At 52.6% G+C, this 140,633-nt stretch overlaps 2 protein-coding genes across 5 annotated transcripts; one reads left to right on the top strand and one right to left on the bottom strand.

Annotated features, from left to right (window-relative positions):
• Nucleotides 1-12,844: 12,844 nt before the first annotated feature.
• On the bottom strand, nt 12,845-19,766 carry RPS14 (ribosomal protein S14). Its single transcript, XM_080804407.1, has 5 exons — nt 19,482-19,766; nt 16,716-16,866; nt 15,960-16,121; nt 13,921-13,997; nt 12,845-12,966 (listed from the first exon to the last, which is right to left on the bottom strand). Exons 2-5 carry the CDS (start codon nt 16,862-16,864, stop codon nt 12,899-12,901), a joined length of 456 nt encoding a protein of 151 aa, XP_080660533.1. The 5' UTR covers nt 16,865-16,866; nt 19,482-19,766; the 3' UTR covers nt 12,845-12,898.
• A 23,612-nt stretch (nt 19,767-43,378) lies between these two features.
• NDST1 (N-deacetylase and N-sulfotransferase 1) lies at nt 43,379-102,087 on the top strand. Of its 4 annotated transcripts, XM_080803987.1 has the most exons (16): nt 43,379-43,554; nt 71,709-72,608; nt 78,799-79,293; nt 82,122-82,209; nt 83,222-83,376; nt 84,054-84,239; nt 85,873-86,001; nt 86,801-86,983; nt 87,955-88,051; nt 89,279-89,402; nt 91,453-91,627; nt 93,488-93,658; nt 94,301-94,410; nt 96,149-96,251; nt 96,462-96,494; nt 97,036-97,171. In XM_080803987.1, the coding sequence occupies exons 2-15, from the start codon at nt 72,096-72,098 to the stop codon at nt 96,465-96,467; spliced, it is 2,535 nt and encodes an 844-aa protein (XP_080660113.1). In that variant the 5' UTR covers nt 43,379-43,554; nt 71,709-72,095; the 3' UTR covers nt 96,468-96,494; nt 97,036-97,171. The 4 variants fall into 4 exon arrangements, with proteins under 4 accessions (XP_080660113.1, XP_080660110.1, XP_080660111.1 ...); XM_080803984.1 differs by lacking the exon at nt 96,462-96,494 and having other exon boundaries at nt 97,036-102,087; XM_080803985.1 differs by lacking the exons at nt 43,379-43,554; nt 96,462-96,494 and adding an exon at nt 43,920-44,000 and having other exon boundaries at nt 97,036-102,087.
• The last annotated feature ends 38,546 nt before the right edge of the window (nt 102,088-140,633 follow it).

The following is a 140,633-nucleotide window of genomic DNA, read 5'->3' as shown; positions in this document are numbered from 1 at the left end:
GTTCCAAAGGTCCCTGCTGGTCGCAAAGAGGGAAAGGCACTTTACTGCTGTCACTACCAAGTGATCAAACTTAGTATTGCCAACAGTGGGGCAACCTGACGTTATGTTTCCTAATGGGGTATAAAACTCAGCATCAGCCGGGAAATATCTTTTCTAAAATTCATTAACCTGAATCTACCTTTAAAACTAAGTTCCAGGGGCGCCTGGGTGGCTCAGTGGGTTCAAGCCTCTGCCTTCGGCTCAGGTCATGATCCCAGGGTCCTGGGATCGAGCCCCGCATCGGGCTCTCTGTTCTGCAGAGAGCCTGCTTCCTCCTCTCTCCGCCTGCCTCTCTGACTACTTGTGATCTCTCCTTCTCTCTGTCAAATAAATAAAATCTTTAAAAAAAAAAACAAAACACTAAGTTCCAGTTTATAGTAATTAAAGGGGTAGAAGAACAAGTTAAATGACACCATGAGGAAATGGAAATAAATCCAGGGACAGTCTGCAAGTCAGTGACTGTTACCATCAAATGGTCAATGCCATGAAAAAGATACGTGTGTAGACAGGGTTTTATATTTTAAAAGATTAAAGAAATGTAGGGGTGGAGCACCTAGGTGGTTCAGTCGGCCAAGTGTCTCCTTTCACTCAGGTCATGATCCCAGGGTCCTGGAACTGTGCCCTGCATCAGGCTTCCTGCTCAGTGGGGAGCCTGTAACTCCCTCTCCCTCCCTCCCCCTGCTCATGTTCTTACTCACTCTGTTCTCTCTCAAATAAATAAATAATCTTTAAAAAAGAAAGAAAGAAATGTAGGGGAGCCTGGCTGGCTCAGTCAATGGAGCACAGGACTCTTGATCTCAGAGCTTTGAGTTTAAGCCCCATGTTGGGTGTAGAGATTATATAAAAATAAAATCTTTTTTAAAAAGATTAAAGAAAGGTAATAACAAGATGCAATTTGCGAATCTTTTTTTTTTTTAAAGATTTTATTTATTTATCAGAGAGAAAGGGAGCACAAGCAGGGGGAGCAACAGGCAGAGGAAGAAGCAGGCCCCCCGCTGAACAAGGAGTCCATGCAGCACTTGATCCCAGGACCCCGGGGTCATGACCTGAGCCGAAAGCAGCCACTTAACCAACCGACTGAGCCACCAAGGCATCCTTGCAATTTGCGGATCTTGACAAGATTCTGGTTTGAAAAGAAAAGCTACAAAAGATATTTTTGAGAAACTAAGGAAATGTGAATCTGGATAGAATATTAGAGGCTATTTGGGAATTATAGTTTTTCTTAGGTGGGATAATAGAATTTTTGGCCATTAAGGGAATATTTCCTTTTAGGGGCTGAAGGCTAAATGAAATACTTGGAGGTGACATGACATGACATTTGCAACATATTTTCAAATGGTTCAGAAGAAAGATGCAGAGAAATATTAGATAAAATTAACAATAGGTGACTATTGATGTGGGTATAGGAATGATCACTTTTAGGGGTTCCTGAGCGGCTCGGTCATTAAGCACCTACCTTCAGCTCAGGTCATGATCCCAGGGTCCTGGGAAAAAAGGCAATTGTACACAAATCCTATACAGGCACTGTGCTGGCTGCTAAGAAGACACTACATTCCCATCACTGTTAACACTAATACTTGCGGGGACAGTGGGCTCTTTCATAGCATGGACACATAATGTGTGCTGCAACCTTTTTGGACTTTCTCAGTAACTATCAAAAGTTGTTTGTTTGTTTGTTGGTCTGTTTTGATAGGAAAAAAATTCCAGCTCTACCACTTACTAGATGTGAGATTTTAGGTAGATTACTTAATTCCCTTTTGCCTCCGTTTCCTCATCTGTAAAATAGGCACACAATAGAATCTAACAGACATACAATAGAACCCATCTTACCAGGTTGCTGGGAGAATTGAATGAGCTAGCATACACATGCCTGACATAGAGACTAACTGTGCAATAAAATTTTGGTAGCTCAATATGATTTTTCCTGCAAACTTGCTAAATCTGAATCAGGGACCCTGACCTGTCCAGAGATTTAGAGCTGCTCAACAAAAGGGAGCAGCAAGCCTGTCTGTTTGAGCATGTGTATCCTCCCACCCAGGGCCTTCCTGGGAGTCTCATTCTGTACCCTTCAAGCTGGTCCGTTGAAATGCCTGCCCTCCCTTGGTCTGGATACTCCAGGCTCCAGAGGTATGAGTTCCTGCCAGTTCACTTGGGTGGGCCGGGAGGTGGAGTCGCCCAGGGCCTCAGGCCCGTCCTGATCTTCTCCTTAGTCGCTTAAGTCCTGGAGAGGGAAGAGCTACCCCAGGTGGCAAGAGGGCTGTTCGTGTCCGGCCCTGTCCACACCCCACGTGGCCTGGCGTGGGGCCTCTGTGGATCCTAGTATACTTGGGCCATGAACATCGAGCCAGAAAAGGGGCTCTTCGTGGGGAAGGAGCAGGTCTGGGCTCCAGTCCCATATCTGCTACACCTGCCCTAGGCAAGTTACTTGCTTTACTTCTTCCACTCATTCAACAGTTACTGATTGCACATCTGCTTTGTGCCAGGTACAGTCCTGGGTACTTGGGCTACCTCAATGAACAAAGCAGAGAACCATCTCTGCCCTTATGGAACACATGGTAGAGGGAGACAAGTAAACTATTCTGTGGGAGAGAGATGAGCGAGCTGGGAAAAAGGGAAGGCGTTGCTGGGGCAGGCGGATGGGGGCAGGCCTCAGCACTTTGTAGGGTGTTGGGATGGGCCTCACCGGCAAGGCCAGATTTGAGGGTAGGCGTGAAGAAGGTGAGGCGGTTTACCAAGCCCATGTCTGAGGAAGTGTCCTCGGCAGAAAGAACAGGAAGAACAAAGGCCCCACGGTGGGGATGTGCTTGGCTTGGTTGAGGAATAGGAAGGAGGCTAGTGCGGCTGGAGTGGAGTCACTGAGCTGGAGAGTAAATGGACATGAGCTCAGTGATGTATGCAGCCAGACCCTGCGGCTATGCTCATGATTTTGGCGTTTCCTCTGAGTGAAATCAGGAGCCCTGGGAAGAAGCCTTTGAGCAGAGGAGTGCTGTTATCTGATTGCGCTTGAACACAGTGGCTCCAGCTGCTTCCTTGACAATCTGTACAATAGAGACAGACAATCCCCATTGCCTCATGGGACTGCAGGGAAGGTCTAAGGAGAGCCTGTACGAAAAGCACTTAGTAACAAAAGGCCCTGAATATAGTACAATGCCTCTGGGAAAAAGAGACTAGCTATTCTGTTTCTTCCCATCTTATCGAAGGGACAATTGAGCAAGGAGAGAATCTGATTTGCCCAAGGTCAGATGTTCTGCAACCAATTTAGGATCTGGAACTCCCAGACTCTTCTCCCAGGTGCCATCTGGCAGGCAGGTAAATAGCCTTTCGACTTGTGATCTCAGCTAGTGCCTCTGAGCAGGACAGACTGAGTAGTCCTCCCCATGACTCATTCATCCAACATATATGTACCAAGCACCAGTTCTACACCAGGCACTAGGATACAGGGGCATGTGAAGACACCCGGCGAGGACTGAGCCCCAGCCTCTAGAGGGTGGAGCAGGAGTCAGATGTCAATCAGATACCAGGCTACCAGGGGCTGGGGTTAAGCTTCAGGGTCAGGGATCGATCTGGAGGCAGAGAGACCAGTTAGAAGGCTGTTGTGACAAGTCAAGCTGGAGAGGCAAGGCCTGATGGAGCCTGTGGCTGGGACATTGAGGAATGGGGACGAAGAGTAAAAAGGTCAGGAGGAAAGTCCACAGGACTTGGGCCAGACTGGTCTTGGGCCTTTCTGGAGAAAGGCATGGGACCGAGATGCTGCGGAGCATTCCTACTTGGGTGACAGAGAAGATGATGTCATTCACAGAAATAGGAAGTCGTTGGCACATCTGAGGAACAGAAAGAAATGCCATACGTCTGAGCATTTTGAGCAAGGGAGAGAGTGGTTTCAAATGTTGTTGATGGGCTAGGCAGGGGCCAGATCATGCAGGCCTGGGTGCTAGTGGGTATTATTTCAAAACAATGGGAAGCTAGCAGAGGGTGTGAGACAGGAAGGGGCTGGGTTTGGTTATTGTTTTAAAATGATGTGTGGCATGCAGATTTAAGGGGAGCAGGAGTGGGAGCCTGGAGACCAGCTAGACATGAAGTGGCTTAGATGAGAGATGGTGGTGATTTCCGGTAGTGGTGGAGACTGGGAGAGTGGATGGATTCCACAGCTGTTTTGAAGGGAGAGATGTCAGCATCTGCTTTGGGAATGAGATCAAAGATGGTGCCGGGGTTTGGGGCACAATAGATGGTGGCACTCAAGATGGGAAAGATGGAAGAGCACATTCTGGAACAGGCAGACTTCAGAGTTTGGTTTTGGCTGTATTCTGTGTGACACCCACACACAGACATCAAGTAGATGGCTGATGGTACCAGACTGAAACTTAAAAAAAGAGTGAACACAGACATTTGTAAATGATCAGCTTGCAGATGGAATTTACAACCCTGGGACTAGGGCTGTGCTCTAGGGACCCTCAACATTTAGAGACTGGATGGAGGAGCAACCCTGACCAGCGTAGAGGAGCCGTCAGAGAGAAGGAAAGCCAGGAGAGGGTGCGCTCACAGATCCCAATAAAGGAGTGGAGGAGGAGTGTTAACTGTGGCAGATTGTGCTGAGAGGACAAGGTGGAGGAGAAGGTCCCTGGGCATGCACACGTGGAAGCCATGGGAGATGGAGACACGAGATCAGTGAATTGGGTCGGGAGGTGACTGGGAGAAATGGTGCCAGTGCGCAAGGGGCAGCACGGGGCAGTTGGGGGGGCGGGGCCAGCAGCCGGAAGAGGACTCAGGTCATGGCTTTGGGGCAGGTTTGTGGTTGGGAATGACTCAGGAGGGAATGGGGACGGACGGGGCTGAGAAGTGTCCTGCCCAGCTCCTGCACAATGAGGGTCTTCTGCAGAAGCTGCCCCCCAAGCAAGGCCACTCTGTCACCTAGTCTCCTCCCCAGTGCCTCCCCTCCACGGCAGCCAAACGAGTGCCCTGACACCTCTGTTCTGTTCCTCAGGACTCAGCCCTCCTGCCCCAGCATGGCAGCTCGTTGCCCAAATGCTGCCACCGACAGCACCGTCCACTGGATTTGAGGAAAAAGCGAAACTTCCCGAAGTACACCAAGGCCTTCAGTCCTGGCTTTCGTTCCCCACTGGTGTTTCACCTCTGTGAGTGAGTATAACGGATTCCCATAACACAGTTTCTCGTTTCATTGTCAAAACAGCCCTAGGAGCCTCAGGGAGATTAATGAGATAAGTACAAGCTAAGGACACTAGTAAGTGGCAGAGCTGGGACTTGAACACAGGTCTGAGCTGTCTGCAGATTCTACTCTCTTAACTACCATGCCATGCTGCCTCCAAAGACCCCTTATTCACTTTGACCAGGCCTCCTGTACCCCTAATTCCCATGGGAGAGATTTGAAAGGCAGATGTGATTCTTTCCCTATCTTTGTCTCAGGTGGGCAATTTCCACACTCATTCTCCAGACAAGCTTAGTATCGGTTCACCAGGCTCCTGTCTTACCCAGGAACAACCCTTTTTGAGCATTTCCTCACATCCCTGATAATCTATTTGCATGCCTCCAGAGACAGAAGCAGACTGTTCTAGGCAGTAGGAAAGCATAGCAATCCAAAACACAGACTCCAGACCAAGTTACTGTGGCTGAATCTCAACTCTGCTAACTACGAGAGTCCTGTGCCTCAGTTTCCTCATCTGTAACATGGTAATGAGAGTTGTACCTATTTCCTAGTGTGATTATGAGGATTAGTAAGATGCTACATTTAAGTTGCTTGGTAAGTACATAATAAATTTTGGTTATTAACATCATCACTATTTTTCCTGAGGGAAACCTACCACTTACTTACTACAACATCTACCCATTGGGCCCTTGGAATTCTACCCTCTTCTGCGCTCACCTGTAGTTTAATCCTATTGTTCTGCAGTTCTCAATTTTCATTTGCTCCTGATGCAAGGGTTTTTTTGTTGTTTTTTTTGGGGGGGGTAAGCTCAGTTACTCATCATGCAAACATGATTTTCCTAAGATCATGATTTCTCCTTGACGGAGTCACTGGTGGTTTGCCAGCCAAGCTCAACGTTGCCAAATACACAACTAGGGTAGGAGAATGACAGCTTAAGGCCTCGCCTCCTACCCTCACAGGCCCTCTTGTTGGCTCCAGGCTTTTGCACTCCCTGGATTTGGAACCTGTCAGTGGGACCCCATAACTGCATATCTACCAGCAGGGCTAGATTATGTCATGACGAAGAGCCCATTTCCTGGAGACAGACAGAGCCAAGCTCAAATCTAGACTCTTCTGCTTACTTGCAATATGTGATCTTGCCTAAGACACTCAGTGTCACGGAGGCTCAGTTTCTTCATCTGCAAAAATGAGAGGATAATAACCTTGCTTACTTCATTGGGTGCTATGAGGACTAAGATAATGCATATAAAACACTCAGCACAGTTCCTACCTCAACAAACATTTGCCATGAATATTCTAGGACTGTGCTGCCTAATAGGGCAGTCACTAGCCACATGTGGCAGTTGAAGTCTTAAACATGGCTAGTCTAAATGAGATGTGCTGGATTTCAAACCCTTACAATAAGAAAAGGATGTAAAATACCTTGATAATTTTCATATTACTATGTTGAAATGAAAATATTGGGATATATTGCATTAAATAAAATGTATTACAATTTATATTATTTTCTACTCTATTAATGGGTCTAGGAAATTTGAAATTACATGTGGCTCAGTTTTGTGGCTTATATTTCTTTTGGACATTACTGTTATAGTGGGACTTTTGTAGTTTTTTGGGGGTGATAGTGGTTGTGCTTTTTTTTCCAGTGGGGGAGAAAACAATAGTACAACTAGTTTTGGGGTGTTTGAATTTTAGTGCCTGTACTTGTCTCTTCGAGGTGGTATTTGAGCTGCAAGGGTGCCTTGGAGATGAAGGAGATCTGATCTCTTCTCTGTAACGATGGGGAATCTGAGACCTACCCATAGGCCCATGGGATATGCCTAGGGTGGGAGAACTAATGGTGGCAAGAACTCAGATCAGAACCCAGACAGCATCACCATCCCAAGCAGGCAGCTTCCTATCAGAATGATGCTGCCACCTAGTGGTCACCCATAAGTGAGTTCCACAAGTAAGGGAACTAGGCTCCCTTAGGAGCAGGACTCTGGGGGCACCTGGGTGGCTCAGTCGTTAGGTGTGCCTGCTTTGGCTCAGGTCATGATCCTCTTGGAGCTCCCTGCTCGGCAGGAAGCCTGCTTCTCCCTTTCCTGCTCCCTCTGCTTGTGTTCCCTCTTTCACTGGGTCTCTATCAAATAAATAAATAAAATCTTAAAAAAAAAAAAAAAAGGAGCAGGACTCTGCTGCCATCTTCTTCCCTGTCTTTTGCAGAAGCGAGGACAGGCAGATCCCCCTCCTGTACCTCCTTGCCAGTCAGACTGTGCCCCCACCTGCCCAGGAGCCCCAGGAGCCCCCACCTGCCCGTGTGACAGTGTAGTGATTAAAGGGCACTATCTGTGGTTACAGACAAGTGCAGCATTAAATCCCAGCTCTGCCCCTTTCCAGCTGTGCCCCTGCCCAAGTCACTTATCTCTGACCCTTGGTTTCCCTATATGTAAAATGTGGATAATAATAGTACTTACCTCAAAGCAATTAAATGAGGTAATGCCAGGAATTTGAGTCAACAAATATCTACAAAGGACCACCACTTATGCACCGTTCCTGCTACCGGGATAGGGCAGTGAACCTAAAAAGCCACGTCCAGTGGTTCTCAAATTGTGGTCTTTAGACCACTGAGAGCAGCAGCACCTACCATCTTGTTAGAAATGCAAATCTTTAGGCCTCCATCCCAGACCTCCTGAATCTGATGCACGCTCAGAGTGTGCATATATATATACATACACACACACATAGATGTATATATCAGGTGGAGTTAAGTGCTATGAATATGGCAAGTAAATGGCTAAATATCTTGAAAATAATGGCTAGGTGGGGGGGATAGGTGGGGAACACTAATTCATCTGTGATGGTCAGAGAGAGCCTGTCTGATAAGGTGAAAGGTTCCAGCAGGGATGTGAAAGCAATTATATAAAGGAAAGGTTAAAAGGGTATGCCTCTTCCCTTACAAGATACTTCCTATATCTATAGTAAGTCTTGGGGATATAATGTAGGTGACTATAGTTAATAATTCCAAGATACTTCCTGCAAATTGCATACACAAATTATCCTTACATGTCATTGGCCACAACTTAAATCATGTGGACCACAATGAGCTGCCCGAAGAATCTTTTTTTTTTTTTAAATTTTTTTCAAGTAGGTTCTATGCCCAGCATGGAGCCCAGTACATGGTTTGAACTCACAACCCCAAGATCAAGAGTCAGATGTCTAACCAACTGAGCCATCCAGGCGCCATTGAGTCTATTCTTTTTTTTTTTTTTTAAAGAATTTATTTATTTGACAGAGAGAGATCACAAGTAGGCAGAGAGGCAGGCAGAGAGAGAGAGAGAGAAGGAAGCAGGCTCCCCACTGAGCAGAGAGCCCAATGCGGGACTCGATCCCAGGACCCTGAGATCATGACCTGAGCCAAAAGCAGAGGCTTAACCCACTAAGCCACCCAGGTGCCCCCTGAGTCTTTATTCTGATCAACCATACAACCAGCTAAAAATTGAGACTCCTTTTTATAATAGAAAATGAAGAAAAGGCATATTGGGAAACAGTGATCTCTGCCACACTAAGAGATTCTGATGTAACTAGCTTTGGGGATCTGGTTCATACTTGTATGCCTCCAACGATGGGGAGATCTCTATCTTATTAAGCAGCTGTATTCCCTCTTCGAGGAGCTCTTTTAGAAAACTCTTTGATAACTCAAGTTATCAAAGCCCAACTCCATCCGATGGCCAAATCCTACCACCTCAGGACTACACGCAACAAGACTGCTTGCCCCCTTCCTCTCCAAGACAGAATTGACCAATTTTAAGTTCCTAACCCATCTTCTCTTTGCACTACTAAGATCAATGGCTTCCCTGAAGCCATGCCTTGGGAAGTTTTCCTGATTCTGCATTTAGAGACTGAAAATGACCTTCAAAGTAAACTCCTAGATGACAGGGAGCCACATCATCACCCAGGTCAATGAAGGTTAACTGGAAGGCTAGTGCCCTCACTCAGGCAGAATGGGAAGGGAGCAATCCAGGACTAAATTCAGTTCCAATCGCACTGGACTTTTCCGTTTTGTAATTTCTTCAGATTTACTTTGGAGTTCAGTAATTCTTTCTTCTCTTTTCTCATCTGCCACTGAACCCATCCACTGAATATTTAATTTCAATAACTATTGTACCATTTTCTTTGCTTCCTTTTCAAAGGCATCTGATTATTCATATTTTGCTGAATTTTTTGTTCCATTGTTTCTTTAAACATTTCCTATGAGGTTATATTTTGTTAATTCTAATATGGAGTTGGGGTCCCTGGGTGGCTCAGCCGTTAAGTGCCTACCTTCGGCTCAGGTCATGATCCCAGAGTCCTGGGATGGAGTCCCACATCGGGCTCCCTGCTCTGCTCTGCAGGGAGCCCGCTTCTCCCTCTCCCACTCCCTCTGCTATGTTCCCTCTCTGTAAAATAAACAAATAAAATCTTTTAAAAATTCCAATATGGAGTCCTTGGGATATATAAAAAACTTTGTTGACTCTCGTTTGGTGCCTATTTTCACGTCTTGGTATTTTGGGGCGGAGGGTCCTACTCGATTGAACCTTATCTGTAGGAAACCAGAGGGCCTCAGTTGTGGTTCTTTCCAGAGGATTTGCTTTTGCCAAGGACCCAGAACAGCCCTACTAGGAACATACTAGCCCAGAAATCTGAGCACTTCTGGCTTATTGTGAAAGTCAAGCTCAGCTTCCTCATCTTGGGGCTGAGGTGAGAGGTAAGGGCATAGCCTAGACTTAACTTCCTGGCACTGATTTGGTATTTGCCAGAAGGGCTACCCCAACTTTCTCTGCCTACAGCTGTGTTCCCTCATCCATTTCATCATGATGAACTTTTCCCCCTCATTTCTGAGTGCCCTTGGGGAGTTCCTTTATCTCTTTGAAGCACAGGAACGCGTTTGTTTTAATTTATCGAGGATCTACAAGGCTCTTTAAACGATCTAGTTTAGGGGGATCTGGGTGACAGTCAGTTAAGCGTCTGACTCTTGGTTTCAGCTGAGGTCATTTAAGGGTCATGGGATCAAGCCCTGGCTGTGGCTCCATGCTCAGTGTACAGTCTGCTTGAGAATCTCTCCACTCCTCCCCCAACTTGCCCATGCACACTCTCAAAAAAAAAAAAAATCTTCAAAAAAATTTTATGAAAAAAAAAATCTAGTTTATAGAACCTATTTAGTTTCCAGAGGGAGGAAGCCCATTCACCTATTCTTTCAGTGATTCATTAATTACTGAGCCCAGACTTGGGAGACTGGGGGCTGGGGTGGAAGACACTGAACTCCAAGACCCACTTTGCCCTCTCAGAGCTCACAGATTAGTAGGGAAAGTTAGAATGTTACAGGGGACAGTGGTGGTGCATGGGAAGTAGGGGTGCTGTGGGAATTCAGTGAAGCACGTTTGAGGGGCACCCAGGAGGGTGACTTTGAGAGGGATGAAGAACTGATTCTAACAGATGAGAAGATAGTGAGGCGAAGTGAGGGAGATGCTGAAGGAGCCAAGCCGGGAGGGAACATGAGCAGAAGACGGAAGCCTCGGAGAACTGAAAAGTGAAAGGAAGCAGGTTCGGCTTGGGCAGGAGAGGGTGAAGTGTGTGGCAGGACCAGTAACAAAACCTGTGGTCTAGGGCTAGGCAGGGGCGAGGGGAGACAGGGAGGCGTGTTTAGGAGGCTTCCAGGGGCTCAGGTCAGATAAAGGAGGCAGGAGAGCAGAAGGGACCGTTTCTAGGGGCTTGGTCGGGGTTGCAGCTGTAGCCCATGTCATCAGGCTCACCTGCCAAGGCTGGGCTCCCACGGTCCCAGTCGCAGGTGGGCAACGGCTCACCCAGTCCTCCTGCCCTGCGTGCCTATGCCCGACAGACTGCTCTGTTCCAACCCAAGCTGTGCAAATTGGCTCTCCTTGCAAACCACTGAAAGGAACTGCTTTCAAAGACCTGCCTGATTGCATCCCTGGTTACCAGGAAAACAGCAGGACAAGTTGCAAAGTCCCATCACAGGAAATAAAAAGAATGCTCTAGCAACTGCCAGCATTTTTCCACCAGGATTCCAGCCAGCTGTCATTCATGCTCCTTGGCATAAGAACTCAACAGGCATAAGAATAGCAGTAGCTTCTTCAGAGCCAGGCACTGTGCTGAACACTTGAATCTATTTCTTAGGATACCCTATGAAGCAGCCATTATCACAGAAATTTTCACTCAATGGCTGAGTGGTCATTTGCTGAAACTACAGTCTGAAGCTGGGGGACGGGGTATTTTTGCCCAGGACTGCTTACCACTTGAGGGTCTATACACACCCTGCCTCAGAAACCAGGCTGACCATAAGAAGTACCCTCGTTTTTTCCCTTCACATTTTTACTTTGGATTAATTTTAGATTTGCCAAAAAGTTGCAAAGATTATATATGGCTTTTCTGTATACCACTCATCTAGCTTTCCCTAATGTTAACATCTTACACGACCACAAAACATTTGTCAAAATTAAGAAACGAATGTTGGTACATTACTAATTGAACTTCAGGTCTTTCTTGGATTTTATGTTTTCACACTAACGCCCTCTTTCTGGTTCAGGATCCAGCGCCGTATTTAGTTCTGTCTCCATAATCTCTTCTGGTCTTCTGTCCTTGTTTTTCATCACTTTTGACAACTTAAGCACTGGTATTTTGTAGAATGTCCTCCAACTAGGTTATGGGATTTTAAACAGTATTACAGAGTTGAAATGCTCCCATCTCCTTGAATGACTATAGCTGAAACCTTGAACAACATATCTGAACTATGTGGGCAATTCAACCCATGTGGATTTTTTCAATAAATACAGGAAAGTATATGTTTTTTCTCCTCCTTACGTTAATAACATTTTCTTCCCCCCAGCTTACTTTATTAACCACCCAACATCGTAGCAGCCACCATCACCGGGCCCTATGCTAATCTCTCGCAGAACACTCCGTACCATCTGGTGCCACTGGGTCCTTGGAGGTGGATGCAAGCTTCCGGAGAGCAAAAACTTTTTTTAATCACTGATGAAAATAGGGCTTGGTGTGTATTTGTAGGGTGACCAAATCTCTATGTACTTTATGTACTGATGTGGAACAATCTCCAAGATCTGCCAAGTGAGAACAAGCAAGACGCAGCAGAGTGAGCTCCCAATTCTGCACAGAAGGTGTGGGGGGCGAGTACACACCCACATGTGTTTATATATGGCTCAAGTCTGGAAGGCTCCTCTTCTGCTCAGACTACACTTGGCTCAACAGTTTCCACTCTGCTCCAGCTCTTTAAGAATTAGTCCATTTTTGGAACCAACATCTCCACTTTCAAAACAAGGTCTCTAAGGCCTTGGCCTGCTTTAGATGGCGGCCACAACAAGCCGTGTGGAAAAGACCCACCTGCAGCACAGGCATCTCACCTCTCCTTAGGTGACTCCTCCCAGGATGTCACTTCACAGAACACAGGCTCACCCTGTCACAGGTCAGGGGCCTAACCAATCCCACCTGTGTTCCTGTTTGGCAAGTTATCTACATCCTCTGAAGCTGCATATCTACTAAATGCCTCCTCTGTCCTGCACCTGTGACCACCAGTGAGTCTCCCGCCCTGGTCAAATGTAGCTAGGAGGAAAGAATCTAGTATTCCTGAAAGAGAGAAGACTAGAGTCAAAATAGCTTACACAAAGGCAATTTATTAACAGAAAACAGTAATTTGAGGAATCCTGTTCACAGACGGCGACCACGGCGACCCCCCTTCCTGCGGGTGCTATCGGAGGGGATGGGGGTGACATCCTCTGTAGGGAGAAGAAAAAACATCATTGCCTAGAGATGGATGTGTAAGAGTCCAGGGCTCCCTAAACCAGTGGTCTAACAGACCAACAGTGAATCCCGCTGCTCCCCACGTGAATCCTCAGTATGAAACACGTGGACATGGACTGCCCCATCTGCTGCTTCCTCAAAATTTCTGAGGTGGTCTGAACTCACTTTTCTGAAGGGAAAACCAGGGTTCAGAAAAGACACTCAGCTTACAAGATCAAAGAGGTGAGATATCCAATTTCTGACATCCAGCCCATGGACTCTCTAGCGGAAAGATTATTCTAAACAGGGGCAACTGAACACTACCTTCTTTTCAAAAGGTAAAAAGCTAAACCATTAACTAGACCAGGGGGTTAGTATATGATGCTACTACATGCAGAGAAACAGGGAAGGACTAATCCCTTCTTAGGAGTAAGGGGCCAGGAGATCACGGATGTGAGGGGGGCAGACACTACGCAGATGTAGGGGACTCGCCATGATTCTCAGCCACGGGACTTGCTGCTCCCTGCATTCATTTTTCACTGTTACAATGACTGGCATGCTCTAAAACTCAGTAGGAAAAAACCAAGTATGCGGACAGTCTTACAATTCAGGGGACAGACCACACAAAATGCCAACTCCCTTAAGAAACACTGAAAAGGACAGACAATTCATCTCCCATCAGTTCTACCAGCCAGTCTCGGGCCCTGCACACCAGGCAGTGTGGGGCAAAGGTTCAGAAATCAAATAGCGCTGTCAACATTCACATCAAGGTGACAGGGGTGCTCTGGAAGAAATTGTCGTATGATGCCTCTTGCACCCCCCATTAACTCTGGCACCCTAACTGCAAATAGGCCCCGGACCAGGCTCTGTATCCCACTGGGTACAACACAAGTTTTCTGGGGTCAATGATTCAAAGAAAATCCAAGTGGTAGCTAGAGGGAGGCACTTACCAATCCGCCCGATCTTCATTCCTGAGCGGGCAAGGGCTCTGAGGGCTGACTGGGCCCCAGGTCCAGGGGTCTTGGTTCTAGGGAAACGAGGACCTACATTAAGAAAAGCTTTGTCCAACTCATTTGGGGTTCTTTCTAGATTCCATAACCCTCTATAGTTCAGGAATCCGCAACTTTTCAGAAAGGACCAAAAAATAAGTATTTAAGGCTTAGTGGGCTACGTATGGTTTTTGTTGCATACTTTCTGGCCCATGCAGAGTTCAAGCTCTGTTCTTGCCTGCAGCGGGCTGTCCTTCTTGCCAAGGCTGTAATTTTTGGGGGGCAATCTGTCCATTTCCAGCCACTCCCCCACCCAAAACCAAGACACTAATATCTCTCCAGAGGACCACTTTGGTCTGCTGCCCACAAAGCATAAGTTTTTGTTTTTTTTTTAAGATTTTATGTATTTATTTGACAGACACAGATCACAACTAGGCAGAGAGGCAGGCAGAGAGAGAGAAGAGGGAAGCAGGCTCCCCGCTGAGCAGAGAACCCGATGCGGGACACTGAGGACACCCGGAACACTGAGATCATGACCTGAGCCAAAGGCACCCCAGCATAGGTTTTTTTTTTTTTAAAATATAAGCTATAGGGGTGCCTGGGTGGCTCAGTGGGTTAAAGCCTCTGCCTTCGGCTCAGGTCACGATCCCAGGGTCCTGGGATGGAGCCCCGCATCGGGCTCTCTGCTCAGCAGGGAGCCTGCTTCCTCCTCTCTCTCTGCCTGCCTCTCTGCCTACTTGTGATTTCTCTGTCAAATAAATAAATAAAATCTTAAAAAAAAAAAAGTTTAAAAAAATATATATAAGCTATATGCCCAATGTGAGGCTTGAACTCATGACTGAAGTTAAGAGTTTTGTGCTCTATCAACTGAGCCAGCCAGGTGCCCTGAAGCAGGAGTTATCTTAAAAACAAACAAACAAAACAAACAAAAAAAACCCCAATCTCTGGAGCACCTGGGTGGCTCGGTCAGTTACGCATCCAACTCAATTTCAGCTCAGGTCATGATCTCAGGGTCGTGCTGAGCAATGGAGTCTGCTTAAGATTCTCTCTCTCCCTCTGTACTGCTTCACCCCTGCCCACCTCTGCACTCACATTCTCTCATCAAAACAAAACCCCAATTTCATCAAGTCATTACTATTAAAAAGTTCTTATGCCCCCCCACCCCACTCTGGCCAAAGTCTAAATCCTTACTGCTTCCTCTAAGACCTGGCAGGAACTTGCTCCTGCCTATCTCTCTGATCATACCACATGCAACTCTCTCCCATAGATGTGCCAAATTCATTCCCACTCAAGACCTTTTCCCTGCAGTTGTATCTGGCTGGAATATTTTCCCCTCTGCCCTTCCTTCACTGGACCAACTCCTGGCGCATTTAGGTCTTAGATGAAATTAAACTTTATCACTAATTCCCATCCCTCACACTGTATTTGCTTCCCAGCATTTGCCACAAATGGAAAGCACAGGAACCCCTACTCCCGCTGTTTAGAGACAGACTGTCTTGGGGCACCTCAGTGGCTCAGTGGCTCAAAGCTTCTGCCTTCGGCTCAGGTCATGATCTCGGGGTCCTGGGATCGAGCCCCGCATTGGGCTCTCTGCTCAGTGGGGAGCCTGCTTCCTCCTCTCTGCCTGTCTCTCTGCCTACTTGTGGTCTCTGTCAAATAAATAAATAAAATCTTTAATAATAATAATAAAAATAATAATAAAATAAAGTCAGACTGTCCTACCAGTCTAGGCACCTCTCCACAGGAAGAGGAGAGGGTATAGTTATCCTTTTCCATCCTTCTTTCCTAGCACCTAGAACACAATACCTTGTATGCAGCTGAGTGCTCAATAAACAGTAAGCTGGGGGGGGGGGTAGAAGCAGTGGTGCAGCAGTTAACTACTGAATCTGAACACACTCATGAATCTTGTGCAAAGTCACAAGAGAAAAACCAAGCCTCAAATCTAAGTGCTCTGGCTCCCAAGCCCAGGGATCTCACCACCCAGCCCCTGCCTCATGTACCTATTTCCTCCTGTGGCCCGTAGTTTGATGTGGAGGGCAGTGATGCCCAGCTCCTTGCACCTCTGGGCTACATCCTGGGCAGCCAACATAGCAGCATAGGGAGAGGACTCATCTCGATCAGCCTTCACCTTCATTCCACCAGTCACACGGCAGATGGTTTCCCTGGGAACAAAAGCTCAGTGATTTCTCTTATCCACCAAGGACTGTGAATGCTTATCACATCCCTGCTGAGTAAATGGTGCCAGTCAGGTATGGCAGAGGATGAAGGTCCACCTGATGGGGCACGAAGACCCAAAGTAACTGAACACTGTATTAACAATATAAATTTACTTTTGCATTTAATCCTCCCAACTGTTCCAGGAGGCAGGCACAATTAACCTCACCACAAATATTATGAGAAAACCAAAGCTTCGAATTTGAGTGATTTCACGTGTCACAAAAAAACTGGCTAACAGCAGCCAGAACCTGTACATAGAGAGGACTTCCTGTCCACCCCCACTCCTACAAAATACCGAGACTGAAGGTTCAAGGATTATACTTTAAGGTCATTAAGGGCACAAAAATGTGTCTCTCTCTAACCAAAGTGCCTGGGAAATCCCAGTATTTGTGGCCGAACAACCAAATACATTTTCTTATCTGAACATTCTTTTTAATTCTTTCAAGAGACTCTTTATTTAAACTGCCACCCAGTTCCAGGGGCATTTCTTCCTCCAGACCTTACCAGTTTGGCCTGTGCCTCTTCACCCAAGTACTCACTTGCCAGAAAGATCGGTGACATGGACAAAAGTGTCATTGAAGGATGCAAAGATGTGGCAGACACCAAATACATTTTCTCCTTCCGCTACCTGAGGTCCAAGGCTGATGACCTGTTCTTCCTTCTTTTCCTTCCCCTTACGAGGTGCCATTTCTAAAAGAAGGAAAAAAATCCAATATTAGCAATGGACAAGGTTTCCACAGCCCCTTCTTCCCGGCTATTGAAGGAAATCTCCCAAGTTTTGCTCTTCTATGTCCTGTTTTCCTCTACCAAGTCTGTGAGATCTCATCCCCGCCTAAAACTCATTTCTCCCTGCATTTAGGGGCTTTCGATTGATGGGAAAATAAGCGAAGTACCTTGAGATAACCTTTTTCTGAATCCACCGAAAGCACAGCTCTTAGCACTTATACGAAAGGAGCCTAGAGTTCTAAGCAGATCATAAGTATCCTTCAAATTTTTACCAAATGGGCTCAAAAACTCGAAAAACACACTGGCTTAGGTCTCTGGAGACCTCCAAGTTCAACTGACTGCTCCGCAAACCTGGGCAAAGCCATTATCCCTGGGCTTTACTGCTGCCAATACATATCCTGAGGAATTCCTGATGATCTGTTTAGGATGACACGACAAGTCAGTTGCAGAACAGAGTGGAAAACCAAGTTAAGAGATTCCCTGTCTTATGGACATTGGGGAGAGTATGTGTTATGGTGAAGATGATACACAGACCTGTACCCCTGGGGCAAATACTACATTACATGTTAATAATAATAGAGATTCCCTGTCTACATCTCACAATACTTCCAATGCCAGGAAGTGTTTCTGGTCTCCTGGCCCCCAAGTACCATTTACTTGAGGTTAGGCTCAAAAACTTTAAGACCACATCCAAAAGGGTTAGTAGAAGGCTAAGGCCAAGAACCTACTTATGAACTGGTGACACCTGAAGACCCTTTATGGAAGGCACCTGCTGCCTGAACTCTGCACCAATTTCTTAGCTTAGAATTCAAAGGTCCCTTGGGGTACCTGGGTGGCTCAGTTGGCTAAGTGTCTGCCTTCAGTTCAGGTCATGATCGAGGCCCATGTTGGACTCCCTGCTCAAGCGGGGAGTCTGCTTCTCCCTCTCCCTTTCCCCCTGCTCATAGTCTCTCTCTCTCAAATAATTAAAATCTTAAAAAACAAAAAAAACAACTCAAGGGTCCCTTCCCACATATCCCTCTAGCTTCATCTCTCACTATATATCCTGTGCTCTACCAGATCCTTCCAAAAGCCAATTTAAATGCTATCTCCCACCCTCTGACGACTGATCTCCTGCTATCCTTCCACAACTCATTAAAACCAAATTCTTAAATTTTTACTAGAATCAAGCATTAAAGGCAATAAAAATCTCCTCTTGGAAGGCTAAGAGAAAAGCCCCATCCCAAAAACTCAATGTTAGTGAAACCAGGTAACTCTTATCTGACACAGCATACAATGGAAGTGCAATTACACAGTCACAGACTCTAGGGGAGGGAGACGCTAACAGGAGGAAAGCAGGTGAGGATAATAATGCGAAGACTAAGTAAGAAGAGGACCTACTTTCTGACCAAAGCCTCAGGCCTTCCAGTCCTCCTGAGACTCAAGAATCAGAACAGCTTCCTAACTCTTCCAGAAGACACTAAAAATAACGAGGGCTCCGATGACTTAGGCTGTACCCTTCCAGATGAAGACAAAACACAGCATTGCCTAGGTTTGTAAAGACAGTGGCAAAACCAAACCTAAAAACCAGTGTCCCAACCTCCCGCCCAGCACTCTCTACCCTGCGTCAAGATGCCTCTATTCCACGAATAACCACAATTCCAGACCCGGAAAAGTCCACATCTCCCAGTCCCTGGATCTCCCCGGTGCCTTCCTTATGTACAGTCCGGTGAGCGATCACAGTAAGTGCACAAGTGTAGGCCTTGGGTGTACGAAGTTAACTGTTCCTGAACTCAGATTAGACCCCACAGAGTAAGAACTGTAAGGAAGGTGCCAAGGGAACTCAAAGAAGAGTTTAAGTTCTGCCTAATGAAGCCCAGAAAGACTCCAGCAGATCTGAACTAAGCAGCATGAATACGGATGCCTGCGGTGACGGGTCCCTCAACAAATGCCCACGTGCCGTTTCCCCACCCTGTGTCGTGTCGCCCTGAAGTGGTGACGACAATGGTCCCTGGAGAACAGATTATAAACGCACAGCAAAGATGCTCAGCAAACACTGATGCACACTTCCCAGCCCCGACTCCAGGTTCGCGCGGCGCGCCCTAAGCGCCCAGTATTTGCAACGTGCCAGGCTTAGCAATCACCCAGACTTAGGCAGCACCAAACACAGGGCCGTTTCTCCTGATTCTCTCTCCGTGAATCCTCACTACAACCCTGTGGGATCGGAGCGACAGTTAATCTCATTTCCCAAACCAGGAAACCAACTGGGGATTAGGGGCCGGGCCCACGACCGCCCAAGAGCCTGGCGGAGTAGAGGCGAGGCCACATCACGCTCGGCCCCGCTCCTTCTCAACCAAGCTGTGCGGCCCCTTACATGTAGCGGTGGCGGCAGCGCGGAACCAGACCCTTCAGGTTCCTCCTCGGGGAAGACCGCCACCTTCCGAGACAAGGCACGCCCCTGACTCTGGGGTCGACCGGCCTCGCCCCTCGCCCACAACTGACTCGGCTTCCACCGAAACACCCCAGTCTCGCGTCCCCGACCCCGATGGGTGACCCCTGCCGCAAGATGCCGCTCGATTGTTCTCCCCCAGGCCTCCTACCTGCGCGTCTTCTCCAGACTCCGCTACCGGAAAGAGAGAGCGGGAGCAGGCGGGGCGACGGGACACGTTCGCGTCCCCGGAAGTGTACGTCCGAGGTCACGGAGCGAGGCCGGTTCCCGGAAGATGCCGGCTTTAGTGTTTCCAAGGAGTTGAAGAATCACCCTCGGCAAAGGCGGTTTACTTAAGAGAGCACCAAAGGAGACAAGGGCAGGGTGTCGCTGCGAGCAGGTCTGCCTCTGAGACTGCACGAAACAGCTTCATCTACTCAGTGAGGCGGGCCAGTGTGCAAAGATGGCGGCGGCCGCGGCTAGATGGACTTCCTGTAGCCTGACCCCGGGCCTGGTCAGCCCGGAGGTGGCAGCACTCCTCGTGGCGCGGAGGGCAATGACAACAACAACCGCGAACATCACAGATTTTGGTCTACTATGTACTGGGTAAAATACGAGTAAATTATTCAATATTTATTACATACTAGCTTGGACTGAGCAATTTATAGACGTTGCTTAATTTAATCTTCACAAAATTATCAAATAGATAGCTGGTTTGATTTCCCTTTTTACAGATAGGGGATGTTAACTGAAATCACACATTCGTGGCTGATTTGGAATTTTGACTTAAAAATCTATCCGTTTAAGAGCCACTTCCATATATCCCTCTAATATTGAAGGACCTTGAAGTGTTGGGATAGTGTATAGATGGAGATATGGGGACCGGCTGAGAAGTAGGTTGTGTGTGTGTGTGTGTGTGTGTGTGTGTGTGTGTGTACATAGATTTGTATATAAAGCCCATGTAGTGGACTGTATATATTGCATATATGTATGAAAGTTGTTGTTTTTTTTTTAACTTATTTATTTGACAGAGAGAGATCACAAGTAGGTGGAGAGGCAGGCAGAAAGAGAGAGGGGAACGCAGACTCCCCAGCTAGCAGAGAGCGGATGCGGGGCTTGATCCCAGGACCCGGGATCATGACACGAGCTGAAGGCAGAGGCTTTAACCCACTGAGCCACTCAAGCACCCCTGAAAGTTTTTTTTTTTTAAAGGCTACCTTTATTTCGTTGTAATTTTTTTTAAAGATTTTATTTATTTATTTGACAAACAGAGATCACAAGCAGGCAGAGGCAGGCAGAGAGAGAGAGGTGGAAGCAGGCTCCCCGCTGAGCAGAGAGCTTGATGCGTTCGGGGCTCGATCCCAGGACCCTGGAATCATGACCTGAGCTGAAGGCAGAGGCTTTAAACCACTGAGCCACCCAGGCGCCCCCTGAAAGTTCTTTTTAACAAGATGAGCGATTATACAGAATAACAGATCCCTTTCTTCTCTAGTATTGGTGCCACCTGAATAGATTTAGCTCAATTTAGGGAAGAACTTTTTTGAAAAGTACTGCTCCTTTTTCCTTTTACAAAAGTAATTAATTACAGAAAACCCATAAAATAGAAACATTCAGAAAGGAGAAAAAAGAAATGACAGTCTTACCCCCCTCAATTAACATCTTGGTATATGTCCTTTCCAAATATAATCTATGCAAATACATACAGAAGAGGCACTTTCTTTTTTTTTTAAGAAAAGAAAATAACTTTATAATATCTTTCTTTGATGCTTTTTAAAAAATCCGTGCTCAATATAAACAAACTACACAACAAAGGAAAACTTGTAGAAAAAAGTAAAAATCATCTCTACATTCTTTCTTCTAATGATACCATCATTATCAAATTATCATTATTGAGGTGGAGCATCATTCCAGAAAAAATTTCTATTATCTACGCCTATATTTTTATTATATAATACACAGCCTTAGGTAAATAAAATTGTATTCTGTATGTCATTTGGTAACTTTCTTTTATTCAACATTGTGTATATCTTCCCATAACAACTAGTAGGGATCTTCAACATTTCTTTACAAATATTTTATTTTATTTATTTATTTTAAAGGTTTTATTTATTTATTTGACAGGGAGAGAAAGCACAAGCAGGGGGAGCAGCAGACGGGGAGAGAGAAGCAGGCTCTCTGTTGAGCAGTGAGCCTGATGTGGGGCTTGATCCCAGGACCTTAAGATCATGACCTGAGCGGAAGGCAGACACTTAAGCGACTGAGTCACCCAGGTGCCTTCTTTACAAATATTTTTAATTTCATTTGTTATTTTGAATATTAAATGCATTCACAAAAATAAAAACTACAGATATGAAAAAAGTATCTACAAAGAAAATCCTCTCACTTCTGACCCCAGCAACCTAATCCTCTTCCTTGCAAGCAACCAGGAATAGCTGTACTGTATCATTTTTAACTACTGTTGAATATTCCTTTGTATAGATGACCCCTAATTTATTTAGCCAGTTCTCTGTTGTTGGGAACAGAATCTGTAAATGTACACAAAACCATCAAGAACACATTTGTGCTATTTTTTTCCTCAGGGTAGATTGCCAGAAGTCAAAAAGTATATATATTTGGAATTTTGATACATTTTGCTAAACTGCCCCTCAGGAAGTTCTTATCAATTTCCACTTTTGCTCAACTGAGAGACTAAATATGTCTCCTTGTATTGTATTTCTTCCATGGTTAGTAAGGTGAGATATCTCTTTATGGATTGTTTTGAGCATTTGCGTAATTTCTGCCAGTTGTCTATAGTCCTGAAAAGAAAGGGCTTTTTATTGTCTAGTAGTGAGTTCCTCAATAGAAGAGGTATGATAGCAACCCTAGGTTGCTAGAAGGGAGGAGAGTGGGGGATGGGGTAACTGGGTGATGGGCATTAAGGAAGGCATGTGATGTGATGAGCGCTGGGTATTCTATAAGACTGATGAATCACTGATCTCTACCTATGAAACTAATAGTACATTATAGGTTAATTAATTGAATTGAAATTAAAAAATAAATTTTCTTTCCTTTTATGAATTTCAAAAGTATTTGCATAGAATATTTGACAGTATTGTATTTAATTATTTTAACATCTATGTAGTTATGTATCTCAGCAAATGTTTGCATACTTTACCTCAAAAAAAAGAAAAGAAGAAAAGGTGTGATAGTAGAGACTGAAGCAGTGTGGAGTGAGTTCTTGCTTTGGGTAAGAACTTTTTTAAACACACAGACCTCAGTGAGGGAAGATTTCATGAAGGGAGCAATGTCTTGATCTTACAACTGAAGGTAATCCATACAGTCACCTCAGAACATATTTTTTTTACAGGCACCTGTCTGGCTCAGTCAGTAGAGCATGGAACTCTTAATCTCAGGGTCATGAGTTCCAAGCCCCATGGTGGGCATAAAGCTTACTTAAAAAAAAAATTAAGGCAAATATTTTAAAAAGAACATTTTTTATAGGGAAGTCTTATTTTCTTTTTTTTAAATAATTTTTAAAATTTTTAAAATTTTATTTTATTTATTTTTAAGATTTTATTTATTTACGTGACAGACAGAGATCACAAGTAGGCAGAGAGGCGGGCAGAGAAAGAGGAGGAAGCAGGCTCCCTGTTGAGCAGAGAGCCCAAGGTGGGGCTCGATCCCAGGACCCTGAGATCATGACCTGAGCCAAAGGCAGAGGCTTTAACCCACTGAGCCACCCAGGAGCCCCAGGAAGTCTTATTTTCATATCAGAAATCAGTAGTTACTGCTTTCAAACTCTAATTTGATTATTTAGTCAACATATTTATTATTCCTACAAAGAGTTATTAGTTGTGAATCCCTGGGAAAAAATTGTAATCTCTCTGCACTTTGGTTTTCTCACCTGTAAAATAGGGTAATAACTATTTTTGAACATGCATATTGAAACATGTGTCTCCACTGGGCAGTTGTTTTGTGCCAAACTCTGAAATATGATAATATGACATTTAAGCTAAGACTTAAAAACAAAGCAGGAGTTAGCTAAATGAAGGTGGAAAGAATGATCTGGACAGGGAGAACAGTTTATGCAAAGGACCTGAGGTAGGAAGGCACTTGGAGCGTTCAAGGGTTTAAAAACATGGCCAGTACGTTTGAGGTATTATGTTCGAGGGAAGAGGAATGGGAGATCATGGGAGGAATGGTGGGAGCCACTTCCTGCTGTGTCTTACTTCTCTGTTGCCTTGCCTGCCTTCCCCATCATACCCCACCCCATGCACCATCAACACTGTAAACACAGGGAGTATGTTTTCCATGACTTCTCATACTTTATTCATTCATTCAATAAATACTTACTGAGCCCGTAGTATGTGTCTCGCTCTGTTTTAGATACGTGGGGTACATTTGTGATCAAAATAGATAATGATCCTTACCTTCTTGGGGCTATATTCTGGCAGAAGGGCGGACATAATATTATTTAGTAAATTTCTATTATGTTAGAAGGTAATCGATCAGTTACTATGGAAAGAAGAAAAAGTTGAGTGGGGTAAAGGATATTGCGGGTCGGGGGCTTCCCAGGGAAGGGGTGGGGTCATGTGACAAAATTAAATTGAGAGCACAAGGTAGTCTTGTTGAGAGATTTGAGCAGAAGTGGGAGGCAGAAAAAGGAGCAAGTATTGCCAATATCTAAGGAAAGATTATAACAAGCAGAGGGAAGAGCATGTGCAAAGGCCCACAGATAGGAGTACCACTGGCATATTCTAGGAACAGTAAGGAGGCCAGTGTGGCTGGAGTAGAATGAGGGAGAGAAGATGGGTGGGACACGAGAAGATGCGGTGATGAGAGCTAATAGCTGGTGTGGGCAGATCATGTAGGCTTTTAGGTCTTGGAGGGACTTTGGCTTTTACTCTGAATGGAGCCATCAGAGGGTTTTGAGCAAAGGAGTGACAGAATCTGACTTATGTTTTTACTACTACTATATTTATTTGACACAGAGAGAGAGATCACAAGTAGGCAGAGAGGCAGGCAGAGGGAGGGGGGAAGCAGGCTCCCCACCAAGCAGAGAGCCCAACGCAGGGCTCGATCCCAGGACCCTGAGACCACGACTCGAGCTGAAGGCAGAGGCTTAACCCACTGAGCCACCCAGGCGCCCCCTGACTTATGTTTTAATTAGATCATGCAGATGCTCTGTGGAGAATAGATTCTCGGTGGGGGTGAGAGTGAGGGGCTAACATAGAAGGAGGGGTTTCAGTGTAAAGGGGAGAGATACTGGTAGCTGAGACCAAGGGGGCTTCAGTGAGGGCAAAAAGAAGCGATCAAAATTTCACTATGTCTCCGAAGTAGATCTAACAGGATTTCTTGATAGATTAGACATGAGGCACATGAGAAAGAGAATGGTCAAAGATGATTCCAGCATTTATGGCCGGAGGAACTGGAAAGATGGCATTGCCATGAGCTAGGATGGAGAAGGCTGGAAATGAAGGAGAGTTTGGGGTGAAGATCAGATGTTCAGTCATACACCTGAGTTTAAGGTGTTTAGTGAACATCCAAGTGGAGAAACCAAGGAGGTTTTGGGGATAGATGAGTCTGGAATCGAGGAGAGGGGTCTTCAGCATCTAGACGGTATTTTGAAATCATGAGTCTCTTGGTGACCATTGAGGGGCTAGTGCAATTGGAGAAGAGGTCCAGGGACTGAGCACTGGAGCGTGGGGGTAAGAGAAAGAGATAGCCAAGGAAAAAGAAGCTGGGAACAGTGAGATGGTTGAAAAACCAAGAGGGGTGTGTCCAGGAAGCCAAACGAAGAAAGGGAACGGGGCCGCTATGCTGAAGCACCCAAAGGCAGACGTAAGGGAGGCTAGAATGTGCATGGATGCCGCAACATGGAGGGTGGTGGGGACCTGGACAAGAGCAGTTTCAGGGTACGTGTGTATTGGGGAAAGCTTGAACGGAGTCGATTTAAGACAGAAATGAAGGTAACGTGTGAAAAGGACAGGATGAGAGAATGAGGAAATGAGAACTAGAGGTTCTATTGTTTTTTCTTTTTAAAGGTTGTATCAGTAACAGATGTTTGGACACTGATGGGAATGGTCTAGTACCGTGAAAATTTGATGAAGGCACTGTGTCTTTGAGCAGACGAGATTTGGTGGGCTTTAGTGCCTGCAGGGAGGAATTGACTTGAGGTAGGGGTGTGGGTATCTCATCTGTGTAAATGGGGGAGAAGGGAGGTATGCAGGGTAAGCACATGCGGGGAGGAGCTCCAGAGTAGTCTCGTGAGGGGAGTAGCATGAGGCTGGGTGGGGGGATAGGGAAGGTTGGAGGTGAGGGAAGTCTTGAAGGGGTCACCGAGATCTAGGGCACTAGGGGGTAATTCTGGGGCAGCACGAAGGGCACACTTGAGGTTAGTGGTTGGTGTTTTCCATAGCCACGATCAGCTGCATGGGTGCAGCCATGGAATAACAGAGCTTTGGATTACACCAGAGCCGTGGTTTTGTCAAGGGAAGAGAACTTGAGAGGGGGGCAGGAGAACGGGGGTGAGTGCACAGGAGCAAGGATCATGACAGAGCATGACATTGAAGCTGGATGACTGACATCGTGAGAGCATCAGGGGGCCTAAGGGACACCATAATGACTGTGGGGGCAATGGGTCAGCGGTCCTGATGGGGCAAGGGGACAGCTGTAGTCAGTTACCGGCTGATACTTTGGGCTGGAGGTCAGGGGCTGAAGGGCAGGGGATTGAGACGCTGGTGGAAAGAGGAGTTGCAGGCATTGGTAATGACCATGGGAGTGAGTGGCTCTTCGCAGAGAGGAGCAGATCAACGGACCAGAGGCCAGCATGATGGCAGCATCATCCGTGGGAATCCTGAGAGGACCAAGAACTAAAACAGGGATAGACAGATGGAGAGGGATACCGAGCCCAGGGGAAAGGCCTTAAGGATGGGGGCAGGGGCGCCTGGGTGGCTCAGTCCTTAAGAGTCTGCCCTCGGCTCAGGTCATGATCCCAGGGTCTTGGGATCGAGCCCTGTATGGGGCTCCCTGCTCTGCGGGAAGCCTGCTTCTATCCCCCACCCCCCACCCCGCCTGATCTCTCTCGATGTCTTTCTCTCTGTCCAATAAATAAATAAAATCTTTAAAAAAAAAAAAGGGATGGAGGCAGGATGGGACCCAGGGGTTGGGAGATGTCTTCGTTGAGGTGAAGTAAGGCATATTAGCTACACATGACCAAATTAAACACTGGGGTCCTTTGTGTCCATGTCGGGGGGAGGGTGGAGAATGGCCTGGAAATAACAATGAGGAGTAGGAGGACAACATGCTCAGACCCTATGGTTCCTCCCCCCACCTCCACAGGCTGAGGAAGAGAAAGGGGAAGCCACGGGGAGGCGTGCAGGGAGATCTTGGAGGCGGGGTTGGGGGGCAGATTTCCTAGGACGGGAAAGTCCAGAGAAGAGACGGAGAGAGAGAAAGTCCCATTGGTGATGGTCTGGAATTCCTGAGGGCAGACTTCCAGAAGGCTTTGAGGAACTGAAGGGGAGTCGAAGGCGGGGAACCCTGGAGGGGCTGCCAGGGCCGCACCGGGGACAGGAGTGCCAGAGACAAGGGAGGCCCAGGTGGGGGGCGGGTGGTCAAGGCAGCAGAGTTTCGTGACTGAGCCCAGCAGCCGCGGGGGTGGACAACAGGAGCGACGTGAGTTCCTGTGTTAATGGAATACTTATAGCACGTCAGACCCTGTCCCAAGCCGGGTGCGGGTGTCCCCCCCGTGGAGCCCTTGCCATCGCCCTAGGAGGCAGAACTGCTTTAGTCCCCTCATTTACAACTGAGCAAACAAGTAAGCAGTCAGCAGCCGTCCGTGGTGGTGCAGGGACGCAAGCCCAGGCGATCTGACTCCAGAACCCGACATTTCAAATCTCAGATCTAGGGGTTTTCTAAACATCTGTTGGGTGGGTAAATGAAGAACAGGGAGTTCATCTGACAAACCCACACCCAGCCCTTTGCTGGGCCCTCAAGCCCAGCCTGGAATGCCCCAAACTTGTGTTGTTCAGCAGTAGGTCATACCCTCATTGGCTCACGGCTTCTATCCTCTGCTCCTCTTGGAGGCAAGTTTTGTGAAGGGGAGCAAGGGAAACATGGGAAGAAGAAGCTGTGGCCCAGAGAGGGTGAGTGAGTTCACCACAGACACGCAGCCAGGAGTCAGAGACCAACGGAGGCCCAGTGGGCACTGGGATTGGAGATGGGGCCTGGCCTGAAGCAGCACCCTGAGTCCTTCCCGGAAACCCCCAGTGCCCATCCTCCACAGGCTGTGAGCCGCTGCTTCCGAGGCTCCTAGGACTCACTCACAGCTTGAGTGTATGGGCCCCGGGACCTCTGAAACCTTACCCTGCAGAGGGAAGCATGACAGGGCCTCTGTCAAGGTCTTTGCTGAATGAGGGATCTGGGCAAGAAGCCTGGTGTATATATGTGGAGTAGGCTTAGTAATAGGATGGGAGGGTGCCTGGGGGGCAACAGAGGGCAGACCTAGCTGGGCCAGGGGTGTCAGTAGGGGCTCAGGGTCTGCCAGGACAGGGAGAAGAGGATGGGGGAGAATTCCCAGGCTGAGAAAAGAGCCTGTGGGAAGGTCTTGAGTCTGTAGAAAACATGGACCATTTAGGATCATTCATGGAGAAGTTCTGTGTGGCTGGAGGGTACGTAATCGTGGGAAGTGGGCTCCCAGATCCGGAACGAGAGACTAAAGACCTGGACGGGCAGCCCCTGGGTTTGCTCCTAGGCCCTGCTCTGCCCTCAGAGGGCAATCAAGGCAGCGATGGGAACAGGGGCTGAGAATGCCTGCTCCCACCCGAGCTCCCCAATAGATGGCGCCCGATCCCCACACTGGGGGGGAGGCCAGGCCTTGGCTGAGGCTGGCGGCGTGAGGGTGGGCCCGGGATGCTCCTGTGCTGGGGACCTGCTCTGCAGTTTCCGAGCCCAGAAGTTGGCTGGGGAGTGTGAGTGTGAGTCTGTGTGTGTGCCCTTCAGTCGGGACATCCCCCTGGGACATGGTTGTGAGGTGGCTTTGGCATACATTCTCTCTTTGTGCCTCCTCTCACCCCCAAGAGCTCAGATTTTTATCCTTACTTCCCAGAGAGGAAGCCAAGACTGAAGAAGGCCAGGGACGTGCCTAAGGTGAGATGGCCACCAGGCCTCCCAGATCTGAATCTTGGCTTCTGCATGTCCCCACGCCACAGGACCGGCTTCCAGAGGACCTGCTCAGGGTCGCAGGTCCTCTGGGAAAAGCAAGGCCCAACGGGGTGGTGGTAGCAGGACACAGATTCTGGGGCATTTACCCATTCAGGATGCTTGTGGAGTGCCTACTACGTGCCAGGCCCTGTGCCAGACATTGGGGGACCATAAGGCAATGGATAATGCAGACCCAAAGGCGGAATCTAGGAGTGGAACCAGCCAGACGATGCATGAATACACTGGCCCAGTGCTCTGAAGGAAACAGGCTGACTCAGGCTCGAGAAGGCCACAGGGCTGGGCGCATTCTCTTGGAGGGCAGTGGGGACCAGACTCTCAGACCTGAAAGAAAAGAAGGCAAACAGCCAGAGGGTGTAGCTAGTGCAAGGGCTGCCCAGGCAGAGAAGAGCCTGAGGGACTGCCTGGAGGAGGGGGCAGGCAAAGAGTGGGGAAAAGAGGTAAGATTATCCAGAAGGCCAGGAGCCTTGTGGGCCGTGGAGAGAGGGTGCCCTGGGAAGGCAGTGAGGAGCCTGAAGCAGGGTGTGGCATGTTCTGATTTGTGTATTTCAAAGTTCACTCTGGTTTTGTTGGAGAATCAGGTAGAGGTGGTCATGCAGGTGAGAGATGGGAGCTCAGAGCATGATAGTAGCTGTGGGGATGGGAAGACCAAATCCAGATTTGGGAGATACTTTGGAAGTAGTATCTGTAGGATTTTGAGCAGTGGGTGGATAGCGGGGCCATTTATCAACGTGGTGGAGCCTGGGAGAGGTCATGATCTGAGTGGAGGGTGGGAAGCTCAGGCCCTGTTATTTTTGGAGCTAGCTGTAGGACCTCCCAGCAGAAAGATGAGGCAGGCAGCTGAGGCTCACTGGAAAGGTCAGCGCTGCTGCTTCTAGATTGTTTTAATGCCGAGGGATTGGGGGAGGTCACCCAGCCCACAGTCCAGGTGGCTCCCGCACGGAAGGTAGCTGTAGATGCGCAGGGGAGCCCGGCTGAGGTCAGTCACAGCTGCGGGAATGGGGAGGCCTCTCTGAGGATGCCAGAGACCAGGACCGGGTGGCCCTGAGCCTTGTGGAGGAGCTGGACACGCGGACACTCTCTTTGTCCAGTTAGAGTCGCCTCGGTGGCACTTCCCCCACTGCCATCTGGCAGGGCCCAGAGATGAGACCCTGGGGTGGGGGTGGGGAGGCCAGCCTCAGGGATGAGCTGTAATTTCAGCTGGGGGCTGGGTTTCTCGATTTCAGGGCCACCTGGTGTGAAGTTCCTCTTTCTGTCACCTCCCCACACCTGGCTCCGCTGCCAGTCCCTCCTCCCCAGCGACAGCTCCTCAGCTTGCTTCCCACCTGGAAAGGCATTGAGTCAGGTGGCACAGCATGGGGGGCGTGGGGAGGGGTAATTGGAGGGGTCTGCCAAGTTTAATTAGTGGTTGTGAGGCCCTGGAAACTGCATCTGAGGGCACACCACCCCCACCCCCGGACTTTCATCTTCAAAACCTCCCCACCAGCCTGGATGAAAGGGCCAGGGAGGGGCCAGGTATTAATAGTAATTATTAGTTTCACTAATAAAGAGAAGAAACAGGATTATCACCAAGCCTAACTTGTTCTCCCCTCTTTGTCTACCTCTTCTCTCCTTCCTCTGGCTCTCTGTCTCTGTTCTTTCCTCTTTTCCTCCCTCTCCCTCTTTCTCTTTTTATCCAGGCCTTGGCATTTCTATGTGTCCTTGTTTCCAGGTCTCAGGATCCTGCCCCTCTGGGTCTCATTGGATCTTTGTGTTGGGATGTCTGGGGCACCAGGATATTTGGGGAGCACCCCTGTGCTTGTCTGGGTTGCAGAAGGAGGGTAGGAGAAGGGGTATGTGTGTGTGTGCGCACGTGTGTCTGAGTGTGTGTCTGTGTGTGTGTATTAGGGTGTCTATGTCCATTCATTCACTGTTTTACAAATAGTTATTGAATACCTACTAGGTGCCAGGCATTGGACTGGGCCCCAGGGATTCAATGCTGAACAGGACAGACTTGGGTCCTGCCCATGGAGCCAACATCTGAGGGGGGAAGAGGGACAATAAACAGTGAACTGAGAAGTATGTGCGAGGTCACAGATTGTGACACACACTGGGAAGGGATAAACAAATGGACCAGGGAGGTGGCATTCCGGCTGAGACCTGATCGGTGAGAAGGACTCAGTTATGAGACAAGATCAGGAAAAGGGTCTGCAGCAGGGAGAATGAGCTTTATAAAAGTCCTGAGGTGGGAAAGAGCTTGGAATGTTCAGGGGTGAGAGAGGAGGGTAAAGTGGCCTTGTGTCAGGAGCGGGGAGCTGGATTTAGGAGGGGTGAGCTGAGCTGGGGTGGGGCGGGCACGTGGGCTTGCCCATTGTTTGTTTGTTTGTTTGTTTGTTTTAAAGATTTTATTTATTTATTTGATAGAGATCACAAGTAGGCAGAGAGGCAGGCAGAGAGAGAGAGAGAGAGAGGAGGAAGCAGGCTCCCTGCTGAGCAGAGAGCCCGATGCGGGGCTCGATCCCAGGACCCTGAGATCATGACCTGAGCCGAAGGCAGAGGCTTTAACCCACTGAGCCACACAGGCGCCCCTGGGCTTGCCCTTTGTACACTCACACCCCCCTGTGCATGCACACCGGGCCCCACCCCTGCTTGAAAGCTCCACTGTCACCGTCTTGAAATTCTTAATTTCTGAACAAGAGGTTCTGCATCTTCATTTTGCACTGGCCCGATCAATTGTGTAGCTATTCCTGGTTGGGGAGGTTGGCAAAATAAGTATGTGTCTGTGTGTAGAAAGATAAGGGCCACTTGACTGGTGTTTGGTGAAGGAAACAGAAGAGAAGAGAGGGAGGAAGGGAGGGAGGGAGGGACAGAGGAAGGATAGAAGGAAGGGAGGAAGGAAGGAAGGAATCTGTGTGCGCACACGTGGGAGCTCATCTGTGAGGCTGTCCCAGGGCCACAGTGGCTGAGATCAGGGCTCCTGTTACGTGTGGAGGGCTCACACATAGGTGTGGCCCCAGCATGCCCCAACGTCCCGAGGCACCTGCTACCTTTCCCAGGACCTGTCCCCCAAGGGGCTCCCAGGAGCTATGTGTCCCAGGCCCGAAGCGGCACCATGAACAGGGAGTGAGGCCAGGCTCGGCCCGGCCCCACTTTGGGAAACAGGATGTCTCCTCTACTTCCGGTGGAGGCAGCCCTGTCTCGCCTGCCCACTTTGAGACTTTGGAACCAGACAGACATGAGTTCAAGTGTGACTTCGACACTCTGCCTAGTGGTGGCCAAGAACTGAACTTTGAGCAGGCAATGTGCTTCTCTGAGCCTCAGTTTCTTCATCTGTAAAATGGGGGTCACTACTTGAAAGCGTTGAAGAGATTATAAGAGAAGAGCTCTTGGCCGAGTCAGCTTGGTAAACACTGGCGATAGTAGTTATGATTACCATACAGCCTCTGGAGCCTTGGGTAAACATTTGCTTCTGCCTCTATACGTCTGCGTAATCGTGGATAGGCACCTAATCCTCCTGGGCCTCAGTTTCCTCCTCTCTTAAATAGGAGTGATAACCATCTAACCCATCTCTAAGCACAGCGGTCAGGACAGAACCACGTGATCATCGTGAAGCTTCTCTGTATACCGATGCCTGCACGTGTGCCTGTTGGCCCATTCCCGACCCATTTGAGGGCAGGTTTTGTACAAACCTGCTCACCTGGAGAGACATGCACCCCTGGGTTTTTGGCATAACGTAAAACTCCGTCCCTGGACTCCCAGACCGGAGTTACTGAGTTCATGCTGGGAAGTCTGCCTGACAGTGAACCTCAAGTTCAAGGTCCGCATTGGGCAAAGAGGAAGGTCACAAAGCAGCAGCAGTGGTGGGGGAGGATGAGCTGAGGCAGGACAAAGGAGGTGGAGCCCAAACCCCATGGCCTTGCTTCCTGCCTCCCTCTGGGCAGCAAGCCCGCTGGGAAGCTATGAGAATTTGTCTCTGACAAAGGGCCTGGGGAACAGTTTTGGGGTGGGCCAACCCCCACTTCATCTCCCACGTACACTCCCAGCAGCTGATTTGCAGAGGCCTCCAAAACTCATGGGGTGCCCTGAGCAGCACCAGCACCAGCCAGGGAAAGAGAGTCCCTCCTCCAGAGGAGTCCTGGTCAGGGGAACCTGAAAAAGAGAGTCAAAGGACCCTTGGCCATTCCTGAGTAAAGACTGTGAGCTCTGGGTCCATGCCTAGGGGTGGCCACCAACCAGCAAGTTGACCTTGGGACTATTTAGCTGCTCTATGCCTCAGTTTCCCCATCTAGAACACATCACACCTTCTCAGTGCTGCTGGGAGAACTGAGCGCTCTAAGGTCCTCAGCCAAACCTGACACACAGTGAGTGCTTAAGCAACATTGGCTGTTACCATATTCTCTAAAATGTGAGGCCACCCAGGGAGTTGTGACCGTCTGTTAGATATCCTGATAGACTAATTCAAAGCCCTCCTCTATATTTTGCTGTATTTTGGGCTGGCAACCATCCTTCATTCGTTTATTCAGTAAATATTTATGGAGTATATTTATGGCAGCAAACAGTGGCAGATGGGGGGGGGGACCCAGGACTGATTGGTTCCTGGAGGGGCATTTGAGCGAGAACTAACATTTATTCAGCAGGAAACATGGGCACAGTTTCTGTGCACTCAGGTTGCTGTGAGCCCGGAGATGGGCCTTCGCCAGTGGATAGCAGAGAGAGAATCACAGACTCAAGGTCACGCGGCAGCACTGGGATTCAAATCCCAGCTCACCGCACTCTAAAGTTTGTGCTTTTCCAAATCTAGATTCCAGGTCTACCTTCCTGCTGCCCCTCCCCTCAACACCTGGCCCTGCCCGGGCTTTGGCAAAGCCGCATCCCTAGGGGCCAAAGGCTGGGCTGTTTTCTGTCACCCTCTGCAGGAGGATCTTTGTCATTTCCTCCCTGGTTCTCCTGACCAGGCAGAACAACCTTGGGACTTTCCTCAGAGGGGAAACCCGGCCTGGAAGCAGCCCATGGAAAATGTGGCTGTGGGTGACTCCTACTGTTTGTCTCCACAGAGCGTCTGGGTGCCGGGGCGGGGTTCGGGGGGGTGGGTGGGTGGAGCAAGGTGGGAGGCTGCCTGGATGGGTGCTGAACCAATGATTCCCCAGTGGCCAAGACCCAGTCCCTCTCTGGCTCTGTTGCCTGAGACAGATCATGGCTTCACTTTGGGCCTCAGTTTCCCCACCTATAGAAAATGGGACAGTAAGGGCACCTGGGTGGCTCAGTTGGTTAAGTGTCTGCCTTCGGCTCAGTTCGTGATCCCAGGGTGCTGGGATCCAGCCCCGTGTAGGGGTCCCTGCTCAGTGGGGAATCTGCTTCTCCCTCTCCCTCTGCCTCCTGCCATGACAGCTTTCCGCCTTGACTTTCCCCACAGGTGGAGACAGGAGAGGGAGTTTGGGAGTAGGAAGAGGAACCCTGTGGCTAACCAGAAGGCATCCTCCTGGCAGAGCACATCACTTGCCTTAAGCCTAGATTAGGAAACCCTTTCTGCTCTCCTCCTTCAGTTTCCCCATCTGCACAATTTAAGGCATATATCACATGACCTCAGAGAGCCCTCCTGGGTCTCCTAGCCCTAGACAGTAGGTTTCTGACTTCTGCCCTCCCCGGGGCTCCCAGCTCCAGCCTCCAGCAAATGAAGACCAGTTCCACCCTCACTGGCCTCCATCTGGGGTTTCAACCACACTTTTAGCTCCATCTGCTACAGTAGTCCCCAGATGCTCTCCAGAGTGGACAGAAGAGAAGGGAGGGAGGCAGGGGCATGCCCCCTCCCCCAGAAGATTCAAAGGCAGGAGGTTCACTTCCAGGCTTGTGCGCATGGATGGAGAGGTGATGAGACCAAGAGATGGCTGGTGAGGCAGCTCTGCATAGAGCAGCCAGCTCCCTGGGCACACGGGCACGTCCACTCCCCTCTTCCACTGGCTGGGCCAGATGGAGGGGGCAGCCGAGGGGAGGGCTCCTTGCCCGGCCCCCCCGGGACTCTGCAGGGGCCTGGATTTCTTTCCACACATGTAGGGGGGAAGCCTTATCCACAAGACTTGGGGAAACATTTCCATCTGGTGGAATCACTATTGTAACATTATAGAACCATAGTACACTGCAGAATTCTAGAATCTTGGATGCATAGCATCCTGGAGTTTTAGAAAAATGAGGCATTGATTTTGGGTCTCTAAACTGCTGTCTGGCACTGTAACCACTAGTCATGTGTGGCTAGTGAGTGCTTGAAATATGACTAGTCCGAACTGAGATATGCTGTCAATGTAAACTAACTATGGATTTTGAAGATTTCATACAAAAAAAGAATTTAAAATATCTCATTGATAGTTTCTTTATATTAGCTGCATGCCAAAATGCTAATAGTTTGGGTATATTGAGCTAAATAAGATATGTTGCTAAAATTAATTTCACTTGTTTCTTTGTATTTTTTTAAAATGTGGCTAGTAGAAAACTTAAAATTCAGTGAGTGGCTTGCATTATATGTCTAATAGAGCTGTTCTAGAACCTAAGAATCACATTAAAAAATCTCAGAATCTGGGGTGCCTGGGCGGCTCAGTCAGTTAAGCATCCAACTCTTGATTTCAGTTTAGGTCACAATCTCAGGGTCGTGGGTTCAATTCCCACGGTCAACAAGGCGTCTGCTTGAGATTCTCTCTGTCTCCTTCTGCCCCTCCCTGCCCTTGCTCACATGTTCTCTGAGTGAATGAATGAATGAATGAATGAATAAAACCTTTTTTCAAATCTCAGAATCATGAAATTGTGACATTTCAGAACCTTAAAGTGGTAGAATTTTAGAACCAGATTTCCAGATCTTTACATCATTGACTTTGACTCTTAGTAACTCTCAGAGCCTTGAAGAATCTGAGAAGAATCCTGGTCTTTCTCCCACCTAATATAGGAATGCTTCTATCCTACCCTGAGTGGTGCTGACACGCTTCTGCCTACCCCTTCCCTGGCAGAAAGTTCACTGGAGCCAAGGCTGCTGGGCTTCTTGAATGCTCAGTTTCTTCACGTTGGATGGAATCTACCTCCTGCCCTTTTCTCCACCCTTGAGATCGGTTCCCAGAGCACTTTCCAGGGCTTGCTGGTCAGGTCCCCATGAAAGGTTGGGATTCCAGGTCCTGTCCCTCCCCCTTCCCAGGCTGCTGTCCTCCAGGCTGCAGGGCCTACCCTGACAGCTGTTCCTAAAGGTGGGCTTCAAACACCCCCAGGCGGGGACCCTCAGCTCCAGATGACCCTCTCTGCTTCCCCACCCCTCATCAGAACTGGTCCTGGGGCCCCAATAACAGAAGAGGGGGAGTCCTTCCAGCCTATCCCAATTTGTAGATTACCCTGTCCACCTGGTTAATTGGCCTGTAGCTCATGGTCTCCACCCTGCCCTATTTCCAGCTCCAGGTAGGTGGGAAACAGGTGACTGTAGGTATGGGAACATGGGATGGCACAAGAATCAGGGGGTTGATTTAGAGTGCCCCAAATATGCTTGGAAAGTGCTTTCAATCTTAAGGGACTCTTAGAGGAGGAAGGAAGAGCCTCCCCCCTCCCGCCCCCCAATAGAATCAGGAATTCCAAGGCAGGACTAAGTGCCAGTGACTCAGAGGGCCTCATCAATACAGAAGAAGAAAAGCCGAGGTCAGTCAGGGAAGGCTTCCTGGAGGAGGTGGGACTTAAAGGAAGAGGTGGGAGTTGGAGTTGTGAAGAGGTAGAGATGAGGGCATTCTGGGCAGAGGGATGCTGGGCAGACATGGCTTGTGCTCAGGCCTTGAGGGGCCCAGGCTGCCTGGAGCAGAGGGATCAGAGGTGGGAGGGCTATGAGGGTGGGTCCTCGGGCCAAGGGCAGCCTGCGAGTCAGCCTCTGGGGACATGTGTATACCACAGAGAGCAAAGCAACTCCAAAGAGCCATAGGCGAACGTTGCAGAAAGTCACAGAAACAACCTTAGCTGCACACGGCCTGGTGCGGCAGCTTCCTGGTATCTCATTTACCCTATGAAGTCAATATAACTATCCCCGTTCTACAAATAAACAATGAGAGGCTAGTTAAATGACAGTGAGAGGAGGCTGACCTGGGATTCCAACACAGGTCAGTCTGGCTCCGAAGCTCTTCAGCACCGGAAGGAGGGTGGTGGGTGGGGGTACCTGGGGCGGGGGGGCACGGTGTATGATTGTGAATGAGTGGGACTGTGTGCAAGTGTGCGCAGTGGGGGGACGTGGGGGAAGGCATCCCTGCATCTCCCTCACTCTTGCCTCTCTTTGCCCGGCCGCCTTTCAGAACAGACCCAGCCCGGGCAGGTGAGTGTGAAGAGGGGCCTCGGAAAGATACACCTTCTACGCTTGTTGGTGCAGACAGCCCCAGACAAGAGTCTGACCACCATGCCAGGCATCGAGCCAACTTCCCGCCCCCGCCCCACCTCCCCATGCCGGCACGTTTGCAGGGGCCCGGGAATGGTAGCTACACTCCATCCCGGGAGACCTTGCCTTGCTGGTGCCCCTTCCTGCTTCTGCTGCACATAGAGTGTGGGGCAACGGGGAAGGCTGCGGGGCTGGGTCTTCCCCAGGTGGTCCTAGCTCTACCACGTCACTGCCCCTCCCTCGGCCACAGTTTCTCCATTTCTGGAAGGAGGCGGATCAATCGGATGGGCTCAGAAGTCATAAACTAAGATGTCAAAGGGGCCCATAATGCAAATGAACAAAGTGGGCTGGGCATGTGTATGGAGTGGTGGGGACCAAGGAAAATGGGACAGCAGCCTCCAAACCAGGTGACCCAGCTGCAGGGTTGCAGGGAGCAGCTACTGGGACCCTGAGCCTCAGTTTCTTCAACTAAAGAACGGACATGGTAATGCTTAACCCTCCCCCCCACCCCCACTCCCCGGGGTGGCGAGAATAAATTAGGATAATTGTTGGGAATCTTGTGGAGAAATGCTCCCCCTCCCCACTTTTGATTAAAGCAATCTTTTGGTTTGAGTGATGTTAGAAGTATTTAGCTCCAGGGGATCAAGTGAAGAGAACTGAAGAATGAGGAGGCCAGAGAGTGGAGGAGTGGATGAGAAATGGGGCCTCGGGGTAAGGGCAAGGCCAGGCAGAGCACCTCTGACCAGCAGCAGAGAAGTCTGGGAAAGAACAGTCCCTCCAGGCCCTTGGCACCTGCCATCTTGATGGCGGCTGAGCCTTCCACTCGGCTGGCAGGGCATGAACTCAGCGCGGGACCCTGCCCTGCCCTCAGGGGACTTTGAGCCTTTGCAGTGACATCATTTAGAGACCACAAGTCTTTGCGTGTTTTTCTTTCACCAGGTTGTAATTGGTGCATCACAATGAACACAGTAAAAAGGGAAATTAAGTGATTTACATTTGTTTGCAGAAGCCATTACCGCCTGGTGTGGGCATTGTGAAGGTGTTTGTTCACCCTCCTGGGTTGTTCTATCTGTTCTATGAGCCAGACGAACCCTCCAGGGACTTGGAAGCCTGCGGGCAGGTGGTCTGCAGGTCCTGGGTAGCGACCGGTGCGGCCTTTTTGCCCCCCTGTGGACATCTTCTCCAGGTTAGCTAAATCTCCATTTTCTCATCTGCAAGATGGGAGTGAAAAATCTCTACCATGTCCACCTCCCAGGACTGCTGCGTGGTCCCCAGGACTTGGTTTTCAGAATGTCTCCCAAACAAAGGAAAAGTACTTCATTTGAAAGGGACTGTGCTAGGTGAGCCATGGGCCAGTGGCCGCTCTAGAAAGTGAGGGATGGTCTGGGGAAGGCGTGACACGTGTCTTTAAGTTCTGCCTGAATCAGGAAAGAAACCTGGCCCTGGAGGTGGGAGTGCTCTGGAAACCAGCTGCAAGTACTCTTCAAACAGCTGCACCAACACAGCACCAGCAGCTGTGATTAAAGTGGGTTTACAGCGGGGGAAGGATGGGAGTTTAACGCCTGGAAGTGAGGGGAGGGAGCACAGAACCTAGGTGGTCTTGGACAATGTGGGGGCTCGTGGCACCTGTGGGTGGTTAGTGACACTCAGTCTTTGGTTGGATGGCCCTGGATTGGAAATCTCTGCCACTCCTGTCCAGGTGACCTGGGGGAAGGTGCTTCACCTTTCTGAGCTTCAGGCTGCCTGGGTTGCTGAGTAACAAACAGAAAGCTGGTGGCATGCACCAGAACGTGTAATTAATTTCTCCTATCCCCACCTCAGACAATCTTTGCTTGGTTTCCAGAACATTTTAGATCCATTGCCCATCTGAAGCATGGATAATCTGCCCATTTCACAGATTTTCTCCTTTATTTGTTTAAGAGATTATCAGGATCTGCCAGGAAGAACTCAACTATGTGTGTTTGTGTGCACACGCACGTGTGTGTGTGTGTGTGTGAGAGAGAGAGAGAGAGAGAGAGAGGAGGGAGAGGGAGGAAACTGTTACACCATGTGGTCAATGCTGTAATTACGGTGGCTGTATTCTCCAAACCACAAATCAGGTCACGTGGTGGGACAGAGGCTATTTTCTGCCTCCACTGAAGTCCAAACATGAAATCACATGTAGTTACACATTCATTGAATCACCTTTTATTTTTTTAAAGAAGCAAATGACATGGAATTTGGATTGTCCTTGACAAATCCCACTACAGTCCTAGAAAATCACTAAAGCCATGACGGGGGCCGGTAAAGAGCCCGTGCAGGAACAGGAAGAATTCCTGGGGGAGCTGCTGCTTAAGAGGAGCCTTGAAGGCTGAGTAAGAGGTCTCTGGACAGAGGAAGAGGAGTGGAGGCCCGAATGCCCTTAGGACAGGACCTACCTCCCTTCCCACTCTGAAGACAGCCCTGCTAGGAACTGGGGATGCTGGCTACAGTCAGCAACTGTGTCTGTTTTTAGTTACTTTGCACTTTTTGTTGTTTCAAAGACCTCTGGTGGGGGGAGGGGAACAAAATTGTAACAACACAAGACTATTGCGTTGACTTGTCCTCTTTGCAGTGGACTGTGCATTCCTCCTGGGCAGGAGCCACCTCTGTCTTGTTCATCTCTGTGTCCCTCCGCTTGGCCTCCCCACTAAGAATGGGATGAGGAAGACTACAGGAGAGGTACTAAAAAAATGTCAAATAGGGGCACCTGCGTGGCTCAGTCGGTTAAGCATCTGACTCTTGATTTCGGCTCAAGTCTTGATCTCAAGGTGGTGACAGCAAGTCCTGCCTCTGGCTCCCGGAGTCTGCTTGAGATTCTCTCCCTCTCCCTTTGCTCCTCCCCTACACTCCTCCCTCCCCACCTCCCACTTTCCAGGGCACAGTGCCCTATTCCTCTAAAAAAAAAAAAAGTGGAATAAATAAATGAACAAAGTACCATTGATGAGCATTTCGTAGGTGGACAGTATGTATCTGGTGCTAAATGCTAAATTTCATTTCCTCTGTTTCGTTCACCAATGTGTGCAAGTTGCCTACCCTGTGCCTTGGGCTGAGCAGAGCCATGGGGCTCAGTGGTGTCCAGACAAACGAGGGCCTGCCCACACAGAGCTTACACTCTAGGGGGAGAGATGGGCAGGGGACAAGTAGCTAAGGGGATGAAGAGGGGATGTGGCATGTAGACCAGGAAGACTGGTCTGGATTAGGGGCGTAGGGAAAGCCCCAGGAAGAAAGGAAATTTAGCCTGAAATCTAAAAGATCACAATTAACACTTAACTAACACTTGTATATGCCGGTCATCCTGGAACAGAGACAACCCTGAGGGCTTGACATTTTTAACTCATTTAATTCCCCCCCCCCCAACTACAATACTATTATTGTCCCTATTTTAGAGATAAGGAAGCTGAGCACAGAAACTTTGACAAACAGGCCCAAGGTCACACAGCTTGTACGTGGAAAGGGCAGCATTCAAAGCCAGCTGTCGGGCTGAGTCCTCGCTCTTATCAAGGAATTAATCAGGTAAAGGGGAAGGTGGGGCGTACCATTTCGGATGAGAGGTGAGGCTGGACGTTAGGGCAGGGAATTTATCCTAAGATTAATGGTAAGCCGTGTTTTAAGTGGGAAATGAGAATGACAAGGTTGCATCAGAGGGAGCAAAGTGGGAGGGAGGGAGAGAGAGCGATTAAGAGACGACGAACATGGACGACGGCGGAGACAAGATGGCAGCTTGGACTAGGGCAGCAATGGTGAAGAAGAAGAAATGGGGTTGCATTAGATTAAAAAAAAAAAAGAATCTGGAGGCAGAACCAAGAGACTGACTCTCGGATGGGATGTGGGGACAAGGGGCTAGTGTCAGATTTCTGGACTGGAAATGTGAGCTGGGGCCACAGGAGAAGGGGGAGAAGCAGATCTGGGTGGAAGAAATGAGTTAAGCCTCTGACTTGTGGAATCGGATAAAGGTAACCTTGGGACAACCAGAGGACCTATCAAGCGGGCAGGGGAGAGGTCACCTGGGGCTGAGGAGAGGATCTGGGCAGGGGGAGTTGTCAGTGCAGAGAAAATCCCGGAAGCTCTGAGAGGTGTGAGTGGATCCTGAAGGCATGGAGGAACCGGCATCTTGACAGTCTTCCTCAGAACTTCCTGGGTGTGGTTAGAAATGCAGGTCAGCTGCTCATAGTCCCGTGGAGGTAAATTCTCTGGGTGGGGCCTGGGCCTTGTCTCCTTTCTGGGTGACTTTGAGCTCGGGGGCCTTGAGGCCTGCTCGCTGCTGCCTCCCAAATGCTTTATTCCACTGATGAGATGCCAGATCTCAGTCAGCCTGGGCAGGAGGACGAGGACTGCGACCTGACTGGCCTCCCTTCCCCTGGGCCTCCCACAGCCTGGCCATCACCTCCTTCACTTTCTTAAGAGCCTTCTTGCTCCACCAGGCTCTCAAGAGAATGTCCGATCTATGGAGCTTCTCCCAAGAGGTCACCTATAATCTGCTCCTAACTCACCTCTCCAGTTTTCTTGCTCGTTCTGTCCTTCCTGCTATCTCCGCCCTTCTCCTCTTGCCCCCTACCTCCCACCCACACAACACTCAGCTTTCCCCCAGCACTTTCCATGGGGCCTTTGCACAGGCTGTTCCTTGTGCAGAGCATTTCCTCTCCCCACCCTGATCCCACCCATTCCTCCCGACCTTGCTCCAATGCTGCCTCTCCCCAAAGCTCCCTCCTTTTGCTCCCCTCTTACTGTAAGGCATAGCACTTTTTGCCCTGGGCCTCTCCAGCAGGCACTCCGCGTAGCCAGCCCCTGGACACAGGGAGGGGCACGCCGATCACCTCCAAACATGTCTATATCCCTCTTGAGTGTAGACCCATGTCTCTTTCAACCCTGCTTCTCCCTTACTAGGACCTCAGTGCCTGGCACAGATAAGATGCTCACAGGACCTCATGTGGATGGAAATGGTCTTCTAAAGCAGAGATTAGCATGAGTAAGGTTCTAGGGGGCTTGTTTAACCTGCCTAAGACTCAGAGCATATTCAAGGACTTTTAGATCATTGAGGACAGGAATATAGACTCTATAGGATAATTTGCTGGTGGATCCTGATTTCCCTGGCCAGACTGGTGGCAGGACTGGAGTGTGCACTAAGTCACAAACCCCTCTTTGCAATGGCTAGCCGTTGGGGCTTGGGACCACCACTATAGGCTCATTCCTCTCTGATGGTACTCCTTCCAAAGCTGTTACTTGGGCACAGCTTCTTGTTCAGGCCTCAGCATCTCCCCCCCACCCCCCAAGACATAAGTGGGCTGGCTGAAAACCTGTTTTCCCCAGGACAAAGTTACTCTTTAGGGGAATGAGGACGAGTCTCTCCTATTGTCATCTGGACAGCTCGGCCTTTCTACCTCTCTTGGCTTTGCTCTGGTTGCTTATATGCTTTTTCAACTTTGTTCCTGCAGTCAATCTTGAACCTCAGAAGGTCCTTAGGAAACTACCGATCTATTGTTTTCCAAATTTGCCCCAGCCTCACTCAAGGTCCACAGAGACAGGATCTCCAGGTAAGGGGCCCCCAACATTACCAAGATCCTCAAGGCTCACTAATCAAATCGCCCCCTCCCCCCCACCCCATCTTTTCTTGTTTTGGATGGTTCACAGAGGGCAAAAAGCTCTTCTGCTTAGAGCAGTCAGATCTGAACAGACTCCACTCAGCTCTCTCTGAGACTCCCAGAAATCATCCCATCTCTCTGGGCCTCATTGTCCCCATCCATTTAATGAGGATGGCTACTATAGTCTTGCCAAACTTGCAGGGTCCTTGAGATGGTTGAAATGACACTGGGGGTGGGAAACTGAGGCTTAGTGGGAGAAGAAATCTGTTAAAGGTCATCCACCCCTTCATCTGCCAGTTCGAGGCCAGGCGCTGGGGATTCAGCTGGGAACAACTTGTTGGGGGAGATGACATCCTAGTAAACAATGAGACCAGTAAATGAACCAGATAATCATGATAAAGGAAATAAAGGGGTTTTCGAGAGTCGGGGGCAAAGGTGGGGTGGAGTGGGGTGGGGAAGGCCTGCCCAGGAGCTCAGGAGGGGTCACTCAGTGAGAGACCGGGTTGTGTGTTGGGGGGGAGCCGTCTGGGGAGGTCCTGGAGGTTGTCATAAGCCCAGCGGCGTCAGAGTCCGGAGGCCCCCCTCGGCCCCGGCCAGGGCGCTCCCCGGGGTCCCCGGAGGCGCGGCGAGCGCGGGTCTTTGTCTCCCTCATTTTCTCCGAAGCCTCTCCGACCCCCAGCGCTGTTCCCTCTTTGACCTCGAATAACTTGTTGGCTTCCCCCGGGCTTTGTTTCCCCGGGGGTCACCGCCTCCGGGACGCCGGGCAGCCGCCGGGGGCCCTCGTGGGTCCCGCATCTGACACCCCCTCCGGCCCCCGCCCCCTACCCGCTCGGAGACAGGGGTCAAAGGCAGCCCGCGTCACGTGGTCGCCGAGCAGCACCGAATCGGCCGGGAGAGCCGAGGGAGAATCCGGGTGGAAGCCGAGAAATCCAGCCCCGATAGCAGCGCCCGGTCCCGCCCCGGCCCCCGCCCCGGGGCGCTCGCCGCACGCCCGCCGGCCGCCGGGCCTCCGGAGCCGATCTCCGGCCGGCACCCACGCTCCATCACGAGATCGAACCCCGCTCCCACGGCTGCGATTCGGGGAGGTAGGCACCGCGGCGGGCGAGGGGAAGGGGAGACGCGCCGGGGGCCCTGGGCGCGTGGGCTCGCCCCTCTGTGCCCCACCGGCCTGCGGGGCGCATGGTAGCGCGCCCCAACTTCCAGTCTTCGGGGAGACCCCCACCTCCTCGCCGCGAGACCGCGGGGCGGGGTGGGGGGGGCGGGGAGGGACTGCGAGCTGCCCCATAGCTGTGCAGGGGGCCGGGACTGGGGGCTGGGCACCGGGCGGGAGGGGGAGGGGGACAGCGAGCGGGAGGCGGAGCGGGCGGTGGCGGCGGCTGCGGCGTGGAGCGGGGGTGGGAGGCGGCGGGCGAGGGGTTAACCCCAGCCGGGGCCAGAGCCCCGCGGCGCCCGCACGGCCGGGGGGGAACCCAGGCGTCCCGCGGCTCTCCGGGAGCGCCTCCTCCCCCGGGGGGCGCCCCAGCCTGGGCAGGTAAGACGCTGGGAGGGCCGGGGCCAGCCAGTCCCCTGTCGCCGGGCCGGCGGGGCCCGAGCCGGGCGTGCAGGCCGCGCGGGGCCCAGGCGGCCGCCGGCGCAAGTTTAGTGCGGGCGGGCGCCGGGCGGGCGAGCCGAGTCTGCCGGGGCCCGGCGCACCCGGGTGGAGGACAAAGGGGTGGGGGGCCAAGCGGGGGCCGGGGGCAGGCCAGGGTGCGGGCGAGGGCAGCGCGGCAGCTGTAGGTCACGGATAATGTCACTCACGAGGAATGCCCCCTCCCCCTCCCCTCCTCCCGAACAGGGGAAACTTTTGTCTGGCGAGGGAGGGGGGTTAGAGGCCGGGTCCCTGCTCCGGGCAGGGTAGAGGCAGCCGGACCGGTTTTCTCGGGACTGTGCGCGGCCTGGTCTCTAACTCCCTTCCTCCCCCAGCTTCACGCAGCCAGGAGCCTCCGTGTTGAACGCTGCTCTTGAGCGCTCTGGGACGGGGTGAGGAGGGGGCGCCGGTGGACGCGTGGGCTCTGGGACAGGCCGGGAATCTGGGGACTGGCCTCCTGGCTCGGCTTTCCTGGATTCGAGCACACGGGTCAGCTAGGAGCCACGCCAGGCCCAGGGGATTCAGAACCCCACCCCCAGTCTAGCCCCGGCCCTGTACTCCTCCCCACCAGCCCCCAATCATTCAGAATGGCCTCTGGCAGTACGGCCCCCTGGTCTGAGGTCCAGACTGACCTGGTGTCCGTCGCTTCCCAGCTCTGTGACCTTGGGCTGGTTCCTTACCTTCCCCTCACCTCAGTTTCCTTACCTGTACAATGGGGAAAATATAGTATCTTCTAGAATAAGGATGAAATGAGAGCCTGTGGTATGTTAGTAAACGGTGGCATGTTTATATTCAACAAGTATTTACTGCATGTTTACTATGTGCCAGGCACTGGGCTAATTGTTCTACATACATTATTTTATTCAGTTCTCCCACTTGACTATTAGCTGCATTTCACTAAGGGGGCAACTGAGGCCCAGGATGGTGAAGGTCACACAGGTGGGACGCAGAGGAGCTTGGATTTGACTCTCCTCCCCCAGCCTCAGAGCTCTATAAGGTCCTGCTGTGACTATGAGCTCATGTTATTTTCAGTTCAAATTATGAGGACACTTGTCCCATTTCCCCATTACCCTTATCCCTAGGTGATGCTCCTTCTGCCTGGTGCTGGTGCAGCGTGAGGTCTGGTGTCCTGGCTCTTGTTATTGTGGGCAGCTGGAGCAGAAGGGACGTCCACTGGAGCCCTATGATGGTCCAACTTCTGATGCTGGCTGGGCCCGTGGCCGGAATGCTCTCCCAGTGCGGGTGGTGCAGGGAGGAGCCGGTCTCCTTGGCTCCAGCTAGGGACAGCTGGTGGCTTTGTCAACAGGCCTCTCCCCAGCACCCAGGGGACGGCAGAGTCTTTCATCTCCATTCAGGCCAGGTCACTTTCAGATCCGCCGGGGGCAGAGGTAGGGCCAAGAAGTGGAGCCCTTGGGGTGGCGAGAGAATTAAGGCCAAGGGATTTATGCCTAGGTGTCCTCTTGAGTGAATCAGCGGCAGGGTCCTTATTGCTGAGCTAATGGGCTGTCCTAGATGTTCCAGCCGCAAAGGTCCCTGAGAACAGTAATGATGGGTGGACTTTGAGCCAGTGTCAGGATTACAGAATCCTGTTGGACAATGCATGTGTGTATGGGGTTTCTGAGCCTGGGACATAGGGTGGGCCTGTGAGTCAATGTGTGGGGTGACCCAGACTTCCATGGGCTTCAGTGCCCTGTGCTGGCCCAATCTTTTAGTGGGGGTACCATCTCATGACTGCTCATGGGGCTCTGATTGGGAGCCTTGAGTAATCTCTTTTAAGTGGGAAACAACTTGCTAAATAACACATGACGTCTTAAAACAATGAAGTGCGGTAGGTAATGAAAGTTCTTGGGAGATGCAAGTTTGTGCATTACTTTTCTAGCTGCTCTGAGGGCTGTGCCAACGCTAGATCTGGGATTTGAGGGTCTGTAGGCCTTTGCTAGACTCCACAAATAGGGGATCTTCCTGGGCCGACAGATCCGTTAGCCTATAGGAACAAGAGTGGAAATTCCGCTACCACCTGGACTTTGAGGGGACTGAGAAATGCGGGGCAGAGAGGGGAGGGGCTGGATGGCTGAAAGGAGTTCTGAGGGTTGGGAACGACCCTTGGCATGTGGCTAGATGGTCCTTACCGTCCGGATCAGAGCAGGAAGAGAGGCCTCTGGGAGAATCAACAGGTGAAGGGATGAAGCCAGCGAGCAGGACAGGATGGCAAGAGGCATGCGGGAAACAGTTTGAAATCACAAGCTGAGGATGCGGTTGAATATGGAATCGCAGAAGGGGGGTTGGCCCAGAGGCCAGCGGAGACATCTGCATCTGAGAAACATAGAAACGGGCTCTAGTCTTAGCAGCCCTGAGCTCTGACTGCCCTCGGCTTTGGGCCTGCTCGACCTGTCTTCCATACTTTGGGACCAAAGCCAGGCCTGCAAGTCCCTAGAGATTGGGCAGACTTCTGCTGGCTTGGAATTTGGTTTTGGGTATGGCTTGAAATATCTGGACTGTTTGGAGGACTTGGACGTGCTTTACGTGAAATGGAACATTAGGGTAATTTGCTAAATATGTATGGAAAGTATCTGTGGAGTGGGGTGATGGGGAAATGAAATAGGGTGACTTGCTTGTTTCTCAGCGGAGAGGCTGCTGGTCTGATCGGGGAGGGAAGACGAGGATCAGTGATGGTAAAGAGGCAGGACATGGTCAGTGAGAGATGGGCTTTGGAAGGTCAGTAGAGGGGAAAAGCTCCTTTGGTTGTGAACGTCGGCAAGGCTTCCTGGGGGAGGAAGTGTTTGGGAGGATGCAGCCTAGGGGAAGGGGCAGTGGGAGGCAAGATTTGGTTGTGGGCTGTTTGCAGCGTCTTGCTCCAGAGTTTGGATTTTATTCTGTAGTCGGTGGAGAGGACAGAGGGTTGTAAGCAGCTCATTGAGTCAATGCCTGTTACTGTCTCGTGCCAGGCTCCTTCGGACACTCCGCTGAAATCTCACAGCACCCCTGCAAAGTAGCTTCTGCCGCTGGGAACGCCCACCCCGGCCCCACTTTCAGATGGGGCAATGGAGGCTCAGATGGCTCGAGTCACTTACAGAACTGTATTGGAACGCGGGCCGGAACTGTGTCTGCCCTAGTGGCTGTTCCTCCCAGAAGTCATTTGGCCAAAGATGATGGCAAAACTGGTGGCGTTGAGACCTACTCAGAGATGATGCTAATTGTGGTCCAGCAGAGAGCTGACCAAAGCCTGACTCAGGCCGTGGGGCCGAGGAAAGGAGGAGGAGGCCATAGGACTTGGTAGCTGCCTTGGGGATCAGGGTCATTACAAGTGACCTAAGGTTTGGGGAATGACCCTTAAGTGGCAGTGCCACCACTTTTGAATCCCTGCAGGGCTGTCTGTGGGCAGAGGGCATAGCCTTGTCCAGTGCCTCCCGAGGGCAGAGAAAGCACCAAAGGAACAGGAGGCTAACAGAGGTCTAGGGTGCTGGGGGAGGAGGCAGAGTTTCCATTGCTGAAGATACGCAGTGAGCATTGCTAAAGGTATGGGAGAGAGCGTGCAGAGGGCGTTTGCCGGCAGGGTCAGGTCTGGGGGACCTCTCTCAGTTCCCTTTTCTCTTGAGAATCTCAGCAGTTGGGGTGGTGCTCGGCCCACTTCCGCTCCCTGTTTTCCTCATAGCTCTTCTGAGCTGCCCCTTCCTATGCTTCTTGGGAAGTTCCCCATACTTGCCTGGCCTGCAGTGCTCTGCCTGGGAGAGTCCTTACCCTGTGGAACACACTCAGTGCGGCTGGCCTTCCAGGGGCCCCTTGGGACATCTGGATCAGCTGCCAGAGTCCGAGTGGCCAGGGACTGTGGTTTCCCAGAGGACTGGAGCCTTCTGCTTCCATTTTCCAGTCTGTGAAATGGGTTCAGTTTCTCTTTTTTCAAAATGTGTGGAAAGAAGGCTGAATCATGAATCATCTGAATCAGGAGGACTGGAGGAAAGGGCTTGTGAGTTAGAAAGTGAGGAGTGGGAGGGCTGGGGTAGCAGCAGGGCTGTTCCCCTCCTTCCCTGCAGTAAAGGTTAAAGCAGGGTCTCCTGGTCCCGGAGAGGGGGCGTCACCAGCTTTCTCCTGCCTGTGGGGCTTACAAAGTTCTGTCCATCCGCTTCAGCTTGGAGGCTTGGAGCTTGGTAGAAGGAAAGCACATGGATGTCTAGGACTGTGTGGCCTCTCGCCAAGAGCCAGTGTGCCCCCAGAGGAGTCACGGAGGGGACCAGAGCTCTTTTCTAGATGGAGAGAGTTTATATTAACTTGCCTCCTAGCCCTTTGTATTTCTCCCTGTTCTATTTTTTTATATGGATTGGATTAATCTAATTAAAAAAATCTACGTTGCAAATGAGCATTTATTTACTCGTGGGCTAGGTCTGGGGAGTAGCCCACTGTGTGACCCTGTGCCCCATCTCCCATTCCCCCTCAACCCTCAAGCAGAACCTGCCTCTTATCCCTGCTTGTGTGCAGCCATCCCTGCTGCCGTGGTCATCTCTGCATCTGGTGAAGGCGCTGCACACCAATTACTTCCCCTCACCGGCCCCCCACCAGCCCTCCCCAGCTGGGGCCCAGCTCCAGTGCTACCCCTTCCATACAGTCAGCCCTCATGCCGCAGAACTGGCATGGCCTGCACCCTGCATTTGCACGGCCAGAGCCTGTGACATGGCCCCCTCACCGGGGCCTTCACACCCCTGGCTTGGAATTCAGATCTCTTAAGGACACGTCTCATTTCTTCTAGGCTCCGTGCTTTGGAGGTGGGTGCTGCCTGTAGGCCATTTCTACACTGGTGGGAGTGGGCGGCATTGCAGAGTAGAGTCAAAAGTTGTGGGTTCAAATCCCAGCTCTGCTACCATTAGCTGTGGGATCTGGGGCAAATTACCTAAATCTTAAACCCCTTTTGGGCATTGGTTTTCTCAGCTGCAAAATGAGGTAATAATTGTCCTGTTTTGCTAGGGGAGTTCGATGCCTTACCATGGGTAAGAGCCCAGACCGTAGGAACTCTTCAGAGATAACAGTGGGTATTACTATTGTTTATATCTGGGGGGTGGTCTGTCCTTTCAGAGATGGAGGGAGGAATCCTTGGGGTTTGAGTTCCTAACCTTTCTGTCTAATAGCCTGAGAAGGCTCGTTCAGAAGAGGAAACGCCCAGAGACTCAGGGCAATTTGTATGGGGTGTGGGTGCTGGCTTTCTCATCCAGGAAGCCTGACAGGATTTCTTCTCTTCATTACATCTGTTTTTCCTCTTCTCTCCTTTCATCAAGTTTGAGGTGCTCAAGCTCTATAGGCCCGGTTTCCTCTCTGGTGGCCATGTGGAATGGTGTCTGACACTTGTGTCTGATAAGTTGGCCTGGCTGGCAGGTCCTGTGGCCGTCCTCAGGATGAGGGACCCACACCCCAGGCTGTGCACACTGTGGGCTGGAGCCCCCAGAGGCCTCCCGCCTAGCCTCCCTGTGCCTTGGGAGCGGGGACAGGATGACGGCAGGGAGTAGTGACTCCAGGGTAGGTCTTGAGGCAGGTGAGTAGAACACAGACGGACAGAGCAGAGGCTGGGAGCTAGGCTCGGGCGGTTCAGATCCTTGCTGGGCTCTCTCCCACTGGTGGGACCTCAGGCAAGCTCTTTAGTGTCTAGAAAGATAATGCAGGAAACATGCTTAGCTCGAAGCTCAGTCCATGTTAGTTGTTGTAGTTGGCAACGTTTTTATTGTTGTAGTTGTTGTAATTGTTATTGTTGTAGTTGGCGACGTTGTTGTTGACCACAGAGCTCATGTTGTCCTCCCAACTGCAGTAGGAGACAGGCACTAGTATCCCCCCACCCCGCCCCTGTGCCCCCCCCATAAGCAGGTGTGGCACCTAGGGCTTGGAGGAGTGGATGGCTCAGCCTGGGGAGGTGCACACTTGGGGGGTGACCATCATGGTCGGCTGGTGTCTGAGTTACTGCTCTGGCCAGCCGAAGCTGACCTGTTCTCTGAGACCCGGGAAGAGAGGCAGCACTTAGAGCCAGCCAGGATGTCCAGAGGTGTGGCACAGCATCCCGGCGCGGAGGCTCTGGCCTCATTCACACCTGAGGTCTGGCTGCGTACAGCAGGGCTGGGATCGTCCTCACCCCCCAGCCAGCGGGGGAGCCACCTGTCTGGGCAGGTCTGTGGTGGCGCTCCGGCGGCGGAGGTCTGCTTGTAACTGCTTTGTGGCAGCCACCTCTGGTCTGCACTGCCTGCCCAGGCAGAGACCAGGTGAGGGGAAATGGGTGTCATCATCACAGTGCCTGAGCTCATGCCTCCCTCTCTGCCCAGATTCCCTTCCTCCTGTCCTTACATCGAGGCCGCTCCTGCTCATGCTTTTACAGGAGTCTCAGCATCACGTACCCAAGAGAGCTCTTCCCAATTCCCCTGCAGGTTAAGTCAGTGGTCCTCAAAGTCAGTATCTGGACTAGAGGCGTCGGCATTACCTGGGACCTTGCTGGAGATGCCAATTATCTGGCCCCACCCAGACCTACTGAATCAGAAGCTGGGATCAGGGGGGAAGGAGGGACCCAGCAGTCTGAAGAAGCTTCCAAGGCATTCAGGTGCATGCTAAAGTTCAAGAAACACTTGGTTAGATAATTTAAAAAAAAAAAAGATGCTTCTCCCCTTGGGCTCTCAGCATACCCAGCAAATGTGGAAGACCCAGAGAAAAGCCCAGTTTCTTTCTACCCTGGATTCAAAGAGCCACCGTCTCGTAAGAGCCTCCCATCTCCAGGAAGCAACCTTGTGACACAGTAATGAGGTTCAATAGAACCCTGACACAGTTATAGGAGACAGTGCTGGGGCCACTGGAGGAAGGCAGGATCAGGGTGCTTGAAGGGCGGGGAGCTTTGTGGGTGGCAGAAGTGGGGGCCAGGAACAATGTAGCTGCGTTCTGGGGCTAGAGTCAGGTGGAGAGTGTGGGTTCTGCTTCAGAGAAACTTGTGTGCAAGGGGCTGAAAATGCGTGCATGTGTGTGCGAGGACCGTGGTCTGATGTGGTGGGAGAGGGCTGAGGCGCCCTAGCTTGTCACCAGCCCAGTGGTTTTTTTTTTTTTTTAAAGATTTTATTTATTCACTTGATAGACAGAGATCATGAGTAGGCAGAGAGGCAGGCAGAGAAAGAGAGGAGGAAGCAGGCTCCCCGCAGAGCAGAGAGCCTGATGCGGGGCTCGATCCCAGGACCCCGAGATCATGACCTGAACCGAAGGCAGAGGCTTAACCCACTGCGCCACCCAGGTGCCCCCAGCCCAGTGGTTTTAAGCATCTCAATAATTTTACTGATGATCATATAATTGCCACTCAGCATTTTTTGAGGGCTTATCAGTGCTTACTAGGCATAATCCTATAAGGCAGGCACTATTATTGTCCCCATTTTCTTAGATGAAAATACTGAGGCCATACAGCCATAAGGTGGTAGATGTAGGAATTCCATAGAATTCTGTAGGGGTGCTTAGAAGCATGATCTCCTTGGGAGAAGGGAAGTGGGGATTGTCTTGGTGTGTTTGTTTAGCAGGCCACAGCTTTGGTTTTTTAAAGACGCAGAAACATACATACTATCAGATGAGTGAATTGGGTTTTGGCTGGGGTGATGGGATTGCGTTGGGGTGATTCAGGCTGAGGCCTCCCCATTGGGCCTCCACTGCAGACACTGTCATTCTTACTGTTGTCTGAGTGACCATTTGGGGCACACAGACTCGATCAGCGCTACATGCGGGATCCCACAGCTAGGGCAAGGGAGAGAATCAGAGAGAGAAGAGTGGGCCTCTGGTTCTAGCAGGAGGACTGGGGATGGGGGTCAGGATCAGAGCCTACTGTCTAGCCTGCTGTTCTTTTCTGCCTCGGTGTCCCCAGGGAGCCCAGGAGCCGGAGGGCTTTCCTAACACAGTGTGGCAATCTCTTCATTTTCTCAGCAGCGAACCGAGGAGCAGGGACTTGCCCACACAGGGCCACACATGGTGTCATGATTGGGACCAGAACCCAGAGCTATCTCTGTTCTGACCAGGGAAGGGTTTGTTTCCCAAACACTGTCCCTGACCCCCACCCCATCTCAGGCAGTCTGGGTAGCCATTACCCTCAGGGTGGCCCAGAGCGCTGCTGGGGGCAGAGACGGGTGTGTCCTGGGGAGAAAGCTGCCAAAGACAGGCAGGGCAGCGTCCAAGGGAAGAACACCAAGAAGCCCAAACCCCAGACGGAAACCCAAGTGTGTTTTCTAGGTCCTGAGAGGATATCTGGAACAATGGAAGTAGGATGGGGGAAGCTGGACTATAAAAAGGGCTTCTTGATATCCTTTCAAAAAAAAAAAAAAAAAGTGGTCTTTAGGTTTGACTTTTGTTTCTCTGAAGGATGTTTATGTAACTTCCTGAAAGCAAGATTCCAGGGCTCGGTGAAGTTTGTCATGCTGCTGTTTACACACTCAAGGCTTTGAGTGGGAAGGGCTTGATAGGGTGGTCTCCCCGTTTTACAATTGGTGGAACTGAGGCTCTGAGAGGTGGGAGGGGCCTATTTGAGGTCATGCAGTGAGACAGCAGGAGACTGGGCCCTGGAGCCGGGGTCTTCTGGTGCCTTGCAAGGGGCTATCGTCTTGACTTACTACTCCCTGGGCCCCGGCTGGCATGGAAGCTGGGCAGTGGCTACACAGGGGTCCCCTTGGGAAACACTCAGAGCTTTGGAGAAAGGGCAGATCCAGGGCTGGTTTCTGTCGAGGTGGGCTCCCTTGGTGCTGACTTCCGGGGCAGGCAGGAGGCTGGGATGGTGTGCTTAGTGATGCCACCCCCGTCCAGATGCCACGGCCCAGCTGTGCACCGTCTGCCCAGCAGCTGGGAGCTGAGTCACACCCAGTGGGTGCAGAGGCGAGGGCTATTGTATGTCGTGATTTCTTCTGTTCTCCCAGCCCTGAAGGGATGACTAGGCCCTGAGCCCCGATTCATGCCCACGCCTAGGAACTTAAGCAGCTGTGAGTTTAGGCTTCATGTTTACAGATATGAGGCGTCTCGAAGGGCTTGGGGGAGTCCTCTTCCTCTGCCACCTCCTGTCTCTCAATCCTGCGGATCCTATGATCTTGACTCATCTGTTCTCACCAATGCAGGAGTCTGTGTGCCCCTGAGATCATGCACAACATTCTGTCGGCATTCCTCTGCATTCTTTCTCTGCAGAGAGAGTCTGGAGGTTTCATCAGGTTGTCAGAGGCCCCAGTGTCCCCCCAGGTGCTGACAGGAGGGCGGGAGGCCGTGGGCCTGCACTACAGAGAGTGGGGTGCTGATGAGGCCGTGAGGTTGTCGTATTCTAAGAGACGGTAGCCCTCTGGCCGCAGAGCACGGCGGTTCAGAGTGTGGCCTTGGAGGCCAGTGTAGGGTTCTAAATCCTTCGCTTAGGAGCTGTGTGACCTTGGGGAAGTGGCTGTGGCTGTGCCTCAGTTCCCCTCTCTGTCAAAGGGGAAGAATAAAAAGTTATCTAGTGGTATCCTCAGCCTTTAAAATAAGGTAATCCAGGGGAAGGACTTATCCCAGTGCCTGATACAAAGTAATCACTTGGTAAAAGGGTGCTGTTGTTATTAGTCCCAGCTCTGTGATCCTGTTAAGTGCCTTACCTTGGGGTCTTAGTCCCCACCTGTGGCTCTGTACTTTGTGTTGGGCTTTCCCGGAGCTGCGAGGCAAGGTGGGGGAGTAGAGGGTGGACAGGGAGGGAGGAAGAACCCTCTCTGTATTTCTGGGGCTCTCTGGCCCAGGTCCTCGCTTGGTGCCTTGAACATGGCTTTGTCCCGAGGCAGGCTTATGTAACCAGCCAGGCCTGGCCAGACAGGACACGATTCTTAACCTCGTTTTGTCCTCCATTGTCTCTGCCTCCGATGGAGCTGTTGCATTAGCTGACCCGTTCCTCATGCTACAGGGATGAAATCGAACCTGTGCTCTGCTGCTGCCCATTGATTTAATCTGGAGGTTTGCTGGGTGGGGAGGCCCCTCCCCCTGTCACCTGGGGACAGAGGGAGCTGATGCCTCTTGCCTGCTTTGGGGGCAGAGATTGGGACTCCTCATTAGGGGGAAAGGAAGGCCATAGGCTAGGGGCCCTTGATCATGGCCCCTGTGTTTCCACCAGGTGTGCCTACCCCTCCCCGGGTTCCCTTGCAGGGGTGCTCTCTCTGTCCTGCAGCCCACACTCCTCCTTCTCTCCCCGGAAGCCTTCCTGGACCCCTCCGCGACAGGGAAGTTGGCTTCCGCTGAGCTTCACGGCATGTTCTGTGGCACAGTATGTCCCTTTCCAGAAAACAGAGGCCACAGGCTGGCAGGCAACATCTTCCCCATGGGCAAGTTCTGCTCAGCCCATGATGAAAATTGAGCTGATTGCCGAGAGGAGATTTTACCTAAAAGTCCTGATTTCTGGCTTTATTTCACAAATTTGGAAGATCAGAACCCCTCGAGCCCGAGTTCTTTGCACACATACCTGGTCTTTCTGGCTGTCCAGGCGTCTGAGTTTGTAACCCTATCCTGATGGTGTGGACTGCTTTCTCTCCTGTGCTATATGGTGTAGCTCCTCGTCTCTCTGCTTTGTGAGCTCTTTAAGAGTGGTGGAGGATGGGGGGCTGGCTCCTCTCTGCTCAGAGCATCGTGCTAAGGCTCAGGGCCGTGTACACAGCAGGAGCAAATTAAGTGTTTCCTCTCTGAGCAAAGGTGTGGTAGTAGTGCTCCCTGCCAGCTGCAAAGGTTCCATTTAATCGAGGCCTCCGGATCATCCTGCCCCGTGACCCTCGAATCCTCCTCCCAGATAAGCCGTGCTGCTTAGCCACTGACCCAGGCGGCTTCTTAAGCTGTGGATGAACAGTCGCTGGAACTGTTGTCCCCACGCTGTGCAGCCACGGGGAGGACCATCTCACCTGCAACCGTCCCATGCTTCACTCTCCCGGGGGACTTGGAGGAGTTTCAGGGTACAGGGAGGTGGGGATCAGCAGCCCTCCGATGGCACCAAGTGCAGACTCCTGTGACCTGGGGGGATGAGAAGGGGGAAGGGAGGGCATCCGTCCTGGTGTTTACCAGCCAGGCCCTCTTCGAGCCTTTCTCTGCTTTATTCTGCTGCTCAAGTCCATGCGTTATCCATCAGCTCCTTTGTCCAGCTGTCTGTCTGTCCAAGGTTCATTTCACTCTTTCAGTTGAAATCCTGACCAGCTCCGAGGCCAGCTAAGCTGTTTCCCTTTGGATGAGCTCTTGGCTGAGGGGTTGTAATTGTTCTGGGTACAAGAAAAAGCGGGGAACTTTAAAATAATTGCATGTAGATTTCAGTCCCCCGTCTTTGGTTCCTTCAGTCTAAGGTACAGCCTCCCTCTCCCCAGAAGGCACAGACACGAGGCTCTGTAGCCAGGTTTTGAGGACCTTATCTTAACTCTTGAAGCCCCAGTCTGGTAGGGAGGACCCCTGGAAGGCAGCTGTGCTGTCATGTCAACATGCTCCGTTCCGTCTCTGGGCTTCTCTTCTGCCCTCTGTGTGCTAACGTACTGGGTTCCTTTCAGTTGTCATGGCTGAAAGAGCCTTATGAGCCATCCTTGGAGAAGATGACAGGGGGATCAGCATAGGAGCCAGTGTCTGGATGGGGATGAGGGCCCCCGTCACTGGGCCAGGCCCAGAGAGCGTTCACATATTTCAGATAATCATGGGAAGAGGGAGGCTAGAAGCCAGGACCAGAAGACAGGGGCTGTGCCCTGGCTGTCAGGCCCCACAGGGAGGCCCGAGCCCAGGGAAGTTGGAGGTCTAGCCTATGTGGCCCAGTGACCTGGCACAGGCTGAGGGGTGCCCCACTGTGTGGTCCTGTGGCAGGCAACTCAGGGCTTCAAGTGCAGGCCTTGATAAGCCATTTACAGATGGGTAAACTGAGGTACATAGAAGGGACTCTATCAGTGTCACACATGAGAGCATAGAAAGTCGGGCCCAGATTCAGGTGATCTGACTCCCAGGCAAGGCTACACTCCTCTGTCCCCACCTCCCTCTGCAGGGTCAATGCCAGATCACCAAGCGGGACAATAGTCTGATTGTCTGTGTTGACCTCCAGGGTAGGGCCTGGAGAAGTGAAGCCACCATTGTCACAGCCACCCCAGAGGCATGAAACCAGTTGGATGTGCAAATTATCCCTCATACATTCTCCATTCCATTTTTTTTCTTCCTTAAACTGTCTCTGATGGGCCAGCCCCCTTGGTACCCGTTTCCGCCTGGCACCGGGCTTCATGCTCTTTATTCTGAAAACAAAGCTTCCTTCTGATGGCCCTCCCGCTGGGACAGGGAAAGGGCAGGCGTGGCACAGGGCTGTCCTCCTCCGCCTCCTCTTGCTGGGAGCATGGGGCTTTGTCAGATGCCGGACCCGGGACCTGGCAGCACTGGGGGGCTGGGAGAGCGGGGATCCACCCCATGGGCCCCGCCATCAAGCCCAGAAGTTCTTTTGGCCCCAGTGGCCAAAAGGGTGGGCAAAGGTACCAGACAGGAACCAAAGTAAAGCCCTGCTCTGGTCCAGGCAGTCAGTTGTCCCAGTACAGGATGGAGGTCTGGCCAGGAGCTGTTGCTGTGACAACCGTCAGGGTTTCAGCTGACACAGGTGATCAGCCTCCAAGTGACACTGGTCTCCAGGGGCTGCAGAAACCAAAAGAGATGTGCAGATGAGGGAGGCAGTAATCCCTCATCCAACAGTGTTTTTTTTAAAGCATTGACTTTGTTCAGGCACTTTTTTCTTATCCCGGGACATGGCAGTGAACAAAACAGACCGAGTCCGTGTTTGGGACTCGGGGCTGACATTCTGGCGGTGGGGTAGAATCAGCAAAGCAACAAACACTGGTTCAGTACTCGCTATTTTTCAGGTGGCAGGAGGCCCCTGGAGGAGAAATAAAGCTTGGTTTGGGGGTAAAAAGAGTGATTTGAGCAAGTGACTCTGCTGTGTTGGGTGGTAGCGGACGGTCTCCAGAGAGAGGGACAGCAGGCTCCATGAGGGCAGGGGAAGCCACGGTGTTTCTGGGGAAGAGCATTTCAGGCACAGGGAACAGCCACACAAAGGCTTCGAGGCACAGGAAGGAGCTAGTGTGCCTGGGACGGAAGGAAGAGCCATCCTGGCAGGAGATGGGGCCTGAGAGTGTGGAGGGGCAGACTGCTGGGCCCTCTGACCCCTCCAGAGGTCTTTGCTGTTCTGTGTGAGGAAAGGGGAAGCTGCCGAGGACTTGGGGCTGAGGTCACACTCCCTTCAGCACACATCGGGGAAGGATCGATTGGGCCACAGCCTGAGAAGAAGCAGGGTACCTGGCCGGGAGGCTTCTGTAGTCACACGGATGAAGAAGGGCTCGGGGTGACCACTGGGCAGAGGCCACCAGAGGTCAGATTCTGGATGGATTTTACAGGATAAGCTGTTGGATTAGGTGTGGGGTGTGAGAGGAAGAGGGTGTCCACAGCAAGGACTCTGGCCTAAAGGACTGGAGGGACAGTGTTGTCATTTACCGAGACCAGAAAGGCTGCAGGGGACAAACAGGTTTGGGGAGAGAAATGGAGATTTCAGGTCAGATGCATTAAGTTGGAGCCCTGGCTGGAGTGGAGGGGTGTGTGGCTGGTCCCTGCACCTGTGATCCCTGCATGGGTGTGAGGGGTACCCTCCCGGACTCTGAAAATCCCTCAAGAACAAATGTTCTGGGCCCTTCATGTTCTTTTTGCTCTTTGCAAATCTGCTCCTGCTTTTCCCTTCTGAGGAAAAAGGCGGTTTCTGAGGACTCATTGTCATGGTGGTCCCAGCCTTTCTGCCTAGTGTGCCTCTTGGGGGGGGGGGGCGGCGGGGAGAGGAGCTCTGGAGGCCTCAGGCCTCAGGCCTTGCCCTGGCTCTGCTGCCAGTAGAGAGAGCTTTCATGCTGTGCCTTGGTTTCCTCTCTTGTACACAGAGGGTTGAGCTGGGCCTCTGAGGGTGGCAGGGTGTTCTTGAGGAGGCCGGATTGCACAGTGCCTTGGAACCCGGGCTTGGAGTCCAGATAATGGGTGTGAATCCTTGCTCTGCCGCTTCGCTGTGAGACTCTGGGCCAGTGATAGAACCTCTCTGAGCCTTAGTTTCATCTGTGAAAACGGGCCAACCGCAATAACTTGTCGGTGTTGCTGTGAAAGTTAAATGGGAAAATCCACACAAAACGCTTAGCTAAGGCTCTGGATATCCCAATCTCTGTTAACACAGGCTTGTAGTCCCAGTGACCTGGGTGGTGGGTCAGGTTAAAGGGTTTTACCCAGTGGCAGTAGGAGCCATGGAAGGTTATGGAGTAGGAGCACGTGACACGTGTGGTTTGAGGGCAGCTATGAGTGTGGGGACTTGGCCTGAGTCCTCTTGCTAAGTCCCTGACTCCTCCTGCCTGCCAGAGTGAGAACTGAGGGCCAGGCCCACTGGACTTGCTTGCCCTTCCCAGCTGAGGGTCCTCACGGACGGCATGAACAGCCTCCGCCTTGCATAGGTCACTCGGGGACGGGGTGATTATTTCTCTCAAGTTCCCTTGCAGGACCCCTCGTCTGTACTTCCCAGTGGCTGACCCAAGGGAATGCGAATGTGGGGCTTTGAGGGGTGGGTGACATTGAGGGGACTTGAGTTACACGGAGTGCTCTGGACAGGGCCAGTGGGGACAGGGAAGGCTGGGAGTGGCATTCCGTGGGGCACTTGACTGTGCCCTCAGTTCCTGGTCTGGGTCCAGGCTGGGTGGTGCTTTGCTCCAGTGGAGCCGTGGAGAGGTTGACAACGGGCGGAGGAATGTGGCCCCCTTAAGACCCACACTTCACTGGTGCCCAGGCATGCCGGCTGAGCCCTGTGCTTTTGCAAGCCTGTTTCTCGGCAGCTGAGCCATGCCAGGACGGCCAAGGACATTTCAGAGACCCCAGGGCTCACAGCCAGGCTGTCACCAGGCATTGCTTGTTTTCCCAGGGTCCGAGTGATTTTAGGGCCAGAGGGGAGCTCTGGAGTTTTTCCAGGGACTTTTCTTACAGCGGGTAAATTGAGATCCAGAGAAAGCAAGGCACTTGACCAAGGTCTCACAGGGCCGCCTCCCTACTATCTGTCACCTCCCTCTGTTCCCATGTCCTTTGCTGAGACTCCTGGCCTCCTGCCCGGATGTTTGTAACAGCCTCTGTCTTGTGGGCTCTCTGAGAGCTTTGTTTGTCTTCCCATTCTCATACTCTTGCCTTAACCTGCCAGGCGCACAAGCTGTTTGTGTCTGGTGTCCTCTCCCCTCGGGAGAGAGAGCAGCGCAGGGTGGAGGTTCTGAGCTTAGACCCCAGAGCCAGCGCTGCCCCCTTCTAGCATGGTGACCTGGGCAAGGTGCCCATGTTCAGAGCCCCAGCGTCTCTGTGAAGTGAAACCAGTAGTACTTCGTTTATGAGGATGGTTAAATGAGATAGTATGTGAAACACTGGATATAAATGGAGTGAGCTCTCAGAAATGGTCACTGTTATAAGTGCTGGTTGAACTGAAAGTCAAGGGCATGGAGGAGTCGACAAAGCTCTGGACCAGGGGGCACAAGAGGTGGGCTCTCAAACACTGCCTCGCAATGTGCATGTGGGGACATCACCCCTCCCCCGGGAACCCCATTTTCCTCATTGGGGAAAGACGGAGGAGGTCACCACTGTGTTTTTATGAGGTTGTCCTGTGACACTAAAGCAATGGCTGTGAGAAAGCTTCGCATGTGTATAATGATTTAAAAATGGCCCGGCAGGGGCCATGGTGTGCTGTCGGCGATGAAGACACTGCAGCCATGGTGGTGGACAACTGGCTGGGCCAGAGGCTGGTCAGTCTGCAAATGCTCAGCGCCCACACGGGCTTCCCTTCCCTGCCCGCCTGCTCCCGGCCCCCACCAGCCTGCCTTTCACAGTAGCCTCATCACTGCACAGTCAGAGGTGTGGGAGGTGCAAAGACCTGCTGGCATCTTCCAGGCCCTAGTGGGTTTTGGGTTCTCTTTGGCTGATGCCATGTAATGCAGGATTACAGCCAGGCACTGGTTTGAATCTCAGCAAAGCACTGGGAGCCTTAGCAACACTTAACTTCCGTGAGCCTCAGTTTCCATACTTGTGAGAGGAAGCGCTAATGAAGCAGAGGCCAAGCATCCAGCAGAGGCCCAGCACGTGGTTATATTGGGTTGGGGGGAGGGGGCTGTATAATGTGTTTTCTGCCTGGAGTTTATGGACTCAACAGGTTTATGGATGACGGGGAGTGGGGGCCGCTGTGCCCACCTCTGGGGATGAGCTGCAGAGGTCAGTCGCCTAGCTTGGAGCCAGAAGGGCCTTTGGAGTCAGCTGGAACTGTCCATTTTGCCGGTGATCGAAGCAAGTCCTGGAACGGAGCAGGTGCTTGCTGGGGTCACTGGTGGGTTAGAGGGGAGCTGGGCCTGGGGTCAGGCAAGTGAGGCACCTAGAGGCACACCATAGGGAGCCCTCAGTCTCAGGAGCCCCTGGGAGCTGGTGCTCACTCTCAGCTCTGGGCAGGTGCACAGCAACATCTGAGAATGGGTGCCGCCTGCCCGTTCATGCCTGCTGCCTTGCCAGCCTCGCCGTAGCCAGGGCTAGGACCGCACCTCCGGTCTCCTGACACCAGGAACTGATGCCCGAGCCTTGGAAGTGCGGGGACACCTGTAAGGCACCTTCCAAGTGGCTCACTGAGTCCCCCTGGGCCCCTTTAAAAGGAATCTGCAATAAGTAGGTCACCGGGTGCTTTCACTCAGTCTGTGCTCTCTAGTTTCTGGGCTCCAGAGAAAGTGAGGCCCTCCCACCTGGTTCCCCTCCCTTCCCCTTCCCTACCAGCTGTGCCTCCATGGAAGCATGTGGGTGGGGGACTCCTGTCGCGGTGACAAGCCCCAGCAAGTCTAGAGGGACGAGGCCACTTCCATGCGTGTCCTGAGTGAAGCCTCCCGGGTCTCAGCAGGCCCGCGCTGTACCCACCAGGCCTCCAGGAGATCAGGGAGCGTGTGCCGCGCTAAGTGACTCAGAGCTTTCCCTTCCTCTTTATTGCCCCCAACACATCCAGCTTCCCTCGGCTCTGGCCACAGGGCCTGGAGCCTTTTCGGTTTCCCTAAGGCTTTCTTGTCTTGTGGGCAGCCTAGTCTTGGGGTGTCCATGCCCCCCATGGGGGACAGTTTCCCCATCACCCCTGCTGGGCCTGTTGGCTGGGCCTTAGGCAGCTGTGAAGAGATAGCCAAGGCCTCTGCTCCCTGCAGGGGTTCTCAGTTTTCACACAGGGCTGGAAGGGTCCTGGGCCACCGTGGTGAGGTGACACGGGGGCATCTGGATAATCAGCCCAGCCTCCATCCCAGACCCACACATACGAACACTCCATCCTTTCCCTACTGTAGCTCTCGGGGCCTGAAGTCCTGCCGTTAGCAAATAGCCTTGTGCTTTCCTTGGTGTCCTCTAACAAGGCAGGTTCCCTCCTAGATGGGCAGTCTCACATGCTTGCTGCTGCTGAACAAAGCCAAGCTAGCCTGGCCCCTTTGCAGCTGCGTGTGTGACCGTGGCCTAGTTGCTTCTCCTCTCTGCGCTACGTCGGGCCCTTTTTTACCCCACACCTCAACATGCTGGCGTGGGTTCTAGGCCTTCTGTAACCTGGCAGTTACTCTGCTTCTTCCTCCGCTGGCTGGGGCAGTAGGAAGAACCCGCCAGCTGAGTTGGCACGGGGGCAAGGCCCAGAAGCCGGGGTCGCAAACGTTTTGGCCGCCAGCTGGTGCCAGTAGACCGTATCAGGCCTTCTCCCTCTTCTTCTCAGGATGCGTGAGGAAACTGAGGTCTGGAGGGGGAAGGGCCTTGTTTGGATCACGTTGGAAGCCGGGCAGAGCTGCGCGGGTGCGGGCTCTTCGGGTGCTGGCTGCTACCTTTCTTGAGAGCGTCTGGAGGGCCCATCAGCCTGAGGGCCAGGGACGTGCCTTCTCCCCTTCTGTGGAAGGTGCCTTTCTTGAGGGGAGGGCGGCCTTGCCTGGGTGTGGGCATAATTGGGCAGGACGTCCTCTTCCTGAAGTCCAGGAGGGAGGGGGGTTGGTGGCCTCCAGCAAGGAACTGCTTAGTGAGGGGCCTGGAGGCTTCTGGCAGGGATGGCGGGGATCTCCATTGGTGGCTCAGCTCAGGGTGCCCTAGGGCCACCCCTCCCTCTCTCCCTCCCAGGGTGAGGGCTGGGCCTAGAGTAATGCCATTTGTCCTGGCTCAGGGATTAGGTGCAGTGGTGTTAAGTGAGGAGTGTGTGGCCATTAAGAGGGCACACTGAAGAGAAGCGGAGCCCAGCGCTGCTGCCTGGACATCTGGTGGGTCTTGTCATTCTCTCCCCGGCCTTCCCGTACCCTCTGACCGTGGCCCCTCGCCCCCTCTCTCCTGTCCAGTGCTCCCAGGTCTGTCAGGACGTGTGCGCGCCTGCATGTTCACAGCCACACGGGAGGGGACCACTTGGCCTCCAGGCTGGACACTGGATCCTGCCTGCATTTAGGACCCGAGCAGCTTCCTCAAGTGTCCCAGCCCCCGGGGCTGCCCCAGAGAGATGGTTCAGGGCTGACGGGGTGGATTCCGGATGGAGTAGAAGGATGTGGTGGGAAGGAAGGGCTCAGTTTATCTTTATTTAGCTTTTATCTTGTAGCTTCTCTTGAGCCGGGCAAGTCTGTGGGCCCACTGGAAGCCAATAGATCTGAGAGGTAAAAGTTGACTGCAGAGCCGTGGGGCGTAGCTGAAACAGTGAGGTCCCAGGGTGCTCAGGAAGTCACATTCGTGACTTTGGTCCTGTCTGCACCGTGCAAGCCACGGCATGTCAAAGCCAGAAGGACCCCCGAGAAAGTTCCCATGTCCTTGTTTTGTTGTATGGTGGGCACCGGTCACAGCCATCCTGAATTTGTTTGGAACATGGTATGGTTTCTGTCTAGGGGAGCTCACTAAGAGTTGTTACAGATTCTCAGAGGGTTCTGTAACTCCAGGTCGTCACAAATGTCTAATCCAGTCCACATCCCTCATTGCCCAGTAGAGGAAGCAGGGGCTAGAAGTAGGGAAGGGTCTCGTCCAGAGGTGCACAGGGAGCACATGGAGGGCCTGGGATGCCGGTGTGGACTCCAGGAACCACGTGGATTTTGGCTTTTGCATCTGTGAGATGGAGGACCCCCACCCCCCGACCCCTGTTTCAATGCCTGTTTCTTGGAATCTCTCAGGGACATCCAGTGACCTAGGGTGGGCACGTGGAAGGACGGAGGCTGAGGCCGCCTGGCATTGCCCAGCTTTCCTGCTGGGGTGGCAGGCGGGGTGGGGCAGGTGTTTGGGGCATGATAAACTTGTTTCTACTTCATTGGGAAGAAATGGTGAATAAATGAGGTCATGATAGTACCTGGTGTGCACCAGACCCGTGAAGCGGGATGGTCACCGTTATCCTCTGAGCTCCCTCTCCAAGTTGAGATCTCCTGCTTCTGACTCTCACTCCTGCCTCTCTCTCTCCTTCCTTCACATGAGACCTTTGCCTGGGGTGTTGGGGCAGCCCCCTTTCTCATGTAGACACCTGCTTGTCAGAGATGACAGAGGCCCCCGGGGACAAGGGAAAGTGAAGGCCCTCTGGCTGAGGTCTTCTTGCCTTTCTGGGAGTCTGCAGTGTCCTTCTCAGCCAGTGAAGGCTTTCCCATCCCTGGAGAAATTGGGTCAGCCTGTGTTTACACAGCTGGGGCTGGTGATTTGCGGGAGGCCTCTCTCTGGATGTGCTCTAGGCCTCAGACCTGGGTTAAGAACGGTGTGGAATGCTGGGCGTGAGGACTGTATAGGGGCTACAAACAGGGGCCCCAAGGTGAGCTGGCTTGGGGTCATCCTAATCGCTGCCCAGCTGTGGGACCTTTAGTCAGTTGCTTAGCCTCTCTAAGTTTCGCTTTCTGTAAAGTTTGTGTATCAGTGACCCCACCTCTCAGGGTGTGAGGATTGGGTGTAACAGATCAGGGGAAGCTCTCAGCACAGTCCCAGTGAGTAGCCAGGAGCTCAGCCAGAACTGGCTGCTGTCAGCGAGGGAGGTTACGATATTTGCAAGGAAATATCATTCCATTTCTTTTGAGCATCTGTGATCTTGAGCCTAAGAAAAATAGGAATGGATTTGACGCTGTCACGGATGGGTTTGGGGCTTGAGGGGAGTGAGCCCTATTTGGGGAAGCTTCATGGGGGGAGCGTACCCTGTGATGGCCTGCCCACCCTGGTCTGTGTTAGGAGCTTCGGCGGGGACTGGAGGCCAGTGGGTCCTGACCTGTCTCGCTCCTCACTCCGCCCCTCCCCACAAGCTGGTTTGTTTGTTTGCTTGGTAAACCCTTTCTTCAGAGCCAGTGCAAAGGTAAACTCCCAACTCAGGCTCTGTTGGAGGAAAGACAAATCTCAACAAGTGGGGTCCGAGTTCCTGAGGTCTTTTTTGTTGCGCATTCTGTGCTGTGGGGAACTCAGAACAAATCTCAGGCTGGGAACCGGGGAGGGAACCAGCACTTTATGCTTTGTTTGGTTGTTGATTGATGGACGATTTGTGAGTCTTCTTCCAAGACGGATCAGGAGAGGCTGCTTTTGATGTTAAAACACACATAAAATGGATGGAAACAAAAACAGAAAGAGCACCATTCAAAGGGAGCAGAGAGTGGGACCTGCAGGGCAGTGGTGAGAGCTGTGCTAGGTGAACCCCTGCAGGACGGGCCGGGGCTCTAGAGCCGGGCAGCCTGTGTGGGATCCCAGTCACCCACTCGTTAGCTCTGTGAGCTGGGGCAAGTCCCAGGCCCCCTCCAGGCCTCACTGTCCTCGTCTGTAATGTGAGGGGAAGGTAGGTCGGGGTGCTGTGGCACGGGTTAATAGCATAGAGCACAGACATATTTGTGTCTAATAAATGAAAGTTCGTATTATTAATGCCATTTAGCTTGGAAATTTCTCATGGCAGATCCAAAAAGGGGAAGGGAACTGGCAGGGGCCCATTTCTCTTGAGCACCTGCTGTGGGTAGGAGAGCACTTCTGCTTTGGAGAGCCTTTGGTGAAGTCGGGGGACCTGTGTTGTAGTCGGGGAGCAGCCGGCGTCTGGCAGCATGCATGCGGCATTGCATGGTGGAACACAGAGCAGGGGAGCTCACCTAGGACTTTGAAATACAGCCTGGAGTCCTGCTCTGGGGCTGAGGCTGGCCGTGGAGGAGGATGGGCAGGGTTTTAATGGACAAGAAAATGAGTCTGGGTAGGTGGGGGTGGCGGTGGGGGGTCCTTTCCTTTCGGAGGGGGTCTGTGTGTCCCTGCGTGTTCACAGCAGGGTGGGTTGCACACTCTGCAACCCCGAGACTCCGAGCCAGACTGCCGACTGTCCCTGGGTGGCCGCCCTGGACTCCGGGGTGACTGATGGGCAGCAGCTTGGCCCGCAGCCAGGCGGCACTGCGGGCCTGTGGGGGATGGGGTGCGCGGTGAATTCCAGCAGAGGAAGGGATTTGCTTCTGGTTCGGCCTCCCAGGGGTGTCATTGGGCTGGAGAGACTCCGGCACAGCTGGGAAGCAAATGTGGAGGATTTTCTCTGCGCTGTACGTGGTGGGTGGGGCAGGCTGAGACTGGGTGGCTGGTGAAGCTGGGCGGCTGTGGGGTGTGGCCGGGTGGTGGGTGGTGGTGTGATTGTGCTGGGGGTGTGACAGGCTGGGAGGGGCCGGGTCAGCTGTGGGGAGTGGCCCTGGGATTGCCTGTGGGGCTCCCAGCGCCTGGGCCGGCAGCCACCCCTCCTCCCCCAAGCCCGGGTGCCCATTCACAGACTTTTGAAGCTGTTTGCTTCCCACCCCACACTTGGTGCCTGTGGCCCAGATGGCTGAGATGACACCGCTTGAACATACCGGCACCCTGTGAGTCTGTGCATTCGTGTGCGTGTGAGTATGGCGATATGGGGACAGTGTTGGGAATGCCCGAGGTGGGAAATAAAATCGGGGCTCGGTGAGCATGCGGGGCTGCAGGGACCTTCCTGTGTCTGCCCAGCAGCAGCAGCATCACACCAGAGACACAAAACCTCGGGGCCCCCCAAAAGATGTCCCCCACCGGACATCTTCAGTGTCTGGTGCCACGCTTGGTGCCTCGTGCTGCTTAGTAAGTACAGAAAAGAGGGGGTAGAGACTGGGCTGTTTGCTTGTCCCCACCTTCCAGTGTGCTCCCAAACCTGACCTCCTTTCTTCTCTGCCTGGATCCGCTGTGGATTTGATCTGTGGCCTTGGGCCAGGTGCTTCCCAAGCCTCAGTTTCCAAATCTGTGAAATGGCTAATCATTGTATTAACCCATATCACCATGCGCAAGGCCCTGAGCTGTTTGACACACATTGTCTCTGTTAGTTTTGGCAGCAGCCCTGTGAGATAGTAATTGGTATGAAGCCTGTTTTCCACCTGGGGAAGCCAAGGCTCAGAGAGGTTGAGGGATTTGCTCAAAGATCCCAAGGCTGGTAAATAATGGAGGCAAGGTTCAAGCCCAGGGAGGCTGGCTCCAGTTGGAGCCCTTCACCATAAGGCCTGCAGCTAGCGCACTGCCGCCTCTCCCGATGGGTGGGATGCAACAGGGAATGACAGGTGCCGCCCTTCCCAGGAGGTTGGGTGCACACAGTAGACGTCGAGTACGTGAAGGCTGCTTATTAGGTGCGCCCGCCCCAGGAAAGGCACAGGAAGCTGAGCCTCAGAGAGCTCGCCTTCTCGCTCCTGGGGTCTACCTGTCCATCTAGGGCAGAGCCAGACCCTGATTTCTAGATAGCTTGGTCTCTGGAAGGCCCTTGGCCTCTGCCTCCTTTCTCTCCAGGTCCTGGAGAGGATTGTGGGGGAAGCAGAGCATTTTGGAGTTGGGGGGGTGAGGGGTAAGGAGTGACTTTCAACTCCAGAGCAGTGGCCACAGTTACCGTGGTATTTCCCGAAAGTGCACCGTTGCCATGGCATCTCCATGACGACCAGAGCATCTCATTCATTATCCCCAGCACCTTGGCAGGGAGAGCTGGGCCTAGGGCTGGAAGAGCACAGTGGGAGCCTGGCTCAGGGCTCGAGGTCTGAGGGCTGAGGCCCCCTCCCACTGTCCCCTGTTGCAGCCAAGGTGTCCCTGCCAGGCTCTGGAGCCGTCCGCTTCTGTCTCCCGGGATCTGGGTTCAAATTTCAGCTCTGTCAGGGACTAGCTGTGTGATTTTGGGCAAGTGACTTAACCTCTCTGAGCCTCATTCTCCTTGACGGTAAATGTAAATGATGACAGTAGTAGTTACAAGGCTTAGATGGGGTTAGGTGCGTAAAAGCACTAAATATAGTGCCCAGGCTTGTGGTAAGTGCTTGAAACATGTAGCGGTAAAAATAACAATGATGATGATTGTGACGTCATCACTGTTGTTATTATTTTTATTATAAAAGGCCCTTAGGGAGACTCCACATGGAGGAATGAAAGACCAAATTTGAAGTTAGGAAGGAAACCCATTTGAGTGAAGATTTAGCGGTTTTCTGTGTAACAGCAAGTCGTTTCGCTTTGGAGCCTCAGTCTCCTTATCTGTAAATTGGGAGTAATAACAGCTCATTATGCCTCATTCATACCCTGAATACTTAATTAGAACCTATGCCTGGGGAGAGCGATGGGGGTTACCGCAATGAATCAGACTTGTCCCTGCCCTTCAGGGCACCCAGGCGTGTGGGGAAAGAGGAGAAATGAAATTAGTATTTGTGGGGGGCCCTCCATGTGCCAGCTGCTAGATGCCAGGCAGGGCCTGCCCCAGCAGAGGTCAGTAAGTCCTCCTCCTGCTCCAGGATCTGGTGGCTCCAGGGTGCAGAGTTGTGTATGGAGACACCTCGAGTCTACTCTGCGTGGACCTTACACCCAGGTGCACCCAGGGACTGGGCAGGAAGTCAAATGAAGGAAGGAGGAGGTCGGCTATGGGACTGTGTGGCCTGTGGGGATGAGTGCCCAGTGTCAGCAGAACATGCTCTTTTTAAAGAAAAGTTAGAAGTTCTAACTTATATGTGAAATCTCCTGATTTTGAAATATTGATAATGAATCTCAAATTTAAGAAAAATGCTGTGCTAGCCAAAGAATGCACATTTGCATCCTATTTTGGCCTGAGGGGCCTGGCTTTCCAGTTCCACTCTGTGGAGAGGGGATGGGGCCAGGCAGAAGCCTGAGGAATGGGACTTGGGGGCAGGAAAGGGGGTGGTGCATGGGGATGACTTCAGAGAGGTGATGACATTGGAACTGGGGTCTTGAAGGATGAGTAAGTATCCCAAGGGGGAGGGGGAGGCATTCCTGCACTGGGAACTTCATGAGCACAGGCTTAGATGCACGACCAAGACTGGTGACTGGCTGGGCGAGGCTAGAGTTCAGGAAAACCGCTGGCAGTGTCGGCAAGATCCAGGCAGGGCCAGGGCAGCAGGGGAGGGAGGGCGTCGAGACCTCAGCCTCCAGCTGTCCTGGAGGACTTGGTGGCTCCAAGGGGATTAGAAGCCCCCCAGTTCCCCATCCTTGAACCACAGGGGCCCTGGAATACAGGCGGGTGTGGAGGGTCTCGAATGGCTGGCTCCAGGCCCTCATGGGGGTTGCAGTGGTGGGGAGCAGTGCTGGAGGCTCCTCTTGCCAGCAGCGTCTCACCCTCCCCCGCCTTCCCCTTCAGAGTATTTGGCTTCTCTGGGGACAGGCTAGTTGGCCCACTTTCTTTCTCCCTTTACCCTGTCCTGGGCCTGGGCTTCGCCATGGCTTCCTCCCTGGCCTCCTGGCCTCTTTCCCATCTGACCTTTGCCCATCCGTGTGGCTCCAGGGAAAGGCCACAGCCTCTGAAAATGGGGATTTGGGCTTCTGAGGACTGGCTGTAGGAGGCTTGAGAGAGCATGGAGCTGACTTGACCGAGCTTTGCGGGCTCAGTTCTTGTCCACACTGGGCCTACATTCACCAAGCAGGCGGTGTGCACGGGGAGAGGGGCTCACCCAAATTTGGTGCTGTGTGCCCAGCACGGTCTGTGTGCTTTTTATGTGTCAACTCACTTAATTTTCACAGCTCTGGGAGCATGTCAGACTTTGCTGTTTTACAGATTAGGAAACTGGGAGCACCGACAAGTTAAATAACTTGCCCAGAGTCACACGGCTGCTGGGAGGCTGCGTGAGTGTGAATGAAGCTGCCTGCTTCCAGTCTGCGTGTAACCGTAAGGCTTTCTTACGGTAGAGCTTTAGGTCCTCGGGTGGGTTTGAGGGTATGGGTCTGGATTCCTTGAAATTGTTACAGGATTTTGCAGCATATATGTGTATTCTTTTTTTTTTTTTAAGATTTTTATTTATTTATTTGACAGAGATCACAAGTAGGCAGAGAGGGAGGCAGAGAGAGAGGAGGAAGCAGGCTCCCTGCTGAGCAGAGAGCCCGATTCGGGGCTCGATCCCAGGACCCTGAGATCATGATCTGAGTCGAAGGCAGAGGCTTTAACCCACTGAGCCACCCAGGCGCCCCATATATGTGTATTCTTTATGGGAAAATGTCGTCAGATTCCCACAGGGGTCTAGGACCCTCCAGATGCCTGAGACTGCTGGTTGCATCATTAACAGGGACACTGAAAGTCTGTTCATGCAATCGACCAAGGGCCAGTGATCATAGCATCCAGGCCTGCAGGGGAAGCACGGTTGGGTGGCCGGAGTGGCTAGATGCCCCCAGGCGTGGCAGACTGGCAGACCATCAGCCAGGCTGCTGTACCTCCACCCACTGTGCTGCTGTACCTCTCCACCCACTGTGCTGTGGTCCTGGCCCCAAGGCCGAGAGGTGGGGCTCACTGTGGCCACAGGGCAGAGGGCTGCCCTTATCAGTGGGAAATGGGATGCAGTTGCAAAATGGGAATAAACAAGACTATCACCCTAGCCCTCCAGCTGTTCCAGGAAACCTGTTCCCTCTTGCCTTGCTCTCAGCTAGAGTGACAAGGAGTCCCTGGAAAGCTAGACTGGGTCTCTTATGAGGCATGTGCCTCTCCCTATTCCTCCCCATCCGCCCCCCCTACTTGTTCTCCTGGTCAGTTCAGGTACTACTTCCTCCAGGAAGCCTTCCTTGATCCTACTCTTCCTGAAGAGTTAAGTCCCCCTGAGTTCTCTCCAACGCCCTTCTCCCACTACCACAGTCCTCCCCCTGCATTGTAGGTGCCTGTTTTCTTGGCTACCTTGGGTTCCACATGGTGCTGGCATATAGTAGGGACCGAATTGCAGAATATGGGAGGTAGGAGAGCCCCTCTGAGGTCAGCCCACGCTCCTCTCTGACAGGCAGGAGGCCCAAAGAGGGGTAGGGGTGTGCTCCGAGTCACACAGCGTGTCATTGGCAGAACTGGGAGCGGCACGGGTGTCTGGGACATATCCTCATTTCCCATTCCTGCCTCTTGCTTCTGAGCACATCTTCTAAAAACATTTTTTTTTTTTTTTAGTTTTCACAAATGTAGTAAATGATGATTGTAGAAAATTTAGGAAACAAAAAGAAGAAAATAAAAGTCATTCGGACATAATCATTGTTAACATTTTGGGCTTTTTGTTGTTGTTGGGATTTGGTACCAGTTTCTGGCTCACACATAACAATTTTTAACAGAAATGTGACCACGCAGACTGTTTTTATAAGTGTTTTCCACTTTAACAACATGTGTGACAATTATATTTTTGTGTCAGTAAATGTCCTTCTTCCACATCTTGTTGAAGTTGTAAGTGGCTGCCTGGGATTCTGTCTGATGTTTGCATCATAGTTGCTAAGGACAATCCCCTGTTGCTGGGCATTTGCTATTACAAGCAGCATGGGGATTCAGATTCTTGTGGGGAAATCATCACACATGCCTACAGTTACAACCCCTATGATAATAAGTTTCTAGAACTGCGTTTGTTGGGTCTCTGGTTTGCTGGGGCCAACACTCAGCACACCAGATAGTCTCTTGGGCCTGGGAGGGATTTTCAAGATCTTCACCCCCTAGTCTGGGCCTGAGGCTTCTATTCACTCCCTGGCTGTGCCCACCCAGACCCTCACACCATCTGTCCCCATCTCTCTCCTGCTGGCTTTCAGCAGCTGCTTCCACTCATGTGTAAGGGGTCTGGGGGCCGTAGGTTAGTGGGTGCGGGTGTGTGGTCTCCATTTACTTCCCAGGGAGACCAATACGGGTGGCCTGCTCTGGGCGGAGGGTAGGGCTGAAGCGGACCCAGGAACCCCAAGTTCTGGCTGCCTGATGAGGCGGCTGAGCCCATTCAGAGAGAGAAATGGGTGGGGGGCACTGTGGGTGAGGAGGAGACAGTGAGGAGGGGGTGTTCAGCCATGATTTAGAATCCCGCCTCGGACTCCCAGGCCTTCAGATATTTGTTTCACTTTGTCCTTCCTGCTTGAGGGTCTCTTGTTCTGGTCTTGGACTCTGTGATTACAATGAATAGCAACCACCGTCGCAGACACCGTGTTGTACCCATTATTCACATTAGGACAGGGGGCTTACGCCCTGAGCCTCTTGTGAGGCAGGTACCGTTGTCAGCTCAGTTTCACAAGTAGGGAAACTGAGGCTCAGAGAGATTACGAGGCTTGTATGACATTGTGCAGCCAGGTTGGGCAACAGTGCTGGAGTGTGGGCCCACCGAGGTCCGGTCCTGTGTGTCCGCAGTCAGCAGACCCCCCTGAGCCCACTCTGACTTTCCACTTCTGGCTCTCCTCATCTCTTCACAGCCTTGGCCCCGGGGGCCCCACCGAGCAAGCAACATGTGGCAGTCCCGGTCCGGCCCAGCATCCTTCGGCCCACTGCGCAGCCCCCCCAGGAGGCCCTGACGCCCTGGGGGCACTTCTCCTGTGCACAGGACCACGTGGGGGTTTGCCATGGTGACATAAAGGGGCACAGAGGAAGGAAGGAGCGCAACCGGTCTGCGGACTGTGCCCCTGGCTGGGAGGAAGGGCCGGGGGCCCAGACCCTCCACTCCTGCTGCCCACTGAGGGCTGCACTTGCTCAGTGTCTGTGAAACTGTTGCTCAGTGGACGACTCTGGTGTCTCCTCCTGCGTGGGGCCTGGGGGTGGCCAGGGCAGGTGGGCCTCCGGCGGCCTAGGTCTCGGGGGCCAGGATGCCTGCCCTGGCGCGCCTTCGGAGGCTGTGTCGGCACGTGTCCCCGCAGGCTGTCCTCTTCCTGCTATTTGTCTTCTGCCTGTTCAGCGTTTTTGTCTCAGCCTACTACCTGTATGGCTGGAAGCGGGGCCTGGAGCCCTCGGCGGACGCCCCCGAGCCAGACTGTGGGGACCCGCCCCCGGTGGCCCCCAGCCGCCTGCTGCCACTCAAACCCATACAGGCAGCCACGCCCTCCCGCACGGACCCACTGGTGCTGGTGTTTGTGGAGAGCCTCTACTCCCAGCTGGGCCAGGAGGTCGTGGCCATCCTGGAGTCTAGCCGCTTCAAGTACCGCACGGAGATTGCACCGGGCAAGGGGGACATGCCCACGCTCACCGACAAGGGCCGTGGCCGCTTTGCCCTCATCATTTACGAGAACATCCTTAAGTATGTCAACCTGGACGCCTGGAACCGGGAGCTGCTGGACAAGTACTGTGTGGCCTACGGTGTGGGCATCATCGGCTTCTTCAAGGTACGCGGGGCTGGGGGTCCCCAAGCAGTTCATAGCTCTGGCTGAGTTTGAGTCCCCATTTCCATCTGTACTCAGTAGCTAAGTGTCTGACTTTTCTCGTCTGTAAAATGGGTATAATGGTAGCGCCTACCTCCTAGAATTGTCATGAAGGAGAAGTGGGTGAGTATATGTAAAGCACCTGGAGCACACAGTACCTGCTGTCTACTAAGTGCTTTTTAAATACTAGCTTTTCAGGGTGCCTGGGTGGCTCAGTTGGGTAAGTGTCTGCCTTCAGCTCAGGTCACACGATCTCAGGGTCCTGGGATTGAGCCCCACGTTGGGCTCCGTACTCAGCAGGGAGTCTACTTCTCTCTCTGCCCCTCCCCCCAGCTTGTGAAAGCTCGCGCTCGCACTCTCTGTCTCTCTCTTTCAAATAAAATCTTTAAAAAATATATTAGCTTTTATTAGGAGCATATGGCAGGGGGATTGCCCAGCACACAGCAGGAACTTGCCTAAAGGAAGCCCCCGGAATGGTTGTGAGGTGGGAGAGGCTTGGTGCCGTGAACATCATGGCAATCTTCCCAAGGGAGGAGGTGTGCCCTCATTTTGCAGATGGGCAGACCAAGGTGTGGGAAGGTTACGTATCTGAGGCTAGGTAGCCTGGAAGTGGGAGAGCCAGAATTTGAACTCCAATTTAGGTGGTCTGGGCTCTGGATCCTGTGTTCTTTCCTCTTGGCCCTGGTGGGCTGTGGCATTTATGCACCTCCTGAATAGAGCCATTTTGCATTGGAGGAAAGAGGAGAAAGAAATCCCAACGGGCAGGTGAGCTGCTCTGGGCTCCGTGGGGGCACCCAGAACGACTGCTGGGATAAGAATCTTTGCTGAAAGTGTTGTGAAGAAGCTGTTCATGGGGAGCAGCTGGATGGGGGAATCTAGAGGCTCTGGCTTCAAGATGGGTGGTAGGGACTCTAGGTAGGTGCTTGGGGACATTCAGCAAACATTTACTTTCATGCTGACTGTGTTCCAGGTTCCCCAGTCCTAGGCACTGGGGACATGGGGGTAAGCGAAGTGTGCAGAGTCACTGCTGTCACGGAGCTGACATTTCAGTGCAGTAGGGTAGGGTCAGTGACCGGCAATGAACAAGTAAACACACCATGTGGCAAATGGTGATAAGTACGAGAAGGAATAAAGCCGGGAAAGGGCACAGGGAAGTAATGGGTACGGGCAGTTGACACTGTTTTTGATAGAATGGCCACTTTGACAAAGTGACTGGAAGGAGGGGAGACAAGGAGTCACATAGTTCTCGGCACGAAGGGCCTTCCAGGCAGAGGTGACGTTAGTAAGTATGCAGGTCCTGAAGCAGGTTCTTTGTTGGCATGAGCTGGGAGAGGAGCAGGAGTGGGTCAGAAGGGGCGCGTGTCTGCTGGCGGGGAACCCTGTATCCCCAGGCGTTCGTGAGCACCCCTGTGTCCTGGACCCTGTGCTCGGTGTGGGGAGGAGCCTGGTCCAGAGGAGGGTTCCCACGGTGTGTCCTTTCCCACATGAGTGCAGCAGGATGCTCTGCCACTAAAAGAAGGTTTTATGGGCCAAGAAATTGAAGGCTCTTAGAAGTCCTGCAGTGGAGCAAACCTGGTGAGATTTATTCCCCAGCTGGCTTGATCACAGAGGCCTTTATTTCACAGAGCATCCTCTGGGAAATGCTGGCCTGGTTTATGGCTTTTCATCTGCCATAACCTCAGACTGCCTCTGCTGTCTGTTTTTTCTTTTCTCGTGGACTCTTCCGTTCCCTGCCATGAACTTCATTAAGTTTGATCGGGAGCCCCAGGCCTGAAGAACATGACAATGGCTGATACTTACTGAGTGCTCCCCCAGCCCCATGCACTGTCCGTGCGCTTCGTGTGAAGAATAAACTCACCTAACACCCGCCAGCCATCCTCTAAAGGAGGTGGATATCGTCCTGATTTTAAGAGAAAAGGAAACTGAGGCAAAGAGGGGTGAAGAGATGTGCTTCCACTCCTCTCTCTAATAAGCACAGATCGGGATTTGAACCCAGGCAGTCTGGCTGCAGAGGCTTTAGTCATAACCACCATGTGATGAATCCAGGGCCTCAAATGCCCCTTTTGGAGTAGAATTTGCATCAGAGCACAGAACTCCCGTAGTGGGGGGAGGGGGGGGGCACAGCTGGTGCACCAGAGCTTGGGTCCTGTCTAGCCCCAGTTCTTGGCTCTACAGAAGGTGGACATGAGGCCCCAGGGAGCAGAGGAACAGGCTCACTCTCTCTCCGTGGGGTCTGTGGAAATTCCAATCTTCATGGTCTTCCTGCCATGTTGCGTGAGACAAGACGGCTGCTTGGTCTTGAGCCGGGGCCTGTGACTTTCTGCTCAAACAGAGCCCTCTGGTGGTCAAACTCCATCTTTTGGCTCTTTGCACAAGGCCTGCGTTGGTGCTGTGCCTTGGGCCTGTCAAACCCAGAGGGTTTCTGCACTGCAGAGGTCTGGAGACGCTCGCTTGCCGATTGCACAGGTGCTGGATTCCCAGATCAGTGTAAGAGCAGGGGCTGAAGAGTCCAGACCCTCGTTCACATCTTTCTGTCATTTATAAGCAGAGGGACCGGGGGCAGGATCTTCAACCCATCTGTGAAGCGGGGCCGTGTTGAAGATGACAGTGGGTGGCCCCCTGAGCCACCCATTAAATGGCAGCTAGTCTTGCTTTGTCATCTCCATGTTCAGCAAACACAGCTGGCAGTCGGTTGCCTCTTTCTGTCTCGTGGCTCTGACGGCACACGCCCCTGGGAGGTCCTGGGGGGTCCGGGCTGATCTTCATCGATAGCCTTGGTTCCTGACATCGTTGTGTCTCAACCTCATGACTCCAGGGGCCCTGGAGCTGACCACATCCTGGCAGGGGACTGACAAGGGCTGCCCAACCTCTTTTATCGCACACTTACTATGTGCCAGATGCTGAACGCATTGCTTTGCAGGCCTTATCCTGGTTAAGTCTCACGACTACCCTATGAAGGAGGCATTTTATTTTCAGGAGTAAACTGAGGCTCCAAGCAGAGTAGCTGTTTGGAGTAACATGGCCAGTAAGTCAGGGCCGAGGTTAGACCACCACACTCCTGCCTTCCAACCCAGCCATGCACAGGCATGTCAGTGCAAACGGACGGAAGAACTGGGGGACTGAGACCCACAGAAGACCCCCTTGGGTCCCAAGGTCATCCATCTGGTTACTAACAGAATCTGTATTGGGCCTCCCGATTCCCGGGTCAGGGCCCTTCCCCCCTCTACCTGCATGACTCTGTTGGGAGATTTGGTGTCTCCCGAATGGGTCCTCAGTGCTGAGGAACAGGAGGGGTTTCCCTCTGGTGGGCTGAGGCCTACAGGTGGGGTCATTCTCTGCAATGCTGAGGCTTGCTCTCCATTCCCTTCCCCTGCTGGCTCCTTTGCATTGCTGACTGGCTTTCTGCCTTCCTCCACGTCCCCCAGCTGGGCCGCTGGCTGAGCTGCCAGGGCCTGGCAGTCAGCTCAGGAATGGGGCTTTGAAATGGGATCCCCCAGTGCCTGCCGGCCAGTGTGGCCTCCCAGACCACAGCAGGCTAGGGACAGGACCTGAAATGTCACCGGGCCCCCCTGCTTTTGCCCCCACGTAGCCCAAGTAGTTCCTATCCTTGGCCGGTGCTGGCTTAGGGGTCCCATGGACCTTGGGGCTGAGTGGAGTGGCCTCTTGGGCTGGGGCTCTGCATTGGGTCTCGACTCTCGAGGCTAGTTGAGGACAGGGTGGGCCTTGGAAGGTACTGGTATGTGGAGAAGTGCATGCAGGTTCCTTACTGCATTGTACGAGGCCAGAGCCCTGCAGAGCCTTTGTGGGAATTAGAAGCAAGCACTCCTGTGTGACGGCTCTTAGCAAAAGACACCCTCTGTGCACAGACGGCTCCACTTGGGGCACGTGGCTCCGTCCTCAGCTGAGTATCCTATGCAGTGCTCACCAGGCCAGCTCTCCTGGGTGGCCCTGAGTTACCCTCCTAACTTCCTCTCCAGACTCACTGGGGGCCCTCATTTGGTGCCCTTTGCGTTTCCCTACCCCACTCATTCTCCACACAGCAGCCAGATGGATCTTTTAAAAATGCCAATTGGAACCTGTCATCCCTCTTTGAAACCTTTTGATAGTGTTTCTTTGATGGCTCCCTGCTGCCCCTTGAAGCCTCCAGGATCCCAGGTCTGGCCCCAGCTGACCTTCCTGCCTCATCTCCTGCTCTGCCTCTTGATCACTCTGCTGGCCTCTTGCTATTCCTTGAGCTCTCTCCTTCCTCAGGGCCTTTGCACTTGCTGTCCTTTGAATGTGGCCCCTACTTTTCCCTAGTTGATACTTAAGCATTCTTTAAACCTTGGTTTGAAAGTCCCTTCTCTGGAAGGTCTTCCTTGAGCCAGCTGTGGCCAGTTATTGACTATTCTAGAACTATGAACTTGTGTAGCATGTGCCTCATTGAAGTTTTGTATTTCTTTCTGTGATTTTGATTGCTTTCTCTCTTCCCTGCTTGACTTTAAGGTTCATGAGGTCAGGAGCTGTGTCTGTTTTCCCTTGCTGTATCCCTGGCACGAAACATAGTAATAGTTGTGGAACGAACACATGAAACCCATATTGAACAATTGTCAGGGGCCAGGTACTAAGGATCTGTCTGTCCCTTTTTATTCTTTTAAAAAATCCAGTTAAGTCGTGGCTCAGTCCGTTAGGCAACCGACTCTTGATTTCCACTCAGGTCATGATCTCAGGGTTATGAGATCAAGTCTTGCCTCTCTCTCCCTCTACTTCTGCCCCTCTCCCCTGCCCCCCAGCCCCCGCAAAATAAATAAAAATAAAAATCCAGTTTGCTCTTCAAACGTGTTTGCTTCCTCTGGGTATCAAGCCTGTTTAGGGGCACCTGGTTCCAAAGGTGGAAATGATATAGCACCTGCCTTCGAAAGGGCCGACTGGTGGGAGAGAGACCCTGAACAGATAATGCAGCAGCCAAGGTGAAAAGTACTGTGGATGAGGCTCTAACCTGGTTCCAGGGAGGCCGGTGCAAAGGACGGTTTTTGGCACTGGGTTTTGAAGGATGAACAGGAGTTTGTCAGGTGAAGGAAACAGAATGGAACTGGCACAGGGACAAAGGCCAGTTGTACCATATCCAGGAGCAGGTGGCTAGGAAGAGGCAGGGGTTGGTATGAAGGACGGGGGCTGTGAGTCTAGGGAAGAGGAGAAGGGGTGCTGTGGGTACTGTCTGCAGATCCCACATAGCTGGGCAGCACCAGGCCCTGGAGGAGAAGGGAGGCGCAGGGAGCTGGGCTCCTGTGAGGTCGTGGCCTTGGGGGTACTGGGTGCATATGGAAGATTGGGGTTGCTATGGGGCACCCCCAGCAGATGCCTCCTCTCTGATCTCTTCTACATTGGCATCCACCTAAGATTTCTCCCAAGGAGAGAACGGTGTAGCAAGAGCCAGTTGGGAGGGCCAGGCAGAAGGGCCTGGTGGCTGGGCGTGTGGGTTCCAGGGGCAGATGGTCTGGCTGGTCACTGGGGCTCCTCCTGGCCCCATGCGGCCGAGGGTTGCCTCAGCTTCCGCCCCCATGAAGTGTGATAACACAGGCACCATGTCCTGAGGCTGGTATGGGGACCAAAGGAGCAACTGTGGTGCTGCCAGCCCTGACCCAAGCACTTTGCCAGGATGAACACTCATCACCCTCTAGCATCCTGTGAGGAACATTTTACAGCAGAGGAAACAGAGGCACAGAGAGGTTACATAACTTGCCCGAGGCCAGGCAGTCTGGGGGCAGAGTCTAGGCTCAGAGCTGCTTGACTTTCCACTGTGTGATTTTGGGTAAGTTACATAACCTCTCTGGGCCTTTGTTTCCTCACCTGTAAGATGGGAATGACAGCGTTGCCTCTGTTGTGGGGTCACTGTGATGATTAACAGCTTCCCTGTGTGCCAAGTGGCGTGACCTGGGTTCCTGGCTTTGGGAAGTACGTGGTGCGTGTTTGCTGGTATATTGCTGGGACCCACGGAGCTGGGTCTGTGCAGCTAGGTTAGCACACGGCCAGGGATGTGATAAGGCCTCCCTGAATGTCCGAGAATACCGTTGACGCTATTGTGACCAGTCCCCACCTGAGATTGTGTGTTCCCTGGGGGCTTCTGGATCTGACGGCTCTGCTACCCTCTTCCTGCCCTCCGCCCCGGCTACAGGCCAACGAGAACAGCCTGCTGAGTGCACAGCTCAAAGGTTTCCCCCTGTTCCTGCACTCCAACCTGGGCCTGAAGGACTGCAGCATCAACCCCAAGTCCCCGCTGCTCTACGTGACGCGGCCCAGCGAGGTGGAGAAAGGCGTGCTGCCGGGCGAGGACTGGACCGTGTTCCAGTCCAACCACTCCACCTACGAGCCAGTGCTGCTGGCCAAGACGCGCTCCTCCGAGTCCATCCCGCACCTGGGCGCGGATGCAGGCCTACACGCTGCGCTGCACGCCACCGTGGTCCAGGACCTGGGCCTCCACGACGGCATCCAGCGCGTGCTGTTTGGCAACAACCTCAACTTCTGGCTGCACAAGCTCGTCTTCGTCGATGCCGTGGCCTTCCTCACGGGCAAGCGTCTCTCGCTGCCTCTGGACCGCTACATCCTGGTGGACATCGATGACATCTTTGTGGGCAAGGAGGGCACACGCATGAAGGTGGAGGACGTGAAGGTATGGCCGGGGGCTGCCAGACAGGTCGGGCGGGGCCTCGCCACCTTCGACCCTTGGGGTTCCCTGTCGTGACTTCACGGTCTGCCTCTCCCCAGTGCTATGTGCGCCCCCCTTCCTTGGCCAGGCGGCTTTAGCGATTAGACAAAAGTGTCACTGGAAATTATATTGAAGCCTTGAATTTTGGGGTGTGGAGCTCAGGAAGGTATCCGCAGTGGGAGAGACTCCACTGTTGAAGCCGAGGGATGGGAGCTCTGCAGGGTTATGTATCTGCCTTTTAATCCAGATGCGATGTTTCACTCTCAAAAATGTTTATGTCAGTCCCAGAGTTCCCACAAAACTTTTTAAACAAGAATTAGAGCTTGAATCGTACACAGGCATATTCTAACCGAGGTCTGTATAAATAGCAGAATGGATGTGTTTATTTCAAAAAGTGTTTACCCAACTAAACTGTATGTAAAAGCATTTTGCAGACCTCGAAATTTTACACACACGCATCACTGCTGAAGAGAAGCCTACAAATGAAGACCATTAAGCAAGCTTTAAAATGCACTTTCATCTAGTCTCTATTTTACTCAGAGTTCTTTGCAAAGAGAACAGCATCACTAGAAATCAGTACTGGTTGCCATAAATAGAGGGCAGGCACAACAGCAGATCCAAGGAAAAGAAAACAAAGCCAGGGGATTCAATTCTACAGAGATACTGCTGCCTGATGACCCTGTCCTCCCTTAGGAGATTAGCAGGCGTTAGAACATATTAGCACCAAATCCAGACCTCGCTTTGATGTTCAGGGGGGCAAAAGAGACTTAGTGCTCTCCTCCCAAATGAGCTCTGTTGTGGGCACTGTGTTCCCTGTCCTCCTGAAGTCACGATTGGGGTTGTCCCTGGGGCCTGGGAAGAAGGCAGAGGGGCAGGAGTGAATGCTCTACTCTTCCTTACACTCTGGAAGAGAACAGCAAATGGTGTTGGGAGGCAGGCACTGTGTGGGGAGTCAAGACCCATTGGACCCTGAATTGACTGGAACTCATGGGCAAGTCCCTTCCCATGTCTGAGCCTCAGTAGGGAACTCCCAAGAGGGGCAGATAGGAAGTTTTTGGGCTGTTTCCCCCACTGCCACCAGGGGGGTCGGGTGGGGGGTGTGGGTTTACAGAGGGGCAGGCTTGGAGCCCTCCCAGCTCCCATCTCGTGGGGCGGGGCTGTGTTGCTCTGATCTGCTTTGCACATTGTGTCTGCTCCTGGGATTTCACCTCCTCGAGGGCTGTCCTGTTGAAAGCAAGTGTTGAGATGACGCCTGTTGAGGCTTTCCGGCTCTGAGGCTTCATGCGATGGCCATCACTGACCTCTCAAAGTAGATCGCTCTGTTTGCTGCTTAGGGCGCTCTTCTGCTCTCTCCTGCTGTACCCTTAGTGTTTGCTGCTGTCCAGGTGAGTCCTTGAGACTGGTTCAGCGTTGGTCCCACGAGGAAACCAGGCTGCCGGGCTCGCGGCATCCCCCACGAGCCCTGAGGTTGCCCTGCTCACTTCTTACTTTCCCCACTTTTGCAGTGAGGGATGAGAGCAGGTCGAAACTATATCTGTCCCAGGATACTAATAGCAACACCCTCTTCTGCGCGCTCAGCTCCGAGCACACTGCCAATTGTTTCGCCAGCCAGGGTCCCACTTGCCTTAAACATCCTTGTGAGTCTGAAGAGGCAGAGGTTTCCTCCTTCCCCCCGTCCCTTAATCCCAAGCACAGGCTACAACTCAGCCTTTCTTCTAGAGACATGAGCATCGCCCGGTTAACTTGGACAGTGCTGGCTGTACGGTGTGGGTTAAATCACATGGACAGAAGTTGCTTATGCAGGGCTTGGCCAGTCCAGGATCTGCGCTTAGCCCTTTCTGTATATGGCCACAGTGGATCCTCATGGCAGCCCTGTGAGGCAGGTATCATCCTAAGTCCCATTTCCCAGAAAGACCACTGAGGCTCAGAGAGGTGACATAACTTGCCCGGGGCCACACGGCTAGAGCATGCATGTCTGTCAGGTAGTGCCTGGCCTTGGTGAAATGCTAGTGGGGGCCGCAAAACTGTCTGTCTGCAGAGCGGTCTGACAGCATGCTCTCGCAAGTGTCTTAGCAGCCTTGTGTGCTTTGTGTGGTGTGGGGACTTTTGGAGTCCTGACTCCAGAGTACAAGTGTGTGTATGTTCTGCAAGCATCAGCCTCCCTTTGTTGGCTTGCCCAACATGGGGTGTGCCATGCTTGGGGACATCGCGTGGCTGAGGATGCCATATGTCTTTGGAAAGTCATGATCCTGTGACATCAGCCTTGGCGCTTACCGGGAGAGACCCTCCACGTTTGACGGACGAGGATCTGAGGCTTACAGTGGCCATGACCAAAGACATAGCCATGCCACCATTTTATGTTGCTGACTAAAATGTCAGGCAGTTTGACATGCAGGGTCTCATTCAATCAGCCCAAGAGGAATTATTATCTTCATTTCATGCTTGGGGAAACTGAGGCCTAGAACACGAAGCTTTCTCAGGCGCACATAGTAGAGCTGAGCTAGCAACAGGTCTTCTCTGGCTGGAGGCCTGGGGCAGGTGGCAGCTCGGGGCTGGCTTCATGGGTATGGGACCCCCGCACACAGAAGGGGCCAGTACAAGATAGTGCTCTGCCCTGGCGTTGATATTTGAAATGATTTTGGAGCAAGGGTCCCACATTTTCATTTTTTCTGGGCCCTGCAGACTCTGCAGCTGGTCCTACAATAGTAGGATCTTTCTGGGCCCTCAGTGGGGAAGAACAGGGAGCCCCTGGCTTTCACCTCACCCCCTTCTTCCTCCTCTGCCTATCCTAGGCCCTGTTTGATACGCAGAATGAACTACGCACGCACATCCCAAACTTCACCTTCAACCTGGGCTACTCAGGGAAATTCTTCCACACAGGTAAGCGGGCCTGGCTCTGTACCCACGAGCAACTTCCAGGGGCCCCCAGAGTCTGGATCCGTGGAGAACTGTGCCACGGGGGGAACTGGGGGACTGATGGGCCCACGTTAGGGCCACATTTGACCCTGGTGGCCTCCCCCTGATCTGGCAGCCCACAGAGCAGTCACAGCCCCCGGCAGAGGGCATTTGGGGGCAGCAATAAGACAACATAAGCCCTCACTCACCCCTCCCTGTCCAAGCCGTGCTGTCTTTGGGGGCGTCTTCCCCCTCTTGTCTCGCCCTCTCCTCCGTCTTTAAAAATTATTTGTACTATGCCTGCTTAGGAAGGTAATCGGGTGAGTTTTAAGAACACTGCAGAAATACATCGCATGGACAGTGAGAGTGCCTTATAGTTGTTGCCGCCCCAGAGATGGCCACTGCCATTTCACTGTCAAGTCTTAAGGGTCGAGGTTGAGGGTGTAGGTGGTGGGGTTCATGCCTTCCCTCCTCTTTCGGGCTCTCCCAAGTTCCTCAAATGCTGCCCTTCTGGGCTGAGCAGGAGGGGAAGACTGTCATCCATAGGCCAGATTCCCTGTAGCTGCCTTCTGCTTGGGCCACAGTGCGGAGAGCCTCTCTTGAATTCTAGGAAAAACCCTAATACTCTGCAATTCTGGGTGGGGGTGGGGGGAATTCAGCAACAGGCTCCCAAAGCCACCTAGCAATACTGGATCCTCTGAACACATTTTTCGGATTCTCGGTCCTCAGCATTTCAGAGGTAGTTTGAGTCATAGTATGAGACAGGACTAGATGTGCTGTCTGTATACAGAGTGGCTCAGATCATGACATAGAAGACAGATGACAAATGGCCCAGTAGGCAGACAGGAAGCGGATCAGAGCAGGCCTCCCAGAGCTGGGAGAAGGCGCTGGGACGGCGGATGGCACACATGGGGCCCCAGGGCCCAGAGAGGAGAAGGACGGGGCCGCGGCCTCCCGGAGGCTGGGCTGGGCTAAGCGGCCGGCACTCTGGCTGCAGGTACCGACGCCGAGGATGCCGGGGATGACCTGCTGCTGTCGTATGTGAAGGAGTTCTGGTGGTTCCCCCACATGTGGAGCCACATGCAGCCACACCTTTTCCACAACCAGTCGGTGTTGGCCGAGCAGATGGCTCTGAACAAGAAGTTCGCTGTCGTGAGTAAGATTCCCCACGGGGCGGAGCTGGTGGGGTGGGCTGGGGGCTGGGGGTCCCGACCACTGGCCTCTCGCCACTGTCCTGTAGCTCCATTGCACAGCATTTTGTCAGGGTCTTTGCAGCCCCTGTCTCTCTGAAGCCTCACAGAGACCCCGAGAGGCAATTATCGATACTGTCCCTTTGAGCTAAAACACGAAAGCGCGGGGACCCCCAGCAGCTGAGAGGAGGGCCCACAGGGCTTAAAGCCAGGCCAGTTTCTTTCCTGAGCCCAAGCTCTGTCTTCAGGCGAGAGTGGGAGGCTCAGGGAAGCTGGAGCTGGTACTCGGGGAGGAGGGAACGAGGCCCAGTTTCGGACTCAGCCTGGCCCACCAGCCAGTCAGAGGCCGCGACAGGCAGGAAGAGCCCCTGTCCTTGCTCCTCACTCCGGGGTGCCGGAGGGCGTGAACACCGGCTGAGAGTTAAGAGTTCCCCAGCTTGGTCAGTCCCTCACTCCGAGACTCGGGGCCCAGTCCTTTCCCTCCCTGGGCCTCAGCTTTCCCATCTGTACCACGAGGGCGTGGACCCACTGCCCTGCCATTCTAGTCTCTGATTTCTCTCTCCCGTTCTACAAAGGGGAAATGAGACCCGGCGGGGAAGGAGCCCCATGCTCACCCTGGCTTGGGCCTCCTCTCCCCAGGAGCACGGCATCCCCACAGACATGGGCTATGCAGTGGCCCCCCACCACTCGGGTGTATACCCTGTGCACGTGCAGCTGTATGAGGCCTGGAAGCAGGTGTGGAGCATCCGCGTGACCAGCACGGAGGAGTACCCCCACCTGAAGCCAGCCCGCTACCGCCGCGGCTTTATCCATAATGGCATCATGGTGAGTGGGCCCCCAGCTGGGGAAGCATGTCCCGCGTGCTCGGGTTGGGGTCTCAGGCCAGGCTCTGCTGTCCCCTCGGGCATCCAAGGAAGGTTCTCCATCCCAGGGAGGATCGGCTGCCGGGCTGGCCCTTTCCTGAGCTCCTTTTTAGCTTCCGTGACAGGGCATTGGGAGCTGAACATTTTTTAAAGGGGTCTCTGGTGAGGATTGGGAACAGGCCTCTGTCTCATTTGTTGCTTACTTCAACACTTGTAATGAGTTTCTGCAATGTTCGAGGCACTGGGGATGCAGAAGTGTACAGAACCAGTGAAGGTCCCTGCCCTTGTGGACCTGACGTCCTAGTGGCAGGAGATAGTGTGCTCACAGATGTATGACGTGCGTACGTAAGGCCAGTTGGTGATGGAGCCATGGAGAAGAGTCAGGCGGGGAAGGGGAGTGCCAGGGGAGAAGGAGAAGGAGAAGTCATTTTAAATAAGGGGGACAGGAAGGGCCTTCCTAGGAATGAGCCATGCTGCTATATGAGGAAAAGCTTTCAAGGCAGAGAGAACAAGTGCAAAGGCCCTGAGGTAGGCAGGCTTTGTGCTAGGTGTGTTTGAGGGCCAACTAGGAGGCTAGTATGGATGGAGGGGAGTAAGGGGCCGGGGAGAGGAGGTCAGAGGGGTGATGGGCCAGCCACATCATGTAGGGCTACATGAGGCCATTGGATGGACATTAGCTTTTTGTGAGATGGGAAGTTTTTGCATGGAGTGCTGTTATGATCAGGCTCATATTTTTAAAAAGGTTTCCCTTGTTTTGGCTGCTGTGAGTTGCAGAGACCACGGGGGACAAAGTGGGAAACAGGGAGACCAGTTAGGGGGCCACTTCAGTCTTCCAGATGAGAGAGTGGTGGTTCCATCAGGGTGCAGGGTTGAGATGTGATCAGATTCTGGACTTAACTCCGAAGGTCGAGCCAACGGGATCTGCTAATAAGTTGGAGGTAGGGTGTCGGGGAGAGAGATGAGTCAGGATGACTCCAGGGTTTTGGGCCTGAGCCACTGGAAGGATGAATTGTTGACAGTCCAGATGGGGCATGTGTGGGAAGGCCAGATTTATGCTTTCATCTGTCCATCTGTCCACCTACCCCTCTCTCCCTCCGTCCCTCCACTGGCCTCCTCAATACCAGGCATTCACATTCTCTCTGGGGAGGAGGTGGTGACCAGACAAGCAAGTTCTCTGCTCTCTTGGGGTGCCATTTTATGAGAGGAGACAGAATCGACAGTTAAGCCAGTTGGTGACTGGGAGCATTCCTGGGCAGGTTCTAATGCTGTGAGGGGGTTGCGAGAGTGACCGGGAGGACTGCTTTGCAGAAGGTCAGGGACCCTCGCTGGGCAAGCGTTCTCTGTTATTTTTTGGGGCCTGCTCATTTTGTTAACAGAGAATAGCGGCGAAGTTTGTAAAACGGCAAGGGCCCATGGGCTCACTTGAGGGAATGTCTCAGGCTGCAGAAGGTCACTGGAGGAGAGGACCCCCAAGAGTGGGGGCTGTGTAGTCACACAAGAGGGTGAGGAGACACCCTGGCCGTTCTCCTGAGGGAGGGTCTTCTACCGCCGTCCATGCCTGGAGATGCCAGAGCTCTCCCCTGCCTCATCCCCAGGTCCTCCCGCGACAGACCTGCGGCCTCTTCACACACACCATCTTCTACAATGAGTACCCTGGTGGCTCCAGCGAGCTGGACAAGATCATCAACGGGGGCGAGCTCTTCCTCACCGTGCTCCTCAATCCTGTGAGTGCTCGTAGCCCTTGGCTGGGAGTGAGGGGCCGCCGCCGGACAGTCTCTCTGCAGCCAGGGCTGGCTTTCCTGGGCCTGGGGAAGAGGGGGTGGCAGCCGGCACAAGGGCCGGGAGTGGGGAAATCCACCCTACACCCCTGGCTCTCGCCCTGCTCTGCTGTGTGACCTTGGGAAGAGAATCCAAAATGTCTTTCCTTTTTCCTTCCAGAATCTTGTACTTCAGTGCAGTAGCGTGAGCGTTTTTGTCTGTGTTCTTTTTCCAGTCTTTGCGTGTGTGTATAAATAATGGATGTTAGGTACTAACAAAAATAGTAAGTCATTAATCTGTAAACTATATATGTATATATACATTTATTTTGAAATATGTATATTTTAAACTATTCATCAGAGCTTTCTGGCACTCTCTTTCCTTATCTGTAAAATGGAAATAATCATCCATGCTTTAATACTATTAAGTAGATACTAAGCAGTGGTGTTACTCAGCTTTATGGGATAACTGAGCCCTCCTAGTCTTCTGTGAACACTCCACTGAAAAAAATACAGAACACACATATGACTGCACAGTAGGTCAGCTTCCCATTTCAGGGTTGTGCTAGTTGGTGGTCAGTCAGCCAGACCTGGGTTCACCTGGCTGTGCCTAAGCCAAGGTCACTCAGTGAGTGCTAACGGCCCCAGAGAGCCTCGGACTGGTCATAGAGTGACTTCTGCAAGCTGCGGCCTGACCAGAAGAGTCAAAAGTGGGGTGGAGGGGGCTCAGATGCTGACCGGCCCTGCCCCCCTTCCCCCGGAGCAGATCAGCATCTTCATGACGCACCTGTCCAACTATGGGAACGACCGCCTGGGCCTGTACACCTTCAAGCACCTGGTGCGCTTCCTGCACTCCTGGACCAACCTGCGTCTGCAGACGCTGCCCCCCGTGCAGCTGGCACAGAAGTACTTCCAGATCTTCTCCGAGGAAAAGGACCCACTCTGGCAGGTGGGTGGGTGCGGGGGTGCGGGGGGCAGCCTGGGTGTCTTGTCGCGGAGATGGAACGCCCACCACCGCCAGGCACACACGCCAGGCGTGGGCTTGGCCCCACACTCTCAGTCTCTCTTGAGTGCAAACTCGGGTGTGCTCTGACACAGGCATACTCGCATGTTCTCACACGCAGGTATGTACATACCCCCCCCAGACATGCATGCGTGCACACTCACACACACCTTCTGAAAAAGCATGACAAGGCTGTAAAGGAGCAGAGTGTAGATCAAGGGCAGATCAAAGCACCTGCCTGGCCTGGTTAGACTCAGTCCTTTATGTCCCTTCGCACGCTAGAAGGCTCTGTACCACCGGAAAGGGGACTGATGGAGGGTTTGGAGGGGGGGTCTGCCCCGGGGACTGTCAAAATCTGGAAAGAGAAGCTAAGCTGGAATGGAAGCTGTCTCAGTTCAGACCAGGGGTCCACAAGCCAGGGCTCATGGGCCAGATGGGGCCTGAAGTCTGTTCTTGTAAGTGAAGTTTTATTGAAACCCATCCACACTCATTCTCGGACGTACTGTATAGGGCTGCTTTCATGCTACAACAACGGAATTGAGTAGTTGGGACAGAGACCAGATAGTACTCGAGCCTAAAATAGTTACTAAACACTTACCCAAGATTTACTAACCTCTGCAGAAGAAGTTTGCTGACCTCTGGTTCAGACACAGCTCACCCAGTTAAATTCAGCAGATGCTCGTGAGCTGCTGTTGCATGCCAAGCACCTGGCTGAGTGTTTTGCTAGGACTAACCGGAAGTGGTCCCTGCCGGTGGTCCCTGCCTGCGAGCAGCTCAGTGTCCTGAGGTGGGGTGTGACAAGGACACACATAGTTACCCTACCTGCCAGCGCTGTAAGAGCCACATATCTGTGTGCAATGAGAGTCCGTTCATTGGGTTTGGGCCTCCCCCTTACATTCCTTCCACTGTTGTTTTAGGACCCCTGTGAGGACAAACGTCACAAAGACATCTGGTCCAAGGAGAAGACATGTGACCGCTTCCCAAAGCTCCTCATCATTGGCCCCCAGAAAACAGGCAGGTTGCTCTGTTCTTGGCCAGGGTCCCTCACCACCTGCTGTCTCAGCCACAGAATTCTGGGACCACCTTGCCCTGGTTCCAGTCCTCGACAGTCTGCCCCCCTCTTTCCCAGGAACTGAGAATGAAGTTGGGATGAATATGAATTGTTGGGATGAACGTGAACTGCCTGTCAGTATGGAAGTGGGGAGAGGGTGGAGGACAGCGTAGAATTTGCTTATCAGCCCTGAACTGCACCCTCAGGCAGCTCTCTTCCTGGGAGTCTCTGAGTCTAGGCAGAGAAGCCCAGATCAGCTGTTCCACATGTTTGAGCAGTGCCAGGCAAAACTGGTTCAGGGCAAAGAGGACCGCAATCAATTAGTCATGTCTGCCAGAGGTACAAGGGGGAGGAGCAATGATATGCTTGCTAAGTGTTTGCCATCCACACATACTGTCAAGCACAAATGGGTATGCCCATTTTACAGATAAAATAACTTGAGGCTCAGAGAAGTGAGGTGACCTCCCCTGACACACTCAGTTAGGAAATGATGGATCTAGGTCTTGAACCCTTATCTCTCTGACCCCCCAAGCTTATACTCTTAAAGAAACTAAACTCTATAGTTTCCTTCTCTTCCAAGATGTCTTGTTATAGCCTACAAACCATAGACTCACGCACAGGAAAGGAATGAACTCTCTGAAGGAAGGGGTAGGTCCTGTACTGTCGAGTAGGACAGACAGGGTGAATGAGGGAAGGGCTCCCAGAAGGAGAAGGCATTTGAGCCAGATCTCTTAGACCTTCATGAATTTCCTGTCAACAGACTGCAAGGTCTAGAGCTCCCTTTTCTCTGAGCTCCTCCCACATGTCAGAGGACAGAGGCCCAGACCTGGAAATCTAGTTCTGGGATTATGAGATGACCCTAATGAACTGGGCATGGCTCCTGGAGTAGAGGGGTGGGAAGGATTCTGAGGCCAAGTTCTTGGTTAGTGTTTAGGATGCTGTGATGGATTAGTGATGTCTACAGTGGATGTAGGAGTTGTGGTTCCCACATGCATGCCCTGTATTTGCTGTCCTGGCTTTCGTGAAGTTAATTTGGATTGCACAGGTGTAGAAACTAAGCCCCAGAGAAGGCAAGGGACTTTCCCAGGATCACCCCATGAGTCATGGAGAGCTGGAGTCAGAATCCATGATCCCGACTCCATGTTTGTGTGGGGCTGAGCCCTGGTATCGGCTATCTTCCATCCCTGCAGGCACCACGGCCCTCTACCTGTTTCTGGGCATGCACCCGGACCTCAGCAGCAACTACCCCAGCTCAGAGACCTTTGAGGAGATCCAGTTTTTTAACGGCCACAACTATCACAAAGGCATCGACTGGTGAGTGGCCCTGTCTGTCCAGAGCTGGATGGGAGCTCGCTGGCATGGAGTCTGCCCAAAGGAGGTCTCCCGTGCTCATGGCAGGAAGCAGCTGGCCCTTGCTCACACACAGCTGAAGTTCCTGTAAACAGGGACAAAGCTCAGTGACCCTTGAGTCATGATGTTGGAGCCTTGTTACGGGCGGGACATTTGATGAGGAAGCCCTTTGCCCCTTTCTGTCACTGCCTGGGGTCAGAGGCTGCTGGAGGTGGGAGCCAGCACCTCCCTTGCTTACGGGAAAACAACCTGAATCCCAGACGAGGACAGCGACTTGCCCAAGGTCCCAAGAGGTGGGGACAGGGCAGGGGCTAAAATCCAAATGTTCTGACCCCGAGAGCTGGCTGAACTTTGCTTGCCTCACCTTGGAGCAGGTGGTGTTCTTGTGAGCCCTTCAGAGGCGGCTTGCCGGCCTTTGGGGAGTTGCCTGGGGAGGTGGGAGGTGGTAGCAATCGAAGCTTTTTTCCAGAACCTGTCAACGGAGGTTATGGCGGTAGGGGGTGGGGATGGGGTACGTGGGGATGGTTTTACGCTCCAGTCATTTCAGTTTGCACCTTTCTCGACTGTTCGCCTTTTCTTACCCTATCCGTGTATTACTCTTATTATTTTCATGTCAGTGGTTTGCCTGTGGGTGGAGAGATTATGGCCTCTCTGTTGGTTTCTGTACTTTTTCTCTCTCTCTTTTGTCTATCATCTGCCTGCGTAGCTGCCTACCCATCTCTGTCTCTAACACGTGGACTATCTCTGGGGTCCCTGGATGTCAGGTTTTAGGGAGGTGACATGGTGCAACACCATACATTTAACCTCAGCAGGGCTTGGGGCAGCGCCCCGTCAGCAAGCACCCCAGCAGCACATACACGCATGAACACGTTTCTAGCAAAGTCTGTGACTATTTACACTAAGATTAATGGGTCCGGTTTTGCTGCCAAATGGCTTTGCTCTAAACTTGAGGGAAAACGCTTCTGTTTTCAGAGCTTTCTCAATTTCGGTGTTACAGACAATGGACTGTGAGTGTACAGATGCTATTTCATAAAGAAAATTCAGAAATTGAAACTAACAGAATGCTGTATGTTGTAATTAGAATTTTAAAAATAAAATTCAGAACTAGGAGAGAGCTAGCAGTTCCTCAGCCCTGTTCCCAAGATTTTGGTTTTGTAGGTAGGTGTAGGGCAGAGTGAGGAGCCTCAGAAGCCCCAGGGCGGTTCTGACTAAGGGGTTTCTGGGACCTCCCTGGAGTAACCCTGTCTCCCAGGATCCAATAGGGATCCTACACCCTTACCTAACGTGGGCCTATGGGCTTTGGTTCCCATGAAGCCCTGAAGTTGTCCCACTATTCTGTATGAGTAGGTGCCCCTGGAAGGCTCTGGAGTATTCATTTAGCTTCCTGAGGGGTCCTGCGGAGCTGGTCCCAAAGGGCTGGTATGGGCATCCCTTGGGCTGGGATATGGAAGGTTCCTCTGGAAGGCTGTCAGACTGACCTCCTTGAGGCCAGGGAGGGGTGTGACTGGCAGAAGGTGACACACTCCCCCTGACTTTGTCTCCTGGTCCGCAGTGACAGCCTAGAAAGTGATATTCTAGGCTAGTAAAGAAACCCTGTACTCGGGATGGGGCAGAGCAGGAGGGGGCATCTCTTGGGTCCATTCAGGCTCTTCCTGGGGTCAGAGGTATCCCAGTTTCCCCCATAGAGCAGGGGGTTAAGGCCCTGTCATTTTAACTGGGAATACCTCTTTCAAGATTCAAACACACCACACACCATCCCATGCCTTATAACCCATATCACTTCCATAAGTCTTCCTATCCTCCTGACTCCAAGGTCCCCCGAAAAGGAATGGATTCCACAAAGGGGGACTGCCCAGTGGCCGACCATCTAGAATCCCTACCAGGAGCGGGTCATTGGGATCAGCGTGCCTGCTGGCTTTCTGAACTCCGACCCCCAGCGACCTCTCCCGCCGCATTCCTCCGGCCCCTTCTCACGAGTCTTGCCTGTGAGCTCTTCCCTCTGGGCTTCCTGCAGGTACATGGAGTTCTTCCCCATCCCCTCCAACACCACCTCTGACTTTTACTTTGAGAAGAGCGCCAACTACTTCGATTCGGAAGTGGCGCCCCGGCGCGCGGCTGCTCTGCTACCCAAGGCCAAGGTCCTGACCATCCTCATCAACCCAGCGGACCGGGCCTATTCCTGGTACCAGGTGAGCCGGGGCTGGGGAGGAGCCCTGGGTAGGGGCGTGGGGCTCTGTCCACCACTCAGCTACTCATACATTCATTCAACAGATACTTACTAAGCCCACCTGCCCACCCTGCTAGCTTCACTGGGGTCCCTGACACCAGCAAGGGGTGGAGGCTGGTTCCACTTTGATGAAAGTGAGATTTGGTGAACAGTGATCTTACTAACTGGCCTCCTCGCTAGGCATGGGGAGGGGTGGGGGTGGGGATTCAGAGGAGGATAAGGCTTAGGTCTCCGCGTTCATAGTAGGGGATGCAGACACCTGATCAGGTAATGAAGTTACCTGACTGTTGTCTGAGCTAGAGAAGGTAATGACTCCTCATCCCCACTCGACAATGTAAGAACTAGAACTTTCTTTAACTTCAGTGACCTGACTTAATTTCTTCTGAGCACCCATTCCACTAGGCTTATAGGAAAGCCTAGGCTCAGGCCTTTTGGGAGGTTTCCTCCCCTGCCTGCCAGTCTTCCTGGGATTCTGGTCCAGGGCCAGGATGTGGGGGGTGAGTAGCTCATCCACCCACTGGTCCAGGAAGGCCTCCTCAGGCCTGGCCACTTTCAGCAGCTCCCTGCAGCCCTTTGAGCCTGTCCCTTCCTCTCTGGGGCCTCACTGCATCCGCCATCCTGGTGGCGGGCCGGGTACAGATCCTACTTGCTCTCTGCTCCCCACAGACTGCCCACCCCAAGGGGTGTGTGAGCCTTGGTGCAGTGGGGAGGCCCAACAGTGTGACCCCTGGAGGGCAGGCTCCTGGCCTCTGGATGGGACCAGCCCATGGCATAATCAGGTGGCTCAAACATGGCATTTTCTGATTCCTTTCCTATCCTGTCTTAGTCTGTTCGTGCAAAGATAATTAAAATATCATGGACTCGGGCTTAAATAACAGGAGTTTACTTCTTACGGTGCTGGAGTCTCCAAGGACAGGCTCAAGATTTGGTTCCTGATGAGATCACTCTTCCTGGCTTTAAACAGTTGCCTTCCCACTGTGTCCTCACAAGGCCGAGAGGGAGAGAGCCAGAGCAAGAGCGGGAGCATGCACTCCCTCTGGTGTCAGTTCTTACAAGGGCACTAACCTCATCATGGTGGCCCCACCCTCATGACCTCATCTCCCCGCCCCCCCCCCCAGGTACCTCCCCAAGGCTCCATATCCAAAAACCATCATACTGTGGGTTAGGGCTTCACCGTAGGAATTTTGGGGAGGAGACACATATGTTCAGTCCATAATAACACCTTCTAATTTCTACAGAGGACAATTTCTCAGTTTAGTATAAATGGCTCTTAAGTCCTTTCTAACATTGCTAAGCTCTGTTTTCAATAAGAGTGCAAGCTTTGGGCTCAGGACCTGTAGCAGACATTTATTTGTATCTGGCTGGCATTTGCGAACATTGCTTTATTTTTATTGTATGTATGAATGATCACCTTCTTTATGTGACAGCCGAGTCTGGTCTTCTATTTATGGAGGCAGTAGTGAGTTTTATTTTGAAATAGTTTTATGTGAATAAGAAAGATGAGTCAGTGTGAATCAAAGTATGTGGACCTCGGCACACACAGGTGGCTTGTGGATATGGGAGACATCAGAGAGGTGATGGGAAGATGGTCAACATGTGGAAATTCTGATCTAGTTCGAATCCAGTCTTGCAAAGGTGGAAAAACTAAGGCTCTGAGAGGCCATGACTCCCCAAAGTCAAAGAGTAGTGAGAGGCAGATCTGGGACTTGAACCCAGGGCTGCTGGTTCCGGGCAGGGTCTTTGGGCCCCTTAGTAGCTGCCGAAGAGAGCCTCTTGTTTTGTGCCCCCATGTGACACACTGACCCTCTTCCCTTACCTGCAGCACCAGCGAGCCCATGATGACCCAGTGGCCCTGAAGTACACCTTCCACGAAGTGATCACAGCTGGGCCTGATGCGTCCTTGAAGCTTCGGGCCCTCCAGAGCCGCTGCCTGGTCCCCGGCTGGTACGCTACCCACATTGAGCGCTGGCTCAGCGCCTTTCACGCCAACCAGGTAGCTGCCTGTCCCTGGCCCTTGTGGGGGGCACTCAACAGTTCTGGCTTGTGGCAGCTGGCAGAGAGCCTCAAATCTCTTTTGTCAGTCGTGGGGCCCGAAATGTCCTCATTGGCGAGCTAGATCTTTGGGGTCTTTGAAAGTTTCGTTCTTGTTCATCCCAAGGCTAATGTGTGAAAATTCCCTGATCCCATGTCCTGTCACCATGCTCTTTGTCCCTGAGGGGAACCCAAAAGCCCTGGGGTAGGCTGCCTTCCTGGGAGGGGTGTGGTGATGTAGGGAGAGCCTGGGCAGAGAGGTAAGCAGGGACAGATCACATGAGGCATTTTAGGGAACTCCTTGGAGGGTTGAGGCGGGAGAGTGATGTTGGGCCAGAGGCTTAGAGAGAGACAGAGAGGGATATGGTAGGGTCGTGACAGGCAGGCAGGAGTAGAGTGATAGCTTCCTTTCTAGGAGAGGGAAACCGGCAGAGAGCAGGGAGTTGGACTGCAGAAGCCTGAGGTGTAGGGACACCTGCCATGCAAGAGTGGGAGAGGAGGCAGAGACTATGGACTAAAGAGTCCCCAGTTTGTAACCATGGCTGCTTGCCCTTGTAGTAAATACAGGTTCAGATCATCCTGGTCTCTTCTCTCTTTTCTCCAGATTCTGGTCTTGGATGGCAAACTGCTGCGAACAGAACCTGCCAAAGTGATGGACACAGTGCAAAAGTTCCTTGGGGTGACCAACACTATTGACTACCACAAAACCTTGGCGTGAGTGTCTTAGCTTTTCAACGGGGTGATTTTCTGAGCAGGCACCTGGACCCAAAAGCCAAAGGCCTGAATAATTATGGAGGAGACACAGATAAATTAGAGTTAGAAAGTGTGCCTATTCCCGATGGCTGTTTAGTGGAAAAGCTAATATTAATATGATTTGGGTCATATTAATAAAGGTATCAACTCAGTAAAAAAGGGAGGTGGTAAATATGTTCCATTCTGGCCAGTCCCACCCCTGGGGTTTTCTTTTCAGTCTGTACTGAACATTTCCAGAATCTGTTATTAAACGAACTTAGACTAATGTTAGGCAGCCCTAGTTCCCACAAGGGCTTCTTAGCATTAGGTCATGATTTAAATATAATTTCAGGAAAATGAAGCTACAGATAATTGTCGATGGATTATAATCGCACTCACGCAGAACCTGGTACAGGTGCGCTGAGAATGCCTTCCCAAGACGGGTAGAGGCCAGCCTCTGTGGCAGGAGCTCAGGGCTAGAGAGTTATGTGTTAACCATGTTACAGACAAGTGACTCATACAGCTGTATTGGAGTGAGGAGGTGGCCTCAAGAGAGGGAGGAATAAAATCACCTTCCCTGGTTACCTTCTTGGAAAAGTCATGCAGCAAGAATGTCCCCTTTTCGCTGTCTTGGAGGTAGAAGGGGAAGAAGAGAAGCAATCCTTTACCTCGAGGCAAACAGGAGCAGCAGCTAAGGGTGTGGGGCTGTTGGCCTCAGAGATGCCTGGGTTGGGAGACCCATTATGTCTTTAGCTGTGTGACCTTGGACAAGTGTCTTAGCGCCTTCGAGCCTCACTTTCCTCATCTGTACATTGGAGATAAAGGTGATGACTCCTGCTTCCCAAGGGCCCCTGTATTGCATGAGGCATGCATGTGGAGCTCTTAGCTCTGTGCCTGGCATGTACTGATGCTCAGAGATCATCTTCGTCTTCATCTTCCTCATCTTCCTCCTGTATGCCTGCCCTGTGACCCAATCAGAATTCCCTGTCTCCTACACATGCCAAATGCGAATTCTGCTTTCCGGCTGTCCTCATGCCGGAAGCATTCAGCTCTGATCTGGGGCTGAGTTCTGATGCCAGTGTGCCTCCCCTCCCTTGGCAGCTTCAGATCTCATCTCCTCCCTCCCTTCAAAAAAAAACCTTTGAAGGCCCAGCTTGACTTTGTATCCTGAAGGCAGTCTGGCTCTGTCATTTCTGAAGTTTACTCCAAAAGCCAGAATTTCCCAGTGATGGATATGCTTAAGTACTAGTGCAGATACTGCGTTTCTTGAAAAATCGACAGTTTATTAGAACACACACCCACAACAACGCCACTAAGCTTTTGCTTCCCTGTTGGGTTCTTGGGTGAAAAAAGGTGCTCGGCCCTGAGTAGGAGAGTGCTCGGAGGTTTCCTCGAATCCTGAAGGATGGATGGCAGGTGTTCTTCTTCCGGGTTGCTTGCTGGAGGGACTCGAGCTGCCCCGCCAGGATGAGAGCAACTCAGCACGTGAGCTGCTTTCTGCTGGGAAGAAGGGGGCAGGCGTGTTTAGTGTAGCCCAGGGCCAGCAGAAGCAAACCCCAGCCCCCACACATCTGTCTATCTGTGGGTTCCAGAGTGTGCTTAGGGGAGTGGGTTTTGTGTTCCAGGCTCTGCCACTTCCAGGGTCTGTGAACTTGGCCTTAAGGTGGGAAGGGGATGGGCTGGGCTGGCTCCCATCCATAGGCTTTCCCCACCTCCGCAGGTTTGATCCAAAGAAAGGATTTTGGTGCCAGCTGCTCGAAGGAGGAAAAACCAAGTGTTTGGGCAAAAGCAAGGGCCGGAAATACCCAGAGATGGACCTGGATGTAAGTGCACACACTGCCTGTGGCAGCTGGATCCCAGGGGCGGGGGGTGTCCCTGAGCGGCGGGGATCCTCTTTCCTCTTGACCCTGCACTGAGTACCTTAACGGCCTTGGCCTTTCTTGGATGTTGTTCGTACAAGGAGGGAATGGAAGCTGGGACATGGTGGGTTAGAAAAGATTTAGTCTAGTGACTATTTATGACCTTCTGCCTAGGGCTGAATGCTGTGGGCTTTGAGGATGGATCAGGTGTGTCTTTGCCTTCACGGGACTCCTGGTGGGGGGGGGTGTGGAAATAAGTCACACACACCAGGAAGAATACAAGGCAGGACGTGCTTCCTGCAGTAAGAGAGCTGCACGCGAGTGCTAGTGGATTTCCACCAGAGATAGCACTTGAAGCTGGGAGGGGAACCAGAGGGGGAGGGGCTCCGGAGCCGGGCCTGCGAGGGCCGGACAGCATTTGGCCCGAGGTATGGATGGATAGGGGGATAAGCCTTCTTGTGGGAGAGAATGTCATGTCCGAAGGACGTAGGTCAAAGGTCACACACCCTGCCTTTCAGTCCTGATTTTAACTAATTCCTTCTTTTCTCCCAATACAAGAATTTTGACCTTGTGGACTATGTTTCAGTGTCCTGCCATCTAGCTTTATTTCGGAGGCTGCCATTTTGAGGTCGGTAGTGAATAAATGATAGGTGTGTGGGTTGATGCTGACAGTGGTAGATTTACAGAGGGGAGGAGTCCCTCTAGAATCAGCACTTCCCCGAGATCTGAACTCTTCTTCCTGTTCCAGTCCCGCGCCTTCCTGAAGGACTATTATCGGGACCACAACATCGAGCTCTCCAAGCTGCTGTACAAGATGGGGCAGACGCTGCCCACCTGGCTGCGGGAGGACCTCCAGAACACCAGGTAGCCGCGGCCACCACAGCCAGACTGAACGTTTGTGACGGCCTGGACGGCCTGCCGCATGCTGAGCCAGACTGACCCGCAGAGTGGGGAGCTGGGCCTGGGCTGGCCGGGCACTTCCAAGCAATACTCAGCTGAGGCCCAGGCAGGGCCAGGAGAAGAGCCCAGGCGGGTCCACAAGCGCCGCGGAGCATCCAGCGCTGGGTCTGTGGCCTCCGGGACCTCCCTCGCCACCAGAGGTCCGTTCCGTGCACGGCCTTCCGTGGGGAGGCCACTCCCTGTTGGTGGAAGGCCACGTCCTGGTGAGAGGGAGTCCGTGAGACTCCCTTTTCTGTCCCTCACTGTGTCCTACCAACCATGCCCTCCCCTTCATCCCGTCACTCCTTGCGCCGGCGGGGTCTCCCCTCAGTATTAGCTGCCATATTTTCCCTGTCCTCCAGACAACAGGGAGAGGAGCCCAGCTGGGCCTTTTGCCAAACTAGGGAGAGAGACTGGATGCCTCCCTGACTGTTTTGAGCCAGGCACTTCAGAGGGGCCAGCTGGGTGCCCAAAGTCACTGGGCTGGATGTGGTGGGGGGCCTTCAAGAAAACTCTGCACCTCTACACGCATTCCGGTTAATACCTTCACATCTCACTTTCCCTCCTGGGGAAAGAACTGCTGATTCCTACAGTATCCACCCAGTCCTCAGGGCCTCCTTCGGGACCCCGGGGCACTGCCATGCCATTAGGACCCAGAGACCCAGGCCTCCCTACCCTGTTCCTCATCCTGGGATATGACGTGTGGTATTTCCTGTGGTAAAAGACTGAGGCGGTTCAGGAGTCTGCCAGTATACATGTCCCAATGTACATACGTTGTCCCCACGCCCTCCCCCAACCTTGGCCCCTGGGCAGACCCTGGGCAGTGTGGTGAGACTGCCATCCATGGCTTTGTCCCAGCTACCTGCGGCCAAGGGCTCCTAGAGACCCCCTTAACCCGCACCCCCAAATACTAAGAAGCTAAAGTATTTTAATATTTTGTTTTTTTTTTTTTCTTGGTGCCAGAGTTTATACCCTGGGTGCTGGGGTCACACTGTGTTTTTATATATATATATATATATATATATATATATATATATATATATATAATGTGTATATATATATATTATATTTTTTTTGGTTGGGTTTGTTTTTAATTCAGTCATACAAAATGGTGGCAAGCCCCAGCGGCCTATCTCAGTGCTAAAGAATGAGATGGAAGGGAAGAGAGGGCGTGTCCTCGTGTGTCTGGGCCTTGGGGAGACACTGTGGAGGTGCCGCTTGGAGAGGTGTCTGTTCCCTCCCCAAGTGTCGCGGCTGCCCTGGGGCTACTGTAGCTGAACAGAGGTGGTGAGGTGCACAGGGAAGACCTGCTCTCTCCGGGACAGCTGGCCTCATGAAGTCAGTGACCCTGGAGGAATTTTGGCCAAAGGAGACAGCAGGGCTGGGGTGGGAGGCCAGGGGGCTGAAGGCCGTCCTGTCCCCTCCTTGTCACATGGTGCTAGGTTGGGAGCCGCCCTGGGAGCTGGGCTGCCTGCCAGGACCCACAGAACTGTCTCTAGGCCCCTTGCAGATCACGGGATCTCGGGGCTGTTTTCTGGTTAGGGTCTGCTCCCACCCCCCTCTTTAACAATGTGAAGTGACTAAGGCTGGGTGCCTCTCCCCGGCCCCTCCCACTGCCAGTCAGCTTCCAGCCAACATCCAGAAAACCCTTTCTGGAGAGCCTTGTCTTGTTAGGAAGACTCTAGCATCTTGGGGCTGGAAGGGTCCTTTGACGGGTATGGAAACAGAAAGGCGAAGCGGCCTCCTTGGCCAACTCCTCACAACTGGGTGAGAGCGGGGTGGAGAATTAAACCTAAGGCTCCTGATTCTGGGTCCAGTGCTCTTCTTTCAATGCCACACTGCCTCTGAGCCCATCCTGGGGACCCTACTCTGTGCCAGCTTCCTATCCCTCCCTCAGTCACACCCGTGGTCATCCAGGATAGGGGACAAACCACTCCTTCCCAGCCAGGGTGCCTTTGAGCCTTCTCCGTTCCTGGTCTGCACATGCAGTCCTGCCTTGCTCTCCCTGAGAGGTCCTCCCCGGTCTGTGGGGGTGGGGGGTGGGGGCGGGTCTGTCTGACCTCTGAACCCAAGCCCTTTACTCAAGTTCTTCACCGGCAGTGGAGAAGAAAGGGGAGTACTCAGCGGGACGGCTGTGTGTGGGTTCACTGTCTTCCGAGAGAAGCCTTCTCATCATGCTTCTCATTGGGGCCTTCGAGGCTGGGAACCCAGTATCAAGCCCGCAGGGGATGAGGAACAGTGTCTGGGGACAGGGTGGCATGCCTGCTTGTATCTTGTGAAGACTTGCCAGTGCCATGGAACCAGACCTGCACAGAAGGGGGCAGCAACTTCCACAGTGCGGACCCCAGGCCTGGTCTCCCATCTTGCGGCGAGGGGCTCGGGCTCTGTGGCCTGTGCTGGACCTTTACAGCTCCCACTGCTGAGATCTATCCTCTGTGTCTGGACACCTGCCCCCCTCTCTGGGAGCTCGGAACGGCCGGTGCGCCGGCAGCTCCATTTCTCTCTGCCTCTGGCCTGAGGAAGGAGCAGGCAGGTTGGAGGCCCCGGGGGCCCCTGTGGGAGCAGAGGAAGTGGTGGGGAATGTTGTCCAGGTCCTTCTGGAAGGCTGGGCACTTGACTTGCCATATGTTCTGAGTCTGTCTGGTCCCTGCTGCTTCTTCCCTTCCCACTCATGAATCTTGCTCATGGACCTGCTGCCAGGAATGTAGCTACTGGGGAGGGGGGACAGACAAATCCTTCTAGGGGCTCTCAACTACTGAGCACACACATCTTCCTCATGAGAGGGCAAACCAGAGGGAGGTAGGTATAGCATCTCTGCCTCCTCAGTGTCCCCTAGCGCACTGTGTTTGGCCAGAGAGGGAGAAACAGCTTAAATCATGGAGTGGATGCTGCCGACCATTCTCTCATCCCTCCCATGAGCCTTTGCTTGGGGCAGGCGCAGGTGGGATGTCCCCTGTGACTGCCTCAGCCACTTGGGGTTCTAGAACTGCCCATAGTGCACGTCTTGTGTGTAGAGGAGTCTGAGGTTTAAAGATGGGCCTCTTCCAGGCCTGTGAGGAGAAGCAGCCGGGGCCTCAGGGGCCCTGCTGAGGGAGCAGCCATCTGTTCCCCATGGAGGATGACTAGGCTGACCCACAGAGACGGGTGCCCTTAGGAGCGAATGGTCCCCACCGGTTTGTGAGGGAAAGAGCAAGTGAAAATACATTGTACCAATTATTTTATTTTGAACACCTACTATCCTCCATCTAGAGTTAAAATGAACATTTTGCCACATTTGATTTCTCTCTCTCTGTATGTGTAAATTTTTTTCCAAACTAGTTTAAAAGTGAGTTGCAGATATCATGAGACTGGACCAAAATGCCTCAGCTCGCATCCCCAGAGAGTTAAGACATCATGCTACATCTTGGCCGGTATCACACCCGAGACAACAGTGATTTCCCAAGAACATCTGCTATTGAATCCATGTTTGCTCCCCCACCCCCATAACTTTTACGCCTGGTTTTAGAATCAGGATCCGCTCAAGTTGCATACATGACATCTTGTAACTGCGGTTTTTGTTCAGTCTTTCCCCTCTCTGGTTGCTTTGGTTTTTTAAATGATGTTATTTCTGAGGAGAGCAGGCCCCCTGTCCTATTGAAGTCCCGCACCTGGATCTGTGTGATCATTTCTTCATGGCGTCACAGAATGTGTTCCTCTAGCCCCCGTCTTGTCCAGGGTGATTAAGGCTGCATGGATTTCTACCTTCTGTGCTGACTTGACATCTTCACTCCAGCCTGAGATGCCTCTCTCTTGTCCCCTGTACCAAGTGCCAAACCAGCAGCAGGGCTCAGTGGAGCCCCAGGAGCTCAGGGGAGGGCAAGGGAGGCAACCCTTGCAGCTGGGCCTGCTGGGAAGGAGATGCCTCCGGCCCAGAAGAGCCTGTGCTGCCCGCTCTGATCCTGGCAATGGGCCACAGGGCAACGAATAGCATGTCTGTCTGTCTGTCTGTCTCTCTCTCTCTTTGTTTTGTGGCCTCCCGGTTTTTACTTCCTGGAGGCCCAAGGTCTGTGTGCACTGGAACAGAGCCAGGCCCCTGGGATGCACCAGGGAAGGGCCTAACTGGGGAACTGCCTCCCCCAAGCTGTAGTGTGAGGAGGAGAGCCCAGGGCCAGAGGCAGGAGATGTGAAATTTCGTCCCTCCTGGTTTAGTAGCTACATCACCGTTTCCCCTCCAGGGCCTCAACTTCCCCATTTACAAGATGTGCAGATGAGGCTATAGCAGGGGTTTTCAAATGTCCAAGAAGAAAGCAGGTCTGCTCTAGTGGAAGTGAGGGTAGAGGGTCCAGACCCCTGCCCTCGAGGCAGTGCTGGGTGCCTGGTTTGCAACCCTGGGCCAACTGCCCCCCAGGGCTTGTCCTTGTCAGCTCGGCCAGCCAGAGATTTTTGGGAGGGGCGTGGGCTTTGTGAGGGGTCAATGTCAAGGGTCTGGGGAGACTCTGGTTGTGTTTTATCCTAATAAGTTCTCCCTTCCTCTCTCCTCCCTCTCTCTGGCCCTTGAGGAGAACGAAGGAGGGGAGAGGGCTTTCTATGACTGTGCTAGCTTTTATTATCAGCAAGAGGGCTCCTTTTGTAATTTGCATGAAATTCATGTCATTTCCTGGGGAGAGGAGAGGGCTGACTGGAGAGGGTGGGGGGCACGCTAGGGGAGCAGACAGGTTTTCTTCCCTTATGGGGGTTGGGAGAGGGGGAGGAGGGGGTGCTGCCCAGCTCACCTGATCAGGGCTCTCGAACCAGCCGTTTTGGGTTGTGTTAAAAGTGGGAACCTTCCTCCATTAATGTACAATCTCGAACTAACTGCTAATAAAGTGGGGTTCTATTTGTACACACTGGTCATGTCTGTGTGTCTTTGAACTTTAAAAAAGGCCTGTAGGGAAGGTGGCCATAGGGAGGTTCACACCACAGCCAATGTGGCCGCCCCTGTGTATGGCGGGGATGTCATCTTACTCTTTGATCCCCTGTGTTCCTCGTCCTTGCGGGGTGTGGAGGAAGTTGGACTCAGTGGCCATTCCTGGAGAACTCGGTGGAAATGCAGATCCCCAGGCTGCATGCCCAGAAAGTCATCACTGGCAGTTGTGAGGTAGGGCCCAGCCGTCTGCATTTTAACCTCTCCACGCCGAGGCACCACACTTTGGGAAACCCTCAGGACCCTCTGCGAAGCTTTAAAACAATGTACCTCTCCGGACTCCCCAAAATGCGCTCTTTCAGAACCTCTGGGAGTGGGACCCAGCTAAGTGCTTTTTAACCAAGTCCCTGATGCACGGGAAGATTTGGAAACGCTGACCCAGGCCACTGAGTGCAAGGCAGAGAAGGGCCAGAGGAGCGTGGACAGCTGCTGGGGGCATGCGAGGACACAGCTGGGAACACCAACATACCAGTCCCGGTGCACGGGAGCAGCACTGGCGGAGACCTCACGGGTCGTCAGCCGGGAGCCTGGGACGGGCCATGTGGCATCGCCCACACTACGTGGCTGGAGGCTACAGTAATGGGAGCAGCTCCAGAAGGCACGATACAGAAGCGTTCCCGTGCCAGTTAGGGGGTCTGGCCGCATCAGAGATTTTTGAACTTTAAAATAGCCGGTATTTGTTTTTCAAAGAGAAACACTGAAAACCGGGTAAAGGCAGGGGTACTCCAGTTGGAATGGGGCCAGGGTCTGGGCTCTCACCAGCTAATTCCTCCTCTCAGTCCCCCATATTATCTTAGAACCCCAAAATCCTTGAAACACAGTGTGAAAATCCAGCCCAGCTGCTCTCAGAGGTCCCAAGAGTCTGCATTTCTTCTTCTTTTTAAATATTTCATTTATTTGAGAGAGAGAGAGCACAAGCCAAGGGGAAAGGCAGAGGGAGAAGCAGACTCCCCACTGAGCAGTGAGCCCAAAGCAGGACTTGATCCCAAGACCCTGGGATCATGACCTGAGCTGAAGGCAGACCCTTAACTGACTGAGCCACCCAGGCACCTCAAGAGTCTGCATTTCTTCCTTCCTTTCTTCCTTTCCTTTTCTTTCTTTTTAAAAGATTTTTAAAAACTTTTTTGACAAAGACACAGTGAGAGAGGGAATCCAACCAGGGGGAGTAGGGGAAGGAGAGGCAGCCTTCCCCATGAGCAGGGAGCTGATGCGGGGCTCAATCCTAGGACCCTGGGGTCATGACCTGAGCCGAAGGCAGATGCTCAATGATTGAGCCACCTAGGCGTGCCAAGAGTCTGCATTTCTTTCTTTCTTTCTTTCTTTTTTAAGATTTTATTTATTGACAGACAGATCACAAGTAGGCAGAGAGGCAGGCAGAGAGAGGGGGAAGCAGGCTCCTCACTAAGCAGAGAGCCCGATGCGGGGCTCAATCACGGGACCCTGAGATCATGATCTGAGCCGAAGACAGAGGCTTAACCCACTGAGCCACCCAGGTGCCCCAAGAGTTTGCATTTCTAATAGGTTAAGTGAATAAAGGCGGTCATAAAAAACTGAGGAGTCCACTCAAGGAATCTGGTATTCCAAGAGCAGTCTAGGCTCCCAGAAATAGGCATCTCCCTCAGAAGCTGTGGATCGTGTGCATAGGGCAGTATGTTCCATAATAGCAAAATGCTGGAAGCAACCTAGATGTCCATCCATAGGGGATCAGCTACATAGCTACTAGTGTAGCCACACGCTGGTATGTGATAATGAAAATACCTAACTCAGTCTTCCAAGTCCTGCCAGGGAAATTTCTATGAGGCCGACCTACAGTGTGACCATTTTTGAAAGGAATGCTACATAGTGTGTATTTTTCCTGGGAGTGTAGATAACATCCCTCTCATCCCAAACTGGTAGCTAGTTACTTCTGGAGGAGAGAGAAGAGACCGGGAAGAGGGCAAAGGTTCAAAGGGGATTTAAGCTTTTGCTGCAACACTTTTTAAAAAACAAAGACAGGATATTTGTGCATCACTTGAGGAATGAAAGTCTTCATAAAAAAAATACCTAGGAATGGGTGACGCAGAAAGGAGCTCCAGGCGCCCACTGTTGTAGGGATGATGCCATGAAGGCAGCACAGGTGTCCTTGACCCAGCCCTTGGGCTCCCATCAGAGCTTGGGGCTGTGGGGGTTGGTGGGGGGGGGGTTCTTGCCTTGCCACAGCTATCCTGAGCTGTCATCAAGATCCCGAGCAGAGGATCCTGACTCGCTGTGAGACTGGAGGCAAGTCTCCCCTCCCTGTCTGGTCTGCAGAGCCCAGCTCTCACATGCTAACAGGTGGGGGAGTTAGAGCCCACATCATTGGAATTGGACAACCTGCCACAGTGTGAGACAGACCCCGACGAACGCCTGTGAAGTTTCTGACAAAAGCGTAACATGAATCTAGCCAGTGTCTCTCTGCTGAGAGACAGTTTGCAAAATAACTGGCCTGAACTCTAAAAATGTCTCAGTCATGGAAAAATAAAGGCTGAGAAATGGTTCTGAATTAAAGGAAAATGAAGACATCTGGCAATCGCATGTCCCGTGTGACCCTGGAAGGGGTCCTGGGCCAGGAAACAATCAGCTATAAAGGACACCAGAGGGACCACTGGCAAAATGCAGATGTGGACCGTGTCAATTGGATATAGTGTTGTATCTATGTGAAATTTCCTCATTTTAATGCTTGTACTGTTATTTAAGAATATAGAAATTTTCTTAGGTGCATACTGAAGTATTTATGGGTTAAAGGGAGAAAAATGGAGCTTGAATTTAGGCTTATTCGGTGCAGTCTAGAACTTGTCCAGCAAGGGGCAGTGTGAGCTCAGCTTTTCACAGCTAGGGTCCCTGAGAACCTCTCCACAGAACACCTCCACAGTAGTTGGCGGTTGCTGGTGGAGGGGTAATAATATTACAAATAATAATATCAATCAGTTAAATTATATGAATACTAAAAAGCGTTTCTCACTTCTCAGGCAGGCCCTCTGCTTGTCAAGGACTACCTCTTTTAATCCTTGCAAAACTCTCTGAGGTTAAGTATTAGTATCATTCCTATTATATACAGGAGGGATTTGAGGTTCAGAAAGGTTAAGTAATTCTTCCAGGATCACACAGCTGGAGTCCTTGGTCTGGGAGACTCCACAGCCGGAAACCCCCTGGGCTGTACTGTGCTGGTGACCGGGCATGGGGCAGGAGAGGAGACTCTACCCTCCCCCACATTCTATCTCTAGCCACCGGGAACTCTGGACCCTGGGTTCCCGAACACCCACCTGTGCCAGACATGGACACTTCTTGACTCAGAATCAACTGAGCGGATTTTTTAAATTACCTGGCCATGTTGCTCCAGATTCTGCTGCAGAAACTCTGGGAAGGGCCCAGGAACCTGTGTTTTAACGAGTTCCCCAGGTATTATGTTGCGTGACCAGAGGCTGACAAGTCTCGGTCACTTTAATCCAGCGTGTTTTCTTTTCTTTTTTTCTTTTTTAAAAGATTCTATTTATTTATTTGACAGACAGAGACACAGTGAGAGGGAACACAAGCAGGGGGAGTGGGAGAGGGAGAAGCAGGCTTCCCGCCAAGCAGGATCCCAGGACCCTGGAATGATGACCTGAGCCAAGGGCAGATGCTTAAGGACTGAGCCACCCAGGTGCCCCTCCAGTGTGTTTTCTTCCTGCCCTCTACAGCACTAGTCCATGTGCTTCTGGGGTAGAACATAGGTGTGGATCCCAGCCCCAGACATCCTCCCAAGAAGCGCCGTAAATTCCCTCTCCCTCAAGACTCTCCCTTCCCCTCCATTATGACATTTTTGGAGGCTTATTCCCTCTGTCTGTCAAATCTGCAGCCCTTAAATCTCTCTTCATACAGGAAGTCTTCCTGGCTTGCCTCTGCATACTCTCTGATCACAGATATTGATCAGATGGTCATTAAAAAAAAAGGAAATTTTAAAAGAGTATTATACAATAATACATGGTATGATGTATGGGTTATGTTGCAGATAATTTTATTATAGTGGATGTTTATGTTATCAAATGCATATATCATTATTATACTATTATGCTATCAGGTAGATGATAGGCATTTAGTCCCAAGGCATATTTTTCGGCCTGATGTGGTAGAGCTAAGAAGGCCCATTTAGGGGGCACCTGGGTGATTCAGTCAGTTGAGCATCCGACTCTTGATTCAGGCTCAGGTCATGATCTCAGGGTCATGGGATTGAGCCCCGTGTCGAGCTCTACATTGAGCCCCATGCTGGGTTTCATACTCAGCATGGAGTGTGCTTGTCCCTCTCCTTCTGCTCCTCCCCTGCTCATGCTCTCCTCTCTCTCAAATAAGTAAATTAATTGAATTTAAAAAAAAAAAAGGCTCACTTAGTCTCTTGGCTCTTCTCTTCCTTATTTTACAGATAGGTAAATTGAGGCCCCGGGGCAGGTAATGGGGCTCTGATGATCTTGAAGACCCTTGGTCCCCATACTGCCTGTTCATGTAGATATAAGCTCCCCCATGTCAGACCCCCCAAATTTCTACCTACCTGGCTCATAGCAGCTTGTGGTCTAAGGAGGGGAGGCAGAGGGAAGTCCTCAGTGGCCGGCCCAGCCCCCATTCAGCCCCTAGTGCGAAGGAGGGCCAGGGCCATCTGCACAAGCTGGAGTCAGTTACCAGCTGTTTATGGGTCTTTGCCTCTGGTGTTTATAGTTCCGCCTTTGGGTCTGCTTTGCATCCCCGCTAATTAGAACAATACTCCAGAAGGCGGCGTGCAGTGGTGGGGCACCACTGACGGGGAGCAGCAGGCTGGACCTGTGCCCTGGCTTCTGCCTTGCCTGGCTCCAACAAGGATTTCGGGCCCTTTTCAAGGACACAGAAGGGACAGCAAAATGGCGTCAATTAAAATCAGGTGAGAGAACAGGCTCGTGGGGGAGGGGAGAAAGTGGAGGCAAGACAAAGGCTAAGAAATGCAGGCAACATTTGGGGCCAAATCCTTCCTTTTAAGAAAATACACTTTAGGGGCGCCTGGGTGGCTCAGTGGGTTAAGCCTCTGCCTTCGGCTCAGGTCATGATCCCGGGGTCCTGGGATCGAGCCCCGCATCGGGCTCTCTGCTCAGCAGGGAGTCTGCTTCCTCTCTCTCTCTGCCTCCCTCTCTGCCTACTTGTGATATCTCTCTCTGTCGGATAAATAAATAAAATCTTAAAAAAAAAAAAAAGAAAACACACTTTAAAAAAAATCACAAAAACGATAGCTGCCCATCGTGGAAAATTGAGAACATACAGACAAATGAGAGGAAAATTTTCAAAATGTATCCCACCACTGCTCATATCTTAGGACTTTGCCCTTCTGTCGGATGTGTAAAGTTGTTTTTGTAGACATGACAATATTCCGACATTCTGTTTTGCAAACCTCTTTTTAATCATAATAAGTTGTCAACACGTTTACGTGTTATTAAACATTTTTCTGCTACATCAAATGATGCCATTTCCATTTTTATTGTGGCACGAGATAGTTGCGAAAGAATTGAAATCACTGGTGAGGTACAGAAACTCTGAAGTGTGAGTGTTGCTCTTGGTCTGGTCCCCAGGGTAACGCTTCTAACTCTTTGGTGGGACTCCTTCACACACTGTCCTACGTACGCAGCAGAACCTGGGTCGTAGTTTATATAAATGACCCCCTCTCCCTGGACACTGAGGGTGAGCACATAGCTGTGGCTTGAAGCCCACAGGCAGCCAGTGTGTTCTGGGAAACCTCCGGATACCACAAGCAGATCAGTTTCTCCCAGAAAATCTCGTCAGTGCATCACAGTGAGGGACGTCCTCAGGAACATGCTGGAAAACTCAGGCATGAGTTCCATGGGGCCGCTTCCTTATGTAGTCATGTTTGTTTATATTTTTTATTTTTTTTAAAATTTTTTTATTTTAATAAACATATAATGTATTTTTATCCCCAGGGGTACAGGTCTGTGAATCGTCTGGTTTACACATTTCACAGCACTCATCATAGCCCATACCCTCCCCAATGTCCATTTCCCCACCACCCTCTCCCGTCCCCCTTCCCCCCCGCAACCCTCAGTCTGTTTCTTGAGATTGAGTCTTTTATATTTTTTATTTAATACAAGTCATTCACATTTGTTGCAGACACTTTTTAAAAATACAAATAGGCCAACCTAAAAAAAAATGAAAATATCTCAGCGCAGCAATGAGCAGTGCTGTAAGTAATCATAAAAGCTCATGTTTATTAGGTGTTTGGCCTGTCCCAGTCTCAGTGCCCTCAGTGCCATGTACCAGAGGGCCAGTGTCCTCCCCACTTGACACATGCTGCAAGGCCAGCTTTTAGGTTTCGAGACTCATCCGTCGTCTTCTGGCTACAGGGTGCCAAAGGCGGCCTTTGGACCCAGGCCTTCTAGTTTCCAAGTCTGCGTCTTACCCTATAACCTTCCTTCATTTACATATCTGCCTGGGGGCTGGGTTTCCTCTTCCAACATAATGTTTCATAATCTGCTTTTTTTTTTCCCTCTAGTGATCAATGATGACCGTCTTCTGGTGTCATTAAAAATTCCTCTTCATGGGATTTGGTTTGTGAACATACCACACTTTAGTAGTTGAATACAAGCCTTATTTCGGATTTTTAGTCTCCTAATCAAAGCCACACTGAACACGTTTGCCACTTAACCCTAAGGATGGCCATAGTTACTTCCACGGGGCTGCTTTCCCCAGAGGCCCTCCCTGACCCATCACGCCGAAGGGCAAGGAGGTCGAGGATGGCAGGGTGGGGGGGGGGGCGGCGCCCAGGGAGACGTGCACACCCCGCTCCTAGGTGAGCCGGTTCTGCTCGGGAGGGACAGTCTGTCCATACAGAAGACAGCAGGAAGGGCTTGTTCTTTAAACTGTGCTCCAGAGATGGTTTCTCAGTGGAGCCACTAAAAGGCTAAGAGCTAGAAATGAACCGCTCAGCGAATGGCCCACACATAGCCGCATGAGTGCATCTCCCTTGATTTCACAGACAGTTGAAAACAAGAGAAAACCAGGCTGAAAAGGCAGAGTCCTATCTCCAACGGACAGGAGAGGAAGCATCTCCTTCCTCCACAGAGATAGATTCTGAATTTGGGGCCAATTCCAGAGAAAGTCCACGAGGCCCTAGGGCTGTGCTTCCAGAAACACCTGGGAGGATGTTCTGGAGCCCAGAGGATTGGGCACCCTGGTGCATGGACGCTTGGCCGGGTGTTGGAGGACTAGCTAGCCAGGGCCGGGGACGAGAGAGTTCCCGGCAGGTGAAATCACGGGCAAAGCCTGGAGGGGAGGGATGGAGAGCCAAGGGCTACAGGGCACCTGAGGGGCCTCAGCCTGGAGAGTGGAGAGGTTGGGGGGGCTGGTTAAGGAAGGAGGGGTGATGAAGCCGGAGGCTTTTGCAGGATCCATGGGCCTTTATCCCAGGGGTAAGGAGACTGCACATGACTGTCAGGTGGCAGGACCCGCATAGTGGTTCAGTACAAAGAAACACGATGAGTTTTTTGCCTCTCCCTGACATTTCCTCCCTCCCTTCCTCCCTCCCCTCCGTTCTTAAATGCCCAGAGGCCTCTTCTCTGTGCCAGGCTCAGCTGCTGGTGGGAGAGAGGTGGGGAGGAGGACGTGGGTCCTTGGGCCCTTTGGACTGGATCTCTGGAAGCTCTGTGGGCGGGGAAAGAGGCCGAGTAGGGTCACCAGGCAGTGCTGCCCCCCCCACCCCAGTCCTGTCTGCTGGAGACCTTCAGGAAAGGAGCTCTCAGCTCCGTGGATGGGTGCCCCAGGCCGGCCACCCAGGCAGCAGGTCGGGGAGAAGGCAAGAGCTGGGGCTCTGGGGCAGCATCTCGCAGCCTCACACCCCAGCTTGCCTTCTCCCCGGCTGTGTGACTGCAGCCTGGTTGCTTTCCCTTTCTGAGTCATAGTTAAATTATGTGTGAAATGAAAGCATTAATAGAAGGAGGCGGAGGACGGACAAGTAAGACGGCTCTGCCCCCCTCGTGGAGATGAGGCCCACTTCTCAAGCTCCCTTTGCAAGGCCCCTTCAAGGTGCAGAGGGAGATGGGGGAAGCAGTTGATGCCAGCCTTCTCCCTTTGCAAATGAAGTCGCCTGCTCTAAGGTGGTGGGGGGTGGGGGGGTCCTCTCCCTTGGCCATTAAGTTGAGCTGGTGAGCCTCCCACCCCCTGGGTTCCCTGACAGGCTAGGCTGGACTCCAGGTAACAAAGTGCCTAGTTGGTGCCAGGTGCTTTCTGAGCGCTGGGCACGATCTCCAGGCATCCTCGAACTCCCTTGAAGGAGGCCTGGAGGTGACTGGTGAGTTGTGGGTGGCAGGGCCAAGACCCCACTCTTCTCTGTGTGACCGCAGGCCCACGCCCCTAGTTCATGCCCCCCATCCCCAGGTCCCCTTGCACTCCTGCCTCCCCGAGGCTGTCCCACCTGGCTGCCCTGTTCGAGGTGAGCCCTGCGGAGCTCTCACAAGGCACCATTCATCCCGCAGGCTGCTGATTGAAACCATGTGTGGTGCAGCCGGCCAAGGTGGCGGCAGCTCCGGAAGCCAGGCCTGGCCGGGGGCCTGTGGGCCCTGGGAGGATTGGGGGAGGAGGTCCCGCCAACCTCCAGGCCTGCCGGGCTGAGGGACGCTCCAGGGCAGGACTGACCTCCTGCCCCACCGGCGACACACCAAGGGGACCCTGACCCCTGGGCCCATACCGGGGATTGGGGAAGAAGAGAGGCCCCTTCCAGGCGGGGCGGCGTGGGGGGCGGCAGGGCGGGGACTGGGCCTGGACTGTCTCCGGGCCCTTTCCCAGGCTGTCCTTGGCAGGGTTGTCTGGTAAGAAAGGTGCTTATGTGTGTGTGTGTGTTTCCACATGTGTGTGGGCACACGTGTGTACATGTGTGTGTTTCTATGTGCTGAAATCTATGCAGGGCACTCTGAACCCTGAGACTCATTGTCACTTGGGGATTTCTAAAGGGTGGTTTGGGGCAGTATTGAAGACCGTAGGCTCTGGAGGCTCATGGATCTGTGTTTGAGTTCCACTCCCACTGCTTCCTAGCTGGGTGACCCGAGGCAAGCTGCTTAGCCTCTTGGAGCCCTTCTCAAACACCAAATGAGGACTGAGGCCTGGTCAGAGGGTCTGAGCAAAGACATCGGTTGGATGGGGTTTTGGGGGTTCATGGCTGGTTTGGCTGAGATGCCCTCTCTAGGATTCCCAAAGTCATTCTGGTCCTAACTCCTGACCTCGGAGTCGTGGCCTGTCTGGGAGCTGGGAGGGAGCTAAGTGTGGGGTGTCTGTGTTTCCTCTGAGGCCTGAAGGCTCCAGTTAGTAGAGGTGAGCAGGGGAGCGTTGGATCCCCAGCTGGTGCGAGGTGTGACTGAACTAACCACCGCCTCCCAGGCCCAGAACAGAGCAGGCCATTGTTCACAGGGCTGCCTCCCTGGCACTCAGGCCCCCACAGGAAGGGGTGTGCAGGCCAGGCTGTGGCCAGCACTGACCACAGTCTTGGCTGAGCCAGGACCCTTCAGGGGCCTGGTGTCCCAGAAGGCGCTCTGGTTTCCCAAGGAATGCACTTTCTACTGGGCAGCTCAGGCCTTGTCCAGCCTGAGGCTGCTGACAGAGATACTCTGAGGGCAATTGGTCATGGCGGGGTGTCTCCCACAGGATTGCCTTGCGGCATCCCCATGGGTGGGACTAGCCCCAGAATAGGAGCTCCCTGGAGATAGGCATCCCCGGCTGGGCTCCACCCTGCGTTACAAGGTGTCCAGACCCTCCAACGTCAAACCCGAAAGAGCCTTGCCCCTCCTTACACAGGACAATGCCAAAACCTGGAGGAAGAAGGTGCCCACGACACACAGAGCATTCAGGTGCAGAAGGTCAGCGTTTTCCCTGGGGGTGGACAGCTGAGGTAAGGGCAGTGAGAAGGCGGCTATTTGAGAAGCAAAGTCTGAGCAGATGTGGCACCGTCCTCCACTTCCTGGCTGATCGACCAGGGCGGCCATCTGCCCTCTGTGAGCCTCCATCTGCTTCTAAAGGAACGGGAAAAAGCCCAGAGAGGGCCATGTGAGGGCTGAGGACGATCAGGTAGTGACGCAGAACCAGGGGGTCCCTGAACGGGGGGGGGGGGGTGAAGAGCCTGTGCTGGGAGCCACCCGGCTTCAAACCCCAGCTCCCTCTCTCTCTGCTGTGTGACCTTGGGTGTGTAGCTTTCTTTCTTTCTTCTCTCTTTCTCTCTCTCACTCTCTTCTTCTTTTTTTTTTTTTAGATTTATTTATTTATTATTTTAAAGCGCATGAGAGACAGCATGCGTGGGAGGGGCAGAGGGTGATGGAGAGAATCTCAAGCAGAGCCTGACGCAGGGCTCGATCTCATGACCCGGAGATCCCTACCGGAGCTGAAACCAGGAGTCAGGTGCTCAGCCAACTGTGCTACCCAGGCACCCCAAGTCACTTTCTTCTAGAAAAAAGAGTTTTAGGGGTGCCTGGGTGGCTCAGTCATTAAGCGTCTGCCTTCGGCTCAGGTCATGATCCCAAGGTCCTGGGATCGAGCCCCACGTCCGGCTCCCTGCTCAGCGGGAAACCTGCTTTTCCCTCTCCCATTCCCTGTGCTTGTGTTCCCTCTCTCACTGTGTCTCTCTCTGTCAAATAAATAAATAAAGTCTTAAAAAAAGAGAAAAAAGTTTTTAAAAACCTTCCTCGTGGGACTATTGGAGAAGTAAATGGGCTGACATGCAGCCGTGGGCTTGGCATCCCATTCGGCCCATGCTGTGTCGGCCAGTTTTATGTGCCAGCTTGGCTGGGCTGCAGTGCCCAGCTACCCTGTCAAGCGCTGGTTTAGGTGTTACCAGGAAGGTAGCTTAGAGATGTGGCTGTAGTCTGTAATCAGTTGGCTTTTCATGAGGGGGATGATCCTAGGTAATCTGGATGGACCTGATTGAATCATGTTGGGGGTCTTCAGAGCAGACCCACGCGTCCCTGAAGAAGTGATTCCACCTGGCAGTTTCAGACAGTCTGCCCTTCTGTGTGAGACAGGGTTCCAGAAAAACACACCCGGTGGACTGTATATGTGTGTATGTATATATGCAGTCTATTGGTTATATTTGGATATATATATACACAAACTGTTGGTATAGTTCCAATTCTAGTCCCAAGGCCTGAGATCCAGGACAGCTAATGTTTCAGTTCAAGTCCAAGGGCAGGGGAGAGCCAGGGTGTCAGTTCAAAGGCAGTCAGGCAGAAAGAAGTCTCCCTTACACCCAGGAGGGCCAGCCTTTTGGTTCTATTACCCTTTAACTGCTAGGATGAGGCCCGCTCACATCAAGGAAGAGAATCTGCTTTACTCAGTCTCCTGATTCAAATGTTAATCCATTCAAAAACATTCTCAGGGAAATACCCAGAATAACGATTCACCAGATATCTGGATACCCCATGGCACAGATAAATTGACATAAAATGAACCATCACATACCGATTTCTAACTTGTCTAGCCAGCCCCTACCATTGTATAAGCCAGTATCTTGCAATATATCTCTTACTGTGTCCCTTCAGGTTCTGTTTCTCTGGCTGAACCGTGACTGATACATAGAGAAAGCTGAAAAAAGAATAATGATGATTATTATTGTCATCTTCTCTCAGAAGCCCCCAGCAGCAGGTCTGGACATAGTGAGCCCTTGGCAAACACCATGGGAGCAGAGGTCATGACAATTTCTTCCATGACTCCTACAGGATCCAAGCAGCAAGGACAGGCCCCTTCCCAAGACCCCAGCATGGGCAGCTTCATCACCTCCCATCTCCCGGCTTCCCAGACAACAAGGCTGGCATCTGTGGTGGCCAAACGCACAGAAGAACCAGTACATAGCTCTAATACACACTGCTACTAAACACTTCACTATTAACTACTTTGATTCTCACAACAGCCCACTGCAGGGGCTACTAAAATTCTTCCCAGTCTACGGAAGGGTAAACTAAGTCACAGGGAAGTTCAATATGCACCCCAGATCCCACAGCTGGGAAGCAAAGGAACAGGGGCCCAACCTGAATCAGACCCTCTCCTGCTGCCTTTATGACAGCTCTGAGCCTACCACTTCTACAAACTGAAAGAGGTTTTGGTGTGACAGTATTGTTTTGTATCTTCCTCCATTATAAGATGACCGTGTGGGTCTCCTTGAACTTTGACCTCAGTTTGCTTTCCAGCTTTAACCCTTCAGTGTCTGTTTCATCTATTTATCCTGGGTCTCTGGTACCTCGGGGGTGCTCTATAAATGTTAATCGTTACATCTTTTTGGGGGGTCTCGGTTTTCTCAGTTCTATTGTGGGGCTCAAGGTCTATTCCTTGAGCTTTCAAATATCCAATACATTGATTTCCTTCTTTCTCATTTTATTCTTGCCACTTTCCTTGTATGTATTTCTCTCCTGATAGCTCCTACCCTCACCCACTGTTTGGGATGAGATGAGGAAAAGGAAGCATGAGAAAGGAAGGGGTGAGATGTAGCCCGGGAAGAAGAGAAGGGTCTGCTCTTACTTCTTCTCTCAGCATTGTTACGGAGATTCTAGTCAGAACTGCAAGGCAAAAGAACAAAAAAAGTCATCCAGATTGGAAAGGGAGAAGTAAAACTGATCTTTATTTCCAGGTGATATGACCTCGTACACAGGAAACCCTAAGGAACCTACTAAAAAACGATTAGACCTACTAAATGAGTTCATCAAGGTCGCAGGACATAAGAGCAATATTAAAAAATCAGTTGTGTTTCTATACATTTTCAATGAGCACTCCAAAAAGGAATTTAAGAAAGCAATTATTTCACAACAGCACCAAAAAGAACAAAATACATACAAATAAATTTATCAAAAGAAGTGCAAAACTTCTCTCTGAAAACTATAACACATTATTGAAATAGACTGGGGGAGATCTAAATAAATGGAAAGATATCATATATTCATGAATTGGAAGACTCCAGTAATATTATTACTATTATTATTTTTAAAGAATTTATTTATTTATTTAACAGAGAGAGAGAGACAGCAAGAGAGAAAGCACAAGCAGGGGGAGTGGCAGGCAGAGGGAGAAACAGGCTTCCTGCTGAGCAGGGAGCCTGGCACAGGGCTTGATCCCAGGATGCCTGGGATCATGACCTGAGCCAAGGGCAGACGCTTAACCGACTGAGCCGCCCAGGCACCCCAACTCCAGTAATATTCTTAAGATGATGGAACTCCCTGAACTGATCTACAGATTCAACACAGTCTCAATCAAAACCCCAAATGACTTCTTTGTACAAACTGACGAGCTGATTGCAAAGCTTATATGGAATTTCAAAGGATCCAGAAGAGACCGAACAACCCTGAAAAAGAAGACTAGAGTAGGAGGACTCACATTTCCCAGTTTCAGAACTCACTGTAGAGCAACAGTGAGCAAGACAGTGTGGTACCAGCACAAGGCTAAGCATTTAGATCAGTGGAACAGAACGGAGACTCCAGAATTAAATCCATGTCTCTGTGGTCAACTGATTTTCAACAACAGTGCCAAGGTCATTTAATGGAGAAAGAATAAGTATTTTCAGCAGGAAGATACTATATAGAGCCAGGAAAGAGCTTGGGTTTGGAGATCGGACACACTCTGCCTTGCTATGTGATTCCACGCAAGTGAGTTGACCTCTCTGAGCCCCAGTTTTTTCATTTGTTAAGATGAGGATAATGAGAAAGTCCTCATTTCCCAGATCTGGAAACACAAAACCACTACGTGAATTGCTTAACTCAGATCTGGTCCCTTGTGCAAACCCATGGGCAGGAGGGAAGAGCAGGGTGGGACATACCAGTGAGGGTTAGGGTCTGGTGCTCCTCCCAGGTCCCCCCTGGGGGACCCCTTTCCCCCAGAAAAGTCAGGGCTGGTGGGGTTTCAATCTGTAGACTGAGCTTGGCAGAGCTCTGTGGGTTGGTAATAAATAGACAGGAAAGGAGATTCCATTACGCAGGAATGTCTGGGGAGGGGGTGGGGAGGGAATCAGCTCCCCTCCTAGCACCAGCCAGCCCTGCAGCCTTGATTGATGTGCCTTGCACCACAGCAGCAGGGCCTGGCGGAAGGAGGCCCCTCTGCCGCCACTCACCCCTCCTGGAAGAAGGCCAGCAGCCAGATGTTCTTGGCCTTTGGGGAGCTGGGATGGGGGCAGGGAAGACCAGCAGTGGGCCAGGGGGCAGACGTCCAGATGTTGAGCCTCTACCTCTTTTTCCTCCACAGCTGGGCTCAAGTGGCTTTGGTTCCATTGTTTGACCTTTGGCCAGTGGCCTTGTCTCCCTGGGCCTTGACTCAGTTCAGAGTTGGGGATGGTGGTCCTCACCCACCCTGTCCTACTGGGCGAGGCACGTAGCTGCCCGAAAAAGAGCTTTAAGCTCCAAAGAGGAAAGTATCTCATCTGCCTAAGGCTCTTGTATTATTCTGGCCAGAGCCACAGACAGAGATATGATCAAGGCCTGGACATTCTGTGGGAAGATCCAAGAGCGCTCCCTGGATCTGTGGTTCGGGGAGTAGATCTGAAGACAGATTCTGGGTGAGGAGGCGGTTCTCCACCAGCAGGTGCTAAGATCCACCCAAGGCTTATTGCCCCATAGACTCCTCCTAAGGACCATGATTGTGGGGCGTGGCTCAGTGAATTAAGCCTCTGCCTTCGGCTCACGTCATGATCTCAGGGTCCTGGGATCGAGCCCCAAATCGGGCTCTCTGCTCAGCAGGGAGCCTGCTTCCCCCCTCTCTCTCTGCCTGCCTCTCTGCCTGCTCGTAATCTCTTCCTGTCGAATAAATAAGATCTTAAAAAAAAAAAAAAAAGAACCATGATTGCAACAAAGAGCACAGCCTCATCTCTGGTCTTCTAATGCTTCTCATATTAAATACATAATAATTAAAAGAAAACAAGAAAAACAACATACAAGGAACAACTAAAAAAGAGAGAACTAAACATTACCCCAAGATTCGCCGTGTATGATGGATTGACTGCTAACATGGTGTAAATTTGTCTTTATTGGTATTCTGAATCTGTGGATATAAATATTTATGTATGCTTATTTTTCAAATAAGTGGGCTCACCATACATGTCTGGCTTTGTAACCTCCCTTCCTCCGCCCAGCAGCACGCTGTGAACATCTGCCCGCATTCAGAAACGTAGGTCCCCATCAACCTTGCCAGCAACTCTTCATTACACAGCTGCCCTGTGTTGTTTGCCTTTTGGGCAATTTTCAGAATTTCCCTAAAATGGACAACTCAGCACCGAATCTCTACCTCTCTACCTTCATACACATATAGATGATTTCCTTAGGATACCTTCCAAGAAGTAAAATCAGTGGGTTGAAGAGTATGTTGTATGGGGGCTTTGAGGGACATGTGTCCCAGCTGACCCAGTGAGAGCCTGAACAATTGAACTCGCACACGTGAGGCCTCCCCCTCCCCTGTGTCACTCATACACTTCACCCTAGAGGCTGCCTTCTGTGGCCACCCTGCCCCGGCCACACCTTTGGAGGAAGGTGTTTGGTCCCCACAGGGACACCTGGCTGGGACTGCGGGCCTAGGGACACATCTTTCCCTGATGTTCTCTGGTGGAACCCGAAGAGTGGGGGAGTCCTGGTTTGGAACGGAGGAGAACGTGGATAAATCCTGTCTGGTCCTCCCTTTGCCCGTCTGCAAACTGGGGGAGCCAGCACCCCGGTTCTCTCCGGTTCACAGAGACATAGGGACCATGAACGATAGCGCGTCTTCTATAATCCCACCTGCTGGCACAGACTTTCACAACTGGCGTGGGGACTGCAGCAGGCACAGTTCTGTGCAGGGACAGCTTACCACTGGGCAGCCACCAGAAGACCCGGCTGGGGTTAGGGTTAGGATTAAGGTCAGCCTTGGGGCCTCAGAGGCCTCCCTCCTAGGGTCCTTGGGGAGAAGGATGCGTGACCACACAGCCCGAGTTGTGACCTCTGCGGGAAGCATCGGTGGAGGGGAATGGACTTGGAGGTGGCCTCTTAACGGTTCCTGGCACCCGAGAGTCCTGTGAACTGCTTGGGACCAGCACCCTTTGTGGTATTCACGTGTATGCGCTCATTCAACTTCACACGCAAACCCGCCCATGGGCTACTCCCGACAACATTTCAGCATTCTCTTCCCTTTCACACCGCCCCCCACTCCCCAAACTGAAGCTTATACTTGGCCTCACACACACTTGGTCACACTCAGATACGCAGTACTAACAACACAATAACAACTATTGTAAGAGCACATTTATTGAGCATTTCCTAGGTCCTGGGCGCCTCCCACACACCATTTAATGCCCCCCAGGAACAGGCCCCCTCATGGCCCAGATGAGGTGAGGTCACTTGCCTAAGGTCACAGAGGTGGTAAACAGAAGGGCCCCGCCCTGGGCATACAGGGGGCTCCTCTCCTGCACTCGCACTCCCACGGGGACACACCCTGACCCCCTCTGGCGGCCCACCGCTGCGTTCCTGCCCAGGCTGCTGGGGGCCAAGGAGGGAGCGCTTGCCGCCTGAGTCCCTCTAAGCCTCACCCAGCCCTTGGTACACAGCTGAACAGACCAGGCTTGTCCAGACTTAGGCAGCCAGAGACACAGTAAATCCAGGCTGTTAACCACTGTCTTGGTTTCTCAGGGAAAGCAAGCACTTTCCCCAGACCGGAGCTTCTGAATGGAAAGGGGTGGCACCGTCCCTTCCTTGAACCCCCTCCCTCTCTTCATCTCCCCTCTTTCTCCTCCTTTGCCCTCTCAAGCCAGCCTTGAGGACTTACTTCCGTGTGCCTGGCACGGATGTTAACACTGGGCCTAGGCGGGGAGAGTAGCCTAGGCTCCCATCATCGAGGGACCGACAGCTCAGCTGGTCCTATGAGGCCGAGAGGATAGCCTTGCTCAAGGTCACCCCAGGAATGGGCGGCAGAGCCAGGCCTAACAGCCAAGTCTCCTAAGCCAAGGTCAGGGCTTTGCTTCAGGAGACAAGCCCGGGCCCAACCACGAGAGCTAATGGTTGTCCATACCCTGGATACAGGGCTCAGACGTGGACCTCCTATAGAGCAGCATGAGCAGGAACTGTAGCACCACTGGGCTACCGTTGATGCTGTGGGCTCTGTGCATTTTGTACGCTTTCTCTTCTTTACTCCTTCTGATGACCCAAGAAGATAGGTACTCTTATTATGTCTTTTCCCCATTTTACAGGTAAAGAAACCAAGACTCACAGCTAGTCAGAACTCAAACTCAGGCCTTTTTCTCCAAAACCCAAGCTCTGTCATGAGGCCATACAGCCTTGGATGAAGAAGGGATTGTGTCACCCAACATGGGAAGGCTTTGGCAAGCTGGGATTCAAGCAGGCTTTTAAAAGGATGGGAGGAGAGAGGGGAGCGTCCTGTGGGTACAGCTTAAAGCCAAGGTACCTGAGAGCCCCGGCACCAACGAGGGAACAGACCATTCTGAGGGGAGCCAGACAAGCTCTTGAAATCCCTCTGGTCCCTTCCTGAAGGAGGGTCTAATGGGTGAACTTGGCCCTGTTGCTCTGGTCTGGAGTGCTCTTAAGAACTGTGCAGGATTGGCCCCAGAGAAGCCCCAGGAAACCTTGAGCTGGGCAAAGTTCTCCCTGGCCTCATCAACCAGGTGCTGTGGAAGGAGGAGCCAAGAGGCCCCTAGTGACTGCGCCATCCCCGGAGAGGGACACTGGTGGGACAGGAGCAGGAACCAGACCCCGAAGTTCCTCGGGACCCGTGGACATCAAGCTCCCTGACACATGGGGCAACTGTAGCCCAGGATGCCAGGCTGGCGGAGGTGAGTGCCGGAGGCTGGCAGATGGAGCGGGGAGAAGGGGAACCCTGTCTAGGGTAGGCAGGCAGCTGAGACCAGCCCTGTGAGGCGCTCAGTCGAATTCCCAAATCGTAGGCGTTAGAATCCAGCGCGCTGGAATGGGGAGCGATTACGTCAGGAACCTCCGAACACAAAAGCCTTCCCTTTCCACCCTGCTTTCTGGTTCACCGCCACCCCCTCCTGCCATTCCCAGCTCTGGTGACCCCTCCTTGGGGAAGCTGCCCAGTATCTCCACTCCAGCTCCTACCACACACTGGAGGTATGGTCAAACTCCTTCGGAATGGCCCTTCTAGACCTGGGGCCTTGCCTAGCGTTGTTTGTAATTATGTTCTCATTTGTGGGATTACGTGATGGCTACTGGGCCCCTTCTAGCTGCGAGCTCCGAAAGGGCGGGAGATGAGTCATTCCCATTCATCAGGGTCCACAGGCCCCGGTGTATAGTAAGAGCTATTTGTTGAACAAATGAGTGAGTGGGCAGGCGCGCGCGTGTGTGTGTATGCGCAGTTGGGCAGATGGGTAGGTGAGTAGAAGGGTGAGTGTGTGGAAGGTGTTCATGAATGGGTGTTGGATGGGTATGTAGGTGGGTGGATGGGTCGGGGGACAGAGGCATAGGTGAGACGACGGCTGGGTAGAAGTTTGGAATGTTAGACTCTAAGAATATTAATAATCATAAAACTAGGTTGCTGAAGTCCTACTTTTAAAAAATTGCATTATCCTATTAGAATAGAAGAGCTCAGCATCATGATTAGAAGGGGCAACTAAAGAGCTCAGCAACCTCTTATGAGAGATGAGCAGACGAACTTAGAAAAGTGATGTAGATTTGTCCAAGACCACACAGCAAATCAGGTGACCCCCGATCCCTGTTTCCTAAACACTGTGCAAAACAGCCTCTGGGGAGGGGTCAAAGTCCCGTGTTTCAGTCCCGTCTTTCCCATGGTTTCTATGTGACACAGGATAAGTCACTGAGCCTCCAGTTCCTGTTTAGAAGAAAAGGTTTAAAATCTAGGGGTTTTTTTTGTGCTCTTGGGAAGGCCAGCCTCCCTGAACTTTCCCAGAGCTGGGTACAGATACCCTCCCACACCTTTCTCAAAGCCCATTGGAGCTGTCAGAGTGGACGCCAGGCCGCTGGGGTGGAGGGTAGGTAAGGCTCCAGATCTGGAGTGGGAAGACCAACCTCTATCTCCCTCATGAGCCAGCCTGGCCCTCAGATCTACCTCTGGGCCTGATTTAGCACTCCTGGGGTGCCCCAGGGAAGAAGCTGTAGGGCCGAGTTTCTGACTCCTCATCCCTTGGCTGGAACGTCTACACCTGCCTGGACACCTGTAATCCCAGCTCCTGAAGCTGGGGAGGGATAGGTTTAGTCCGGAAGAAGCCCCACAGAGGCTGACTTGGGCTGGTTTGATCCCAGCCTCAAGGAAAGGGGGTTCTACATGTTGGCAAGAAAGGGGGCTTTGCGGTGGCCCTGGAAGAAAGTAGGGGTTAAGTGTACTCAGAGGCCCTGGACACCCGACCGTGGGAATCAGAAGACGAGGGAAGTCTGGTTGGGGTGTGTGTGTGTGTGTGTGTGTGTGTGTGTATCAAAGGCAGAGATGGAGTCAGGCGACAGCCCCATGGCAGAGGTATGGGGTGCGGTGCAGGAAGGGGGCAAAGGACACAAGAGGAAGCCGGAGTGGCAGTCACAGGGACTCCTGGGGCTATAAAGTCAGACTGAGACCTCTAGACTTTATCCTCTAGAAAGTAGGAAAACTTCTTTTTGTTAAGGCTTTCCCATTTTTTTTTTGACCCTAAAAAAATTCCTATTGCATATACCTTGTAAAAAAAAAAAAAAAAGCAATTGGTACAACTGAATGCTCCCCCAAGTTCCCTCCCTAGAAGTGACCCTTATAGCTAAGTCTTCTAGATCCTCTCAGAGATAGTCTCTGCTACATTTATTCAACGGATCCACCCCTCCTTTTGACACAATGGAAGCCTATGGGACACACCGTTTTGTTGCAAAATACGCATCGCAGGTCGTTCCTGCCCAGCGCTGCTGTGCCGTGTGGACACTGCTCTTCATTACCCAGTCCCTCCTAATGAACAGTGACATTTTTTCAAGGCCTTTGTTTCCACAAACAATCCTGGGATGAACAGATTCTTGTGCGTCCACCTTTGAGCACGTGGGCCGGTACATGCCGCCTACATTCCCAGAGGTTGTCGTGCTGGGTCGAAGGGAACCAGCCCTCGGCACTCCGTTGGCAGCACCAAGCTGCCCCTGGTCAGTTTTGAACAGGGGGTGACAGGTTTCTAAACTGCGGTCGATTGTTTCTGAGGGAGGGGGTGGAAAGAGCAGGCTATGTGTTTAGGAGCCGCACCGTCTCAAGGTCGAGGCGGGGTTAGAAGATCCTCAAGGGAGGGTTCCTCGGGAGCCCCTGTGAGCTCCGGGCGCTGGGGCTCCCTGCAATGCCTAAGGGAGCCTGGGAGGAAGGGGCCGCAGTGGACGTGTTCCTTTGCTGCGGGGGAGGCCGCCAGGCCCACCGCCAGGCCCAGGATTCACAACCCCGCGGGGGCCACAAGCAGCCTAGTGGAGAGAGGACAGGCTGTCGGCAGCTGTGAGGGGCCCGAGTTCAGCCAAAACCCGTGCGGAGGGCTGCCAAGAGTTTCTTCTTTTCATTTCTCCAAGTCTTGTGCTTTGGGCTGGGGCAGTGTCATCCTCATGTTTCCTATTACTTTACAAGACTCCCATCAAAGCGCCAGCCGTGCAGGCCCTTTGATGTCTGGGCCCAGCCGGCTCCGCCTCGGGGAGAAGCATCTTTGCTGAGGATCAAGAGGGGAGTCAAGCTGCGAGGGTCCCCAGGCCTTGCCCACCTGACGTGCTCCCCCAGCTGCACGCGTGCTGGGACCGCAGGCTCCTGGAGGGAGAGTGCAAAGACCATCGCTGCCTGGCCCAGGCCCCTGTGGTGGGAGGGGACCAGAGGCCCAGAGCGGGGCAAGGGGCTACCCCAGGCTGCACACCAAATTGGTGAAGTGCCCCCTCTCAGATGCTGTCCAAACTCAGGGGGGAGGCCACGAAGGGGATTTCTCCTGTGACTGACTGAACGTGGCGGCCATTTGGTCCCTCAGCTTCCCCACCTTGCCTCCCAGAACCCTCCTGGTGCCAACATGTTGTTGGCAACTGAGGCAGGAGGGGCAGTTCCTCTGGGAGGGTTCAAATCCTGGGCTCTGGCCCTTTGAGCTGTGTGACCTTGATCAAGTTACTTTTTTTTTTTTTTTTAAAGATTTTATTTATTTATTTGACAGACAGAGATCACAAATAGGCAGAGAGGCAGGCAGAGAGAGAGGACGGAAAGCAGGCTCCCTGCTGAGCAGAGAGCCCTATGCGGGGCTCGATCCCAGAACCCTGGGATCATGACCTGAGCTAAAGGCAGAAGCTTAACCCACTGAGCCACCCAGGCGCCCCTTGATCAAGTTACTTAACACCTCCGAGCTTCAGCATTCTCCTCTGTAAAACAGGGTGATGACATTCCCACCCCAGAGAGTCCTTGTGAGGGGAACCGAGAAGATTCCTGCAAGTACTTAGCATCGTGTTTGATGCAGTCTCAGAAAGAACAGCTCCTATCCTGGTTGTTGGTGGTGATGGGGTGGGGGAAGGGGTTTCTGAGAGGAGGGGCTCGTGAGGAGTAGCCTTGCTGACACAGGGCCCTACCGCTGTCCAGTGGGACTCAAAGCAGGGACCGCAGCCGTCACTGCCTCCAGGGAATGAGATCCTCCTACGCCCCTCCCCTCGCTCCCCACCTCTGACTCCCAGCCTCTGCTGGAGGGTGTGGGGGCGGATGGAAACACCGTGCCAGGCGTGGGGTGGGGCCCTGATGGGGTCTGGGCCAGGAGGCTCAAGAGGCAGGGGAGCGGTGTCTGGGAGGATGTGGCCTTGCAGCCCTCCCTCCCGGAGGCAGCCAGGGTGGGAAAGGGGGGGCTGGTTTCCTGGCAAAGCTGAAAAGCTTTGGATTTGACTTGGAAACACATTGAGAAGTCCCTGGCGGCTGCCTGCTCAGAAACAGCCTCTCTGAAGTTGAGCCCAGGCTGGGGAGGCTGTTTTATATAAAGGGGCTCAGGGGACCTCAGCGATGGAGGACAGGCTGAAGGCTCGCCCCAAGAATTGCAACACATGCCCCCGGCCACTGAGCCTCTGCGTCTCCTGAGGGCCTGCCCCCGGGGGCTGGAGACTTCTAGGGCACAGGGCACAGGGCACAGGGGACCAAGGCAGGGAAGAAGGGACCCTGCCTAGGAGCTCACAGATGGGGAAGGGGGTAAACATCTTCTCAGCTAGTCCCTTGGGCTCTGCCTTCCTGGTTTTTGTCATATCTGTGCTTAGCCTGGGATTCCACTTATCTAACATTTTTCTTTAAATCATCTCCTTTTAAAAATCTGAATACATTTCTTTAGAAAAGAACTTTGTCCTGCTGTTGCAAATGTAAGACTCCTATCCCTTGCCCCTCAGAGTGACAACGTCGAATAAAATAAAAGCAAAACAATCTTGTTCAATTGTAGCTAGCCTGAGACTTGCTCTCTCTTTGATAAAACCAAACGAGATTAGCCAACGTGAGAGAAAGATAGGCTAGCACCCAGCTAAGACCACCTCCTTGATCAGAGCTGTCAGACAAAATACAAAGTGCCCAGTTAAAATTAAATTGCAGATAAACAGTGAAATAATATTCTCATATAAGTATATCCTAAATGTTGCATAGGCTATACTCATACTTAAAGAAATTTGTTTTTGATCTGAAATTCGAGTTTAACAGGGAATCCTGTATTTTTATTTGTTAAATTTGGCAACCCTCTCCTTGATGAATGAAAGACAGCTTTTGAAGGAATAACTTTCTCACTGCTGGGAGATTAGCTGTTTCCATGCAGTATCCCTGCGCCACCAAAAATAATCTTGAGAAAAGCTGTCCTGATTCCAGGTGGAATGAGGGCAAGCAACAAGCACACCGGCATGGGGATTTGGAGGTGGGGAAGAGTAATGACCTTGGGGGAAATTCTGGAAGGTTCCTTGAGCGAGAGGGTGTGGTGCCTGGGTCCTAGCCAGGGACCAATGAATGCAGTTCTGCACCCCCTTCCCCCAGTGACCCCCAGGGCTGGGAGGACAGAGGACACTCCACAGGGATGCAGTCTTAACCCTGCTTGTAGCCCACAAACGGGCATGTGTTTGAGTAGTTGTGGCTTGTGAGCATGAGTGACTGTATGCGTTTGCTCAAATCACACCATCTCAGGACACAAAAGGGCTTTTGAGGGAGTCTCCTCCAATACCTTCCCTAGCCCCTATCTGCCCCATGTGGGAATCTGAAACTCACTTGCAATTCTCCAGTGACGGGGTGCTCACTACCTCCTAAGACATCTCTTTCCATCTTTGGGCAGTGTTGGTGGTGAGAAAGCCCTTCTTTAGCCTGAACAGAAATCTGACCTTCTGCTGGGTTTCTGTAGATTCACCTTGGCCCTCTGAACAAAGTGCTCCGCTCTTGGCCAGGAGAGTCCTTCAGAGATCTGTCAGTCATGAGGGTAAGCCCTCCGAGTCTGTTCAGACCCTTTTCCCATTTCTTTGAACTCTACATCTGACGGCTTGATTTTTGGCTTCCTCATTTGCAGGGAAGGGCTTAGGACCTGGGATGGGGACACTTCCCGGGGTGGCCCTGACTTGTGCACCATCTATAGTCAGGGAGCAGGGAAGAGGTTGCCCGTGGGCAATGCTGGGAGCAGAGGTGGGGACAGAACCTGGACGGGAGGGAAGTGTCTTCCCTGCAGAAGCCCAGCTTGCCCGAATTGCAGACAAATCCCTGGACACCTGGGGTCTGTCCCTGCTCAGCCCCTAGTTCACTGTGTGGCTTCGGGCCAGCCCCCTCTCCTTTCTGGGTCTTCCCTCTGCTCTATGCACCTGGAGCCGCTTGATCTATTCTTATAGGTAAAAATGTTTGTGGCTGTTCTGATTGTTTGGGACTCTGCTCTGGAGTGATAAAGCAGGACAAAACAAGGTGATCCATGAAGTCAGATATGGGGGAGGGGGTGTCCCTGCTGGGAGCGAGGAGGCACCCTGTGCGGGTAAGCTGGTCCCGGCCCGTGTTAGTCCAGCCTGCACACTTGCACAGGGTGTTAGCCCACACCCTGCCACCCAGACGGCCAGAGGACAGAGGTGCTCTGTGGAGTGCTGCGTGCAGGCCAAGACTCACAGGCCAGAGGCTGCTGTAGAAGGCAGCGGGGGAGGGGGGGCTGGTTGGGCTGAGCTGGGGTGCAGATGGGGCTTCTCTGTTGGGGGGGGAAGGTCTTCAGGAAACAAAACCGCGAGTCAGAGCTGGGGCCCAGCGGCTACACAAAGGGGCTTTCTCCCTGTCCCTTCAGGGCTGGGAGGCTGAGTGAGGGGAAAGCTCAGAGGGCTCATATTGAATCTTCAAGCTGAGCAGGGTCTCCAAAAACTCACAAGTCTGCCTCCTGGCCTTGGGACAGGCCGTCCTCAGAGAGGGCAGATGGTCAGAGAAGAGGGTCCTGCCACCTCCCCGGCTCTCTCCTTTGGCCCCTGTTTCTGCTGCTGTCTCGCTGTGTGACTTTGTCCCTCCCATCTCTCTGGGCCTCTGTTTCTCCAGCCGCGTGAGGAAGGACCGGGCTAGATGGTCCCTCTGAGTCCTCCAGGTCCCACATTGATAAGAAGCTCTTACAGTTGGCAGAAAGTTGGCACTTTCCTATTTCCTGCTTAGTTTACCTCCCAACAGCCTGTGGCTAGTGAGGTGGGCGTGGTGGGCGCTACCCCCCCCCCAATTTTTTTCAGATGACAAAACGGAGGCTCCGAGAGAGGATGGGGTCCTCCAAGTTCACACCAGGAGGTAGTGGCTGAGCCAGGCTCCCGCAGCTACATCCAGACCTCCATCTACCACCCTGGAGGTCTGCACACTCCCGGTGTGGGGGGAGGGGGGATAAGGGCATGCGTCAGAGAAGATGGGATCCATCCATCGTTTCCCTTACCTGTTTTCTACAGGGATTTTTATGTAGGAAGTACTTTGTGGGGACAATATTTGCATCCAAAGAGAAATGAAAGCCTTATGCTCTCCTTGGACTCCTCAGGTGAGAGTTGAAAAGAACCCCCTTTCTCAGCTGCATAGCTTTACTTGGGGCTCAGGCAAGAGCTTCCCATGTTTAATGGAAATGAAGGGGATTTGCACTTTTAAAAAACTTTTTATTTAAATCCAATTAAATGAACATCTAGTGTATGACTAGGTTCAGAGGTAGAATTCAGAGATTCATCAGTTGCATATAACACCCAGTTCTCCTTCCACCAAGTGCCCCTCAAATGCCCATCACCCAGTTACCCCATCCACCCACCCACTTCCCTGCGGTTTTTTGTTTGTTTGTTTGTTTTTAAATCAGAAACATTTAATGTGTGACAGTGTTTGGGTGGAAATTGGGAATTTTCACAATGCATAGAACCGCAAAGTGTGAAGGTGGTAGTATCAGGAAGTATTCATGGTGGAAGGATATTCAGAAACTATCTGGTCCATCCATGCCTCCCTACACTTTACTGAAGGGACACCAAGGCCCAGAAAGAGGAAAGGATTTGGCCCAGGTCACCCAGCCTCAGTGGCAGAGACAGGACTAGAACTCGGGTCTCCTGACATGTCCCAGTTTCAGCACAGGCCACTCTGGAGAGGCAGTGGGGTAGAGGGCCAGGGAAGGGAAACAAGAAGAGGGGGCTAGGGGCCTAGGGACAGTCAGACAAGAGGTATTTGGGGTCCAGCCGCCTGCTGATAAGAGACCCACAATGCCATTCCAAAGGGATATTTTATCAAGATGTCATTTTCCCCACTGCATGCTATTTTCTTTCTTGTGCAGACCATGCCGGCCTTTGTGATAAGGCGCCTAGACATGTTCACACTAAGGCAGCCAAAACATGAGGCAGGAAGAAAAAAATTCCCTTCTTAATCTGTCCTCCCCCAGCCCATTAACCCCCCCCCCTTGTTTCCTCTCATTCTCTGCAAGTTCTCATGCCCCCCCAATCCAACCCACCCGGCTGGCTGGCCTCTTCCTGCTTTCCAGTAAGCCAGCCCAAAGGAGCCAGGAAGGTATGTGGCCCAGAGGAGGTCAAAAGACAGAAGTACGGAGGGGCTTCCCCTGGGAAAAGAGGCCCAGGCTCTCCCACCACCAGCAAGGGCCAGGTGGGGTGCAGGGGACATGTTGTTTTCAGGCTTGTCCTTGGAGCCTTCTCCCTTCCTGCCCTCCCCTCCCCCCAATCCCTGCAAATGAAACACAGAACTTTCTGGTTGGGGATTTAAGCTGGAGGTGATTAGAGATTCCCCCACCTGCAGATTCCCTATTCCATGACCCCAGTTCCTGACCTTCTAATCCAAGGGCCGATGGGAAACTCTGGGGAAAAGGCTACTCTGCCTCCTTCCATCCATAAAAACTCCCAGACTTAAGAAATCTGGCTAGACAGGAGATGTGGGACCAACCAGCCAATGTTGGACCAGTCTCTTCTCCTCTCTAGGCTCTTCAGACCTCAGTTTCCCCATCTACCCACTAAGGGAGGGGGTTAGATTTGTGTCCTGGCACTGAAATTCTCCTTCTGGCTTTATCATAAAACGATGTTCTAGCCCAGGCCCCCTGGGTGCTTGGCAAGTTGGCTGCATGGTCCCCATGTCTCAGTACCCCGCCCCTGCTTTGCTCAGGAAGTCCACCCCGCCCTCCACATCTGGATGGAATTTACCCCCCAAAGCAACTCAATTACTGGAGATCTGATCAGGACGTCTCATGTGTCAGAGGGGGCCCTGGTGAAGGTTGCTCTGCCAGAATAAGGGCTCCTGGACCTGTGGTCCACCCTTCTCACAGCTGGGGTGCCCGCCTGGGCCCATGGGAGGACAGGGCCTGGGGAGCAGTGTCCTGCTGAACAGGGGGTTGGGGACACAGAAGGAGCTGTCACGTCCCGCTCTGGATCAGGCCCCCTGTCCATTCAAGACGTGAGTCAGCACATAGAGGCTGGAAGGTGAAGGAAGATGGGGTTTGAATTTTAGACCAACTGGTCTGGTTCCGTGCGCAGCTGTGGAATCTGAGAGTGTGTTAACCCATATGGCTTCTCCTTACGTTCCGACCCCTAGCAGGGAGCCTGGATGGTAAAGGCTGGTGTTTACTTGTAAGGCTGTGGCAATGAGGGTCAGGGATGGAGTGCTGTGTCCCAGGATGCCCGCCTTGGGAAATTCAGGGGATCCCTGCTGTCTTCCTGCAGCTTCTGCTAAGTTGGCAAGTGGGAAGCAATGGGCTTTGGGGTTTCCTCTTTCTTCAAGTCTGCATTTAAAACCTCCTGTGCTGATCCCATTGTTAGTGAACTGTGTTCCTGGACATCAAACCTCCCCAGCCCTCACCATCCACATACACAGAGGGGTCACTGAGCCCTAGAGTTCTGGGCTGAAGTGAGCTACGCCCATCAGTTTAGTAACGGCCAGGAGTCAGGGGCCACCAGATTGCCCGAAGGATTGGAAACAGAGCGAGTCACGGGTATTAGCAGCGGAATCATGCCTATGAGTGCCCACTGCGCTCCAGGTGACCCACCATGGTCATGGGCTCCACATGAGCTGGGCTAGGCTTGCCAGGCTTGGGGGGGTAGTACACACACGTGCACACATCCACGCCCCACCTCCTTCCATCACTGAATCTCACCAGGCCCGCTCCAGTGTTCAAGCCAGCAAATATCACTAATGCCAGTTAACATAGCACTGTGCTCAGCTCTGCTATGTGGAGAATGAAACGTCTGAGGTCAAATATCCCTCCCCCAGGGGCTCCCACCGTTGATGGGGATAGAAAACATTGACTTGAGAGCCAGTTATGAGCAGAAGCTGGAGCCGGGCAGGCCAGGCTTGAATACCAGCTCTGCCATGGCCGGGGTGGGGGGCGGTGAGGAGGGCTTCAGGCAAACAGCTCAGCCTCCCTACCAGCCTCAAACGGTTGTCTGGTTGTCAGGAATAAGCAGGCAATGCATGGTAAGCACCAGCACGGTACCTGACCCAGAGTAAAGTGCTCCACGAAAGGCAGCTTTATTATCACCCGATGAAACAATTAGCATTTCGACAAGAACCTCTCACTCACCTGGAAACCCTCCTACTTCACAGAGCCCAGCCAAGAACTCATAGAAAGCTTCCTTTCTAAAAAGGCCTCTGAGGGGTGCCTGGGTGGCTCAGTTGGTTAAGCATCTGCCTTTGGCTCAGGCCATGATCCCGGGGTCCTGGGATCGAGTCCCGCATCGGGTTCCTGGCTCAGTGGGGAGTCTGTCTCTCCCCGTTTGTGTTCTCTCTCTCTCTCTCTCTCTCTCCCAAATAAATAAATAAAATCTTAAAAAAAAAAAAAAGGTCCACTGAGCTATTGCCGATAGAGTAGCAAGTATTTGCACCAAAGCTCAGGGGCCTTTCTCCCCAGTAAGCTGATGGTGGAAGTGAGGGTGGTACTAGTTCAGATCACTTGGGGGCAGGAAAGCTTCCCGAGGCCTGAAGGTGCCAGGCTGACACGGGTCTGGGTTGGGAAAGAGTCAGGAGGCAGAGGTGGGGACCAGGTTCCCAGGAGTCTTAACTCATTGGCTGCCCTGGGCCAGTGGGAAGTGCTGAGGGGTCACTGTGGGGGGTGGCAAGACACAGGGCCTTCTTCAGGAAGCTGACTCTGGGGGCTAACGCAGGGTATGGCCAGGGGGCACTGGCTGGCAAAGAAGCCAGTCAGGGCCTGTGGGAACCCAGACAGGATTTAATGCCAGGATCCATCCACAGCATGAAATTCCAGACAGGAAAATCACCACGTACTTGGCAAAGCCCACTCCTCCCCTTCACATCCTTTATATCCTGTGATCTTCATAATTCAGCGGAATGGTTCTCTCCACTTTGCAGAGGAGAAAAGTCATGTCCCTAGAGAAGGGACTTTGTCTAGGTGTTAGTGGTGCAGTGAGACCAAGAACCCAGGCCTCTAGCTCCTGCGTCAATGCCCCTTCCTCATGGAGGGTTCGAGGGAGCTCTGTCTGCCTATGCTTATTAAATGTAGAGGCTTTCGAGAACAGCGGAGCTCTGCAGTCTTGGGATCAGGGTGGGGGCTGGGCGATGAGTGAGGCCCTAGAGGGTTACAGGCACTAACTCTGGAACCAGGGAATCCTGGCTGGAGGCTCAGCCCCGTTACTTACCAGCTGTGTGGCCTGGAGAAACATCTGAACCTCTCTGGGCCACAGCTTCCCTTCGGTGCGGAGCTGCCTGCCACAGGGGCTGCTCTTTCTCTTCCATGAGCCCTGGGAGGGAGTGGACCTGTCTCTCAGTAAATGTCACAGCCCCCACACCTGGCAGGGGGCTCAGAGCACCATAGAAACTCAGTCAATGTCATCGCAATGGATCATTTCCATTTGTTATGGGCACTTGCTCTGTGTAAAGTCTTCGATTAAATGGCTGGTGAGACCGTTGGTGAGAAGGGACTGAGCATAACAGGAGCGGGGAGCAGAGGCCACTGCTGGGGGTGAAGAAACATCAGTCAGGGGGACTGCAGAACAGGAGGAAGGGGCCCCTGACTTGAAGGAGCTGGGGAACAGCCCACCAGCAAACCATGCCAGCAAGCACAGGGTCTGAAAGCCCCGTTCAAGCCCCGTTCAACTTCCCACTCGGCTGTCATCTTGCCATGTGACTCTGGCCAAGGCCCAGCCCTCACGAGGTCTCCGTTTTCCCTCGGGGAGAACAGATGGAGGGCACAAGGGACTGCGAGCTGAGCTGTCAGGGAGGGAGCCTCCCTCACCTGAGGTCTCCAGGCCTGTTGGGATCTGCCGACCTGAAGGGGATTTCCTGGGGGCCGGCCCAGTTCCCAGCCCTGCTGACGTCTCCACTGGATGCGAGCCCAGAGTTGGGGGGGTCGCCCAGAGCAGCACTCCAGTGGGAAAGGCAGGCGGGCACGCTCCCAGCCCATACCTTGGCCCTCCTTCTGGGGCCCTGGGGTCTCCCCACCCCCAACCCGAGGTAGGGAAGTGGGGGATCCCTTCTCTCGAAAGAAGAAGGCACTGTCCCTGTGCTCAAGATCCTGATTTGCTGTGTGACCTCAGGCAAGTCCCTGCCCCTTTCTGGGCCTTGGTGCCCTTTCTCAGAAATGACAAGGCAAAGATTTCTAAGCTTTTTTGGAACTTGGACACTCTGGGGTCTTGCTGGGAGTTGAGGGAAGTTTGGGGGGAGTGCTTCCTGGGAAAGAGAACTGGGATGGAGGCTGGATTCCAGGGGCTTGTTTCCCTGCTCTAAAGTGGAAGGTAGAGGGGATGCAGGGAGGGTGGGGGGAGAAAAGGAACCCCAAGGCCTCCAGGTGGTTCTAAGAAGGGCAAGGCGAGCCTGAGGTTTTGGAAACATATTTACTTTTAAGTGTCCGGTGTCACTGGGGGCTTTCTCTTTGGGTTTTGAAATGCTCCAGAAGTCGGCACTTGGCATGTGCATGTTTGCCGAGTGGAATATGGGCTGTATTTATTCATCCTTTAGCGGGAGCCCTTAAAAATATAGACGGCTAATGTCTTCAGTATGTATGAAATATCCCATATGCTCGGAAACAAAAGGGGCTCTGTTATTAAAGTTTCATTTCCACACGCCCCCTCCCCTCCCTCCCGCCCGCCCCCCTGACACCCTGCCCTCCTTCCATCCCGCTCAGCCTGCTCCGAGACAGAGCAAGAGCAAAGAGGCAGGCGGGCAGTCGTGGCCGGAGGCCCGGGCACGGCTAGTGCCTGCACGACTGGGTGCGGATTCTGGCTCCAGGTGAGGGGGAGACTGTGGGAGAGGAGATCAGGGGTCTTCCAGGGGAAAGGGCCCTCTGGGGTCCCCGGGATGGCCAGTGGAGGAGCGGGGGCCGAGGTGGCCCTTCTTGTGGGCGCCTGTGGGGCCGGGGCCCTGGCAGGGCCCGGCTGTCTGGGACGGAAATGCCCGCTCTGCTGCTAACTGAAACCACATGTGTCTCCCAGGCAGCGGGACAGAGACGCCGCCAAGCCTGGGGCTGGGGACTGGGGGTGGGGGGGCGGGGGGCGGGAGGAAAGAGGAAGACTGGCCCCGCTGTGTGCCCAGGGTGGGTGGTGGGGTAGGAAGGGTTGGGGTCATTTGCATCTGTACAAATGAGGGCATGTAAAGAAATGTGTGTGAATGTCTGAGTTCTGTGTGTGTGCCTGTTGCATGGCTGAGTATGTGTGTGCGAGCATGTCTGTAGGTCAGTGCGGCTCCGTTCACAGGGCCAGACTGGCCTCCCTCTTGGCCTGCTGTGGCCAGAGTCCTGGGCAGACTCCTACCTATCTCCCAGCACCTGGGAGCCTGCTAGCTGCCCCCTGGAGGGGTCCCCTCGGGTGAGGAGGCACCCCAGCTGAGTTGGTGTTGGTCCTTCTATGTGGGGACACCCTGTGACTGCCATCCTCCTTCCTTTCTTTTCCTCCTACCCAGTTCAGCCTTCCTCACACCTGCAAACCTCTGCCTATTTGCCAGAGAGAAAGACTGAGGCACAGGGCAAGGGGCCGATAACAGCCTCTTCCCCCACGTCTGTGGTCCTCTTTTCCAAAAGGCTCAGTTCCAGCCACGTGGCATCCTCCCTGTAGCCAAGGAAGGTGAGGAAAGCCAGTCCAAAAGAGGGGACAGATTTCCCGCAGCATCAGGGAGAGAGTAGTGGGGGCTGGCAGCTCCAGAAGGGGTCAGAGGAAAAAAACTGGGACAAGGGCCAGGCCTCGGGGAAGAGGCCGGGGGCTGCCCTCAGATGTTGTGGCAAACAGGAGCACCTGGGGGCACCAGTGACCTGAGTCCTGGATCCTCTCTCCCTAGAGTGAGACTTGCTGGAAGCAGGGCTCCGGATTCTGGTGGTGGCCCCGCACAACCTTGCTGTGGAGGCTGGACAGGTCTCTTCCCTTCCTTGGGCCTCAGTTTCCCCATCCCTACAACGGCAGATTTGGGCCAAGACAGTATTTCCCCAAGTGTGGAATGTGGATGGTGCCACGTGGACCACTAATTTTGGTTTTCACAAGGTTTGTGTGTTATTTTCACCTACACGAGGGAAAAATACATAAAAACATATTAGATGAAAGTATGAACTACTCAAATGAACGAAGACAGGGGAAGGTTCCTGGGGTCCTGTTCATTTTGGCAACAGCTCTCTTGGTGCTTCTCTCATTTTAAATCCCCAGAAGAATGTTTGGTCGGGGTGTCTAGGACCCAGTGTGATCTGTTTATAAGCCATTCTTTGGCCCCCACAAATCAGCAGTTTTATAATTCTGTGATAAGAGTGAAAAGCCCAATTGTCACATACTGTGTGTGTGTATGTGTGTGTGTGTGTGTGTGTGTGTGTGTGTGTGTGTATGTGTGTGTGAAGGGACAGGAGATGGAATGGGCAGACCTGGGAAAAAGATCAGCCCATCCCAAGGTCAGGGCTGGGTGCCCAAGGTCAAAGGCGGAGAGTTTGGGAAAGAGATTGTTCCCTGACTGACATTTTCAAGGGCTTTATCCGGCCTCAGCCTTGCTTTGAATCATAGGGTTGGGCGGGTAGGCAAGGGGCCACCCTGGCTTTAGCCTTCCTGCCATTCAGTCTTGACACCCTGGCTACTTAACTGTGTTTTATGTGCCAATCCAGGACTGCCCTGGCAGTGGGGAGGTGCCTTGGGAGGATGCAGGGGGTGTGGGGAGCCTGTGGACGGAGCCCCTGGTCACTTCTCCAGGCTGGGGTGCTTAGAGCTAGTGCCATTAAGGATGTGCCCCGCATATCCCCTCCTTACTATGTGGCTGGCTGATGCTCTCATTGTTACTCATGACGATGACTATCTGTCCATGGATCCTCATCGGTGATGGGTTTCAGCAGTAACTCTGAGCAAGCACGACCCTGCCTGGCTGCAGGAGGCACAGCTTCTGAGACTGTCCTTTCTGGTCTCATCCTGCAACAGGCAGAGGGCCCCACAGATCAGCTCCAGGATGCGGACAGCATCTGTGGGTGGGGATGGATTCAGGAGCCCTTCTTGGGGAGACAGCAGGTGCAGAGGAAGGAGCCCAGGGCAAGTTCCTTGCACTCCCAGGGCCTCAGTGTCCATACCAGCCTCAGGAGACGTTGCTCCCAGCAAGGCTGCAGTCATTCCCTAGCTCTGTCTGAGGATGGGGCGACCTCCATCTACTTCTAGGGGGTTCTTGTTTCTCTGGAAGGTTGGGAGTTTCAGGGCTGGGCTCCCTGGAGCAGGGGTGGGCCACATGGAGTTGTCCGCATTCCTTGGGACCAGGTTCGCTTGGGGCCTGGACCAGCTGTTTCAAATCCTGGACAAGCAGCCGGCCAGGGTCAGGGGCACAGACCCTGCTTTCAGAACTTATCACATTCCCCAGGCGGCCTTCCGTGGCCTTGTGGGTCCTGCGGAACTACCAACAGCTACACCCAAGGCCAAGGGCAAACAGAAGCTTACTTTACAAGGCACTGGGCAGCTTTCTGGGTGTTGTTATAGAGAGCTCTGCCTGGCCAGGGAGCGGAGGTGGGGCCTGCTGCGTTGGGAGGAACGGGCTTTCAACAACAACACTTCCTAAAGTAACATTGCCATTTAGAAGACGAAACTGTTCATGCGACCAGCGTCCACTCAGACATGTAACCCTTGCTGAGCCACAGGGAGGCCCTGAGCACTCCACTTCCTTAGACTTCACCTTGATTTCTGGGGGCAGAGTGTGTGTGACAGCAAGGCTCCTTCCCGGCAGAGTCGCGCCCAGGTCAACCGGTGATGATACCAACTTCAGGCAGAGGGAAAAGCATGCATTTGCTGTGGGGTTAGGAGAAAAGAGAAGGAAGAAAAGCGGTCACGGGGGCCTGCGCTCTGCTCCTGCTGTGGCCGAGGGACCTGGACGGGTCACTGCTCCTTTCTCAGCTCTGCTTTTCCTGATCTGTGAAATGGGTTGTCAGGAACCTGAGCTGATGATGCAGAAGTCAGGATCGGGCCCATCAGTGACTCTGCTGATGCAAGAGGGTGTCACCACCACCTCACGAAGGGGAGAACGGGACCGCGAGTGATTCCCCCTGGGAGGAAGGGAGAGCACCCACTCTTTTCGAGCCTCGGGCTCCAGGCCCAGCCCTGTCTGTACCCGCTCTGTAACTTCAAGCAGTCTCCTGACCTCTCTGAGTCTCAGTTTCCTCATCTGTAAAATTGGGGCAGTGACAGCACCTGCCTCGCCGGGTGTCTGTGGGGGTTCAGTGAGCCAACCCAGCAGGTAGTAAGCACTCAGTGACCACCGCCCTGGCTGAATGGGGACCTGGAGCCCTGGGGCCGGGGCCTGGCTGGTCTCAGGGGCCCTCGCCCCTCAGAATGTCCCCAAATAGTCCCTCTGGTCCCTGGGCAGGGCCACAGCCTTTACAGGTGGTATAGTGGGTGGCCGGAAGCTCGGGGAGGCCCAAGGACAGCTTCTGTTTGGGGACTGGCCTCGGATCTAGCCACAGACACTACCAAAAACCCCTCCTGGGGGAAGGCTGTGCCCCATCCGGGGCAGTGGCGGGGCTAGCCGTGCTGTTCCGTAGCATGGCCAGCAGGATCGTGGGGTGTCTTCCTCCAGGAGGGAACAGGAAGACTGAGAACCCCTTCAGAGAGGGAAGGGGCCTGTGTGGGTTTGTAGCAGCAAAGCAGGGGTTAGAAAACCTTGTGAGGAGGGGGAGGGGAGGGCCCTGTACCTACCCTGCCAGGGCCTCCCTCCAGCTCTGCTCCTTGGAAGCAGGAACCGGCTAAAGGGAACCGGAAAGGAGAGAGAGAAAGCAAATAGAGTCAGAGAAAAGCCTGGAGCTTAGAGCACTGGGGTTGTTTGGTCTGGCAGAGCCACCTCCTAGGCCACTCCCAGCAGCATTGCAAACGGTCTCCCCAGCCGCCCCACACACGTGCACACACATGCACACACACATGCAGAGACAGACACATACACACAGCTGCACACAGGCGTGCAGACCCACGCCGATGCACAGATAGACACACGGAGACTCACCCATGCATATAGTCACACAGAGAGACACGCACACATACACCCATGCACACGAGACAGATCCATGCACACACGCACACGCGTGGTGCGGCAGCTCTGAGCTGGAGGGCAGGTGCTGAGATAGAGGGTTTCTGGAACCCCTGGCTCAGCTCTTCGCGGCAGCCGCAGTAACATATACCGTGTACTTATTGGTGAGCTCGAAGCCCTTTACTTATATGAACTGGTTTCAATCCTCACAGCAGCGCATTGAGGTGGGCACTGTAATTAGTCCTGGTTTGCCTATGGGAAAACAGATGCGAGAGGCAAAGTGACTCAGCCAACGTTGCGCAGTTTTTCCAGCGACCCCCACCCCCCCACAAAGCAGACTCCCAGCACGTGGGGCCCATTGGCTGAGCACTGCCCCCCGCTGTCTCTGGGAGGTGCTAGGCTGTGGCTCTGGGCCAGGCACCGTGTTCAGCACTTTGGCCCCCGCTGCCCTCGCCATGTGAAGCAGCAAGCGGAGGTGGCCCATTTTCTCAGGCCCAGGGAAGGGAAGAGCCCTGCCTGTGGTCACAGAGAGTGGAAGGAGCAGGGCTGGATGACTTGGTGTGAGCTGATGGAGGCTTCAGGGGCCAGGAGAGGTGGGGGTTCAGGGCGGGACAGATTACCGCATCTGCAGAAGTCAGACTCAGCACCTCCGGCCTCCTCCTTCGGCATCTTCTGCCACAGCTTCCTTTCTGCCACCTGCCCCGACCCCTGAGACTGTCGCTCTATTGCCCTAGATCTATGTGTCCGGGGCCCCCACGCCCCCCGCTTGTTCAGCCAGCCAGCCATTGCCTCGATAAGCGTGTTCTGAGTTTCCTTAATAATAGCTTTGGATAACTGTTGACAAAACATGTTTCCCTTCCATTATTTTATTTTATCCTGTATGTGCATGTATGTGCTGGCGGCTGGGGGGTGGGTTGTCGGTGGTGGTTATTGTTTTCTTTTAACTTGACTCCACCACTCACAGAGAATCCTTTCCATGGAGGGTCAAACTTGCCAAAATACAGATCAGAATCTGCTGCTGGGTTCGACCTGGCACAGCGCAGGTCCACGGTATGGGCGATGTGGCATGAAAGTAGCAGTTGTAGAGTGAGGTGTTTGTGATCCATGGGGACAATGTGACGCAGCAGAGATAAAGCTACGGAAAGAAAGGGAAAAAAAGGCTAATGTGCTTGGCCGCATTGGTGATGATGGAATGCCTGAAGCAAAGGCGGTGATGGTCTGTACTGGTCTGGTTTTCCTGGAATATTGGGGTCAGTTCACTTCCGAGAATCTGATAGACTGGGCTGACAGTAGAGGAGGGTGAACAGAATGGGAAGGGGTCAGAAAACTCGTTCCTGGTGGAATGTTTGACGGGACTGAGGTTTAGCTTGGAGGAAGGTTAGAAAAGAGGGCTGAAGTGGTTCCATCACGCTCAGACGAAGGGATTATGATCAGTGGGGTGGGGTGAAAGGGGCTACTGGAAGAGAGATTTCACCTCAGCAGAAAAGGGGCACTCGGGATGGAATGAATGAACTTCCTCTAGGGAAAGTGAGGCCCCTGACCCCGGAGGTGAACAAGCCGAGGCTGAGGGCCCTGAAGGAAAGGGAATCCAAGAATCAGATGGGGGCTTTAGTTCTTTCCAGTCCCAATATTTGGCCACTATGCGCCAGTGTCTCCTGACTTTGGCTCCTCCCACAGGGGATGCTGAAGCTGAGGGGTCCCCGGAGGGGGAGTGGGTATGTTCCGCAGCCAGCTGTGTCCAAGCCACACAGCCTCCACCCTCCCCCACCCACTGCCCTCTGGGATCAAGGCACAGAATCTTGGTTGAGGAAGACCCACAGACTTACCAGAGTCGAAGGAACTCTTGGCAAGCCTCTTATCCAGCCTCCTCACTTTGGGGAGGGGTAAACTGAGGCAAGAGAGGAGAAAGAGCTTGCCTGAAGTCAGTGGCTCCTAGGAGATGGCAGATCATAACTCTGGCTTGAACCCAGGTCTCCAGACCCAGGTGCCTGCTTCCCGGCCTCGCCAGGCCACTGATGGACTCACAGTCTGATTCCCCATGTCAGAGAAAGTTTCCAGGTGGAACCAATCCATCCCTTTTCCACACCCCACAGTGTGCAGCAGGCATTGCGGGAGCCCCTACTGGGTGCCAGGCCTATGGTCCTGGGGACAATAGCTGCCACATTGGAGCAGAAAGGGTGTTCTTTCCTCTATCGTTTACAGAGCGCCCCTCACAATCTGTGATTACCTGGCTTATTTAATCATCTCCTCGTGTATCATCTGTCTTCCCTGTCCTCCCTGCTCTCAACATTTCCACATCTAGGAGAGTGACTTGTCCTGGCTGTGCTTGCTGCTCAAAGAGCAGCCCTGGCTTCCAGCACGTGCTCCAAAATTGCTTGCTTGCTGAATGAATGAATGAATGAGTGAATGAATGAATGAATGAATGGTGAACAAAACTGACAACCCTTGTGGAAGCCCTTGTGATAGCCCGGCTGCCTCAGGCCATCTGTCCACGCTGGACTGCTTGTAGGCAAAACCATGTCTGCTTTACCTTCTTTTTCCCCCACAGTGTCCTGCAGGACACTGGGCCCCAGGGGCACCTGTAAGTCTTTATTATATTTAGTTGGGTTGAATGAAAATTTGGGAAAGGGAAGGATATAGTGGAGCGAAGCAGCGTTAGAGCCAGGAGCCATCTTCAAAGATCATCTCACAGTGCCTCCCCCCACCCACATTCAATTTTCTGGCCACTTCTAGAGCAGCCTGCCAAGGAGTTTCCCAGCTTCTGCTTGGTCACCGCCAGTGACAGGGAGCTCGGCATCTAATGAGGCATGATAATCCAAGAAAATCACTTAGCCGAGTGCCAGATGGTCCCCTGATTGCTGATTTTTAATGGATTCTTTGTCCGCGCCAGGACGCTAAATCCACACCAAAGTCACAAGAGGTAATTATGATTATTATCCTCATTTGACAGATAAGGAAACCGAGGCACAGTTATATAACTTGTTCAAGGCCTCCCAGCTGTTAAGTGCCAGAGTACAGAATAGGACTCAAAGCCCAGGACTGTGGCATTGGACCATATGTCCTCCTGACCTCCATGCCAGCACTGTTTATTGAAATAATGCAAGTACTTATGTAATTGTAAATTTTCTAGCAGCCACGCTACCCAAGTAAAAAGCAACAGGTGGGGAAAAAAGAACTCAGGGGATTTATTTTAATAATACACATTTATTGAAGTCCACGATAGCATCATTTCATCATGTAATAAATCCTTAGAAAGTTATCAGTGAGACATCTTACATTCGTCCTTGGGTACACAAAACCTTTGCGGTATCCTTCCTTGACAGTACAACTCAAGGTAAACTCGCCACATCCCAGGGGCTCGGTAACGCAGGTGGCGCGTGGGCGTGGGATCGGAGAGCATAGCTCTATACCAGACTGTCTGTCAAGGGCCTGATGTGGTATATCCTAGTGCATAGGAAGAATCCAGTACATACTAACCAGTATATTTTTACTACTGATTTTCATTTTACTACTGCTTTCATTTTCAGTGGTCCAGGGCAAAGCTGGGCTGAGGCCCCAAGCCCTTGGCATAAGCCGGATATCTCTATTCTTAATCTGAGTCTTCCAAATCGGCAGTGCGCTGTCTCCCAGGCTAAGCCAAGTTTCATGGATCCTTGGCTTGTGGG

Source organism: Martes martes, assembly GCF_963455335.1.
Source record: "Martes martes genome assembly, chromosome: 5".
Taxonomy (NCBI): domain Eukaryota; kingdom Metazoa; phylum Chordata; class Mammalia; order Carnivora; family Mustelidae; genus Martes; species Martes martes.
Note: the sequence above shows the minus strand (reverse complement) of the source record. Positions and strands in the feature narration are given on the sequence as shown.

What these genes read in the sequence shown, in the direction of transcription:
- NDST1 (XM_080803984.1), top strand. Translation starts at nt 72,096, where the DNA reads ATGCCTGCCCTGGCGCGCCTTCGGAGGCTGTGTCGGCACGTGTCCCCG. An exon ending in GCATCATCGGCTTCTTCAAG is followed by an intron (nt 72,609 to 78,798) that starts GTACGCGGGGCT and finishes CCCCGGCTACAG; the next exon opens with GCCAACGAGAACAGCCTGCT. An exon ending in GCGCCTTTCACGCCAACCAG is followed by an intron (nt 93,659 to 94,300) that starts GTAGCTGCCTGT and finishes TCTTTTCTCCAG; the next exon opens with ATTCTGGTCTTGGATGGCAA.
- RPS14 (XM_080804407.1), bottom strand. Translation starts at nt 16,864, where the DNA reads ATGGCACCTCGTAAGGGGAAGGAAAAGAAGGAAGAACAGGTCATCAGC. An exon ending in GTCACCGATCTTTCTGGCAA is followed by an intron (nt 16,122 to 16,715) that starts GTGAGTACTTGG and finishes TTTTGTTCCCAG; the next exon opens with GGAAACCATCTGCCGTGTGA. An exon ending in CGGGCCACAGGAGGAAATAG is followed by an intron (nt 13,998 to 15,959) that starts GTACATGAGGCA and finishes TCGTTTCCCTAG; the next exon opens with AACCAAGACCCCTGGACCTG.